General features: G+C 43.0%; 1 protein-coding gene and 1 non-coding gene across 3 annotated transcripts; one reads left to right on the plus strand and one right to left on the minus strand.

Moving 5' to 3' along the window:
* Nucleotides 1-15,275: 15,275 nt before the first annotated feature.
* On the plus strand, nt 15,276-15,382 carry LOC134757767 (U6 spliceosomal RNA). The gene has a single exon (XR_010132203.1). It is a non-coding gene; the product is annotated as a U6 spliceosomal RNA (small nuclear RNA).
* A 30,013-nt stretch (nt 15,383-45,395) lies between these two features.
* Nucleotides 45,396-98,546, minus strand: LOC129528719 (solute carrier family 35 member F5-like). Of its 2 annotated transcripts, XM_063701893.1 has the most exons (20): nt 98,468-98,546; nt 95,819-95,988; nt 93,714-93,772; nt 93,370-93,469; nt 92,108-92,629; nt 87,487-87,609; nt 84,982-85,473; nt 84,073-84,137; nt 77,377-77,567; nt 75,255-75,312; nt 74,179-75,087; nt 69,131-69,298; nt 66,068-66,155; nt 63,071-63,135; nt 60,888-60,992; nt 56,836-56,995; nt 54,555-54,645; nt 50,602-50,756; nt 49,372-49,469; nt 45,396-46,816 (listed from the first exon to the last, which is right to left on the minus strand). In XM_063701893.1, exons 12-19 carry the CDS (start codon nt 69,192-69,194, stop codon nt 49,394-49,396), a joined length of 804 nt encoding a protein of 267 aa, XP_063557963.1. In that variant the 5' UTR covers nt 69,195-69,298; nt 74,179-75,087; nt 75,255-75,312; nt 77,377-77,567; nt 84,073-84,137; nt 84,982-85,473; nt 87,487-87,609; nt 92,108-92,629; nt 93,370-93,469; nt 93,714-93,772; nt 95,819-95,988; nt 98,468-98,546; the 3' UTR covers nt 45,396-46,816; nt 49,372-49,393. The 2 variants fall into 2 exon arrangements, with proteins under 2 accessions (XP_063557963.1, XP_055226641.1); XM_055370666.2 differs by lacking the exons at nt 74,179-75,087; nt 75,255-75,312; nt 77,377-77,567; ... (6 more) ...; nt 95,819-95,988; nt 98,468-98,546 and adding an exon at nt 71,529-71,643.
* Between the last annotated feature and the right edge of the window lie 45,633 nt (nt 98,547-144,179).

Consider the following 144,179-nt stretch of genomic DNA (forward strand, 5'->3'; position numbering starts at 1 on the left):
CCGCCATCTGTACGAACATGGGAATATCTGCAACGCTATCTGCATGAACAAGTAAATATCTACAACGCCATCTGTATAAAGATGGAAATATCTACACCGCTATCTGTATAAACATGGAAATATCTACACCGCTATCTGTATAAACTTGGAAATATCTACATTGCTGCCTGCATAAACATAGAAATATCTACACCGCTTTCAGTATAAACATGGAAATATCTCCACCGTTATCTGTATAAACATGGAAATATCTACACCGCTATCTGAATAATCACGGAAATATCCACACCGCTCTCTGCGTAAACATGGAAATATCTTCACCGCTATGTGTATTAACATGGAAATAACTTCACAGCTATCTCTATAAACATGTAAGTATCTACAACGCTATCTGTGTAAACATGGAAATGTCTACCCCGCTACATGTGTTAACATGTAAATATCTACACCGCCGTCTGTATAAACATGGAAATATCTACAACGCCATCTGTATAAACTTGAAAATATCTACTCCACAATCTCTATAAACATGGAAATATCTACACCGCCATCTCTATAAAGGCGGAAATTTCTACAAAGCTATCTGTATGAACATGGAAATATCTACACTGCTATCTGTATAAAAATGGGAATATCTACACCGCTATCCCTATAAACATGGAAATATCTACACCGGTACCTGTATAAACAAGGAAATATCTAGACCACCATCTCTATAAACATGGAAATATCTACACCGCTATCTGTATAAACATGGAAATATCTACACCGCTATCTGTATAAACATGGAAATATCTACACCGCCATCTGTATGAACATGGAAATATCTTCAACGCTATCTGCAAATACATGGAAATATCTACACAGATTTCTCTATAAACATGAAAATATCTACACCACTATCTCTATAAACTTGGAAATAGGTTCACCGCCATCTGTATGAACATGGAAATATCTACCCCGCCATCTGTATGAATATGGAAATATCTACACCGCTATCTGTATAAACTTGGAAATATCTACACCGGTATCTGTATAAACATGGAAATACCTACAGTGCTATCTGTATAAACATGCAAATATCTGCACCGCTATCTGTATAATCATGGAGATATGCACACCGCTATCTGTGTAATCATGGAAATATCTTCACCGCTATCTGTATAAACATGCAAATAACTACACCGCTATCTCTATAAACATGTAAATATATACAACGCTATCTGTGTAAACATGGAATGGTCTACACCACTATCTGTGTAAACATGGAAATATCTACACCGCTTTCGGTATAAACATGGAAATATCTGCACCGCCATCTCTATAAACATGGAAATATCTGCTCCGCCATCTGTGTAAACATGGAAATATCTACACTACCATCTCTAAAACCATGGAAATATCTACACCGCTATCTGTATAAACAAGAAAATATCCAGACCGCCATCTCTATAAACATGTAAATATCTACACCGCTATGTGTATAAACATCGAAATATCTACAACGCTATCAGCATAAACATGGAAATATCTACACAGCTACCTCTTTAAACTTAGAAATAACTACACCACTATCTCTATAAACATGGAAATATCTAGACCGCCATCTCTATAAACATGGAAATATCTACACCGCCATCTGTATAAACATGAAAATATCTACACCGCCATCTGTACGAACATAGAAATGTCTACACCGCCATCTCTATAAAGGTGGAATTATCTACACCACTATCTGTATGAACATGGAAATATCTACACCGCTATCTGTATGAACATGGAAATATCTACACCTCCATCCCTATAAAGGTGGAATTATCTACACCGCTATCTGTATGAACATGGAAATATCTACACCGCTATCTGTATGAACATGGAAATATCTACACTGCTAACTGTATGAACATGGAAATATCTACACCGCTATCTGTATGAACATGGAAATATCTACACCGCTATCTGTATGAACATGGAAATATCTACACCGCTATCTGTATGAACATGGAAATATCTACAGCGCTATCTGTATGATCATGGAAATATCTACACCGCTATCTGTATGAACTTGGAAATATCTACAAAGCTATCTCTTTACACATGGAAATAACTACACCCCTATCTGTATGAACATGGAAATATCTACACCGCTATCTGTATGAACATGAAAATATCAACACAACTATCTGCATATACATGAAAATATCTACACAGTTTTCTCTATAAACATGGAAATAACACCGCTATCCCTATAAACTTGGAAATATCTACTCCGCCATCTGTATAAACGGGGAAATATCTACACCGCCATCTGTAGGAACATGGAAATATCTACACCGCCATCTGTATTAAGATGGAAACATCTACACCGCTATCTGTATAAACTTGGAAATATCCACACCGCCATCTCTATAAACATGGAAATACCTACACCGCCATCTGCATAAACATGGAAATATCTACACCGCCATCTGTATGAACATGGAAATATCTACACCGCTATCTGTATGAACATGGAATTATCTACACCGCTATCTGTATGGACATGGAAATATCTACACCGCTATCTGTATGAACATGGAAATATCTACACCATTATCTGTATGAACATGGAAATATATACACCGCCATGTGTATGAACATGTAAATATCTACACCGCCATCTGTATGAACATGAAATAACTTCACTGCCACCTGTATGAACATGGAAATATCTACACCGCCATCTGTATGAACATGGAAATATCAACACCGCTAACTGTATAAACATGGAAATATCTACACCGCTATCTGTATAAACATGGAAATATCTGCAACGCTATCTGTATAAACAAGGAAATATCTGCACCGCTCTCTGTATAATCATGGAAATATCCACACCGCTATCTGTGTAAACTTGGAAATATCTTCAGCGCTTCTGTATAAACATGGAAATAAATACACCGCGATCTCTATATACATGTAAATATCTACAACGCTGTGTAAACATGGAAAGGTCTACACAACTATATGTGTAAAGATGGAAATATCTACACTGCTTTCTGAATAAACATGGAAATATCTACACCGCTATCTGTACAAACATGGAAATACCTACACCGCTAACTCTATAAACTTGGAAATAACTACATCACTATCTCTATAAACATGGAAATATCTAGACCGCCATCTGTATAAACATGGAAATATCTACACCGCCATCTTTATGAACTTAGAAATATCTACACCGCCATCTCTATAAAGTTGGAATCATCTACACCGCTATCTGTATGAACATGGAAATATCTACACCGCTCTCTGTATGAACATGGAAATATCTACACAGCTATCTGCATATACATGGGAATATCTACACAGCTTTCTCTATGAACATCGAAATAACTACACCACTATCTCTATAAACTTGGAAATATCTACTCCACCATCTGTATCAACATGGAAATATCTACACCGCCATCTGTAGGAACATGGAAATATCTACACCGCCATCTATATTATGATGGAAATATCTAGACCGCTAACTGTATAAGGATGGAAATATCTACACCGCTGTCTGTATAAACTTGGAAATCTCTGCAACGCTATCTGTATAAACATGGAAATATCTACAACGCTATCTGTATAAACATGGAAATATCTGCAACGCTATCTGTATAAACATGGAAATATCTGCACCGCCATCTGTATAATCATGGAAATATCCACTCCGCAATCTGTGTAAACATGGAAATATCTTCAGCACTATCTGTATAAACATGGAAATAACTACACCGCGATCTCTATAAACATGCAAATATCTACAATGCTGTGTAAACATGGAAAGGTCTACACTGCTATATGTGCTAACATGGAAATATCAACACCGCTAACTGCATGAACATGGAAATATCTACACCGCTATCTGTATGAACATGGGAATATCTACACCGCTATCTGTATGAACATGGAAATATCTTCACCGCTATCAGTATGAACATGGGTATATCAACACCGCTATCTGTATGAAGATGGAAATATCTACACAGCTGTCTGTATATCAATGGAAATATCTACACTGCTATCTCTATAAACATGGAAATAACTACAATGCTATCTATATAAACATGGAAATATCTACACCGCCATCTCTATGAACACGGAAATACCTACACCGCCATCTGTATAAACATGGAAATATCTACACCGCCATCTCTATGAACATAGAAATATCTACACCGCCATTTGTATGGATATGGAAATATCTACACCACCATCTGTATGAACATGGAAATATCTACCCCGCCATCTGTATGAATATGGAAATATCTTCACCGCCATCTGTATGAACATGGATATATCTACACCGCCATCTGCATGAACATGGAAATATCTACACCGCTATCTGTAGGAACATGGAAATATCTACACAGCTATCTGCATATACATGGAAATATCGACACAGATTTCTCTATAAACATGGAAATATCTTCACCGCTATCTGTATAAACTTGGAAATATCTACACCGGTATCTGTATAAACATGGAAATATCTACAGTGCTATCTGTATAAACATGCAAATATCTGCACCGCTATCTGTTTAAACATGGAAATATCTGCACCTCTATCTGTATAATCATGGAGATATGTACACCTCTATCTGTGTAATCATGGAGATATCTTCACCGCTATCTGTATAAACATGCAAATAACTACACCGCTATCTCTATAAACATGTAAATATATACAACGCTATCTGTGTAAACACGGAAAGGTCTACACCACTATCTGTGTAAACATGGAAATATCCACTCCGCTTTCTGTATAAACATGGAAATATCTGCCCCACCATCTATATAAACTTGGAAATATCTACTCCGCCATCTGTATAACCATGGAAATATCTACACCGCCATCCCTATAAACATGGAAATATCTACACCGCTATCTGAATAAACAAGAAAATATCCAGACCGCCATCTCTATAAACAAGTAAATATCTACACCACTATGTGTATAAACATGGAAATATCTTCAACGCTATCTTTATGAACATGGAAATATCTACACCGCTATCTCTATTAACTTCGAAATAAATACACCACTATCTCTATAAACGTGGAAATATATAGACCGCCATCTTTATAAACATGGAAATATCTACACTGCCATCTGTATAAACATGGAAATAACTACACCGCCATCTGTAGGAACATGGAAATATCTACACCGCCATCTGTATTAAGATTGAAATATCTACACCGCTATCTGTATAAACATGGAAATATCTACACCGCTATTTGTATAAACATGGAAATATCTGCACCGCTATCTGCATAAACATGGAAATATCTGCACCGCTCTCTGTATGAACATGGAAATATCTGCACCGCTATCTGTATAAACATAGAAATATCTACACCGCTATCTGTATAAACTTGGAAATAACTACACCGCTATCTGTATAAACATGGAAATATTTACACTGCAATCTGTATAAACATAGAAATATCTGCACCGCTATCTGTGTAATCATGGAAATCTCTTCACCGCTATCTGTATAAACATGCAAAAAACTACACCGCTATCTCTATAAACATGTAAATATATACAACACTATCTGTGTAAATAGGGAAAGGTCTATAACACTATCTGTGTAAACATGGAAATAGGTACACCTCTTCCTGTATAAACATGGAAATATCTGCACCGTCATCTCTGTAAACATGGAAACACCTACCCCGCCATCTATATAAACATGGAAATATCTACACCGCCATCTCTATAAACATGGAAATATCTACACTGCTATCTGTATAAACAAGTAAATATCCAGACCGCCATCTCTATATGCATGTAAATATCTACACCGCTATGTGTATAAACATGGAAATATCTTCACCGCTATCTGTATAAACATGGAAGTATCTACACCGCCAACTGTATGAACTTAGAAATATCTACACCGCCATCTCTATAAAGGTGGAATTATCTGCACCGCTATCTGTATGAAAATGGAAATATCTACACCGCTATCTGTATAAACATGGAAATCTCTACACAGCTATGTGCATATACATGGAAATATCTACACAGCTTTCTCTATAAACATGGAAATAACAACACCGCTATCTCCATGATCTTGGAAATATCTACTCCGCCATCTCTGTCAACATGGAAATTTCTACACCGCCATCTGTAGGAACATGGAAATATCTACACCGCTATCTGTATAAACATGGAAATATCTACTCCGCTATCTGTATAAACATGGAAATATCTACACTGCTATCTCTATAAACATGCTAATATCTACACCACTATCTGTATAAACATGGAAATATCTACACCGCTATCTGTATGAACATGGAAATATCTACACCGCTATCGGTATGAACATGGAAACATCTACTCCGCTATCTGTATAAACATGGAAACATCTACACCGCTATCTATATAAACATGGAAACATCTACGCCGCTACCTGTATAAACGTGGAAACATCTACACCTCTATCTGTATAAACGTGGAAATATCTACACCGCTATCTGTATAAGCATGGAATTATCTACACCGCTATCTCTATAAACATGGAAATATCTACACCACCGTCTGTATAAACATGGATATAACTACACCGCTACCTGTATAAACATCGATATATCTACACCGCTACCTGTATAAACATCGAAATATCTTCACCGCTATCTGTATAAATATGGAAATATCTACACCGCTACCTGTATAAAGATGGAAATATCTACACCGCTACCTGTATAAACATGGAAATATCTACACCGCTATCTCTATAAACATGGAAATATCTACACCGCTATCTCTATTAACATGGAAATATCTACACCGCTATCTATATAAGCATGGAAATATCTACACCGCTATCTGTATAAACATGGAAATATCTACACTGCTATCTGTATAAACATGGAAATATCTACACCACTATCTCCATAAATATGGAAATATCTACACCGCTATCTGTATAAACATGGAAATATCTACACCGCTATCTCTGTAAGCATTTAAACATTTACACCGCTATCTGTGTAAACATGGAATTACCTAACCCACTATCTGTATAAACATGAAAATATCTACAACGCTCTCTCTATAAACATGTAAACATTTACACCGCTATCAGTATAAACATGGAAATATCTACACCGCTATCTGTATAAACATGGAAATATCTACTCCGCTATCTCTATAAAATGGAAATATATACACCGCTATCTGTAAACATGGAAATAACTACACCGCTACCTGTATAAACATCGAAATATCTACACCGCTGTCTGTATAAACCTGGAAATGTCTACACCGCTATCTCTATAAACATGGAAATATCTCCACCGTTGTCTGTATAAACATGGAAATATCTACACCACTATCTCTATAAACATGGAAATATCTACACTGCTGTCTCTATAAACATTAAAACATTTACACCGCTATCTATAAACATGGAAGTATCTACACCGCTATCTGTATAAACATGGAAATATCTACTCCGATATCTCTATAAAGTGGAAATATCTACACCACTATCTGTATAAACATCTAAATATCTACACCACTACCTGTGGAAACTTGGAAACTTCTACAACGCTGTCTGTATAGACATGGAAATATCTACACTGCTGTCTGTATAAACCTGGAAATATCTACACCGCTATCTCTATAAACATGCAAATATCCACACCGCTATCTCTATAAACATGGAAATATCCACACCGCTATCTGTATAGACATGGAAATATCCACACCGCTATCTGTGTAAACATGGAAATATCTACACCGCTATCGGTATAAACATGGAAACATCTACACCGCTATCTGTATAAACATGGAAATATCTACACCGCTGTCTACACCTTCTTTCTACACCTTCTATCTACACCTTCTTTCTAGGACCCACTGACTCTCTTTTAATCTGATCTTCCATTCAGACTTCCCTCCCTGGCATTGTGGAGTTTCATCTGCAAGCTACTCTCTAGACAGTATTTCTGAAAATGATGGCTTCATTCTTTCAAAGTGATGTCAGACTTCTAGAGTGAATTTATTTTGGAGGTGTTTGTCAAGACCGAATTCTGCCAGGGAGCCCCCTGGAGCTCAGACTCATGTCCTCATGGAGGCATTGGAATTGGTTTGTTTTCAATGGCGTTTTACAAAACTCTTTTTTTTTGTTTTTGTTTTTGTTTTTTTGAGACAGAGTCTTGCTCTGTCGCCCAGACTGGAGTGCAGTGGTGCGATCTCGGCTCACTGTAACCTCCAACTCCTGGGTTCAAGCGATTTTCCTGCCTCAGCTGGGACTACAGCACACGCCACCCTGCCTGGCTAATTTTTTGTGTTTTTAGTAGAGACGGGGTTTCACTTTGTTAGCAAGGATGGTCTCGATCTCCTTACCTCGTGATCCGCCCGGCTTGGCCTCCCAAAGTGCTGGGATTACAGGTGTGAGCCACTGCGCCTAGCCTGCAAAGCTCTTTCTTAATAAAAGCTGAGACTGGTCTCAGAGAATACAACAGCAAGAAGAGAAAAATTCATCCCTGGTTCAATGACCACACAGGCAGGGATCAAGGTGGTAAGAGATGGTTGTTGGAGAGAATGTCATAGAGACCCATGTTTAACTCATTCATGTCCTCAAGTTGAACAGTGCTTTGTTGTTGGGGGCCGAATGCCTCAGGTCTCCAGGATGTGCAGTTCAGATGCCCAACACTTTCCAGACGGTAGATTAAAAGTCTCTGCTTAAATATTGAGGCTGGTGGTTCTGTTACTGAGAGCTGTACACTTAAGAGCCTCCAACACATGATTGTGGGTGTCCCACAATAAAACACTTGCTGCAATATTCAACCCCAGACTTGGCTTGAAGAGGAAGATCCCTTCTGATGGTGAGGAGGAGGATGCCGAACCATCCAAGGTCAAGGTGGAGACCCTGCATAAGCTGTGCTAGTCAATACAGGCAGGACTCCTTGCACCTCAGATAATTATCTGATTGGGACTCCATAGACTGTAAGTTTAAAGAAGGCACTGCTCAAACCCAAGTGGATCATTTCTTGGGCAAAACTTAAAGACCCAATGAAGTGAAAACACCTATTATTATGCTCTGGTTATGGGAAAGAGGATATCTCCTGTTAGCATACGGCAATGGTATACCTAGCAATTCAGATGCTAGTTTGTCTGGGAGCAGTCAGGAATCATGAACAGGAAGCAGAAGAGTCACCCCATTCCCTTGAATAAATGGGCTCTGATGACCCTGGAGGATGGAGCTCTAAATGAAAAAAATGGAACAGTCAGACTGGGTGCCAGATGTCAGCAGTGAGACAGATGGTGAGGCCAGGTAAAGTCAAATGCAGCACCCAACAACCTCTCTCATTCCTAATAAAAAGATAGTAAGGGCTCCTTTGAATGTCAGCTTATAAAGATTAGCCTACATCTGGCAGGCTCTCCAGAGGGGAGATTCTGGGACTCTGAGTCTGGAAAAAACATTACTGGAAACTAGGATCAGGGAAGAAGCTGTCCCCTCTCGTCATCCTCAGCCTTCATTCATGCTGCCACTGTAGAGCAGTCATATAGACTCTGAGCATGACATCCTCAGTGTTAGACAGAGCTTGTCTGGGGTCACAGCATGGTGAGAAAAGGAGCCAGAACTGGATAGAGAGGCGCTGGAGAGGACAGAGGGAGAGATGTTGGTTAACACTCAGTAAGGAGGGCTGCCCAATCCATACTTGAGCATGCGAAGCCTGGTATCACCTCATATATAGAAATATGACCCTGGGGACAGAGTTCTGAGACACAGCAGAGCAAAAAACCATGTCGTCTTTACCTCCAAGAAGAAAAGTTTAAGTGAAGTTGGAAGAGACTTTTGCAGGTACTGTGAAGAACACACTAGGGAGAAAGAGAAATAAACATTCTCTGCACTCTCTTGGAGGCTTTATTCTTCCAGATGCTTAGATTGCAAGTAATAATAACCCAGACTACATTAACAGGAAAAAGAACAAAGTATTAGCTCATAGAACTGAAAGCACAGGAATAAGTGCCTGTTTCAGGCAAAATTAGATCCAAGGCCTCCAACAATGTTTTCTGGAAATTGTTGCTCTGATTCTGCTTTCCTCTTGATGTGATTTGGATGTGTGTCACTGCCCAAATCTCATTTTGAATTATAATCTCCAATGTTAGCAGTAGGGCCTGGTGGGAAGTGATTTAAATCATGGGGGCAAATTTCTCATGAATTGTTCGGCACAGTCCCCTTGGTGCTGTCCTCAAAATAGTGAGCAAGTTCTCGAGAGATCTGGCCATTTAAAAGTGAATGAAACCGAGACAGCCAAGTGTAAAGGGGTCCCCAGAGAAACTCCAAATGGCCTGCGCACTGGGAGGGGTGCACACTGGGGTGGAGCCTCGGGAAGTTGGTGCTGTTTGCAGCCGGAAGGAGCCTGGCCCCTCCTCTTCCTGGGCGGAACGTGGGATTCAGTCTGCGAGGTGGGAAGCACACTAGCAGGGTTCTGGCTTTGTAGAAGGTCCCTGTTGGGGTTTTTTTCCCTTTTGCCCAATAATTTCCATTTATTCTCACCCTTCAAAGTGTCTGCAAGCCTGATCTCTCATGGCCATGTGACAAGAACCCAGCTCTTAGCTGAACTAAGGGAAAAGTCCTACAACAAAACCTCCCTCCCCACTCTCTATCTCTCTTCCTCCTGCTCCAACTATGAGAGAAGCCTGCTCTCCTTTCACCTTCCCCCATGATTGTGCAGCCTGAAGAACCATGAGCCAATTAAACCTCTTTTCTTATAAATTATCCAGTCTTAGGTATTTATTTATAGCAATGTGAGAATGAACTAATAGACTTCTCTATTAAGCTTCATTTTCAGGCAGGCTCCCTCACCCCTTCTGGAGAACATCAGCTACTCTAGGCTTACAGTCTACAGTTTAACAATCCCAGGGAAAAAAACAAGACCCTTTTTCAATATTTCCAGCACAAGTCCAGGCATTGATACCAATTGGTACAGCTTGGTCCTGTGCCCATCACTGGTTGGGCCAATTAGTGTGCCTAGAAGGACATGTGGTCTGATACATTAAGCTCACATCATGACCTTGCCTCTGACACCTGTAGGAGGGATGAGAGCTCCTCTTTATAGGACTGAATTGAGAGTGGGAGGGCTTAGCTCTCCAGAAGAAAACAGGTGCACTGTTCCTCAAAGAAGGAGTGTTGGGAAGGTGAAACAAGTGTTCACTCACCCAGTGGCCTAGGAAGCCACTTCTGCCATAAAATTGCAATACGGGTAAATGCTGGCGCTCTGAACACAGGCAGGGGTGGGCTTGAGTCCTTATGACTTATTAGTATGAGCTCAGTGAATGATTTCACTCCTCTAGGCCTCAGGTTTCTCACTGTAAAGTGAGAATACTGCCTTCTTTGTGGGTATACTGGGAGAGTGAAATGAAACAATATTAAATATTCATTCAAAGCTAAAACTAATAGTACCTTTTCCCAACCTCCCCTAGCAGCTTCAGCTTAGATTAAACTGAAAGTAGATTTTGTCTGCTTTCTTCATAACTATTTCCCTATTCTTTATAGAAAGTAGGCATCCTTGTATACAGTTGCCATAGTGTCAACATTTGTTGAATAAATGAATGAATGATGACAAAATTAATACATTTCTGGAGAATTCCTACCTTTCAAATATCAGCTCCCAAGCCCTAGCAAACAGAATGAATTATCCCCTCCTCTGTGTCTGCTGGTATTTTTAATTAACTCCTCTTCCAGCTCTTATCAGCCAGAATGTGAACCAGGACTGTGTGTGACTCAACTCAAGCTCCTACTGCCTAGCACCCAGCCCAGTTTATGTTGCTGAATAAAAAAGATCAGCTAGTCCAAACGCCTCACTTTGCAGATGTTCTAATAGAGCCCCAGAGAGGTTAATTTGCCAGAAGCCCCACAGCTTACCGAGTGATCCATGACTTCTAGTCTATTCTTTTTTCTACTTCATACTCAGGACTCAGTTTTTTTCATGCTGCCATGAGCAATGCACACTGCCAGGAATAAAGCGAAGTTCTTGGTCCTCTAGAAAGGAAGGGGCATCTTCAGTATGAAAAGTCATCATCCTTAAAGAGTGGCATCAAGTATCAAATGCAAGTGTAAGGGTCATTCACTTGCTTCATACCACATATAAACACATTTTTAGTTTCAACATTTTTGTTTTTATTTTTGTTTTTGCAACCTTTGCTTCTTTCCAATAACTCAGGCAAGGCTCAGCCATTCCTACCTATCCTCCCCACACATGCATACCCAATTCCCAACTATGGTTGGAGGAGGCCAACAGGCCTTATTCAGGCTGGAGACTGAATGCTAAGCCCACAGCAGTGGGTTGTTAACCTCCTCACACTATGCCATCCCTTTTTCTGTCTGAAGGAAGCGGTCCCAGCAGGTACTAAGCTAGCATCTCCCCTTCCCTGACTGCTCCTAAACCCAGTTTCCCAAAATCCACGTACCCTGCCCAGTTAAATTCTATTCAAACAGAATCCACCAGAAACACATTCAAGATTATTTATGCTATTTTCCTTCCTGGAGAATATGAAAAGACATTTCTCTTATTCATTTACTAATTCAACAAACATTTTAGCAGATACCTGTACTATGTGCCAGGCACTGAGCGTACGAGAACAAATAAATGAATCATGAAGAATGTATGCAGGGCTAAGGCAACTATGTAATCCCTTAATAGTTTTTGTATCAGAATCCCCAAAGCAGAACTTTCTCATTCACCAACCTCTCCCCGCACTCCTCCCCCCACAAACACCAATATTTAACTCAAAGAGCATGTCGTTAATAGCTTTTTAATTAAGAGGAAAGTTTCTTTCAAGGTAAGCTGAATCTTTTGGCTGCAAAAAGGTGTTCTTCTTATAAAAATAAAAAAACAGCAAGTAGGTCTCTCATATTGATAGAAAGAAGGTTGATGGTGATGTATTCACTGCTTCCTTAATACCAGGAGGAAGGGATGAATCTAAACTCAAAGTACGTGGAATGTTTTGATGTGAGAAGAAAGCAAAACATGTAAGACTCCATCAAAAATCCCGTTTGGAGGAGCTCAGAGGAGCAAGACATTTCTCCAAGACTCAGGTGCACAGCTAATATATCTGAATGAATTAACTCGGCTATGCATATTTTTCTTCCTCTCTTATTCCTAATGAATTCATTCATTTTGAAAATTTAATGACCCTAACTTAGTAGTGTTAAGCCAGGCTTCTAGAATGTTCCCTAGTATTCCAAAGCTCCTTCCTTGCTAATTGTAAAAAAGTTTCCTTTTCAATTTATAAAAAGAGACATCTTGGCTTCTCATTTGTGCAAATATGTCATTTTCGAGTGAGGAAACTGAGACCCAGAGTACACAGCTAAGTAGCTCTAGATCCAAGACCCAAGCCTCTTAACTACAAATTGAGAATTACACTTAAAGAAGTCCATTCGATAACTGTATTCCTTGAAATTTACATAATAGTCTACCAATTATTAAGGGTCTATTATGTACTAGGTACTTTACATATTTTTTTCTTTTAAGCCTCAAGTAAAACCTCCAAGATAGGGGTCACTAATGGATGCTGTTGAAGTGTTTAAATAGTACCGTTATATAGCACTTAGGGTGTACTGAATACTTCCTACATATTATCTCCAATTTTCACAAAAACCCTGCAAAGTATCATCAACCTTGTTTTATAGATACAAGACCTGGGTCTCGGAGGGATAAAGCAACTTGCGAAGCTCACGCAGCTAGGACATGAGTAGGGCTGCATCCAGATCTCAAAGCCTGTGTGCTACCCCTGAAATGCTGCCCATGTAGGCAGCCATAGACCTATCTCAGCCCAAATAAATAGCATCAAAGACTCTTTCTCTCAGCGGGCCTATTGTACACCATAGAAACACTCCCCAGCATGAGGTAGCTAACTAGAGTGATGGTGCAACTGATAAGGTAGGTGACACTTCCAGGCAGGGCCGAGCTCTCAGCATAGTAGTGCCATGTAAGGGGACCTTGCATTATGGTTCTAGCTGGGCCTTGGCTTGTCAGAGCCTGGAATTTCGCCCTAACATTTCATTTAGGGGTGGCCGGTATCCTTAAATTTTGTTTAATTTTAGCTGTATCACAAAACAACTATCATATAATGATTATAACGATGATGATGCTGATAACTACCATTTATTGAGTCCTATGTCACATGATGTGCTTTATGTACTTTGTCTCTAGTTACTATGAAGATTGACTTACCCACCTAAAATGAAGCCCATTTCTCTTTCAGGACACATCCACCTGTTGAATTGTGGTGTTTAAGAGATTTTTTTTCAGAACTGTTGCAGACAGAGGTGAGTTCCTATCTCCTTCTGCAATTACCTGCTGAATATCCTTGAGTGAGAGGTCATTGCCATAAAAATAACTTGCCAAAAGTTAATTTTCCTTATGCATAAGTCGTTGTTGTAGTCTGTTCAAGCTGCTATAACAAAATGCCATGGGCAGAAATTAATTACTCATGGCCCTAGAGGCTGGAAGTGCAAAGTCAAGACACTGGCAGATTTGGAGTCTGGTGAGGGTCTGCTTCCTGGATCATAGATGGCTGTCTTTTTCTGTGTTTTCACATGGTAAAAGGGGTGAGGAATCTATCTGGGGTCTCTTTTATAAGGCCACTTGCTCTTTTAAATAAGGGTCCCACGTTGTTGCCAAGTGTACAAAAATAGCAGAAAAGCTAAAATCAAAATGTTGGACTAAGATTAGATGCAGGAAAAGATGTAGACAGGATGTAAAAAAAACAAGTATGTAGAGTCATGAATGGCTCAAAGTCAGACACAACAGCATCACAAATAACAGTCTAAACACTGGTCATCTCTGAGATGTCTTCCACAGATTAATCTCACCCATTGCATACAGATGCTTCCATTTTATCTTAACATTTCGAGGTGATTCATTTTATTTTGAGGACCTACGTGCCATTCATTTTCTTCCACAGCTGCACCAACATACACACACATGCTCAAACATTAGTCTCAACCAAAAATTATATACACAAACAGACTGAAGCTGGGGATGCAGTCAGTCAGCCAGAAGTTGTTTGGTAAATTATCTATTCATTTGGAAGAAAAACAAAGTTAGATCCCTATCTCAAGCTACTGAATGAACAAAATTAAAACTCCAAAATGTAAACATTAAAAAAAACTATAAACATACCAGAGATGATACTTCAAGTTAGAGCAGCCTAAAAAGGTGGACAAATCCTCTCCCCGCCAAAACAAATATAAAAGTATAAAGTTGTTTTGCTCACTTCAGCAGCATGTGAACTAAAATTGGAATGATACAGAGAAGATTAGCATGGCCCCTGCACAAGGATGACACGCAAATTCATGAAGCATTTCATTTTTAAAAAAGTATAAAATTGTTTAAACAAGCGTTTTAGGACTGGAAATCAACCAAAAGCAAATAATAAACTAAAAAGGGTCTATTCATGAAATCTACCCAAATGTCATATAAGAACAGCAAGAGTCTGAACTTACTGATTATTTCCTTCTATCATCTCACATCTATAGACATAGATAGATGAGTAGAAATTATCCTTTCTGCAGCCAGGCGAGGTGGTTCACACCTGTAATCCCTGCACTTTGGGAGGCCGAGGCAGGTGGATCACCTGAGGTCAGGAGTTCGAGACCAGCCTGGCCAACAATGATGAAACCCCACCTCTACTAAAAATACAAAAGTTAGTCGGGCATGATGGCGGGTGCCTGTAATCCCAGCTACTTGGGAGGCTGAGGCAGGAGAATCACTTGAACACAAGAGGCAGAGGTTGCAGTGAGCCAAGATAGTGCCACTGCATTGTGGGCGACAAGAGCAAAACTCTACCTCAAAAAAAAGAAAGAAAGAAAGAAAGAAAAATTATCCTTTCTGAAGAACACAGAAAAAAAAGGCTGGAGAAAAATGATCAGAGCCTCAGAGACCTCTGGGACAACATCAAGCACACAAACATACATATAATAAGAGTCCTGAAGGGGAGGAGAGCAGAAAAAAGGTTAAAAAAAATTTTTTTGAAGAAATAATGCCCTGAAAACCTCCCAACTATGCTGAAAAACATTAATCAGCAGGTTCAAGAAGCGCCACAAACCTAGGTAAGAAAAACACAAAGAGATTTGCACATCATAGTTAAATTGCTAAAAGCCAAAGACAATTTAAAAATCTTGAATGCAGTAAGAGAAAAATAACTCCCATGTACAGAAGAACAACAACATATTTAACAGCTGAGTTTCCATCAGAATCAATAAAGGCCAAAAGGCAGTAGAACAACATATTCAAAAGACTCAAAGAAAACAGTGTCAACCAATATGTCCAGCAAAATCCAGCATATAAACAGAACCAAAGACAAAAACCACATGATTATCTCAATAAATGCAGAAAAGGCCTTTGACAAAATTCAACAGCACTTCATGCTAAAAACGCTCAATAAATTAGGTATTGATGGGACGTATCTCAAAATAATAAGAGCTATCTATGACAAACCCACAGCCAATATCATACTGAATGGGTAAAAACTGGAAGCATTCCCTTTGAAAACTGGCACAAGACAGGGATGCCCTCTCTCACCACTCCTAGTCAACATAGTTCTGGCCAGGGCAATCAGGCAGGAGAAAGAAATAAAAGGTATTCAATTAGGAAAAGAGGAAGTCAAATTGTCCCTGTTTGCAGATGACATGATTGTATATCTAGAAAACCCCATCGTCTCAACCCAAAATCTCCTTAAGCTGATAAGCAACTTCAGCAAAGTCTCAGGATACAAAATCAATGTGCAAAAATCACAAGCATTCTTATACACCAGTAACAGACAAACAGAGAGCCAAATCATGAGTGAACTCCCATTCACAATTGCTTCAAAGAAAATAAAATACCTAGGAATCCAACTTACAAGGGATGTGAAAGGCCTCTTCAAGAAGAACTACAAACCACTGCTCAATGAAATAAAAGAGGATACAAACAAATGGAAGAACATTCCATGCTCATGGATAGGAAGAATCAACATTATGAAAATGGCCATACTGCCCAAGGTAATTTATAGATTCAATGCCATCCCCACCAAGCTACCAATGATTTTCTTCACAGACTTGGAAAAAACTACTTTAAATTTTATATGGAACCAAAAAAGAGACTGCATTGCCAAGTCAATCCTAAGCCAGAAGAACAAAGCTGGATGCATCCCACTACCTGACTTCAAACTACACTACAAGGCTACAGTAACCAAAACAGCATGGTACCGGTACCAAAACAGAGATATAAACCAATGGAACAGAACAGAGCCCTCAGAAATAATACCACACATCTACAACTATCTGATCTTTGACAAACCTGACAAAAACAAGAAATGGGAAAAGGATTCCCTATTCAACAAATAGTGCTGGGAAAACTGGCTAGCCTTATGTAGAAAGCTGAAACTGGATCCCTTCCTTACACCTTATACAAAAATTAATTCAAGATGGATTAAAGACTTAAATGTTAGACCTAAAACCATAAAAACCCTAGTAGAAAACCTAGGCAGTACCATTCAGGACATAGGCATAGGCAAGGACTACATGCCTAAAACACCAAAAGCAATGGCAACAAAAGCCACAATTGACAAATAGGATCTAATTAAACTAAAGAGCTTCTGCACAGCAAAAGAAACTATCACCAGAGTGAACAGGCAACCTACAGAATGGGATAAAATTTTTACAATCTACCCATCTGACAAAGTGCTAATATCCAGAATCTACAAAGAACTCAAACAAATTTACAAGAAAAAAAAACCCCATCAACAAGTCAGCAAAGGATATGAACAGACACTTCTGAAAAGAAGACATTTATGCAGCCAACAGACACATGAAAAAATGCTCATCATCACTGGCCATCAGAGAAATGCAAATCAAAACCACAATGAGACACCATCTCACACCAGTTAGAATGGCGATCATTAAAAAGTCAGGAAACAACAGGTGCTGGAGAGGATGTGGAGAAATAGGAACACTTCTGCACTGTTGGTGGGAATGTAAACTAGTTCAACCATTGTGGAAGTTGGTGTGGCGATTCCTCAGGGATCTAAAACTAGAAAAACCATTTGACCCAGCCATCCCATTACTGGGTATATACCCAAAGGACTATAAATCATGCTGCTATAAAGACACATGCACACATATGTTTATTGTGGCACTATTCATAATAGCAAAGACTTAGAACCAACCCAGATGTCCAACAATGATAGACTGGATGAAGAAAATGTGGCACATGTACACCATGGAATACTATGCAGCCATAAAAAATGATGAGTTCATGTCCTTTGTAGGGATATGGATGAAGCTGGAAACCATCATTCTCAGCAAACTATTGCAAGGACAAAAAACCAAACACCGCATGTTCTCACTCATAGGTGGGAATTGAACAATGAGAACACATGGACACAGGAAGGGGAACATCACACACTGGGGCCTGTTGTAGGGTGGGGGGGGAGGGATAGCATTGGGAGGTATACCTAATGTTAAATGACGAGTTAATGGGTGCAGCACACCAACATGGCACATGTATACATATGTAACAAACCTGCATGTTGTGCACATGTACCCTATAACTTAAAGTATAATAAAAAAAATATATATATATAAAGAAGCTAAAATAAATTCATTCAAAGATATACAAAAACAGGCCGGGCACAGCAGCTCACGCCTGTTATCCCAGCATTTGGGGAGGCCGAGGCGGATGGGTCACTTCAGCTCAGGAGTTTGAGATCAGCCTGGCCAACATGGTGAAACCCCATCTCTACAAAAAATACAAAAATTAGCTGGGCGTGGTGGCAGTCACCTATAGTCCCAGCTACTCTGCAGACTGAGGCACAAGAATCACTTCAACTCCGGAGGTGGAGGTTGCAGTGAGCCAAGATCGTGCCACTGCACTCCAGCCTGGGTGACAGAGCGAGATTCTGCTCAAAAGAAAGATGAACAAAAACAGAATCTGTAGCTAGCAGAACTGTCCCATGAGAAATACTAAAGGAAGACTTTCAGGTTGAAAGAAAATGGTACCAGAAAATGAATCCGCAGAAAGAAATGAAGAGCAATGGAAATGATAAATATGTGGGTTAGCATAAAGGGCTGTATGAACAGGTTTTTTTCTCTTTTTTTTATATGAGTTTGTTTTAAATGTTCTGTTTAAATATATATTTATAGATTATGTAAGTTCATATGATATATATATATACATTTATTAATATAAAATAGTTTAAAATGTTTGTTTAAATATTATATGACTGCAGAAGGCAATCACTCTATCACTGTTCTGTCGGATTTATGGCATATATAAGTATAATAAATATAGCATTAATGGCTCAAAGAATGGGGAAATTGAGCTATATTAGAACAAAGTTGTTATATTTTTCAAAATTCCCAGCATTAAGCTAAAGTAGATTGTGACAAGATATATATTATAATCCCTAGAGTAACCACAAAGAAAATTAAATATCAAAATAGTTAATAAAATAACCTAGGACTTAAAATGTCTCACACTTAAAAAAAAAAGGATGTGTTTAACACAAGAGAAGGCAGCAAAATAGGATGGGGGGAAGAAAGACATGGGACATACAAAAACAAATAGTAAAATGGCAGATGTAAATCCAAAGATATCAACAATTAAATTAAATGTAATGGATTAAACACTCCAATCAAAAGGCAGTCATTATCAACATGTACGAAAAAGCACGGTCCAATACAGTCGTGTGCTACACCATGACATTTCAGTCAATGACAGGCCGCATACAGGAGGGTGGTCCCATAGGATTATAAAGAAGCTGAAAAATTTCTGTTGCCTCGTGATGTCATATCTGTGGTAACGCTGCAGCACAAAGCATTACTCATGAGTCTCTGGTGAAGCTGGTGTAAACAAATCTACTACCAGTCATATAAAAGTATAGCCCACATAATTATAGTTGCAGTCTCTAATGCTTGATAAAGATAATAAATGACTACGCTACTGGTTTATGTATACACCGTACTATACCTTTTTTTGTTCCTATTTTAGAGTGTACACCTACTTATTTTTTTTAACTGTAGAGCAGCCTCAGGCAGGTCCTTCAGGAGATATTCCCAAAGAAATTATTGCTGTCATAGGAAGTGACAGCTCCGTCCATGTTACTGACCCTGAAGACCTTCCAGTGGGACAAGATGTGGAGGTGGGAAACAGTGATATTGATGATCCCGACCCTCCCTGTAGAGCCCTAGACTAATGTGTGTGTTTGTCTCTTCGTTTTTAACAAAGAAGTTTGAAAAGTAGGAAAAAAAATTACAAATTTTAAAAATAAAAATTGAATAAGGCTATAAAGAAAGAAAATACTTTTGTACAGCTGTACAATATATGCTTTAAGCTAAGTGTTATTGCAAAAAAGTCAAAAAGTTAAAATATTAAAAAGGATAAAAGCCAAGCTTGGTGGCTCATGCCTGTAATCCCTGCACTTTGGGAGGCCGAGGTGGGCAGATCACAAGGTCAGGAGATTGAGATTATCCTGGCCAACATGGTGAAACCCCATTCTACTAAAAATACAAAAATTAGCTGGGAGTGGCACCACCTGCCTGTTATTCCAGCTACTCAGGAGGCTGAGGCAGGAGAATCGCTTGAACCCAGGAGGCAGAGGCTGCAGTGAGCCAAGATCACACCACTGCACTCCAGCTTGGCAACAGAGCTAGACTCTGCCTCAAAAAAATAAAAGGGTATAAATTTAAAAAGTTGTAGTATGTAATGTTATTTTATTATCGAAGAAAGAAAACCATTTTTAATAAATTAAGTGTAGCCTAAGTGTACAGTGTGTATAAAGTCTGCAGTAGGGTACAGTAATGTCCTAGGCATTCACATTCAATTACCATTCACTCACTGACTCACCCAAAGCAACTTTAGTCCTACAAGCTCCATTCATGGGAAGTGCTCTATACAGGTGTTACATTTTTTATCTTTTATATCATATTTTTACTCCATCTCTTCTATCTTTAGAAATGTTTATATACACAAATAGTCATGATTATGTTACAATTTCCTACAGTGTTGAGTACAGTAACATGCCGTACAGGTTTGTAGCCTAGGATCACTAGGTTATACCCTATAGTCTAGGTGTGTAGCAGGCTATACCATCTAGGTTTCTGGAAAGGTACATTTCTCAAAACATCCCTGTCGTTAACTGACACATGACTACATAAGCTGTCTTCAAGAAAAGCACTTTTAATTCAGACAAAAGTAGTTACAAAGTAAAAGAATGGGGAAAATATAGCTGGCTCATGCCTGTAATCCCAGCACTTTGGGAGGACCAGGTGGGTGAATCGCTTGAAGTCAGGAGTTCGAGACCAGCCTGGCCAACATGGTGAAACCCCATCTCTACTAAAAATACAAAAATTAGCTGGGCCTGGTGGTGCACACTTGTAATCTCAGCTACTCAAGAGGCAGGAGGCTGAGGCAAGAGAATCGCTTGAACGTGGGAGGCGGAGGTTGCAGTGAGCTGAGATTGCACCAGTGCACTCCAGCCTGGGTGACAGAGAGAGACTCTGTCTCAAAAAAAAAAAAAAAAAGAATGGAGAAAATATATGTAAATCATACAAAATGTTACCATAAAGGAGTTGAAGTACTTATGTTAATATCAGAAAAAAATAGAATTTAAATCAAGAAATATTGGTAGGGATAAATAGCAACAATATTTCATAATGATAAAAGTATCAAAACATCAGAAACATAAAACAATTATAAAGACATAGGCATTGAATAACACATACATGCAGCAAACACTGACAGAATGGAAAGGAGAAATGGACAATTTAGTAATTGTAATTAGAAATTTTAAGTCCCTTCTCTAAGTAACTGATAGAATGGCTAGGCATAAAATGAATAAGGATATATAAATCTTGCACAACTGTCAACCAACTTTACCCAGCTAACATATAGAATGCTCCCACCCAACAGCAGGGTATACAGTCCTTTCACATCCACATGGAACATTTTCCAGGATAGAGCCTTTGCTGGATCACGAAACTAGTCTCAATAAACTTAAAAGGATTGAAGTCATCTGAAGTATGTCCTCCAACCCTGATGGAACTAAATTGAAAATTAACGACAGAAAGAAATTTGGTAAACCCTCAAACATTTGAAAAACATACTTCTAAATAACCATGGAGGCCAGGAGCGGTGGCTCATGCCTGTAATTCCAACAATTTGGGAGGCTGAGGAGGGTAGATTACCTGAGGTGAGGAGTTCGAGACCAGCCTGGCCAACATGGCGAAACCCCATATCTACTAAAAATACAAAAATTAGCCAGCATGGTGGCACGCACCTGTAGTCGCAGCTACTCAGGAACCTGAGGCAGGAGAATTACTTGAACTGGGAGGCAGAGGTTGCAGTGAGCTGAGACTGAGCCACTGCACTCCAGTCTGGAAGACAGCATGAGACTCCGTCTGTGAAACCCCGTATCTACTAAAAATACAAAAATTATCTGGCATGGTGGCACACGCCTGTAGTCACAGCTACTCAGGAGGCTGAGGCAGGAGAATCACTTGAACCTGGGAAGTGGATGCTGCAGTGAGCCGAGGTCGTGCCATTGCACTCCTGTCTGGCCAATAAGAGCAAAACACCACCCCCCCAAAATAAAATAATAAATAAATAAGTAATTTAATAACCATGGATCAAAGAAAAAAAATCATAAGGTTAATTAGAAAACATTTCAAACTGAATGAAAACAAAACCACTGAAATCTCTGAGGGTAGCTAATGCAAGGCCTAAAAGAAAGTTTATAGCTTTAAATGCTTAAATTAGAAGGAAGAAAGACCTATAATCCATAATCTAATCTTTCACTTCAAAAGGTAGAAAAAGAAGGGCAAATTAAACCCAAAGTAAAGTGAAGGAAACAATAGCAATCAAAATACAAATCAATAAAATAAAAACAGTAAGGAAGAAAGTCAAAAGCTGATTATTTGAAAAGAGAAATACAGTTGATAAAATTTTCTCTAGACTGACAAAGAAAAAAAGAAATAAGACATAAATTATGAAAATCAGGAATGAAAAGGGAATGTAGCTACTGACCCTACAGAAAGGATTTTAAGAGAATACTATGAACAGCTTTATGCCAGCAAATTACACAACATAGATGAAATGTATAAATTCCTAGAAAGACAAAAATTACCAAAACTGACTCAATCAGAAATTTAAAATCTGAGGAGACTGATAACAAATAAGAAATTGAATTAGTAACTTAAAATCTTCCCACAAAAAAAAAACTCTAGGCCCAGATGACTTTACTGGTCAATTGTATCCAATATTTAAGGAAGCAATCTTGCCAATCCTATACAAACTCTTCAGAAAATCTGTGTATTTGTTTATGAGGGCTGCCATCACAAAGTACTGCACTATGTGGCTTAAACTATGGAAATTTACTGTCTCACAGTTCTAGAGGCTACAAGTCCAAGACCAAGGTGTTGGTAGGTTGGTTCCTTCCAAGGACTGTGAGGGAAGGGTCAGTCCCAGGCCTCTTTCACTGGCTTGCAGAGTCATCTTCCGCCTGTCTTCACATTCTCTCCCCTCTGTCTGTGTCTGTGTCCAAATTTCCGCTTCTTACAAGGACACCAGTCATATTGGATTGGGACCCACCCTAAAGACCTCATTTTAACTTGATTACCTCTATAGAAACCTCATCTCCAAATAAGAGCACATTCTGAGGCACTGGCACTTAGCATTTTAACGTATACATTTGGGCAGGAGGGCACAGTTCAACCGATACCAATAGGTGAGGAGGAAATATTTCCTAACTCATTCGATGAGGCCAGTATCATTACCCAGATACCAACACAATACAAAGATATCAGAAGTAGGAAAAACTATCAACTAAAATCTCTCATAAAAATAGATGCAAAAACTCTTTAAAAATAATACTAGCAAACTGAATACATAAACATATATTTTTAAGTACCCACCATGACAAAGTGGGAATTACCCCAGGAAAGTAAGGTTAGATTAACATCTTAAAATATATTAATATTACATACCATATTAATAGAATAAAGAATAAAAATCGCATGATTATCTCAATAGATATAGGAAAATCATTTGACAAAATCCATGATAAAATAAAAAGAACTTTCCACAAAGTAGAAAAAAGCAAAACTTCTTCAACCTTATAAAGAGCTTTTCTCAAGAAACCTGTATCTATGTGATATTTGATGGTGAAAGACTGAGATCAGAAACAAGACAAGCATGTCCATTCTTAACACTTCTATTGAAAATTTTACTGAAAGTTATAGCCAGGGATAGACTGGAAAAAAATAATAAAAGGCATCCAGACTGGGAAAAAAGAAATAAAACTGTCCTTAATCACAGAAGATGTGTGCAGAAAATCTGATGGAATCTATTTTAAAAAACCTGCTAGAACTAATGAGTAAGTTTAGGAAGGTTGCAGGATATAAAACCAATATAAAAAATAAATTGTATTTTATATGCTAGCAATGAACAATCTAAAATGATATTAAGGAAAAAAATTGCACTCACAATACAATAAAAAATAATAAAACACTTGGGAAAATATCAACAAAAGAAGTGTAAGACTCATACACTGAGAATTTCGAAACAATGTTTTGTGAAGATCTAAATAAATGGAGAAATATGTTATGTTCCATGGCATTTTATTATATTTATAGCATAGTTTTATTATAGTTATAAAATCAGTTTTTTTCTTTTTAATGGAGTTCTTTTTCAAGTTTGATTTTTTCTTTTTTCTTTTCTTTTTTTTTGTGTGTGTGTTTGTTTGTTTGTTGAGACACGGTTTCACTCTGTCACCTAGGCTGGAGTGCAGTGGCACGACCTCAGCTCACTGCAACCTCCACCTCCTGGGTTCAAGCCATTCTCCTACCTTAGCCTCCAGAGTAGCTGGGACTAAAGGTAGGCACCACTACGCCTGGCTAATTTTTGTATTTTTTTGTAGAGACAGGGTTTCACCATGTTGGTCAGGCTGGTCTCGAACCCCTGACCTCAAGTGATCCACCCACCTTGGCCTTCCAAAATGCTGGGATTACAGGCGTGAGCTACTATGCCCAGCCCCGAATTTGATTTTATTATACCAATATTATCTTCTCCCCTCCCACAGTTCCCCAATCACTTCTCTACACACTCTGGTCTGGCACAGTTTCAAATTTGTGGAGTTGATATCTGGGGCTCCTACTGGAAGGAGGATAAAAACAGAAGGAATTTGGCACGGGGCTCCTCCATCTTCCACACATGCGGCATTTGTTCTAAGAATGTCACCTCCCTCACAGTGCATGTCAGAATGGCACGCCAGCATGGGCCTCTGGTCTAGCACACAGAAAGGGTAAAAAGTACATATGGTGACCATTGTCACTTTGCAGATTTCCTGCCTCCCACTCACATGTCTGAGACCAGTTTTGCTACTGTTGCACCACTAACCACAGAAGCCAGAAAGGGAAACTACTTTCTTTCTTTTTTTTCTTCTTTTTTTTTTTTTTTTTGAGATGGAGTCTCACTTTGTCGCCAGGCTGGAGTGCAGTGGCACGATCTCGGCTCACCGCAACCTCCAACTCCCTGGTTCAAGCTATTCTCCTGCCTCAGCCTCCCAAGTAGCTGGGATTACAGGCATGCACCACCACACCCAGCTAATTTGTGTATTTTTAGTAGAGACAGGATTTCACCATGTTGGCCAGGCTGGTCTTGATCTCCTGACTGTGTGGTCCACCCACCTTGGCCTGTCAAAGTGATGAGATTACAGGCGTTAGCCACTGCGCCCAGCCAGGGAAAATAAGTTTTCAATAGAGAATTTTCTATTAAGGAAGAGAGTGTTCTTTCAGCAAAGACAGGCTTTAGCCACACCTGTTTTTATAAGGATTTGAGGGGAGGGAAATATGCCAAGAGACAACTTCAGAAGTTTATAAAGACAAGAGCGACCTCTCCAAAACAGCTAGGAGAGTGGGTCTTTAGTGGTGAGGTCTTCATCTCTGTCTGATCTCTCTAGGCTGAAGGACAGATGTGAATTTGCTGTGAAGGGATATTCTTCTCAAGGACACTTACCGTCTGTTTCCTGGGGATCGGAAGGTAAGTCATCAGTGTCAAGAACCTTACTGGTAAAACAATAAAACAATGTATTCATTCGGATTTGTGCTCTTCAAGTGAGAGGGGTTCCAAAACAGCCTTTCTGTCTGGACCCCTCGATGGTAAACCATCCCGTGTGAGGTCTGCTCTTTACTGTGTGGACGAGGCCAGGGCTGTCATTTGACATCCGTGGCCACAGCCCGGAGTCGGCCAGCTCCGGTGCGATTGTACTTAGTACATAAGTAGTCACGAGAAAACTGGCTAAGAAAACACGGAGCTTCAACTGGAACAAAATGTTATACGTGTAACACCCATGACCGTGTGGCTGTTTTATCCCCATTGCTCCTTTCTTTTCTGCAGAAGGTTCTTTTTAAATTTTAACGTATATTTGTCCAATTGTTTGGTAATGCATTTCCATGTTTTCAGAAATAGTGAATCAAATCTGGACTGGAACAACACTCCCTCACTTACCTCCTGCACCCAGCGCCTGCCTCGCTGTGGGAATGCCCCATCCTTGGTGTCTTAAAATTTGCAGAGCGTCTTTACTTGTACATGAGACATGTGCATATACAGAGCAAAAATTCTACATGACCTCACTTACGTGTGGACTCTAAAAATGTCACACTCACAGAAGTGGAGAGTAGAATGATGGTTACCAGAGGCTGGAGGGAGGGGCGGGCAGGGAAAGGGGAGAGGTTGGTCAATGGGTACAAAGTTATCCTCAGTTAGAAGGATTAAGTTCTGGTGCTCTATTGCACCGCGTGATGACTATAGTTAATACTAATGTATTGTGTATTTGAAAAGACCTGAAGGAGAGGATTTTCAATGTTCTCACCACAAAGAAATGGTAACTATCGGAGGTGATGGATATGCTAATTAGCCTGGTTGTATCATTCCCCAGTGTATATGTGTATCAAAGCATCACACTGTATCCCATAAATACATGCAATTATTTTTTAATTAAATTTTTTTTAAAACTTAGGCCAGGCTTGGTGGCTCATGCCTGTAATCCCAGCACTTTGGGAGGCTGAGGAGGGGGGATCATTTGAGGTCAGGAGTTTGAAACCAGCCTGACCAACACAGGGAAACCCCCTCTGTACTAAAAATACAAAAATCAGCCAGGTGTGGTGGCATGTGCCTGTAATCCTAGCTACTCAGGAGGCTGAGGCAGGAGAATCACTTGAACCCAGGAGGCAGAGGTTTCAGTGAGCCGAGATCACACCACTGTACTCCAGCTTGAGCGACAGAGCGCAGGCTCTGTCTCAAAAAAAAAAAAAAAACCTAAAAACTTCAAAAATAAATGTGTATCTTATTGTCCCAAATGTTTCACACACCAAAAAACCATTCTGTTCTAAACCTTGTTTTTCTTTTCATTGAACAATAATTTTTGGAGAGCTTTCCAAAGCAGCACATACAGAAATTCATTTTTTGTAGCCCTATAGTATTTTATCTTTGCACAATTTATTTCGAAGCCTCTATTGAGGGACACGTGGACTGTTTACAACGCTTTACTATTATTAAAAAAAAAAAGAATGCTGCAGTGAATTACCTTACACATATATCTTTTGCGTTGTATCTATGGAATAAATTCCTAGAAATAGAATTGGGAGAGATATACATTTGCAATAAATATCACCAGACTGTCCTTTGTAGGCTTTGGCTTATCACTTTATAACATAAAAATTTTTATAAGATATATCCTTACCTCATACCGTATAAAAAATTAACTCAAAATGAAACAAAAGCCTACATGTAAGAGAATACACAGGGATAAATCCTGATGATCTCAGATTTGGCAATGGGTTCTTTGTTCTGAGAATCCTGACTCCCTCACAGTGTGTGTCAGAAGCTCAAGCAACAAGAGAAAAACATAGATGAAATGAATTTCAACAAAATTTTAAACTTTTGTGCATTGAAGAACTCTATCAAAAAAGTGAAATGACAACCCACAGAATGAGAGAATATGTTTGCCAACTGTATATATCTGTTCAGGGTCTGTCTAATATTGTCCTGTGATTTCCCAGATATTTTTTTTTTGAGATGGAGTCTCGCTCTGTTGCCCAGGTGGGAGTGCAGTGGCACGATCTCAGCTCACTGAAACCTCCGCCTCCCATGTTCAAGCCATTCTCCCACCTCAGCCCCCCAATTAGCTGGGATTACAGGCACACGCCACCACACCTGGCTAATTTCTGTATGTTTAGTAGAGATGGGGTTTCACCATTTTGACCAGGCTGGTCTCAAACTCCTGACCTCAAGTGATTTGATCTCAAGTGATCTGCCCGCCTTGGCCTCCCAAAGTGCTGGGATTACAGGCGTGAGCCACTGCGCCTGGCCTTAAATTCTTTATGTCTATTTGGCATCTAGTAACTGCAAGGCCAGCAGACAAGTGTTTACCTCTCCCCTTCAAGAAGGGGCATTCCCCTCCAAGGATGGGGCATTCCCACACTGAGGCAAGGCTGGGTGCAGGAGGCAAGTGAGGGAGACTTGTTCCCGTCCACGTTTGATTCACTGTTTCCAAAAACATGGAAATGCATTATCAAACAATTGTACAAATATACGTCAAGTTGCCTGGAATTCTCCTTTCGTGTGCAGACAGGCTGATCCAAGTCTGTGCCTCCACCTACCTTCTATATAACTCTCACACACCAAACCAATACTTCCCTTATCCTAAATCATCCCAAGGCCAGGTTCCAGGCAACTAGAGACCACCCCCTATAGCCCAGGCTCACCCATGTTATTCAAAGTAGCCAGTCCTAAACTGATGGCCCGGCCCTGTCTTGCGTTTCCTGCAGAAACTCCAGTAAGGGCTATGGCCCATGCCTTCTCACTCATCTTTTGCCTCTTGACCATCCTAATGCTTTCGCTGTGGCCCTGCGTGTTGTGGCATGTCCCCTCCTCTCAGGAACTGTAAGAAAACTCTTCTTTCAGTAACATTGGCCTCTCCACATCATCATTCAGTCACCTCCATAAACTAAAATCCTGCCATTACAATTGAGACAAGTATCCATAATATATAAAGAATGGTCACAACTCAACAATAAAAACACAACCCAAATCAAACATGAGCAAAGATCTTGAACAGACAGTTCTCCAAGGAGGATATACAAATGGCCAGCAAGCCCAGGAAAAAGATGCCCAACATCATTAATCATCAGGGAAATGCAAACCAAAACCACCATGATTCGAACAATATGAATGTCATGAAGGCCACTGAGCTGTACAATTAAAAATGCCTCAAATAGGCCAGGTGCAGTGGTTCACACCTGTAATCCCTGCTCTTTTGGAGGCCAAAGTGAAAGGATTCCTTGAGCCCAGGAGTTCAAGACCAGCCTGGGCAACATGGGGAGAACCCAGCTCTACAAAAAATAAAAAATTAGCTGGGTGTAGTGGTACATGCCAGTAGTCCCAGCTATTCGGAAGGCTGAGGTGGGAGGATCACTTGAGCCTGGGAGGTTGAGGCTGCAGTGAGCTGTGACTGCACCACTGCACTCCAGCCTGGGCAAGAGTGAGACTTTGTCTCACAACAACAACAACAACAACAATAGGCTAAAATTAAAACTTTTATGTGCTGCATATTTTACCACAGTAAGAAAAAAATAATTAAAGCATTGTGTTAGTCAGGGTTCTCCAGAGAAATAGAACCAGTAGAATTTGTTTGCTTGTTTATAAGCTATTGATTGGCTCATCTAGAACCAGAAATACCATTTGACCCAGCAATCCCATTACTGGGTATATTATAAATCATTTTACTATAAAGACACATGCACACGTGTGTTTACTGCAGCCCTATTTACAATAGTAAAGACTCGGAACCAACCCAAATGCCCATCAATGACAGACTGGATAAAGAAAATGTGAGACATATATATCATGGAATACTATGCAGCCATGAAAAAGAATGAGTTCATGTCTTTGGAGGGTCATGGATAAAGCTGGAAACCATCATTCTCAGCAAACTAACATAGGAACAAAAAACTAAACACCACATGTCTCACTCATGAGTGGGAGTTGAACAATAAGAACACATGGACACAGGGAGGGGAACATCACACACCAGGGCCTATTGGGGGTGGGGGGAAAGGGGAGGGAGAGCATTAGGAGAAAACCCTAATGCATGTGGGGCTTAAAACCTAGATGACAGGTTGATAGGTGCAGCAAACCACCGTGGCACATGTATACCTACGTAGCAAACCTGCATGTTCTATGCATATATCCCAGAATCTAAGTAAAATTAAATTAAATTAAATTAAAGAGATATTGATTGGATCACATCATTCTGGAGGCTAAGTCCCGCTGCGAACCACCTGTGAACTGGACCCCCAGGAAAGCCTGTGGTGTCCCAAAGTCCAAGAGGTGGAGAATCAATAGTGTAGATTCTAGTCCAGGTCTTAAGGCCTGAGAACCAGGAGTGGTGAGGGCTGGAGAAGATTGATGTCCCACCTCAGTAGTCAAGCAGAGTTAATTCAACCTTCCTCTGCCTTCTTGTTTTATTCAGGCCCTCGGTAGATTGATAATGCCCACCCATGTTGACCATCTTCTTTACTCAGTCCAACCATTCAAATGCTAATCTTTTCTGGGAACACCCTCACAAACACACCAGAAATAAGGTTTAACCAACCAGCTGGGTATCCCATCACCCAGTCAAGTTGACACATAAGAGTAACTATATCAAGCATAGACCATAAAAACGAAACCAAAACATCACAGTGATACACCACTTCGACTTACGACTAAGGCTGTATGAAAACAAGAAAACCCCTAAAAAACAGAGCATAACAAATGTTGTTGAGGATGTGGAGAAACTGAGACACTCATACATTGCTGGTGGAAAGGAAAAATGGTGCAGCCACTGTAGAACAGCTGGGCAGTTCCTCAAAACATTAAATACTGAGTTACCATTCGATCCAGGAATTCTACTCCCAGGTATATATCCAGGAGAAATAAAAACGTGTCCACACAAAAACTTGAACACGAACATTCGCAGCAGCACTATTCATAATAGCCAAAAGGTGGAAACAACCCGAACACCCAACAACTAATGAATAGATCAACAAAATGTAGTTTGTCCACACAATGGAGTATTATTTGGTCATAAAAATAGGCCAGGCGCGGTGGCTCATGCCTGTAATCCCAGCACTTTGGGAGGCTGAGGCGGGTGGATCACTTGAGGTCAGCAATTCAAGACCAGCCTGGCCAAATGGGGAAACCCCGTCTCTACTAAAAATACAAAAATTAGCTGGGCGTGGTGGCGCATGCCTGTAATCTCAGCTACTCAGGAGGCTGAGGCAGAAGAATCGCTTGAACCTGGGAGGTGGAGGTTGCAGTGAGCCGAGATCAAGCCACTGCACTCCAGCCTGGGCGACAGAGCGAGACTCTATCTCAAAAACAAACAAACAAACAAAACCCGTAAGATTCCAACCTTTTGGGCTCAGCAATTACACTCCCAGAAGTCATGCCTCAAATGCACTTTTCTGTCTTCTAGGTCTTTTCTCCTCTCTGTCCTAATCTCCTCTCCATGCCTCTAGTGATGCCAATAAATGGGTAATAATTCCCTTAAACTCCGTGGAATTAATTTCTTTTTGACTACAGGAATTCACAGTTCAAAACAAAATAACCCCAGATTCCTTAATAAATAGAAACCTTAAAGTTCCTTCTAAAAAGATTCACAGCTATAAAAGTAATAAATGAATCGCCCAAAATACTGCACTGTGGGTCGGGTTAATAATCCTACTGGACAGGAGCTGGCATGACTCAGTTTGGGCGGCCGAGCCCAGACATCAGCATATGTGCTACTGTAGTGCCCTCTTCTGGCCGAATACAAAATCAAATTTATGTGACCGCTTTTAGTCAAGTTTTCCATAGCTGCTTACAGGCACTGAGTTTCCTGCGACTTCCTGTTTATTGCCTCTGCTCTCCTCAAGTTCTCAGCTTTTTCTTGCATCAGCTAGGCTTGCCTCCTCCTCCTCAGGGAAGATCAAGATCCCCTGATATTCCTAATCTCAGCTCCCAAGATTTGCCCCTTCCACTACCCTGTTTCCTGGCTGTTTGCACCATAGCCTCCCACCTTGAGTAAGTCTAGTTCCATCTGTTCTCTCTTATCTATCTGCCTCCGTACTGGCCATTTACCATGTGCCAACATTGCATCTGGGCCTCTGCACTCACGACCTACCTGTCGTTCCCTCACTCACTGCCCCATCTCACCTATACTTGCCTGAGCACTCTCCGTTGATTCCTTGATCCGGGTTTTATAAAATGAGGTCTGTGGACAATCTACATTCTCTCCACCTGGCTGCTTGCTACCGGGCAGATTCCTGAGCTCCCTGAATCAGACCTTCTGGAATCCTGGAACCCGCATTTATAATAAATACCCTAAATAATTTTTATGTACATGCACACACATACACACAAACACACACACAACATAAAAACCACCCTGGGCTGGGCACAGTGGCTCACGCCTGTAATCCCAGCACTTTGGGAGGCCGAGGCGGGTGGATCATGAGGTCAGGGGATCGAGAACATCCTGGCTAACACGGTGAAACCCCGTCTCTACTAAAATACAAAAAATTAGCCGGGCGTGGTGGCGGGCACCTGTGGTCCCAGCTACTCGGGAGGCTGAGGCAGGAGAATGGCGTGAACCCGGGAGGCGGAGCTTGAAGTGAGCCGAGATCGCGCCACTGCATTCCAGCCTGGGTGACAGAGCGAGACTCTGTCTCAAACAACAACAACAACAACAACAACAAACAAACACCCTGATGTTTTTGTTTGTTTGTTTTACTAAGCCATATTATCTTGTCCAGAAACTTGCCATGGCTCCAAGCCATCTAAAGATTTAAATGCAAAAGACTCAGATTGGCTTTCAAGGCTTTTGGTAAATTGTTTTATATATTTTTTGTCCTTTCCTGTAAGAGGATTATATTTCCCCTTTCCCAGGGATGGCAGGCATGGCCAAGTGACTTGCTTTGGCCAATGAAACGTGAACAGCTGTAACATATGCCACAGTCAAGCGGACACTACGAAAACCATTGAACAGTTCTCCCATATTTTCTTTCCCTTGGCCAGAATTGATGATAGCCCAGATCGAAGCTGCTTCTGCAGCCTGACCCCAGAACAAAGGAGCCATGGAGCAGAGCTACAGATACCCACAAGGGAAATGTAATGTAAGAGAGAAATAACCTTGTAGTATTGCTGTGATTTGGAGAGTCCTTTGTTACTGCAGTTTAACTGCCTAAGCCGACTGATACACAGTATTTCACAATTTGCTTTTCTAACTCTGTTTCCCATTATTCCCTAACACTTATTCCAACTCCTGCCAGACTGAACTACTTGCTTTTCCCCAAAGACCAACAAATTTCTCCAACTCGATGCAGTTATTTGCTTCCTATCTCCTGCCTGCCAACAATACCTCTCAAAGTTTAATTTCAACCTTCAAGTTCATCTCAAGCGCTACTTTCTCTGTGCAGGGGTGTCTGATCTTTTGGCTTTCTGGGCCACACATAAGATACACTAACACTAATGATGACTGGTGAGCTAAAAAAAAAAAAAAAAATCTCATAATGTCTAAAGAGAGTTTATGAATTCGTGTTGGCCCACATGCAGCCTGCGGTACACAAGCTAGACAAGCTTGGTAAAAAGCCCTTCCCCATTCCTTTGATGCCAACTACTGTAAACTATGTTATTGTTTCGACATATTTTCTTATCACCTCCGCCAAGAAAAAAATCAAACTCCTTGACATTAAAGACTATCTTATTGGCCAAGTGCAGTCTCTCACACCTGTAATCCCAGCACTTTGGGAGGCCGAGACAGGTGGGATCACTTGAACTCAGGAGTTCGAGACCAGCCTGGCCAACATGGTGAAACTATGTCTACTAAAAATACAAAAATTAGCCAAGAATGGTAATGTGCTTCTGTAATCTAAGCTACTTGGGAGGCTGAAGCAGGAGAATCACTTGAAACCCAGGAAGCGGAGGTTGCAGTGAGCCGAGATCACACCACTGCACTCCAGCCTGGGAGACAGAGCAAAAAAAAAAGACTATCTTACTCACCACTGTATTCCTTGAAACTTTGCAAATAGTAGGTATCCACTCAAATATTTATCAAATTAGCACATTCAATTAGAGAACTGCTGTTTAATATGTTTATGATTTTTTTACAGGAAGATTTTAAAGAACATTTAACATACTCATTGGGGAAGCAAAATTAACATGCAAGAAGAATTAAAAATCATAGCAAATAGCAAAGATTCCTACTGAGTAAAATATGGGCCAGGCACGGTGGCTCACATCTGTAATCCTAGCACTTTGGGAAGCCAAGGCAGGCAGATTGCTTGAGGCCAGGAGTTCGAGACCAGCCTAGGCAAAATAGCAAGACCTCATCGCTACTAGAAATCAAAAAACTTAGCCAGGCTTGTTGGTGTGCACCTGTAGTCTCAGCAACTTGAGAGGCTGAGGTGGGAGAATCACTTGAGCCCTGGTAGTGGAGGTTGCAATGAGCCAAGATCATGCCACTGTACTCCAGCCTGGGTGACAGAGCAAGACCCCATCTCAAAAAAATAAATAAATAAAAATAAAGTATAACTCAAAGTTTAATGAATCTCTTTCTCTCTCTCTCTCTGTAAAAATAAGCATGTCTTGACCTTCATCTCTCTCCCTGGATATACTCAACAGATCTTAAAGTAAAACTTCACCAAAGGGAAACAATGTGTCACACGACTCATGAGTTACGACCCCTATTGTTATAGTCCATATGCTAAAAGCAAAGATTTTTCTAATTATGGAACAAATTAGCTTATGTAAATTCTTAGGCGTAGGAAAAAATATATTTCCCTGCTTTTGATTAAAAGCCAACAAAATATAATTCCAATTTTAAAACAAATCCCCTTACCAAATCCCAACAGCAAAGTGCTGCCCCTACAAACCTCACAGCAAATAGTCCTTATTCTCAGTGACTAGCAGCTGCCTCTTTTCTCACTCCTCTCCAGCTTCAATTAACCTAATGCCCTCTGAGACATTTTGGCAGTAATTGCAAAGCTTCTTCCGGTTTGGGAATCTAATTTAATTAGATTGGCGAGAATTGATTTTAGATGTTTCTCCTCAATACTAATTCAAAACTTAATACTTACTTTGCTTTTGTTTCCTGGTAATAACTGGTTTACGGCCCTGAGAAGAAAAATTGGGGCCAATAAAACAAGCTGGATTAGCCTGGTTCTTCACTGACTCCACAATCGGCCTACCATTTGTGCAAAGTCCACTCCAGGAGAAAAATGCTTTGAAGGTAGGACTCTAACATCCCAATGTGTCCGGACTCAGTGGGTTCTTGGTCTCACTGACTTCCAGAATGAAGCCGTGGCCCCTCGCGGTGAGTGTTACAGTTCTTAAAGGCGGCATGTCCGGAGTTTCTTCCTTCTGGTGGGGTTCGTGGTCTCGCCGGCTCAGGAGTGAAGCTGCGGACCTTCGCGGTGAGTGTTGCAGCTCTTAAGGCGGCGCGTCTGGAGTTGTTCATTCCTCCTGGTGGGTTCGTGCTCCCGCTGGCTTTAGGAGTGAAGCTACCGACCTTCACCGTGAGTGTTACAGCTCATAAAGGCAGTGTGGACCCAAAGAGTGAGCAGCAGCAAGATTTATTGCAAAAAGCGAAAGAACAAAGCTACCACAGCTTGGTAAGGGAACCCCGGTGGGTTGCCACTGCTGGCTCCGGCAGCCTGCTTTTATTCTCTTATCTGGCCCCACCCACATCCTGCTGATTGGTCCATTTTACAGAGAGCCAGTGGTCTGTTTTGACAGGGCACTGATTGGTGCGTTTACAATCCCTGAGCTAGACACAAAAGTTCTCCATGTCCCCACTAGATTGGCCAGATACAGAGTGTGGATTGGTGCATTCACAAACCCTGAGCTAGACACAGGGTGCTGATTGGTGTGTTTACGAACCTTGAGCTAGATACAGAGTGCCGATTGCTGTATTTACAATCCTTTAGCTAGACATAAAAGCTCTCCAAGTCCCCACCAGAGTCAGGAGCCCAGCTGGCTTCACCCAGCGGATCCCGCACAGGGGCCACAGGTGGAGCTGCCCGCCAGTCCCGCACCCTGCGCCCGCACTCCTCAGCCCTTGGGTAGTTGATGGGACTGGGCACCGTGGAGCAGGGGGCACTCTGGCCACACAGGAGCCCACGGAGCTGGGAAGGCTCAGGCATGGCGGGCTGCAGGTTCCAAGCCCTGCCCCGAGGGGAGGCAGCTAAGGCCCGGAGAGAAATCGAGCGCAGCGCCGGTGGGCCGGCACTGCTGGGGGACCAAGCACACCCTCCGCAGCCGCTGGCCCGGGTGCTAAGCCCCTCATTGTCCGGGGCCGGCAGGGCCCGCCGAGCCCACACCCACCCAGAACTCGCGCTGGCCCGCAAGCACCACGTGCAGCCCCTGTTCCCGCCCTCGCCTCTCCCTCCACACCTCCCCGCAAGCTGGGGGAGCCACCTCCGGCCTCGGCCAGCCCAGGAAGGGGCTCACACAGTGCAGCGGCAGGCTGAAGTGCTCCTCAAGTGCCGTCAAACTGGGAACCCAGGCAGACGAGGCGGGGAGAGTGAGCGAGGGTTGTGACAGCTGCCAGCACGTTGTCACCTCTCACTAATCCAAAGACTGAAGATTAATTGTTGGCCAATACTGCTTCCTTTGTGGATCCATATCAGTCTAGTATAGAGAACACTAGACTGACAGTCAGAAAATGTGAATTTTGTCAGCAGCCTAGATGTTAAGAAACATGGGGCATATAAGGGTGGTCAGGTAATTTAATGTCTAAACTATGACACTTTTGAAACTGAAAGGGGCATTATTCATGATTGTCCTAGGACAGCAGGTAGAAACTAGGACTGTCCTTGGCAAACCCACACACCTCTTCACCCTAGAGACCCTTGAAAAATGATGCTGTGGGCCGGGCGTGGTGGCTCACGCCTATAATCCCAGCACTTTGGGAAGCCAAGGAGGGCGGATCACGAGTTCAAGAGATCGAGACCATCCTGACCAACATGGTGAAACCCCGTCTCTACTAAAAATACAAAATTTAGCTGGGTGTGGTGGCATGCGCCTGTAGTCCCAGCTACTCGGGAGGCTGAGGCAGGAGAATCGCTTGAGCCCAGGAGGTAGAGGTTGCAGTGAGCCGAGATCTCGCCACTGCACTCCAGCTTGGGCGACAGAGCAAGACTCCATCTAAAAAAAAAAAATGCTGTGATTAGTGAACTGATTTTAAATGTTTATCTCTAAAGGTTAGGGTTGACAAATGACTAAGTGACTTTTCAAAATAATTAGTAGATGAAGAAAGAAGTTATAAGTAGTCAAGTAGTCAGATCAAGGCTTTAAGAACACTATCTCCTTAAGATTCTATTTTCAGTCTTTCAAGAAAAAAATTTAAGAAATTATTTTTACTCTTTCCCAAAGCTTCTATGAATACACTATCCTGAATGCTTTCATTCTTATCTTTTGTCACTGAAAAATATTTTTCATATTTTATATATGTTTGGTTTTAAAGAGGCAATAATGTTCTTCACATTTCCCTTTAGCTCAGCTTGGGAGAAGAAAAAGGGAAAGGGGAGTAAGTAGAGGAGGGAAGGGATTCGAAATACTAGTCCAGGGCAGGTACTTTCCCCTAATTCCACTTTCTGGAGTGGACTTGACATGGATAAAGGTGATCTTGGTTCCAGAATATTTCTTGTACCGTGACATCTTCGCAGGCTGTGATTCTACTGTTGAAAGTAAGTGTTGTCCATACGATATGGTCCCCAGTGCAAATGTGCCAATTCTGAGCCTGCTTGACCTGAGGTCTGCGGCTCTGCTGTAAGTCAGGGGAGTCGACACCAGAGGGATACCACCAAGCTCCAAGCTCCTGTGCCAGCTGGCTTCCAGTCAGCTCCTGCCACTGGGAGTCAATGGCAAAAAGCAAAGCAAAGCGAGAGTATTTCTTTCCCTCCTTCTTTGCCTCCAGCTGCAGCACCCTGAAGGCCCCTGTGCTCTGCTGCGGGGGTTGTGCTTCCTCTGGGTGACCCTGGCCTTGAGCTTTATGACGGCTTCCTCCCTCCACCCCACCATCCTAGGGATAGCATTGGCTTTCTGCTGTTGCTAATTTCTATTCCAATTTTGGAGGAAAAGTTCAATGGAAGGGACTTATCATGAGATGGAATGTAGATCTCTTATTCAGGACCCTCCCAAGGGCAATTTGATTATTCAAAAATTTCACCTTTTGGCTTTAGACCTTAACATGCATAAGATGCAACTCAGTGTGTTTAATGTTTGGTCTCCAAAGCTGAGTGATGTGCTCCACAAGAAGACCTACTTTATCAAATACCCGAGACACATCTTAGAGACTAAGGTGTGAAAGAATGAATGAGTGAAAATGTTTTAATAAAAGGAAACTAGAAATCAAATATTTGTATAAGGACAGATTTGAGGTTTTTCTGTACTTTTAATGAGCTAGAAAATGCATACTATAAATAGAATATACAAATGATTTTACACAAATGAAGCATTAAAAATCACAAATCTTATATTTGGTTATCCACAGTCTATAAAATAATGTTCCCAAATTATATACTTTAAAATACACAATGTTTCAAGTTGCAGACAAAACCAGGGTAGTTTTGGCCCTAAATCATAGCTAACATAAGTAGGAATTATAATTAATTTTATAATTGTGTTTAAATTTTAAATACTCTAGAATCTGAAAATATTAAATATTAAATAGATGGAGGGATCAAATTATCAAGTTTTTTAACAAAATTGAGGTAAAAATCTGCATTAAATTCAACCAAGAAAAACATTTCTAAAACATTGTTTCCATAACTCATTACAAATATTTCATCTTCCGAAAGTACTCTTTGATTACCTCTGGACTTCTGGGTCTGGTAATTAAGTTGACTTAATATTTGCACATAGCTACTGATTACTCAATACAGGCCTATCAGATAAAACTAAAATGCTGCAACTTAATCAGAATGATGCAATCTTGTCTTATATAAATATACAAATCACAGTATGCTGACACTAGATAACTTCAGCTTTATTTGCCAAAGGGGATTTAGAATATACTACAAAATTGTATGTAAAATAACCCTTTACAAGGATTTACTAGGATGACTGCAAAGAAAGGGAAATTAAATATACCTGGTCCCATACAAGAATTGTTGCCTAACCTCATATACTAATTTGAATATGAAGACTCACTTTTTATTTCTTATTTTTTTGAAACAGGGTCTCGCTCTGTCACCCAGGCTGGAGTGCAGTGGTGTGATCTCAGCTCACTGCAACCTCTGCCTCTTGGGTTCAAGCGATTCTCCTACCTCAGCCTCACAAGTAGCTGGGACTACAGGCGTGCACCACCATGCCTGGCTAATTTTTTGTATTTTTAGTAGAGAAGGGGTTTCTCCATGTTGGTCACACTGGTTTTGAACTCCTAATCTCAGGTGATCCACCCGCCTCGGACTCCCAAAGTGCTGGGATTACAGGTGTGAGCCACCGCACCTGGCCTGAATATAAAGACTCATTTTAAATTATACTAGTTGAACCTTTATACTACAATGTATCCTGACACTCATTTTTTTTAAACCATTATCAGATATTTCATGTTCTACTAGTAAAGGGAATTCGCATTTTCAATGTCCTGTCTGCATTCCTCCTAGCCTCTCTCTGCTCGGGTTTTGGAAAATAGATCTTTCAAATGCAATTGCAGTATCCAAGGAAATTCCTCCCACCCATGCCACCAGTGCTCATCCTGTGGGCACCCCACAGTCAGCAGTTTAAGACCATTCTGGATGAATGCAAATGCTTGATTCAATTTTCCCAAATCCCAATCAACTAGCTACAGCTTTTATTGTATGCAATCTTCCCAACATTGCAGTAAAGCAGTCTAGATGGCTGGGGAAAGGTAAAAGAACCCTGGTTGTGATTATTTTTTTCTAACAAAATGGAATTAAAAGATGAGAAAACCTCGTAGTATTTTAGTCTGGTACTTTTAGCATCCCCAACTTTTAAGATTATAAATTCACAATAGTGAACACCCTAGTGACAACTTTTAAATAAAATACTGGATAGCTGGGCACAGTGGCTCACACCCGTAATCCCAGCACTTTGGGAGGCCGAGGCGTGTAGATCACTTGAGGTCAAGAGTTCAAGACCAACCTGGCCAACACGGTAAAACCTCGTCTCTACTATAAATACAAAAAATTAGCTGGGCGTGGTGGTGCATGTCTGTAATCTCAGCTATTCGGGAGGCTGAGGCAGAAGAATCACTTGAACACAGGAGGCAGAGGTTAGAGTGAGCCGAGATCATGCCACTGCACTTCAGCCTGGGCAATGGAGCGAGACTCTGTCTCAAAAAAAATAAAAAATAAAATACTGCATAATTACATGCTATAGTAAATTAATCATACGCTCACAATTTTAGCTTGGATTTGTTTTGCAACTGATTTGATGCTGTCTGAAAATCAAGATCAAGCAGGTGATGAAAACTATACCTTTTGAACATGCATTAGGTAACCAGGGGGCAACATAGTAGGGACTAATAAGGCCAGCAACTCAGGAAAATTAGCCCATTCATCTGACATATTCGGCCTCCATAAAACTGCCATGGATTCCAACTGTATTCAAACATAATACAACTTCTTCAATGCTGCTTTATAAATCTGACTGAAAACTTTTAAGGAGTCAAGATGCTGAACACCCTAACAAAAGCAAAAACAAAATCACGGCCTATGTGGCGTCACTGTTATCACCACTCTTTACAAAGCACTAAGTACATACAGGTGTTTGGCATTGTCTCTGGAACTACAAAACTACGGCCTATGTGGCGTCACTGTTATCACCACTCTTTACAAAGCACTAAGTACACACAGGTGTTTGGCATTGTCTCTGGAACTACAAAATTAAACTTTTAGAATCACAGCATTTTACACCTGAGAGGAATCTTAAAAGATACTGAATTTCGCTCCTCACTTTATAGCTGAGAAGAGTGAGGGAAGGACTGACCATGGGAGTCAGCATTTTTCAAGCATCCAGGCACGCTGGGCCTGGTATTTCAATTAGAGTTTCTGATTCTCACAGTCTCAGGCAGGTTGCATTAACCTCCACTTCACAGCTAAGTAAATGCGGATCTACCAGATTGAATAATCTCCCCCAAATAAATTCACTAATGAGGAACAGAAGGAATCCAACGTCAGAGTTAGTGCTCTTCTCAGAGTAATAATCTGCAAAGTGTGGTCCTGGGACCAGCACCTGGGGCATTACCTGGACGCTTGTTAGAAAGGCAAATTACCAGGCCCACCATCCCCACCGCCAGACCTACTGAATCAGAAACTCTAGGGTGGCACCCAGCAATCAAGTTTTTGGTTTTGTTTTTTTTAATAGACAGGGTCTCACTTTGCTGCCCAGGCTGGACTGCAGTGGCCCAATAATAACTCACTGCAGCCTCGAACTCCTGGGTTCAAGTGATCCTCCTGCCTCAGACTCCCAAGCAGCTCAGACTACAGGTATGCACTACCATGCCTGTTTGTTTTTTGTTTTTGTTTTTGTAGAGACAGGGGTCTTGCTGTATTGCCCAGCCTGATCTTGAACTCCTGGGCTCACGTGATCCTCCTGCCTCAGTCTCCCAAAGCACTGGAATTACAGGCATGAGCCTGTGTTCTCCCCTCTCTTCCAATAATGTGTATTCAACAAGGCCTTCAGGTGATGCTGGTGCTGTCTGAAAGCCACTGCTCTCCAGCATGTGATCTCTGAAACTTTACTTAGGAGTATGCATATTAAAATATATACATAACTTAACACTATGCTACTACAAAGGGCAAAATAATTCACTTTATTGTACTTTATTTTAGAATAATTAAGACAAGGATAGGCTTCAATGAAATTTTGCTTTCATGTTACATGGTCTGACTGACACTGGATTTCTTCATAAGAAAAATAAATGTGAAAGCTATTCCAAGTAAGCAAATGGTGGCAAAAACAATCTAAAGAATTGGTTTTAGCCAGGCATGGTGGCTCATGCCTGTAATCCCAGCACTTTGGGAGGCCAGGGCGGGCAGATTACTTGAGCTCAGGAGTTCAAGAGCAGCCTGGCCAACATGGTGAAACCCCATCTCTACTAAAAACACAAAAATTAGGCAATATAGCAAGACCCCATCTCTACCAAAAATACAAAAAAACTAATCAGGAATGGGGGCACATGCCAGTAGTCCCAGCTACTCAGGAGACTGAGGTGGGAGGATGGCTTGAGCTTGGGAGGTTGCAGTGAGCCAAGATCCTGCCACTGCACTCCAGCCTGGGTGACACAGTGAGACCCCATCTCAAAAAAAAAAAGAATTTCATCTCATGTCAAAAATAAGACTCTTGGACAGAAATCTTCTGCCTGCCTTCCAAGGACCCACTGAAATTAATGGAAACTCTCACATGACTGACTTTATTATTAAATACTTGCTGTAATCACAACTAGGCATAGGAAAATCAAGTAGAGAAATACTGAATGCCTAGCATACAACGATCTAAGTGAAAGTTAATAAAAGTAGCTCTTCAGAAAGACATCTCATGTAAAATTAAATTTAAAACTAAAAATTTCATGAAGTGACCTGTTAAGAGTTTCAATTTAGAAGCTTTACTTTTCTAATTTTAAAATATCATGAATGAAATGGTGTCTTCATCTAGGTGCTTCTCCATCAAAATCCCTAGCTCAAAAATAAAAATCATGTTTGTGTCACCCCAGATTCAAAATGCTGTTATTGGAAATGTTACCATTTCACATGAACATTCCAGCAAATATGCATATAGAGGGTACTCATTACTTTTGGTTGGTAATTTTTCCTTAAATATATTTCAATGATTTGTTTGACATTTTCATAGTTAACGTATACTGAATACAGAAAATTTTGTAGGAAAACACTATTTTTTAAATGTAGTAACATTAAAATATTAAAATATCTCGTTTATTAAAGGCTCTTAAGATTTAAAGAAAAATTTCCTGTGCACATACAATGTACCTATGAAATACTGTATTATTAGTTATTGTACAGGCAAATGAGGCTGTTACTATAAAAAAATGTGGTGTCTAAAAATTGCAAGTCTATGTGAAAAATGAACCTCAATTTATCTAAATGGGATTTGGGGGACACGGCAGACTACTAAAATAGAACTCAAACTTCAAATTCTGTAAAGTGAACATCTCATTAATGCCACTTCACCATTTAAAAAGTCAGCACACAATGTTAGCTATGTAAGTTTATCTGCAGATGTTACAGGTAATTATTTCTGTTAACTCCTCCTAAAATATTATTTAGTAATAAAGAATATTTCAAAAGGAGAGTAGGTAGAAATGAAGCAAGATCATAACTATAATTACTTAATATGAAAATGACATTTCATTTATTTGCTAATATGTGGAAAAAAACATTTTCTAATTAATTCCTCCTTTATCCTTCTTTAAAAACATTTTATTTCTTCAACCAGCACACTGAGGATTAGTGCTATGGGTATTACCACAGTGCCCTATGAAAAAACTTGGCTTCCAGAGGAGTCATACCTTGCATACCTTGGAGTCATACCCCAAATTGGCTCTGTATGATTGATTTTACAGTGGGCACTAAAATTCTTCTGAAACAAGGCTGTGTACCTTTGAGAACATTCACATTTAACCTTGTGAGCCCACTTCTACAAGAACAATGAACTTATTTGTCAGCTGCCAGGGGGAAAACCAGCTTAATGTAAAGAATTAATTAAATCATGTTGACAGAAGCCAATATCTCAATGTTTTTAAATTAAAATTTATTTAAAGGAATAAGTATGGGTGCATTACATAAACCTAATGGTTCTTCTAAGCTTCAAAAAGCACTCATTTCAAAAGTATTCACTTTTTTTTTTTCTTGGGACGGAGTCTCGCTGTCGCCCAGGCTGGAGTGCGGTGGCCTGATCTCGGCTCACTGCCAGCTCCATCTCCTGGGTTCACGCCATTCTCTTGCCTCAGCCTCCCGAGCAGCTGGGACTACAGGCGCCCGCCACATCGCCCAGCTAATTCTTTGTATTTTTAGTAGAGACGGGGTTTCACTGTGTTAACCAGGATGGTCTCGATCTCCTGACCTCATGATCCGCCCGCCTCGGCCTCCCAAAGTGCTGGGACTACAGGCGTGAGCCACCGCGCCCGGCCCAAAAGCATTTACTGTTAAGGCTGCCTCATTTTTCAGCTTTGTTGTAGTTGAGATTCTGATGTTCACCTAACAAAGTCCCTGACAAAACAGACTTCCTTCAATCCAGGTCATAATTTGAAACGTTATACAATAATGAGATTTAAGTGATGAATGGAAAGAAAAGTAGGAGACTGAAAAGATATCAGAAATTTCTATTTGTTTTTAGATTCAGAAAAATATAATTACAGGCCAACATGGGTCTGACAGAGAGGAAGGACGTCAGCAGTTACTTGAATGTAACCCCTTCCCAGCATTTCCAAAGACCTGCAATGTGCCCATTGTGATCCAAGGGCCTTGTTACCTAGTTTCTAGGTGATCTACAGAATTGAAACAACCCAGCACAACTTTATTTCTTGAGAAGATGAACCCTTAACTATGAAGGTGCAGAAAGGAAGTCTTCAACTGCTCACTCACCATGGCTACAGTATTCAAATGCAACAATCATTCAGATAAATAAAACCTGTGAGAAAAAGCCAACAGGTGGGCAAGCAAAGCGGCAGTGATTCATACTTTCAGTTAACCAATTGAACAGTGGTGCTTCCTTCTAAAGAAGTTGTTCATTGATTTTTGTTTTTTAAGAAACAGAAAAGCAGCAGTATAATGAAAGAAGATTGGCTGAAGGTCTATGCAGCCTGTTAACTACGGCTTAGTACTTCCAGAATCCTGAGGAACAACACATCACCTGTGTGATGATAAGAGCACAGAACACATGAACAACCAAAAGATTCTAAGCTCAGCCTCTTTCCCTATAGTATTTACAAAATAATTTTAAATTTCAGTTTCACCTCCACTACTTCAACGATTTTACCCTGTAAATTGCTGAAGGTCTTTGTGAACTGTCGAACAGCAAAAACAGAAAGTAGAGGTATCTAGATTATAAACTTCAACCAAAAGTAGTCCTTGAGTAATTAAAATGTTACTTCATTATGTTCTTTTTAAAAGAAAATTCCTCAGAAGTCCACATTCTTTACATGCCTTCACCCTGTTGAGCTAAACAGGTCAAAAGTATAATAAACTCAACATTATTTTTAACTTGCATTATTGGTGGTGCCAAATGAGAAAAGAGCTGTTTTTGCCACTTTGGGCTGGATGATTTAAAAAAAAAGAGAGAGAGAGAGCTGTTTGTATTTTAAATTTAATATCATAAACAATTTTTAAAGGTAATATAATATAGAAGTTCTCAGAATGAAACAAAAGGAAGGCTAAACTTCATTTTAGACTCATGGTAACACCAAAGCAATTTTAAGAATGTGAATAGGAAGCTAAACACTGCAAAGAGAATTCTTAAAAATCAGATTAGTTAAGAAATTTTGAAGAGAACTAAACTCTTCACACAGAAAACTTGAAAAGAATATTGATTAATCAAAAGCCTGTGAATCCTGGGACATACATTTACTGATATCTATGGTGAATAGAGTCCAGGAGCAGTTGCATAATAAGTACATGTAAGGCCTAAGTTTAAGAATTGCAATTAGGAGTATTTTACATTTAATTTATAATCTTAGTAGAGGAAAAATTCTGATGTGATTTTAAAAACAGAATCCCTTCTCACCTTACTTACTTGGTACTTTAACCATTACAAATTTATTCAGGAAAACTAAAATTATTTAAAGAAGAGACATCTAGTTCTAGAGTAATCTGGCACATTCATATGTGAAAAAAATTAGAAATCACTTGATACATCTACAATACACAAATACACGTATAAACATTGTATTTTAATAATACTCTTTGTCACTTCAATTTAAATCATTCCATTATGAAAATTTCTTAATTGAAGGGAGACTATTTCTTCAAAACTCTAAATTAAACAGAGCTTTATCAATTAAGTTTACAGCAATATAGCCTTTAGAAATACATATTTCTTCATTTTATAATAATACTTCCCCTTTAAAAATTTGCCACGGTTTGTCACAGATTTAAAATACAGGGCACCTAATGCTATAAAAGAATAATACAGTAAATGTAGTGTAAGTGAACCAGATATTTTCTCAAATACTTATTCTTTTTAAAGTCCCATGAAATTTGCACAAACATGCTTGTTGCATAAATTAAACATTTTTTGTGTAGTTAATTTGCAATATTCTACAAAACCCAAAAATATAATCCACACTTATTACAGGTAGCTTATTTTAGCATTTTACCTGTCAGAAATACTGGTCTATGAACACTTAAGTGATTTCTTGAAAACATTTTCATAATATATTCCAGCATTTAACATGTGAAAATAAAGTCCCAGAACATTAGGATTTATTCCTTGATTAGTTCAAATGATTTCAACAGCTGAATTCCTTGAGATGTGTAAGGCAGGTTGGTCCTTTGGATGGACTGTAGACTGAAACTTCCTATAACTGTAGTGATATGTACACAGCTACATAGCAAAGTGCTTCATTATGAAAATGAAGAAAACAGGTATGAGAAAAATATATTTTGGAGTTTCAAAGAACTGAAACTGTTATTTTTCAGACTAGGCACTGAAACATTTTTTCTACAAAAACTTGCCAGAGATTGTCTCTTCGATGTATAGTTCCATTATCAAGCTAAAAACAGAAACCACAGAAATGTGATTAGATTATAATTTCACAGTTTTAGTTTTCTATAGTTTACATTTTAAAAAGCAAATTATCTTAAGATTGAAATACCTATTTTCACTGTATACATACTTAATAACTGGATACTCAAATTTGGAGTACTAAGAACTTATGAATGTGACTTCTATAGCAATGTCAAAAGCTGACATCAACACTAAAGACTGTGTATTAGCAGTTAGTTGTACCCCTGGTATATTCCACCATTACTCCTGCAAAGACAAAGACACCTGCCCAGTCTATTCTACTCTATTGCAATCCATCCTCTCTAGTCTTCACTCTCTTCTTTACACAGCTCTCACTTCTAAAAATACTGAAACCTTGCTGGATATGGGTAGGTTTAAGTGTGAGTATGAGAACAATGCACAGCATACCCAAGAAAAATAATGCATAAATCACAGCATTAAAAAGCTTTCAAGAATACAAAGTCCTCACTTAATGTCATAGGTTCTAGGAAACTGACTTTAGGTCCCCGAATAACATTTTTTCGTTCAGTGTTGTTATGTTATAATGTTGATGCAAAAAAAAAGGTTTGCTGTAATTTTGTGTAAAGTCACAGTTTATAAGAACCTACTGATGATGTTAAGTGAGGACTTACTGTAATTGTGTTTACGTTTTTTTAAATTTAAAGATGGCACATAAACATATATTTAGTTCCACTTGTTCTCCAAAACCTCACTAAAAAGGAAACAAAGGGTTAAAAAAATATATTTTTTAACAGAAATAAGGTCTCACTATGTTGCGCAGGCTAGTCTCAAACTCCTGAGCTCAAGTGATCCTCCCTCCTTGGCCTCCCAAAATGCTAGGATTACAGGCATGAGTTACTATGCCCAGCCTGGAATTTTTTTCTTAAAAGGAATAAACCACATGGACAAAAAGAAAAGTAGAGAGATGAGAAAATAACAGCCAACTCTTGGTTAGCAATGGAAAAACAGGACCAGATATCTCTGTAAGGAAGGGTGAAGAAACAACTAAAAACAAGAAGACTGGTATAATGTCCATAGAAAAAGCAGACAGACACTCAGATGCCCTCTCTTACTTTTCACAGTTGGCCAAGTGCCTTTTCTCTATCCCAGGAGAAGACTTTAAGGTTTACTCTCCAAAAAGGGTAGTAACAGAGAATCTCTGGATAAGGGAAATACCAGGACGAATCCTACATAGCTCAGTTATAAGTAACAATTTTTTAGTGACAACAATATAAACACTGACTACAGATCTATCCAAAATTATGCAATAACTATACAGGGATGATGAGGAGGCCGAACTGATATGGAGACAAGAGGCATATGAGGTGGGAGCAGAGGAGGAGTAAACTTGAAAATAATCTGTCCTCATTGATCTTAGTGGGAAAGTCAGCTGAAGATGCCTAAAACCGAGAACTCATGAAACACAAGTCATAAGCGTGATACTTAGGGAGACAAGAAGGAAAATACCAAAAGAATCAGCTAAGAGTTTAATTTCCTCAGAGTGGGAAGAAAATGAAAGCAGGATGAGCAGGGCAGGGAAGGGCAGGGGTAACTGCCTTGTACAAAAAGTCTTGGAGAACTAGAGCTCAAACCATGTGCAGGTATAAACTAGATTTAAAAACAGCACACTAAAGAAAAACAGAAAACCAGGACCATTAGCTTTAGGTTAGAAGCAAGTTTACCATGAGGATAACGAAACTTAATCTTCAAGCCTAATATAAGTGTTAACAACTGACAGGAGTTGTACAATGTTCTAGATAGGGAGGGAAAACTCAGTAGCAATCAAGAAACATTTCAATATAAATTGCCTAAAGATGTCTTAGAAAAACTAGAAAAATTCTAGTAGTTTATTGTGATCTTTCATTCTAAATAATCACTTTTGTACCTGCAAAATCTGTATGTTACATTTAATCCAAGCTTTCATTCAGCAAAATATTAAATGTCATGTACTCTATCATCGAAGACATATAAAAGACACTATTTCTTAAAATGTAAAAAATGGAAAAATATTCCAGAAGCATTGTTAAATGACAAAGCAATGTCAGAGAATGAGGATAAGCACTGTGCCAGTTATGTAAAACACACACATAAAGACTAGTATTTTCCAACCAGTATATTGTACCCCAGGATATTACATTTTTCTTTTACCATCAGAGAAAAAATATTTTTCTAAAGCATATTATTAAATAAAATGACCCTTAGCATGAATAAAAATGAGTTAAAACTTTCTGATCATTTGAGTCAGGCACTATTATACATACTTTATATTTACCAAGTATTTACTATTTTAACACCCTCATAAGGGAGGTTCTACTGTAATCCCATTTCACAAATAAGAAAGCCGGAGCATCAAGAGATTAAGAACCTTGCATAGGGCCACACAGCTAGTATGTGGAGAAGACGGAACTGGAGTCCAGGCTTTGGCCCCTTTAGCCTCTAAGGCTGTATTGCCTCTCAAACAACTAATTATAGAAAATCAACCCTTTGAATATGACACAGATAAGAACCTTATTCAATACTAAACCCAGCTCACATACAAACCTGGGCTACAGATCACAAACAGCTAACTAGCTCCATCCTCCTGAGAAACACTGTGCATAGAGATGAGACTCTCACACTGTTCGCTGTCTTCTGGAACTCTTAAGAAAAAAAAAAGCAATAATTAAGGAAAGCTTTAGAGCTGAAAAGGAACCTCAAACCTTATTTATTCCATTGGCTGAAGCTATGTGGACAGGATGCAAGTCAGTGGCAGAACCAACACTAGGATAAAATTTCCCAAGAACTTGTCCCAAGTTAGCGTTTTTTGTTTTTGTTTTTTAAATAAGAGATAGGGTCTCACTTTTTGTTTTTTAAATAAGAGACAGGGTATCACTTTGTCACCCAGGCTAAAGTGTAGTGGTGCTATTATAGTTCACTGCAGCTTTGAATTCCTGGGCTCAAGTGATCCTCCTACCTCAGCCTCCCAAGTAGCTTGGGACTACAGGTATATGCCATCGTGTCTGGGTAATTTTTTTTTTAATTTTCTTAGAGACAGGGTCTTGATATGTTGCCCAGGCTGGTCTTGAGCTCCAGAGTCACTGGAACCATGTTCTTTTTATAGCAAAATGTAAAAAGCTTTCATTCTTAAAAAGAAAGAAATTGGAAAGAAAAACTGAGGCAATACTATTCTATCATGAATTATGTTCAAACCAATAAAAGTTTTCTATATTTAAGTTTGTTACGGCAAAACAGTAAACATTTTGGTATTACCTGTGAATCATATTTTTTTTAAAAAAATGTAGTTACTAGGCAGGCAAATCACTTGTGGTCGGGAATTCAAGGCCAGCCTGGCCAACACGGTGAAACCTGCCTCTATTAAAAATACAAAAATTAGCTGGGCATGGTGGTGCATGCCTGTAATCCCAGCTACTCAGGAGGCTGAGGCAGGAGAATCACTTGAACCCAGGAGGCAGAGGTTGCAGTGAGCCGAGATCGTGCCATTGCACTTCAGGCTGGGCTACAGAGCAAGACTCTGTCAAGAAAGAGAAAAAAAGAAGAAAGAGAAGAAAGAAAGAGGGAAAGAAAAGGAAAGAAAAAGAGAGAGAAAGAAAGAAAGAGAAAGAATCTTATTACCCAAAAGATCTAAACAAATTATTTTCATCTGCCGTAACATATAAGTTATCATCTTTCAATAATTCCTCACAAAATCTCTAAAAGCTAGGCCAGCATGATGCAATTCTGAGTTATCCAGCAAACACTATTTTTAAAAATGTGTATTGGGACTAAACGTACCTCTGAATTCGATGTTTTCTGCATATAAAAGCAAATATTCTTCTGATTCCCACCATCACAGGATCCCAATTATTATAATGGCATAGGAGAGTTACAATAAAAAATGAAAAAAATACAGGGATAGCTCCTGCAAAAAATAACCAAGAAAACTGCACCTAAAAATAAAAGATAGAGGAAAAAACACACCCACAATTATCATTAAGGCAATTTTCCCCTTCAGTGTAAGTTTTCTATTTGTGAAAACTAGCAGGAATAGAACAATGGGAAGACAAAATTAAACACTGACAATGTATTAAGTGTATTGTTATTAAATAAGAATTCAAGACTTCAACTTACTATTCCATGTACCTAAATTACCAACAACAATAGTTCTTGCTTGGAAAATAGGCTAAAGGAAAGCCAAGAAAGCATACTTTCCATTTATAGGCATTGTACACTTAGAGTAGAGATATACAGTATGAAACTTTGCTCCTGCACACCATGTTGCTCATTTCTTCTTCACTGTTTGCTGCCTAGTCTCAAGTGGGTCTCTCTCCCTCAGTTTCTGAAGTCATCTTCAAAAAATGTATATTTTCATAAAAAGTTACAGTTGTAGTATGCTGTGTATGCTACAGTCCTTATGACAGTACCAAAAACAAATTAAGTGCAAATTTGACACTCAAAACTCGCTTATCTAGTAATAAATGAAAAAAGCTCAAAATGAAATAATGACCAAATAAAATAAAGAAAAAAAATAGAAATATTTTTACTAAGGAATGTTAGCCAGAGAAGACAAGCAACAAGACAAGCCTCATCAGTGATGTCAACAAGTCTGATCCTCCAATCCATCATTTATCAGGGTTGTCAAGAAAATAAAAAATATCTGTAAGTAGGGTGGAGGTATTAAAATCAAAAAGAAAAAAATAAGAAAAACAAATATATAAATAAAAAGAAAATAAAAAATAATGAGATGCCATCCAAAACAAAACTCATTCTTCCCTTTCACTGGTTCACTTTTACCATCTAGACTCAGCTAAAGATCAGAAACGATTGTCAAAGAAGCCTACACTGATCAACCACTGAGACTTAAGTGTAACACACAGGAGGTTTGCTTTAAAAATAATGATGAAAATAGTAACTTCTATCTATAAAATAGGGAAGGAAAACTGTGTTTGCCCTCTTTGAGAATTAGAAAAAAAAAAAAAGGGCATGGAGTCATAGGTAAGACTCCCTCTGGTGGAAAACATATACTATTCCATTTCATAGCACCATTAGTCAGAGTAAACGAGTTTTGTGAGCATAATGTCTTTTATGAGGGAACTCACAATGCATAACACAAGAATAATAACTGACAATTTTTAACATGCATGCCCTATTTCTATGGTATTCATATACAATGACTGAGTCAGCCTAAGAACACCCCGGAAAGAATAGTCATTAAACTGAAAAGCCTTCATTTAGTTATGAAATTACCAATATATTTTAACATATTCCTGGAATATTTGCCAGAATGACTAATAATCAGGAAAAACCATGCTGCATTTAAATTATCCAAGATCAGAAAAGGTATTAAGAAGTTATAAATAATGCGATTAAAAATGTAGATATAGTTGATAGAATTATTTCATGAATATTCAACTAAAAACCTTATTTCATAACTGAATCTAAGCAAACTTAATAAAGATAGATAAAGCCCTAGAAGACTTTAGAAGGCAAGTTCACTTTCCACAATGTAGCTGTTTATATGTTGTCTCATAATAAAAAACTTCTAATTTGATTTCCAACAAGCTAAGACAAAAGAAATGAAGCCATTTATTACAACAAAGAAAATTACCTATGTAAACAAAAAATTTTTTTCTAATTCCTAAATATATCTGAATATCAAATAGAATATGATCAAGGATGATTTCTGTTATATAAAATGATTATAAATAGATTTAAATAACCAATTTGTTTCAAGCACAATGTTAATAAATGCTAACATTTCAGAAGCTATATATAAATACAGTTAGCTAATTAAACCTAAAAACCCTAGAAAAGTAGATTTCTCTTATCATGTTTGTGTTACAGTTCTGGACACACACTGCTGCTTTTTCCAGATGGAATCTCCCTAACCTCAATCCTGACACCAACACACAGCCTGCTCCTTTAACTGACTGCCCAGTTCTAGATATGAAGACAATCAAGAACACCAAATCTTTTCTTGATTGTCTTCATATCCAGAACTGGGCAATCAGTTAAAGTTTGGTTATGTTTTTATAATTAATTGCATGTGCATACATTTCCCCGTTTTGTCTTTACCCTAAAATACTTTATTAAACAAATTATAACCATTATTGTTTGTAATGATAATTATGAAATGACTAATCATTTAATACAATTAGGTCCCCTGTGACTATTTTCTTAAAAATTCCTGAACATTAAGCTGCAATTTTTTTCAATCTACGAAAGCTTTTGTTTTTAAAATATCAGTACAATAAAGATGATTTACACAGTAGTCTACCAAAATCCTCTAACAAGTAGCACCTTCCCAGTTTCACAACCAGTTTGGTTCATATTCAGGATTATGACCTGAAGATGAAGAAGGGCCTAGATATTACTTAAATCTATAAAAGAATGATGTGTAATAATGTGCAATGTTAGTGTTACATAGAATATCCACATTCTTTGAAAATGCAAGTTATGTAAGATAATTAATTCTCAATTAAGGAAAGAATCTCAGTTCTTTAACCATGACAAATAAGAATTTACTGACCATAAAACAAAGTTAAATATCAGTAAAGAATTATTTTATAAATAAAGAGGATATACAGCACTAAGCATATTTTGCTTTTATCTTTTTTTTTTTTTTTGAGATGGAGTCTTGTTCTGTTGCCCAGGCTGGAGCGCAGTGGCATGATCTTGGCTCACTGCAATCTCCGCCTCCCGGGTTCAAGTGATTCTCCTGCCTCAGCCTCCCAAGTGGCTGGGATTACAGGTGCCTGCCATCACACCCAGCTAATTTTTGTGTTGTTAGTAGAGACGGGGTTTCACCATGCTGGCCAGGCTGGTCTCGAACTCCTAACCTCAAGTGATCTGCCTGCCTCGGCCTCCGAAGTGCTGGGATTACAGGCGTGAGCCACTGTGCCTGGCTAAGACCTAGAGAAAAATAGGTTTAAAATTTTGATTATTGCTTGTACACATTATAAGCCTTTGGGCCTTGAAGTATTTCCCTCTTCAAATTATATTAGACTAAAACACACATACACACACACACACACACACACACACACACACATACACTTCTGTGACTTAGTAGTTGCAGTTAAAAGTTAAATGCCTACATATACTGAACTGTGTGATAAATGGCTATGCTCCATCTTTCAGTGCTGGGCAACAGCATACCTCTGTTCTTCCTGCTACACTCAGGAGCACTGAATAAACTCTTCCCTTCTAGGCTGCTGGCAGCAACATCCCAGATTCTCTTTTCTGTGGTGTTAGCATTGCCAATATTTATCACGAGAATCCCCACATCCATACTAGGCCTTCAGAGAAACGGGATGGGATACCCACTCTGCTGAGTCCAGAGAGAGATGGCTAACTTTTACTGCAAACAGCATGATTCCTGTGCTGCTCATTCAGCACAGTGTGAAGGAGCCTGTGACAGGGTTTATCGCAGAAACTAAAATGCTTGTATGATAAAATGTGACTTACCAAAGAACATCTGGAACAGAATCAGCTCAAAAACTGGAGAACTACATATGAAGATGATGCCCTTAACTTAGAAATTTAGGGAAAAAATGGAAAAGCTAAAAATGGAAATTATCTATTTCTTCGGTACTTTCTATATTTCTATGTAGTAAAGCACCTTGGGAGAGAAAGCATCAAGTATTATTTATGTTTGTATCCTTATAATTTAATCACATCTCAACTTTCATTAGGTTTGTTTTAATAACACACCTAAAATATCTATGAATAATAAATAGCTTCCTTACCTTTTGCACACACATGTCAGCTATTATGGACAGAGGTATTGTAAGGCTTAGTGCAAGTGTGCCTATCAATGATGAGGTAAGAAAGCAGCCCCTGAAAAAAGGAAAATATACATTTCTATATTTAAAAAATTAAACAACCAAAGAAAAACACTGAACAAAGACTTTCTATCCTATAATATAGGCCTGTGAGATCAGGAGCAAAGATAAGAGGCTAGGATGGATTGAAACATAAAATATAATAAAGTTATTAAGATGATTCTCAAAGTTTTTCTTCAAATATTAAAAATACAAATATATAAGTGTAAAAAGCTCAAAATATTTTATGCTATTTTCAAGATCTGTTTGCAGATATTATTCAACTTTGGGTGTATAGCTTATATTTCATTAATTTTTTTAAAAAACTGTTGAACAGTTATTACAGTTTTGTGATGATTTGTAGATAACAAAGAAAACAGCATTATTAACACTGCAGGACAATACTTCACACATAGACCTTAAGGAAGTGATAAGCCAACATGTGATTCTGTCACCAAGCAAAAATATCTCACCTTCATGAACACTAAAATCATGTGTTACTCTTTTGATTTGGCTTGGCATAAAAAAAGAAAGACTTGAATATTCTTAAAAAATATTTTCTTGTTGTTTTCCATTTTTCTAACAATTGTCCTAACCAAAAGCTAAGTAAGCTCTTTATTTTCACCTTGAATTATCAATGTGGGTATGAAATTTTGAAATATCTATCTGCATACAATTTTGTTGAATTGAAAGAAAATATTACACCCAATGGAGACAGATGAGCCATTTATAAAGACTGATAATTTGGGCATATAAGGAGAAAATGAATTATAAGCCAAGATAAAACCATAATGTATATCGTTAGGACTACAGATCCATGGAAGTTATAGGCAAGTAAAATCTAGCTCAGTATATGTCAGAATTAATAATGCTGTCCTGCAATAAAAGGGGCTATCTCTCAATAAAGTGTCACTAGAAGTAATGAACAGAGGCTGAACAACGAGTCCTTATTGATGAGGTAAAGGAAACAAGTACTTGTGGTTCCCACTACTTAGCTGCTCTGTGAAAAGAGCATTCGGGGTCAAATACAGCATATGTTCTTGGATGTTTATCATGCAGAGTACTATAATAAAAAACCTGGGAGGTAGAATTATAAAGCCTGTTTGACTTAATCCAGCTGTTAAGGTGGATCCAATTTAGCTAAAGGCTAAAGCCTTTTGTCATCTGTTAATAGTTAAGGTTAAAAAAATCGAGTATCTAAAATGTACATAACTAAAGATGAAAAAATTAATGAGCAAATGGATTATGATTTTAAAGAATTTTAGATCAGCAAAGGAGTTTAGATAAGAACATAAATTACTACAATACAAAGTAAATCTTTAAGTATTACACAAAAGAGAGTGATATGGGGGATACCAAGAAAATAGGTATTTCTTAACTGGGCAGGGAGACACAGCACTATAGGCAGAGCATTAAGGAAGACTCCACAAAAAAGTCTATTTCTGTTGCAGTCTTTTGCGAGGGAAAACTAGTTAACAGTTTCAATGGGTATGTAATAAAATTCATTTTATTTGCTTATGTTTTATTCATTCTATTCATTTCAAATTTCTATTAAATAAAAATAGGACTAAGTATAAAGCTCTGTTATTTGAAAGGTCTCTCAAACTCCATACGTGATACTGTCTTCAAACTATTTTAAGTTTATTATCGCATATCAGTATATTGGATATACAGCATATCAAAGTATGTTAACATCTCAAATCAATCACAGTTTAAGGTTTACATATCTGGCTCACCCATATGAAAGGTCCTGAAAATAAATAAAACAAAAACACCTATGAACAAGCAAACAGATATTCCAAAGCCTCTTAAATAAGCACCATCTCCTGGATTCTCAACTAGAACTCATGCACTCATACTTGGCACACATACCTCATATGTTTGGATATCCATTAGATAATGACTACTTTCATTTGCATAATACTCCACTTTCTAAAACATTTTTACAGATTTACACCATTCATATTCATTCTTTCCTTCAACAAGTATTTATTGAGCTCCTTCTGTGGACAAGGTATTACTCTAGAATGGGCACACAGAAGTTAAAAAACAAAGTCCCTGCTCTAGTGGAGTTAAAGTATTCAGTTGTATGTGTGTTGCAGAATGGGGTGCACAGGAAGGGCCACCAGCAAACAGACAAATATAAGCGCTTAAAATATCCAAAAATTAATCAACTGATAATAATTGGAGAATAAACAGTACATACCACAACCACAGGAACTCTGAGAGTACTGTTCCAATAAGGCCATTAACGATAATGCACATTAATACTACTTTATTGGGAAACTCGAAGTCCTCAAATCCAGTATAATGAAGTAAAAAGAAACCTGGCCATAAGAGCAGCAGATTAAACAAACCTACAAAACCTGAACATGTATAAAAGAGACAAGAGTTAAAATTGATTTATTTCTATTTTCCAAGCTTATTAACTCTAAAATTAAAATTAGATTTTGCACAAAAGCACTCTGGGAGGTTTCCTTAGCTAAAACTTCTGTTGGTTTGTTTTTAAGTCAGTCCTGTGAATAGCTCAACACCATAAAAAAAAAAACTGTCTGAAGCAACTGGTGATCACTCAGTTCAACTATCCACATTGTATGGGAGCAACTACTATGGAATAAACCACTTAGGACAACTCAACAAGAAGGGTTGTTAACCTTAGCTACTGATAATATAGTGCCCTAGAACTTAAAAGAAATAACTGGTATGTATGTGTTTGTGTACTCAGCCTAAATTAATTTTGAGGAATTAGATGGTTTGCTCTCTGATTCAATTATTTATGTCCAAAACACTTGTGCTTTGTGAGCAATAATGGAAGAAGGTTCCAAAGGAGATAAAACTCTTGGTTCCTGCATTCCCAGACCTCTAACTAGTTAGTGAGAAAGTATGTACACACAAAGAGCTATTCAACGTATGAGCAAAGTACCACTGACTAGTTATTAAGGAAAGCCATCCCACATAGTGGTTAAGTGTGTACTCGGCAGTCTGACTGCCTGGGTCCAATCCCAGCTCTATATATCACTCAATAGTAGTGCAAGCCTTATACCTCTTTAAGCCTCAGTTTTCCAATCTATAAGCATAAAATAACATTTAATAATATTTAATTAGGTTTCTGGGAAGACTAGACAAAACACATACAATATAGCATAGTATCTGGCACATGGTAAGCACTTAATAAAAGTTAGCTAATATTATTACAGAAATTAAGTTTATATATGACTATATACAAGTAAAAGTAAAGAATATAAAGAAAAAAGATTACAATTCTATAATAAATTTTGTTGTACTTCCTATACAGTTTACGTCACAAATTTACTATATGATTTATGTAACTATACAGCTTTCTTAAAAGAAAATTAAATTACAGTAGGTATATAATTGATACTTACTATGTCACCTAAATAATAAACCAGTCATTAGGATGCCTAGTTAAATCTTAACAGGGCAGGAGCACCCACTCTCTGTCTGATGCTAAAGACTCACAGCCACCCCACTTCTGTGAAGGGGGGCAAATAAGTCTGCCTTTCCCAGCAAGTTCCCACCCTCCACTCCACCCCATCTTCTGCAGCTCATGACTAACTGATGGAGGCTTTACGAGGCCAGCCATCACGACTCAAGGCCCAGACATATTAGCTGCTCTCCCTCTGCTCCCCGCCTCAGTACCTGCAATGAATTGGGCCAAACCTCAGTTATACTTGTGCGCCACACGGTTCTTTCCCCTTCTCTATCTTGCTTCCTTCACTGCAAGTTTTTCCTTCAGTGAACTCCCCACAAAAAATCACCCACACAAATTCCCCATCTCATATCCTGTTTTAGGGAGCCCAACTATTATGGTTTGGCTCTGTGTCCCCACCCAAATCTCATCTTGACTTGTAATCCCCACGTGTCAGGGAGGGACCTGGTGGGAAGTGACTGGATCATGGGGGTGGTTTCCCCCATGCTGTTCCCATCATAGTGAGTTCTTACAAGATTTGATGGTTTTAAAGTGTTTGGCAGTTCCCCCTTCTCAAGTTCTCTCTCTCTTGCCAGTGTGTAAAACATGCCTTGCTTCCCCATCACCTTACGTCATGATTGTAAGTTTCCTGAGGCCTCCCCAGCCATGCAGAACTGTCAGTCAATTAAACCTCTTTTGTTCATAAATTACCCAGTCTCAGGTAGTTCTTTATAGCAGTGTGAAAACAGACTAATACACCAACTTACATCTATTGATTAAAAAAACAACAACAAAAGAACGCATATACAGCAAGGACACATGACCTAAAATGCTTAAATAACATTACAAAGTTGTTTTAATGAAACACCAAAATGTGGCATTACCAAGATCTAAATCTATTTTCTAGTCCCTGAAGTGCTGAGTCTATGAAATCCCACATAAATTAACATCCTTTGACCTAGAGACAAAAGTCCCAATGACCCCACCTATTCCCTCGACTGCCCAGAATCTGGCGCCACATGCCTTTCTGTTCTTCTTCCACAAAGCGAAGTTCCAGCACAATCATTCAGATCTACTCACTGCTCCCTGTTAAGCCTCTGCTCACACTCCCTTGCCTGAAGAGCCCCCAACATCCCAATCCTAACTTCTCCAAATCCTGTCTATTCTAAAGCCCAGGGCAGATCAATATTGCTTTACATATCACATCACATATGAACAGGACCAACACAAGCCACATGTCTATATGCACTCTCCCTAATATGAGTAAATTAAGCAATTTTTCTTGCAACTTGTCAATGTATAAATTTTTAAAAAGTACCACTGACCCAACCACCTACCTATAACACTAAAAAAAACTAGCATTTTATTCCATTCCAAATAAAATTTTCTATGACTCTCAAATAAAATATCATTAAAATTATCTTTTCTTTTTTAAGAGACAGCATCTTACTCTGTTACCCAGGCTAGAGTGCAGAGACACAATCATAGCTCACTGCAGACTCGAACTCCTGGACTCAAGTGATTCTCCTGCCTCAGCCTCTCATGCAGCTGGGATTACAAACACATGTAACCAAACCTGGCTATTATGCTATATTTCTTGAATTCTATATTTAAAAAGAATTTAAGCAATCATTCAGCCTCATGGCTTTTCAAACATTTTATTTTTGTTAGTCTTTAGGTACAAGTATTTAATCTATTTTTAGTTTTAAAATAGTTTTAAAATAGTCTTTTTAAAAAAAAATTAAATAGAAATGCAGTCTCCCTATGTTGCCCAGGCTGATCTTGAATCCCTGGCTTTAAGCAGTCCTCCTGCCTCAGCCTCTCAAAGTGCTGGGATCACAGGCGTGAGCCACAATGCCCAGCCATAAGAAAAATCTTTACTATAAATTGAATTCTAATGCAAAATGCTCAACAAAGTAGAGCTGTTCCACAGGTGAAGCAGCAAAGGAGTCCAAGAACTAGACCCCTGCATGCAACTGTATTTCCTTCCAACCATCCCAGAAGCCTACCTATTCCCTAAATCACAGTTTAGAGGCCATTCATCTAGTCCAATTTCCTCATATTTCAGATGCCTGTGAGATAAATAAAGTTACAACAGCTGGATTCCAGGTCTCCTGACTCCTTGTAAGCTGCACTTTGAACTCTTATCACGGAGCTTCTTTATCTATTTATATTCAGATATCTTTTGAAAGATTATCTTGTCAATGTGTTCTTCGTCTGCAGTCCTACAGATATCGCAAGTTCTTTCCTGAACTGATGTCAGGCAAAGGAAAATTTATAAACCATATCCAGAAACTATAATTGGGTAATTTGAGAATGAATCTATGTTATAAAAAGTGTCTGTGTCTTAAAGATAAAATGCAAATGAAAAGCATTTAAATGGCCCACAATTTTTAATGTACATAAGTACATAGACTGCGACAGCATTAACATATAATTCAGGGGCAGTCTCCCCAGTCCTTTGCTAACTATTCAAAAATGGCAAAATGTAAAATACAGCAGGTAAACTCTCACATGCTTATAAGAGCATAAATCTGTCCTATCCGTGAGATAAATATCTGACTTGCAGTCTGAAGACATCAATTTGAAAAAAGTGTTAGGAGTTTCTTTCTGTCTCACACTGAGGAGACGGGCACTCCCTCATAGGTGCACAACTATGCAGGATAAAGTAAGGAAAACATTGGGACTGGCCTTCATAATCTTTAAATGGTTTTAAAGAATCATACGGAAGAAAAAAAAAGACTTCCCTATTCCCTCCAAAAAACAAAAGCAAAACCCTGTGTTAATCATTTAGAGTAAATAGCCTCCCAAGTTACATATATTCTTACCAAAGAACATTGGAATATCCAACTTGTCTTCTCTATCTACTTTTCTCTTAATCATAACAATATAGACAGCATAGAGCATGGCTCCAGCAAGAGACCAAATGGAACCTGTAAAAATGGACGTGATTTAAAGCAATCACTCATTAGCTCATTCAATATATGCTTAAAATCCAATAATGTGTCAGATAATATTGCAAGAATATACAAAAGTGAAAAGATATATAATGATATAAATCACCTTTATATTGATATAAAGATATATAATGAAAAAGTATAGCCTACCCCATCCAAGTCTTCTAGGAGTACAGGAAGGAGTTTAATGTGTTAACAAATAAATGCAAAAGCATTCACCTCAATGATCCGACCAAAACCTATACATATTATAATAATACAACTCCAAAGTAACACTTTGTTTTTAATTTAGAAATGCATGTTTCTTATTTTACCCTACATAAACAATCTTGACACCTGGCATTTTCCAACTTAACAAATGTTTTTTTCCATCACTAAGCTGTTGCTTGTATTGTCTTCCTTACCCCCATATACCATTCTTAATATGTATTGCACTACCACTCCCATCTTAAAGGCTCTGTTAAAGTTCCATTTCTTCCACAAAGCATCCTCTTTCTAATCGGCTGTATTTCTGTCCTGTCTTCTGTTTTAGACAATACTTACTATTGTCAAGTATGGTATTAGTTTAATCCCTAGTAGCTTCATTTTATAAATCTCATATTGTTCCAAATCAAGAACTCCTTGAAAACTGCAAACACATAATTTATACTTTTTAATGTTCCGAAATAGCTAACATAATACAGATCTCACAGTACATGAATAATAAATACTGATTCTCTTTATTAACTCTCAAAAACATTTAAACTTTTCTAAACAGCTAAATAATGTTCTGCCAAGTGGTCATATTCAATACTTTAATCAATTATTCAAAAGACGAATGTTTTATTACTTTTTTTAATTATTTTCAAACTTTTTTTAAAGCTAAGGAAAAGCCTGTCAACAAAATCTTGCATACACATGCACATACCAAATACATACATTGTTTTATATACACAAAGCTGCTCTGGGTGAGAAAGAGGTGAGGAGGTTCAAAGCACAGCTCACTGGGTAGTAGCTAGGAATAATTCAGAAAGCATTGTTCTATTCAATAAACCTCAAATATCTAAAGAAGTATTCAAAGAGAAATAATTAATCTAGGTTTATTTTTTATTATGAGGTCTCACTATGCTGCCCAGGCTGGTATTGAACTCCTGGCCTCAAGCGATCCTCCCACCTTGGCCTCCCAAAGCACTGGGATAACAGGCATGAGTCACCATGCTCAGCCCAGCTAGGTTCTGATTACTTTTGTTTTTGTTAAGTCTAAGCAATGGATCAAAATCTAAGTGTTCACCATAGCAGTAACTATGAATCAAGAATCAAGAGTAAATGACAATATTCGTGGGTGAAGATATGACAGCAACAGGAAATTTGTATAGCCTCAAAGTATCCCCCACAAGATGCTTATTACTTACAGTGGGAAATATTAGTAACTTTACACTGGAGTAGGGTGGTTAATTTTAACCACCTTAAAATTAACATTACCAGCAACAGGACAAATCAATATCATGTGCCTTTTGGTAGAATGCACTGATCAGGAAACAATATCACTTCCATTATATTCTTACCAAAAATGCACAACCTCAATTTAACCAAAGAAAATGTCAGACAAATGCAAATTGAGGAACATTCTACAAACCAACTAGGTGGTACCCTACAAAAGTGTCAAGGTCATAAAAGACAAGAAGACTGAGGAACACTTCTGCATTTAAAGGAAACTAAGGAAACACGACAATTAAATGCAATAAATGATCCTGGATCAGAAAAAGAACATTAGTGGAAAAAATGGCAAAATTTGAAAAGGCTTTACAGATAACAGTATCATAATCAACGTTAATTTCTGATTTTTATAACTGTATAATATTTATGTAAGTTGTTAACATTTGAAAAATCTGGGTGAAGGCTATGAGAATTCACTAAACTATTTACGCATTTTTTTATGTTATTTCCAAAGGAAAAGTTCAAAAAAAAAACACCCTGCTAGGGCCTACCCTTCGTACGTTCATCTGTGCACATGAGCACGCACATGTAACTTTCTTGTTTACTCTAACAGAGAGAATCCAGAGTCAAGTACTTACCTATTGTACCTCTTCCAGCAGATTTTTCAGACCCTGACAGGTTTACCAGTACAACACCTCCAATGCTATGAGAATAACAGTCATTAATGATGAGCTAAAGAATTCTGAAAAGGCTAATCATAAAGATAAAAATTATTTATAAGTGATCAAGACTAATCTCAACTTTGGGTAAAACTATCAAATAATTTAGCAATTTCAATAATAATATCTAACAATATCAATATAATATAGTGTTATATTTGTATTAACTCATTTAATCCTCACAAAATGTACAATATTATACCTTATAAGGAAGTCTTATTACTGCCATTCCCATTTTACATGTGAAAGCTAATACATAAAGAGGTAAGGTAACTTGACCAAGATCACATAGCCGAGACTGAAATACAGGCAGTTTTACTCCAGAGTCCAGTGCTTCTATGTGCTATGCTATCCACTGTCTTTCAGTTAAGAATGAATTAACCTACTTGTCATCCCTTTCCAATCTTTCTTTTGGATTATACAAATATATCAAACCCATATAAATCCACCAATGGTACTACTCTTGCTTATTGGTAAAATCTAAATTAACAGTAAAACTATCCTTATGTGCTTAAACAATTTCACTAATCTCATGATTTTAGTGGATAAAAATAAGACTGAATTAAGGATGTAGAGATATCAGAGGTCATTCATAAACTCAATTGTTATTTTCTGGGCATCTAATATGGGCAAAGCACTGGGTTACAGAAGTGAACAATACAGATGTGGTTCCTGTCCTCAGGGAACTCTTTACATTGTCTATTTCTATGAATCTTATAAATTGTAACACGTTTTCAAGTAGATGAGATATTGCTAATTAAAAAAAAATTAGCCTAATTCTCTCACCCTGATGAGAAAGACCAGTGTGGCAGTGGGAGAGGAAGATGAAAGAAAATATGTATTCCCTTACGGAAAGATGTCATCAGAACTCAAGTGTAGTCCTTACATTAAATATGCAAACCCTTCAATTAAATCATCACAATTTTCTGTAATAATCACTGTTCATATTCAGATTCAGCTATTATTTATTGAGTATCCACAATATATTAGAAACCAGGGATTTTGTTTCCATTTAAATGATGATTATTATGATAATGGCTAAATATAGTGAGCACCTCCTGTTGTGTATCAGACATTGTTCCAAGCACTTTAGAACTTCTACTCATTTAATCCTCATAATAATCCTATGAGAGAAATCCTATTATTATCCCCAATATACAGATGAGAAAATTGGCACAGAAATGTAAGGAACTTGTTCAAGATCTCAAAACTAGTAATGATGGAGATGGGATTGGATTCCAAGTTGTTTGGCTTGAGGCCACACTCTTGTCTCTCAATTGATGAAATGAGATTTCTTTGCTTAGATTCCCTTCAAGATTGTTGCTATGTAAAATTCTTTTTATAGCCTCAGAAATTGAATCTCTTAGTAAAACGCCAATTCAAAACAAAATATTAAACAATGTTTAATACATAATTCTTAAGAACATATACTTACTCAAAAAATTTCTAAGTAACACTTTTTTTTAAAGGTACAGATAGTAAATATTTTAGGCTTCTGGGCCACATGGTATTGCAATTCAGCTCTGCCTCTGTAGTGCTAAAATGGCCATAGACAATTTGCAAATAGATGAGAGTGGCTGTGTTCTAATACAATCTGATTTACAAAACCAGCAGCTGACCCAACATAGTTTGCCAACCTCTGTTCGTCTACCTACTTTAATGAGAAGAAGTAATGTACTCTGTCAAAATACTTACAAGTTCAATATTTTATATCCATTTCCTTCTTTATCAAGTCTTTATTAAGATACCATGAAGAAAAGTTATAAATTAGCACATATTTTAAATAAAGTTAAATAAAACCTCATTTACTTCTCCAATACAAACATATTTCCCTAATGCAAAAATTTGCTCGGCTTAAAACATTAGTAAACCATGTAAAAGAATAAATCCCTAGTGGCCATAAAGTCTAAATGATAAATTAGTTGGATCAACCAGCTGCCCATTGGAGCAACCGTGGTTAATTTACCCTTATAACTAAAAAAGAAAAACATTTAATATTAAGAGCTACCGGTCTTCTATGATTGCCCAATACCAGACACTTCATAGCTATTACCACTAAACTTTAAAACAAGGCTGCAAGGTAAAATAGATAATATCATTTTCTCAACTAGGAAACCCTTTCAGAGTTTAAGGAAACTGCCCCAGGGCAAACAGCAGAGCTCTTATTCAATCTCAGCTTTGATAACCAAGAAACACTACTCTCCATCAAATCATCCTGCTACCTTCTCTGATTTTGTTTCATAAAATAAGTTTTATTAAACCAACACATCTTTTTTCAATACTGTCTATGGGCAAAGCCCTATGCTAGGTCTTTGATGACACAAATATAAAACAAGGCTATGGCCTTCAAGGGTTTACAAACCAGTAGGGAAGGCAAGACAAACATACACAAAGTTAAATTAAAATATTTAAGTATAGTTATCAGCAACACTCATATTATGCAGTAGTGCAAAACTGCCAAATGAATTATACAGAAAATAACTGAAACATCACCTGAGGCTTAGACAATTAGAGAAAACTGAATGTTAGCTTTCTAAGAGAAGTAGAAAAAGGAGAAATAAAAATCAAAACAAAGAGGGGAAATTGCCTTAAGAAAAAGAAATAGAAACTTGGGAGATTATGAGGATTAAGCTGCCACATTAAGTGTGAACGTCAGTCCAATACTTGATGAGTCTGCAGACACATGAATGGGAACCAAAGCAGCCTTGGGGTTTTCCCTCTGGTTACCCTACCCAGGAAGGTTTAGAAACCTAGTGCAGGATGTGACAGGGCTAAGTAGCATCATGTCCACTTAAAGCCTTCTTTTATCCACATCTTTCTTTGCTCTTACAATACAAACTACCCTGGTGCCACTATCAGAAATTGTAATATTGTATTTTTAAGCAGAGTAAACTAGCTATCACACTATATGCTTACCTTAAAATTACAGCTAATAGTTTAGAAAGGGTAAATCTATCTCCACTCTTACTTGGAAATACTGCAGCAAGGATTAAGGTAAAAAGTCCTATGAGGAGAAAAGAATTTAAAAATGGTACATGAGTTTAAATACTGTCAACATTTTTACTACCAACTTCATTGTTTAAATAAGCAAATTATATACCTACCTTTCAAATTATTTTTGTCACTCTTAACTAAGAAAATGACTGCAGTTAAGTAATGACTAGACTGAAATGTTTAAAGTTCATGCATAAAATAGCCTCCAAACTAAACCATGTTTATTTCAACAGTACAGATCAAGTACAGTCCTATTTATTTTAAACTAATAGGAAACTTAAATCTTATTCAGAGTAACAAGCTGACATCATCATAATCAAGCCTGTGTCCCTAAAGTTACTTTTATAGCTTTAAAAATACTTTTGTCTTCCAGATTTGAAAGGTGATTCAATCTTAAAAATAAAACACCTATCATAGGGCAAATTATAGTTCTGAAATAAGCAATTAAATTTTAGCCAAAGGGTCTAGAAAAAGATCTCTGGAAAGGATGTGTGAAGGGAAAGGCAACTACAATACAAAAGGCCAGCCTATAAAACTGTAATATGTTGTTATATAAAAAATATTGTAAAGTATTTGAAGGAACATAAATAGCACAGGCTAAGGCATGAAACTACAGTCATGCTTAACAACAGGGATAAATATAGAGAAAATGTGTGTCTTTAGGCAATGTCAGCCTTGTGCCACCATCATAGAGCATACTCACACAAACCTAAATGGTATAGCCTACTACACAGATAGGCTATATGCTATAAGCCTATTGCTTGTAGGCTACCAACTTGTATGGCATGCTACTGTATTGAATACTGTAGGCAACTGTAGCACAATGGTAAGTATTTGTGTATCCAAACATATTTAAACATAGAAAAGGTACAGTAAAAATACAGTATTATAATCTTATGGGACCACCATCGTATATGCAGTCTGTTGTAGACTGAAACATCATATGCAGCACCTGACTGTATACAGATTAAAAGGCAGTTATAATAGACTAATGTATATTAGAACTAATGTAAGAAGCTATAACAAGATTAAAATGTTGTACATGTACACATATATATACCAGAAATACACTGATTTATAATGCAGATTTTTAAAGACAAATTTCTTACTGGTAGTTGAAGATAAAATATTAACTATAGCAACTTGTGTGTCTGAAAGTGCTTCTTGATATGACAAATTTGCCAAAAACCACTAAAGAAAAAGAAAACCAAAGTGAACCCTAATGAAAGACATGTTTACATCTGTCATTACAATTCAGAATTCCCTTTTTTGTTCTCCTCCTAAATACCGTTCTCACAAGATGTTTTAAAAGCTGCTTTGTATTGAAAAAATCACAGGCTCCCAAAAAAGACAAACATTTATAATCAGACCAAAGACCATGCTACCCAATTGCCCTTAAAATTTAACAATAGTTGGTTAACAATTAGCATTCAGGTTTTTTTTAATGAGTAAAATCAAGTATCAAATCAATTTAAAAATTTGCTTTATCTAGGCTGCATGTAGTGGCTCATGCCTGTAATCCCAGTACTTTGGGAGGCTGAGGTGGGTGGATTGCTTGAGCCCAGAAAGACCAGCCTGGGCAACACAGTGAAACCCCATTTCTACAAAAAAAAATACAAAAATTAGCCAGGCATGGTAGTGCACACCTGTAATCCCAGCTACTCAGGAGGCTGAGGTGGGAGGATTACTTGAGCCTGGGAGGTTGAGGCTGCAGTGAGGCATAACTCCCTCACTGCACTTCAGCCTAGGTGACAGAGAGACCATTTCTCAAAAAAAAAAAATTGCTTTATCTAAGTACTGCTGACACTCTGTTAAGTTTATCTAAATCATATTTAAATTTGAGAAAATTCTCCAACATTAGAATATATACAGATGAATACAGCATAATGAGAAATCTATTAAACCAGATGATGTGCATGGATATGGATGGACCTAGCTAGCTAGCTGGATTGAAAAATAAAAGGCTATATTCACTTTGGAAATTTAGAAATGTCCTATGAAAATGATAATTTATTGATTAATTGTGATTGCTTTTCTGAATCTCAGTTTGGAGACACAACCCAAAGAGTTCTCATAACTTTGGATACAGTGAAGGAAGTTTTCCAGCTATCAGGACTTTTTTTAAAAAATTCTTTCTTCTCTTCCACTTATCTAGGTTAGGATGGAGAATAAGAAATAATACTTTTTTTGATGACGGTTGGCAGGATGTGTGTGTGTCCAAAGTTCAGTAATTTTCACTGATAATTCATCCATTTTTTTGTGGATAACACTTTTTTACTATCTGAAACAATGCTACTATGAATATCTTAATTCTAGTACACACCTGCCACCTGGTGCATAAGTACATGAGTGTCACCAAAGCATATACTAAGAGGTAGATTGCTGGGTCAAGCAAACTAAACTAATGGCTGGTTTTTGGTGTCTCTGTTACTTACACTGGTTGACTCGAAGAGTTATTCCACCAAATGACTTATCTCTATTAAGAGAAGGACATCTCTCGATCTCTCTCAGAGCTTGTGGCTGAGTAGTTTTACACTAGTATTTACATTGAAAAGAAGTAGTAGAGACACATGATTGTAGAGCACTACCAGAACGCAGCAGATGGCTGAGAGCCTAGTAGTCTCCATTCAGTCCATACTGTACTCAAGGCTGAAGCCAGAATGAAACTGTGGCAACGTGGTTCTGATTCCATCTGCAATCCTTTGATTTCCTAGATAATTTCACATGCCTATCTAGATAGGTCTCGAACTCCTGACCTCAGGTAGTCGACCCACCTCAGCCTCCCACAGTGCTGAGATTACAGGCATGAGCCACCACGACCTGCTAGGAGTTCACGCTTTAGTTGGGGAAAATATACAATAAGCAAGCCAATTTTTAAAAAGAGAACTGCAATTAGAGTTAAATGCTACAAAGACAATCTCACAGGAAGATGGGATGTAGAATGATAAGGCTCTCAGAATAGTAGGAGAAACTATTGCTTCTTACGATGTTTGTCTTTCTTTGTATCAGTGCTCAGCTGAGTCTGCAGTGCTTCAGAGGCAGCTTTCATTTTATAAAAATCTATGATTTCTCCTTCCAGTTGTTTTTCTCTTCCTCGAGCTTCCTTATCTCCTCCTGTTGAATCATTTTAAGATGCTCGAATTTGTCCTGCAGCTGTGAAACCAATGTGCAGTTGTGACACCAAAGCAGTGTGGCTGAACACCCAAAAGAATATGCTTTTTTCTGATTATCAAACAAACCCAAATCATCACAGTAGAGCACGATCTTAATAACAATCTCAAAAACTCAGGAGTAAACACTCAGATATGGAATTTTTCTTTTCTTCTTTTTTCCTTTTATAAGATGGAGTCTCACTCTGTTGCCCAGGCTGGAGTGCACTGGTGTGATCTCAGCTCACTGCAACCTCCATCTCCCAGTTCAAGTGATTCTCCTGCCTCAGCCTCTTGAGTAGCTGGGACTACAGGCGTGCACCACCACTACAGGCGTGTGCCACCACACCTGGCTAATTTTTGTATTTTTAGTAGAGATGGGGTTTTGCCATGTTGGCCAGGCTGGTCTCGAACTCCTGACCTCAGGTGATCCACCCACTTTGGCCTCCCAAAGACTTTTTTTTTTTTTAAATATAGAGACAAGTTCTCAGTACGTTGCCCAGGCTGGTCTCAAACTCCTAAGCTCAAGTGATCCTCCCACCTCAGCTTCCCAAAGTGCTGGGACTGACTGGATGCAGTGGCTCATGCTTGTAAACTCAGCACTTTGGGAGGCCAAGGTGGGAGGATCTCTTGAGCCCAGGAGTTCAAGACCAGACTGGGTGATATAACACAATAGTAAACTTCAACAGGAGAGAGAATCTGTAAACTTCAATATAGATCTTCTGAAATTATCCAGTCAGAGGACAAAGAAAAAAAGAATAAAAAAGAGAAAAGAAGGCTGGGTGTGGTGGCTCAAGCCTGTAATCCCAACACTTTGGGAGGCCGAGGCAGGCAAATTAAGAGGTCAGGAGTTCAAGACCAGCCTGTCCAACATGACAAAGCCCCATCTCTACTAAAAATACAAAAATTAGCCGGGTGTGGTGGCACACGCCTGTAGTCCCAGCTACTCGGGAGGCTGAGGCAGGAGAATCGCTTGAACCCAGGAGGCGGAGGTTGGAGTGCAATGTGAGCCGAGACCACACATTACACTCCAGCCTGGGTGACAGAGCATGACTCTGTCTCAAAAAAAGAAAAAGAAAAAAAAAAGAGACAGAGAAAAGAAAGCCAACAAGACACCATTAGGCAAACCATTGTCAGGTTATGGGAGTTTGGGAAGGAAAGTAGAGAAAGGAGAAGAAAGCTTATTTAAAGAATGGCTGAAAACTGCCTAAATCATGGGAAAGATTTACACATCTAAATCCATGAAGCTTAAAGATTCCTAAAGAGGTTCAAACCAAATAGATACTCACCAAGTCACAATGTAATCAAATAGTCAAAAGTTAAAGAAACTTTGCAGGTCAGGACAGAATCGAATAATACATTCAAAGTGCTGAAAGAAAAAAACTGCCAGCAACTAATACTATGTCTGACAAAGCTGTCCTTCAGAAAGAAAAAAGAAATAACGTGTTTCCTCGACAAACAAAGCTGAGGGCATTCAGGACCACTAGGTCTACCTTAAAAAAATGCTTAATGGAGTTTTTCAAGTAAAAATGAATGAAGTTGGGAGCGGTGGCTCATGCCTGTAATCCCATTTTGGGAGGCTGAGGTGAGTGGATCACCTGAGGTCGGGAGGTCAAGACCAGCCTGGCCAACATGGCAAAACCCCACCTCCAGTAAAAATACAAAAAATTAGCCAGGTATGAAGGCCACTGAGATCGTGCCACTGCACTCCAGCCTGGGTGACAAGAGTCAAACTACATTTCAAAAACTAAAAACAAAACAAACAAAAAAAGCAAAACTTGAGGCCTGGCCTTCTGCTCCTCTCCAACCTCCCCTTCTCTGGGCCCAAGCCACCTTGGCTGAGGAGGGGGTGAGGAGGTGTGAGCCCCCGCCAGGAACCCCCTGCCCGGACCAAGTACTCGACCCCCAGGCCTGCATTCAGTGAGGCCTCCCGTGGCGTCAGCATGTTCGTGTGGAGGAATGTGGAAGGTCACTCTGCACCCGTGTTCCCCTGGTACTCCATCCCCTTCCTCACCCCTCCCTGCAGCCACATGAGGCCCAGCAACCTGCCAGTCACTCAGTGGCCTCCAACCAAAGAAAACAACCTGCCAAGTTGGCAGCTGTTGCTCATGAGCGTCCACCAGGTGGCACAGGGAGTGTTGACCCTGGGCGGCCCCCTGGAGCCACCTGCCCTGAAAGCCCAGGGCCCGCAACCCCACACACTTTGGGGGTGGTGGAACCTGGTAAAAGCTCACCTCCCACCATGGAGGAGGAGCCCTGGGCCCCTCAGGGGAGTCCCTGCTGGACAGTGAGACAGAGAATGACCATGATGATGCTTTCCTCTCCATCATGTCTCCTGACACCCAGTTGCCTCTACCACTCAGATGATGTCAGGCCCAGTCCCTCAGTGCCCTGCGCAAGGAACAGGACTCATCTTCTGAGAAGGATGGACGCAGCCCCAACAAATGGGACAAGGACCACATCCGGTGGCCCATGAGTGGCGGTCATGATCTTCAGCAAGCGGCACCAGGCCCTGGCAGGGAGCACCAGGGTCACTCCAACCAGGATATCCGGACGGTCAGCCAGATGCTGACTCTGGCCCAAAGACTTCTACTCAGTATGGAGCTCCAGGCCACTTTGCAGCCCCTGGTGAGGGAGGTGTACATACCATGAATTGTGGGACCTTCAGAGCTTTTCACTTTTCGGAAAATAGCTCCTGTAGGGGCTACAAGATGGAGTGTGAAGAGGGCCTTGGGCCACAGGGAGGTGCCTGTGGACTAGGGGGAGTTCATGCACCCCTTCTTTCTCCAGAGGGGCTGGACTCAGTTGAGTATGGGGGTGGGGGCTCCTGCACTTCGACACAGGCAGTGGGAGGGTTTTCTCCCCATTCCCTCTGCACTCCCAACTTGAGCTATACTTTTTAAGAAAGTGATTCACCCTGCCTTTGCCCCCTTCCCCAGAACAGAACACGTTGATCATGGGCGATATTTTTCATTGTGCCAAACAGTTGCCATGACCGTCATTAAACCTGTTTAACACCAAATAATAAGGAAAATAAAATAAAAAATTCGGGCTTGGTGCAGAAACTCACCCCAAATAAATCACCTACCAAAATATTTACATAATGGTGGAAATATTCCAAAATTCAATATTTTGGGATTTATACACAAAAGATAAACAAATTAGAGGCCAAGAGGCTGCCGGAAGGGAAAAACGGGGCCTGGGAAGGCCGTTGTGAGGAATGAGCTGGGCCTAAAGAGGCCACTGGCAGGCGGGAGCTGGGCCTGCTGAAGCGGCCGAGAGGCAGGAGCTTTGGACTCGGGAGGCCGCAATGAGGCGAGAGCTAGCTGGGCATGGAGAGTCCGCTGTGAGTCCGCTGTGAGTCCGGGCCCGTGCAGGCCTTCGAGAGGCAGGAGGCCGGGCCTGCAAAGGCCCACTGGAGGTCAAGTTCTGGGCCTGAAGAGGCCACCAAAAGTCAAAAGCGGGGCCTGGGAAGGCCGCCAAGAACCATGAGCTGGTCTGGGCTGAAAGAGGCCACTGGGAGGCAGGAGGAGCTGGGCCTGGAGAGGCTGACTCGAGGAAGTTTTGCACCTGGAGAGGCCACCGAGAGGACGGAGCTGGGCCCGGGGAGGCCGACTTGCTGCTCTTCCAGGCCCAATTTCAGGCCGACTTGACGACGACTTGGGCCTGCAGAGGCCGCCGGGAGGCCAGAGCTGGGCCTGGAGAGGCCGACTTCAGGACGATTTAGGCCTGCAGAGGCCGCTGGGAGGCCCAAGCTGGGCCTAGAGGAGCCCACTGACCTTGCCATTGGAGGGCAGGAGCTGAGCCTGGAGAGGCCACCGTGAGGCCTGAGCTGGGCCTGGGGAGATTGGCTTCGGGAAGTGGTGGGCCTACCAGGGCCGCTGGGAGCTGGGCAGGAGCTGAGTCCAAAGACGTTGTTGGGAGGCCAGAGTCAGGCCTGGAGACACAGCCGGGAGGAAGAGCTGGGCCCGGAGAGGACGCCGGGAGGCTGCAAGTGGGTCTGGAGAGGCCGATTTGAGGAGGCCCGGCCTCCGCCTCCCGCATGGCGGCCTCTGCAGGCACAGCTGTTTCTCCTGGTTGCATCTCCCGCCTCCCAGCAAACAAGCTTTTTTGGCTCAGCTCCCGCCTGCGTTTGTACACCCCGAAGTTTCTGCAACCAAGCTCTTCAGACCCACATCCCGCCTCCCAGTACCTGAACAGTACCAGCTCCGGCTGGAGAACAGAGTCTGTAGGCCCCGCTGTTGCCTCCCAGGGGTGTCTCCAGACCCAGCTCTCGCCCCACCACGACCTCCCAGGCCCAAGTCGCTGCCTGCCTCCCAGCAGCCTGCGTGCAACCCTGCTCCTCCCTCACGGTGGCCTGTTGAGGCAGGGGCTCACGCTGACCTCTCTCAGCGTGGGAGGGGCCGGTGTGAGGCAAGGGGCTCAGGCTGACCTCTGTCAGCGTGGGAGGGGCCCATGTGAGGCAAGGGGCTCACGCTGACATCTCTCAGCATGGGAGGGGCCGGTGTGAGGCAAGGGGCTCATGCTGACCTCTCTCAGCGTGGGAGGAGCCAGTGTGTGGCAGGGGCTCATGCCTCTGGGCAGGGTACCAGAGGCATGGGCATCAACAGGCCACCGTGAGGGAGGAGCTGGGCTGCACACAGGCTGCTGGGAGGCAGGCAGGGACTTGGTCCCAGGAGGCCGCCGTGGGGGCAAGAGCTGGGCCTGGAGAGGCCCCTGGGAGGCAAGAGTGGGACCTGCAGAGGCCACTCTCCAACCATTGCTGGGCCCGTACAGGCCACCGGGCGGCAGGAATTAGGCCCGAAGAACTTGGCTGGAGAAAGTTCAGGACCTACAAAGGCGGTTGGGAGCTGGGCAGGAGTTGAGCCAAAAGAGCGTGCTTACTTGCTGGGAGGCAGGCCCGGGAGATGCTGACTTCAGGACAACTTGGGCCTGCAGAGGTCGCCGGGAGGCCCAAGCTTGGCGTGGAGAAGCCCACCGACCGGAGACCATTTGGGGTCTGCAGGTGCCATCGGAGGGCAGGAGCTCATCCTGGAGAGGCCACCGTGAGGCCTGACCTGGGCCTGGGGAGCGTGGCTTGAGGAAGCTGTGGGCCAACCAAGGCAGCCAGGAGATGGGTAGGCACTGAGTCCAAAGAGGTTGTTGACAGGCAGGAGTCGGGCCTGGAGACACAGCCAGGAAGAGGAGCTTGGCCCGGAGAGGACGCCTGGAGGGTGCAAGTGGTCTGGAGAGGCCGACTTGAGGAGGTTTTCAGCCCAGAGAGGCCGCCGGAAGGGAAAAACTGGGCCTGGAAAGGCTGTTGTGAGGAATGAGCCCCATGGGCCTGAAGAGGCCACTGGCAGGCGGGAGCTGGGTGTGTAGAAGCTGCTGAAAGGTTGGGAGCTTGGCTTGGGGGGTCCACAGTGAGGCAGATGCTGGGCCTGAAGAATCTGCTGTGAGGTAGATGTTGGGACTGTAGAGGCCGACAGGAGGCAGAGGCTGGGCCTGGAGGGGCCAAGATGCAGGAGCTGGGCCTGGAGAGGCTGCAAAGAAGCATGAGCTGGGCCTGGTGAGGTCGACTTGAGAAAGCTCAGGGCCTGGAGAGAAGGCTGGGAGGCAGGAGCTGGGTCTAAAGAGGCCATTGTAACGATGGAGCTGTGCCTGTGGAGGCTGTTGTGAGGCAGTAGGCTCATCTGCGGAGACTGCCATGAGGTGGGGTATGGGCCTAAATAGGCCACTGTGAGTCATGAGCTTGGTCTGTAGAGGCTGACTGGAGAGAGTTCTGGGCCTGGCGAGGCTGCCGGGAGGTAGGAGCTGGGCCAAAAGATTTAAGCACATTTACATTTGTTAGGCACTTTATTTCCATTATTACAATAGATAATAATATATTTAATATATTAATATATTTAACATATTAATATATATAATAAATATATATTTATTAGATATCCAATATATAATAAAATAATTATAGAACTCACCATAATGTAGAATCAGTGGGCGTGTTAAGCTTGTTTTCCTGAAACTGGATGGTCCCACCTGAGCGTGATGGGACAAAGTGACAGATCAATAGGTATTAGATTCTCATAAGGACAGCACAACCTAGATCCCTCACATGCACGGTTCACAACAGGGTGCGTTCTCCTATGAGAATCTAATGCTGCTGCTCATCTGAGACGGTGGAGCTCAAGCGGGAATGTGAGCAAAGGGGAGTGGCTGTAAATACAGACGAAGCTTCCCTCACTCCCTCACTCGACACCACTCACCTCCTGCTGTGTGGCTCCCTACGGCTCCATGGCTCAGGGGTTGGGGACCCCTGCTCAAGTGCATCCAAAGCGACCCTTCCCACACCAGTCTTCATAGTGGTCAAGGGCAGCAACCACTTAGCTCCCAAGGCATGTGCCTCAGCTGGCATTTTGTCACAATCAACAGTAAGTGGTAGCTTGAGTCATTGTGAGGTCACTTCCTGGAAATCACCAGCATCCCATTTCCCACCGGCAAAGAGCTCAGCACTGCCCCCTGGGAAACCAAACCTATGCCCAAATCCCATCTGTGTGGGTTTATCTCCTGGGACCCTTCCTAACATATTAGTCAGAGTCCAATCAGGAAGCATAAACCACTCAAAAGTTTAAAGTGGTAAAATTTAATACGGAGAATTATTCATTATAACAGGTGAACAGCATAATGAGAGATTGGCTAGCACAAAGTAAAGAGAACTCTAGAGAATACAGGACTAGCCCAGGCCAGGCATGGTGGCTCATGCCTGAAATTCCAGCAATTTGAGAAGCTAATGCACGAGGATTGCTTAAGGCCAGGAGCTAGAGACCGGTCTGGACAACACAGTGAGACCCTGTCTCTATCCAAAAGAAGAAAAAAGTTAGCTGGGAGTGGTGGTGCACACTTGTAGTCCCAGCTACTCGGAATGCTGAAGTTTGAGCCTGGGAGGTCAAGGCTGCAGCGAGGCATGATTATGCCACTACAGTCCAGCCTGGGACAGAGCAAGACCCTGTCTCAAAGAACAAAACAACAAAAACTGTTTACAGACAGAAAAGAGATAGAGCTAATAAGCTGAGGAAAGATGTTGAAATGTGACAAGTAAAGTAACATGAGGTCTTTTGTCTATTTAAAATAATCAAACAAAAAATGACTTACTAAATTATAATACCCTGTGCTGGCAAAGGTGCAGTGAAATGGGCACTTTCTTATACTATGAGGGGTGTTTACATTGTGTATAAGCCTTCCCGGGTAAAGCCTGTCAATTTTTTAAAATAATGGAGACAGGGTCTCACCATACTGCCATACTGCCTCCTCCAACTCTTGGCCTCAAGCAATCCTCCTCTCTTAGCCTCCCAAAGTGCTAAGATTATAGCTGGGAGGCACCCAAAACCCTGTCAATTTACATCAAGGGTAATGAGAATGTCCATTCACCATGACTCACAGTAATCTTACTTCTGGGGAGACAATTCAATCTAAACAAAAGGTCATCTGTACAAACACAGTAAAAATCTGGGAGTAACTGAAGACAGAGTTGGTAAGTGAAATAAGAAACAGTTCTAAGAAATTAAACTATGATATCAATAGGCACCTGGTATAAAATTTCAGTTGATGTTAGCTGCTACTTTTTTGTTGTTTTGAGACAGGGTCTCACTCTGTCACCCAGGCTGCAGTGCAGAGGCCTGATCATGACTCATTGCAGTCTCAGCCTCCCTGGGCTCAAGTGATCCTCCCACCTCAGCCTCCCAAGTAGCTGGGAATACAGGAACATGCCACCACACTAGGCTAATTCATGTATTTTTCTGTAGGGATGGTGACTCCCCCTTTGTTTCCAAGGCCTATCGCAAACTCTTGGCCTCAAGCCATCCTCCTGCCTCAGCCTCCCAAAGTGTTCTGATTACCAGTGTGAGCCACCACACCTGGCCAGCTGCTACTTTTAGCAATATTATTATTATTATTCCACTCAATTAAAAATTATTATTTTCAAGGCTACGCAACAGTATGTATCCTACAGCGTAATTGTAAAAACATATACAGTCGCCGTCCCTCAGTATACAGAATTAGTTCCAGCCCCCATCTCTGCATATACCAAAATCCATGCTTACTCACGTTTCGCTGTCACCTCTCTGGAATCCACGTATACGAAAATTCCAAATATTAGTTGGGCATAGTGGCAAGCACCTGTAGTCTCAGCCACGTGGGAGGTTGAGGTGGGAGGATCGCTTCAGCCTGGAAGGTTGAGGCTGCAGTCAGCTGCGATAGCACTACTACACTCCAGCCTTGGACAACAGAGTGAGACCCTGTCTCAGAGAAAAAAAACAAAATAAAACAGGTTAGAAATTGTAATGAGGTCTGTTGGACAAAATTCCATATAAGCAAAGTATAAATAAATAAAGCAAATCGTGATAAATTAGTACGACTGACTTTCTGGAGTTTCTGACAACAAAAGTAAGGAAAATGCAGAACACAAAGACAGAGAGTAAAAAGAGAAATTAGGAAAGCATTCTACATGTTTAATAGGAAGACACTGGCCGTGTTCGTGCAACAGCAGTATGTCATGACATGACATACCTTGGAGAGAAGTTAACAGATGAGGAAGTTGATAAAAATCATCAGAGAAGCAAAATACTGGTAGCAACACTCAAGTAAACCACGAAATTTCCATAACTTATGTCAGCAAAGTGGGAATATTGTACAGTGTGTGTTGAAGTTCCTATACAACATTGTTTATCTGCTGTTTGTTTGCTTGTAAGGAATGTATATACTAAAAGTTCTTCTTGCTGTCAAAAGAATATGTGTGAATAAGTCATTTTAACTTATTCTTCGTTTTTCTTTTATCTTCCTGCCATCATCCCACAGCCTTACTTTAGAAATTTTTTCTTTAGAAAATTGAACAAGTGCTCCTTGTGGTGGCACATACCTCTAGGATGGGAGGCAGGGGTGGAAGGGTCACTTGAGGCCATTAGTTTGACACCAGCCTGGCCAACAAAGTGAGACCCCATGTCTACAAAACAATTTAAAAATTAGCCAAGTATCGTCATGTATACCTACAGTCCTAGCTACTCAGGAGGCTCAGGTAGGAGTACCCTTAGCCCAGGAGTTCAAGGCTGCAGTGAGCTGTGATAGCACTACTGTACTCAAGCCTGGGTGACAGGGTGAGACCCCATCTCCTAAAATAAAAAACAAAGAAAAAAAGTAGTTCAAGTAGCAAGCTGTATGTGGCTTAGTCTGAATATTTGTAAACTAGAAATTCTCAATCTTTTGGGGTCTAACATCCCTTTACCTTTTTTAACTTTATTGAAGATCTCTAAGACTATCTCTTTCTGTAGATAATTATATTAAAACTAGAAAATAAGACCCAAATTTTTAAATATTATTCATCACATATTAAAGCCATTACATGTTGATATAAGATTTTAAAAATATTTAATATTCATTACATATTAATAATAAAACCATTACATGTTGATATAATACTTTTTTTTCTTTGAGACAAAGTCTGTTCTCTTGCCCAGGCTGGAGTGAAGTGGCTCAATCTCAGCTCATTGCAACCTCCGCCCCGCAGGTTCAAGTGATTCTCCTACCTCAGCCTCCCAAGTAGCTGGGATTACAGGCGTCCACTACCATGTGCAGCTAATTATTGTATTTTCTTTGTAGAGAAGGAGTTTCACCATGTTGGCAAGGCTAGTCTTGAACTCTTGACCTCAGATGATCCACCCGCCTGGGTCTCCCTAAGTGCTGGGATTACAGGTGTGAGCCACCGCGCCCACCCCGATTAATGTATCTTTTAAAACACTGATTAGCCAGGCAACAACACCGGGCAGGGGTCTCCTCATTCCCAGCGATGCAAACCCCACTGCACGGCTGACGGGTTTCAAGGGCTGCAGAGCCAAAAGGCTCTGACTTGAGATATTATTTTACTTGTATTTTTATTTATATTGTGAGACAGGTACTGCTCTGTCACCCAGACTGGAGTGCAGCTGTGCATTTACAGCTCGCTGCAGCCTCGACCTCCTGGGCTCAAGCCATCTTCCTGCCTCAGTTCCCCAGTAGCTGGTAGTACAGTTGAGTGTCACCATGCCTGGTTATGTTTTAAATTTTTTTGTAGAGTGAGGGTTCTTGCTATGTTGCCCAAGCTGGCCTCAAACTCCTGACCTCAAGAGATCTGCCCACTTCAGCCTCCTGAGTAGCTGAAACTACAAGTACACATCACCATGCCTAGCTACATTTATTTCATTTTGAAAAATATTTTTGTAAAGAGCAGATCTTGCTGTGTTGTCCAGGCTGGTCTTGAACACCTGCCCTTAAAAGATACTCGCACCTCTGCTTACCAAAGAGCTGGGACTACAGGCATGAGCCATTGCAATCAGCCTGAAGAGATTTCTTTAATCTAGCATCCCATACTTGGTAGGATTGGGAAAGGCAGTAGTGTTTTTTAAAATTACTTAATAATTTCAGTAACAATCAAACTCAACCTTGACCACTGCCTTCTCTCACACCCCATATCCGGTCTGTCAGGAAATCCTGTTGATTGTCTTCGATATCTACTAAAGATCCCCACCCAGCAACTCCCTGGCTTCCTCCCCTACTTCTCCCCTCTGACCATCTCTCAACACCACCACAACCCTGGTCAGGACCACCATCATCTCCCGCCTGGATGTTGCCAAAGCTTGGCCCCCATGCTTCTATCACATCTTCCCACAGTCTTTCTCAACTCAGCAGCCAGAGAATGCTTTTAAATCGGGAGACAGATCATGTCGCCTCTCTGCTCAGAACCCTCCCGCAGTTCCCATCTCAGTCAGAGTAAAAGCCAAAGCCCCAGCAATAACCTCCCAGGGCTTATGTGATCTGTACTGATCCCCACCCAGCAACTCCCTGGCTCCCTCCCCTAATTCTCTTCCTCTCTCCATCTGCTCCATGGGCCTCCTTCCAGAGCCAGAGACACACCTCAGACAGTTTATTCTATTGTTTCTGCCTACAATCCTCTTCCCTCAGCACCTTGGCCACATCCTTCCCCTCCTTCAAATCTTTACTCAATTTTCACTTAGGAGGCCACCCCTGACTATTCTATTTAACATTGCCATCTGTCCCCATGCCCACCATGCTCATTTCTTCTTTCTTTACTTTCTTCTTTCTTTTTTTCAAGATCTCACTGTCACCAAGGCTGGAGTGCAGTGGCGAAATCACAGCTCACTGCAACCTCAAATTTCCAGGCTCAAGCGATCCTCCCACCTCAGCCTCCCGAGTACCTGGGACTCCAGGTTCATGCCACCATGCCTGGCTAAATTTTTTAGTATTTTATTTTATTTTATTTTATTTTGAGACAGAGTTTCACTCTTCTTGCCCAGGCTGTAGTGCAACGGTGCGATCCCGGCTCACTGCAACCTCCACCTCCCAGATTCAAGTGATTCTCCTGCCTCAGCCTTCCAAGTAGCTGGGATTACAGGTGTGTGCCACCACGCCCAGCTAATTTTTGTATTTTTAGTAGAGCCGGGATTTCACAATGTTGGCCAGGCTGGTGTCAAACTCCTGACCTCAGGTAATCTGCCCGCTTCGGCCTCCCAAAGTGCTGGAATTACAGGCGTGAGCCACCATGCCTGGCCAATTTTTTCATTTTTTGTAGAGACAAGGTCTTACTATGTTGCCCAGACTGGTCTTGAACTCCTGGCCTCAAGTGATCCTCCTGCCTAAATTCCTAAAGTGCTGGGATTACCGGCATGAGCCATCATGCCTGGCTTCATGTTCATTTCTTCTTGCTGCTGCAACATAGTTTGCAGTTTCCTACATTTAGTGGCTTAAAGCACCACAAATCTACCATCTTACAGTTCTAGGGGCCAGAAACCCAAACTAGGTCTATTAAGGCTAAAGTCAAGGTGTCAGCAGGGCTGCATTCCTTCTGGAGACTCTAATATGTTCCCTTGGCTTTTCCAGCTTCTAGAAGCCACCCCCATTCCTTGGATCATGGCCCCTGACTCCATCTTCAAAGCCAGAGGTGAAGCATCTTCAAATCTCCCTCTCTTACCTCTGCTTTCATCACCACATCTCCTGCTCCAATTCTGAGTCTCCTACTCTCTTTTTTTTAAAAAGACCCTTGTGATTGCTGGGCATGGGGGCTCCCACCCAGAATCCCAACACTTTGGGAGGTCAAGGCAGGAGGAACACTTGAGGCCCGAAGTTTGAAACTAGCATGAAAAACAGTGAGACCACCCCCTCTAGAAAAAAATAAAAATAAATATTAGCCCGACATGGTGGTATGCGCCTGTAGTCCCAGCTCCTTGAGAGGCTGAGGTGAGACAATCGATTTAGCCCAGGAGTTTGAGATCAGCCTGGACAACATAACTCAATCTCATCTCTACAAGGACGAGGTGGGAGGATCACTTGAGCCCAGGAATTTGTGGCCAGCCTGGGCAACAAAAGAAGACCCCATCTGGCCAACACGGCCAACCTGGCCACCATGGCAAAACTCTGACTCTACAAAAATGAGCTGGGCATGGGTGACATGCATGTGTAGTCCTAGCTACTTGGGAGGTTGAGATGGGAGGATTGCCTGATCTCAGGAGGCCAAAGCTATAGTGAGCTATGATCACATCTGTGCACTCCAGCCTGGATGACACAGGAGATTCTGTCTCAAAAAAAAGAAAAGAAATATATATTTAATCTCTGTCCCTGGTTCCTGGCACAGAGCTTCTAAAGCTCTTACAAAGACCTCAGTGATAGATGTGACAGGAACATCTTTTGTTTTAATATTTGGTCTTGGTCCAAGGTTTCTAACACAAGAGCCTCTAAGAACTTTGGGATCTCCAGCATGGTAAGAATGCATTTGGGGATGTTGTTGAGATGACTGGGTGACTGCAAGCTCCTAAATTTCTTCAAGAGGAGGGCTGATTACCACGCAACCACATGGTAAGAGGCTTGGAACTTTCAGCCTCATGCACTGAACTCCAGGAGGAAGAGGGGCTGGAGACCGACTTAATCACCAACAGCCAAAGATTTTATCAATCATGCTTGCATAATAAAGCCTCCATAAACACCCTGAACGGGGTTTGCAGAGCTTTCAGGGTTGCTGGACACAGGAGATGCTGGGAGGGTCGCATGTTCAACAGAGGGCATGGGAGCTCTGTGCCCCTCCGAACTTAATTTGCCCTGGGTATCTTTCTTTTTTTTGAGACAGGATCAGGCTCTTTTGTCCAAGCTAGAGTGCAGTGGCACAATCTCAGCTTACTGTAACCTAAGCCTCCCCAGTCCCCAGCTCAAGGTATCCTCTCATCTCAGCTTCCCTAGTAGTTGGAACTCTAGGTGCACAACACCACACCGGTTATTATTATTATTTTTTAATTTTTTATAGAGACAGGTTTTCACCATGTTGCCCAGGCTGGTCTCAAACTCCTGAGTTTAAGCGATCCTCCCACCTTGGCCTCCCAAAGTGCTGAGATTACAGGCATGAGCCACTGCATCCAGCATGAACGTCTCTTTCATTGACTGTTTCTGAGATGTATCCTTCACAATCAACCAGTAATAGGAAATGAACTGGCCAGATGTGGTGGCTCACATCTGTAATCCCAGCACTTTCAGAGGCTGAGGTGGGAGGATCACTTGAGACCAGGAATTTGTGGCCAGCCTGGCCAACACAACAAGACCCCATCTATACAAAAAATAAAAGAAACTAGCCAGATGTGGTGGTGCAGGCATGTAGTCTCAGCTACTAGGGAGCCTGAGGTGGGAGAACCACTGGAGCCCAGACAATCAAGGCTGCAATGAGCTATGACTGCACCATTGCACACCAGCCTGGGCAACAAAATAAGACCCTCTCTCTCAGAAAAAAAGAAAATAAACTGTTTTTCTGAGTTCCGTAAACTGTTCTAGCAAATTATTAAACCCAAGAAGACAGTTATGGGAACCCCCGATTGGTAACAGGTTGGTCAAAAGTATGGTGACAACTTAGGACTTGCCATTGGCATCTGAAGTGAGGATGGCCTCGTGGGACTGAGCCCCTAACTTGTGGGGTCTGTGCTAACTCCAGGTAGTGTCAGAATAAAGTCATGGGATACCCAGTTAATATCCAGAGCACTGAAGAATTTGGTGTAGAAACTCCATACATACATTCAGTCAGAAGTGTGTGAGTAGAGACAAACATGGGCTTTTCTGTCACCTACCTGCTTAACTGCATAGGAGAGGCAATATGTGGTGCTCATGAACAAAGCAAACATTAAAGTCAGACCAGACCCAACATTTGACTCAGTCTTAATATCCAGGTGAGCCTGTGCAAATCATTCATTATTCCTAAGGCTTCATCACTCCATTCATAAAATGGAGATAACTGTGGCACCTACATGTGATTCTGTGAGAATTAACGAAATACTATGCTTGGGGTTATTGTGATCATTATACCTGTTCCAAACTATTTGACAAGGACAGTGATGGATGAAGACATCAAAAAATCAGAAACTGCAATGAGGTCTCTCAGGCAAAGTTCCATACAAGCAAATTACTGTGTCTACAAAGCATTCCTGCCACACTTAATTCACCATTCCCTGAACAAAATACGCCATCTTCGTTGTTCAGGTCTGTACGGTGCTGGTTTCCCTTCCCGGGCAGTTTGCGCTATCCCATCCAGGCCCATTCCCCATCCCTCCACCTCCCCCTTCCCTCCCCACTCTCATACAACTCTTCCTCATCTTTCAGGACTTGGCTTCAATGTCACCTTAACTGGAAGCTTCTCTCACTCTCCAGAAGAGCTTCCCATTGCACTTGATGCATGCACTATTATTTGATCATTTTTAAGTTACAGTCCAAATCTTTTTGTACCTGAATAACATGTTGCCCAGTCAGTCTCTCTTCCTGGATTCAGAAGTCCTTCATGGTAGATCCAGCTGGAAGTGACAAAAAGACATCTTTTGACATAAAGGGATGACACAGACAGACATAAGTTCTTAAATGTCTTAAATGTTATGTGAAAGTTAAACAGAATTCAAAGACTTGTGGGGAACACTTAGGAATTTACTGGGAATGTCATAAAGGGTTAATTTGTATTTTATTTTATTTTTTGAGACAGTCTCATTCTGTCACCTAGGCTGGAGTGCAGTGGTGCAATCAGGCTCACTGCAGCCTTGACCACCTGGGCTCAAGCAATCTCACTTAATTTTTATTTGGTTTAAGAAAGTCTTGGTTGAAGGTGGTGGCTTATGCCTGTAATCTCAGCACTTTGGGAGGCTGAGAGAGGTATATTACTTGAGGCCAGGAGCTTGAGATCAGCCTGGGCAATATATTAAGACCCTGCCTCTACCAAAAAACAGAGTGAATGTGTGGAAGACAATTTTTCCACAGACTGGGAGTGAGGGAATAATTTCAGGATGATTCAAGTGCATTACATATATTGTGCACTTTATTTCTATTATTACTACATAGTAATATATAATGAAATGATCCTACAACTCACTATAACGTAGACTCAGTGGGATCTCTGAGCTTGTTTTCCTGCAACTAGACTGTCCATCTGGGGTGATGGGAGACAGTAACAGAATATCAGGCATTAGATTCTCATAAGGAGTACACAACCTAGATCCCTCACATGCACACTTCACAACAGAGTTTGTGCTTCTATGAGAATCTAATGCTGCTGCTGATCTGACAGGACATGGAGCTCAGGTGGTCATGCAAGCGATGGGAGGGGCTAGAAATACAGATGAAGTTTCCCTTCACTCGCCTGCTGCTCACCTCCAGCTCTGTGGCCCTGTGGTTGGAGACCGCTGCTCAAGTGCATTTCAAAGGATCCATCCCACGCCATTCTTCAGAGTCATCTTTACTGCTGCAGTGGTCAACTTGTAGCACCCCTAAGCTCGCAGGACATATGCTTCAACTGGCATTTCACAATCAACAGTATGTGGCAGCTTGAGTCATTGTGAGCTCACTTCCTGGAAATCACCAGCATCCCATATCCCATTAGCAAGGAGCTCAGCACTGCTCCTTGGATAACCAAACCTATTCCCAAATCCCATCTGTGTGCGTCTATCTCCTGGTACCCTTCCTAGCATCAATTCTGTATTTGTAGGAGTCCAATCAGGAGACACAAACCACTCAAAAGTTTAAACTAGAATGAGCAAGATGGCTCACACCTGTAATCCCAGCACTCTGGGAGGCCAAAGTGGGTGGACTGCTTTGAGCTCAGGAGTTTGAGAACAGTCTGGGAAACACGGCGAAACCTCGTCTCTACAAAAAACACAAAAATCAGCTGGGTGTGGTGGCACTTACCTGTAATCCCAGCTACTCAGGAGGCTGAGGCAGGAGAATTGCTTGAGCCTGGCAGGTGGAGGCTGCAGTGAGCAGAGGTTGTGCCACTGTACTCCAGCCTGGGTGACAGTGTGAGACCTGGTATCAAAAAGAAAAAACGTACATATATATATATATATATGTAAATTTAATATAAAAAGTATTAATTTTGGCCAGGCAAAATGGCTCATGCCTGTAATCCCAGCACTTTGGGAGGCCAAGGCAGACAGATCACCTGAGGTCAGGAGTTCGAGACCAGCCTGACCAGCATAGAGAAACCCCATCTCTACTAAAAATACAAAATTAGCTGGGCATGGTGGCACATGCCTGTAATCCCAACTACTCGGGAGGCTGAGGCAGGAGAATCGCTTGAACCCGGCAGGTGGAGGTTGCGCTGAGCCGAGATAGCGCCATTGCACTCCAGCCTGGGCAGCAAGAGTGAAACTCCATCTCAAAAAAAAAAAAAAAAAGATTAATTTTTACAGAGGATCAGCACAATGAGGGACACACTAGCACAAAGTAAAGACAACTCTAGAGAATACGGAACTAGCAGAGGCCAGGCATTGTGGCTCATGCCTGTAATCCCAGCAATTTGGGAAGCCTAGGCAGGAGGATTGCTTGAGGCCAAGAGTTGGAGACCAATCAGTGCTAAATAGTGAGACTCTGTGTCTACCAAAAAAAAGAGACATTAGCCAGGTGTGGTGGTGGTGCACACCCATAGTTCCAGCTACTTGGGAGTCTGGGATGGGAGAAATCCCTTGAGCCTGGGAAGTCTACACTACAGTGAGCCAAGATTGTGCCACTGCACTCCAGCCTGGGCAACAGAGTGAGACCCTGTCTTAGAAAGAAAAAAGAAAAGAAAGTGTTAATCCCCCTATGGGAATCTCCTCTTCTCCTGCCCTCTCTGGAACCTCACTTGTCGGTTCTTCCTCCCACTTTCCTGTATCTTTAACCTATCCCCCACTTTTAGCTCCTTCCCATCATCATTTAAATTACTCAAACTTCTTCCGTTTTAAAAACCTCTCCCTAAACTCAGGGAGAGGTCTCCTGCACACCCATTGAGCCATCTGCTCTCCCTGGTGCCTTCTCTATAGCAGCCTGAGCCATGTCTCTAATCCATGAATCTCATCATGTTACTCCCCCATTTACATCACTTCTCCTTGCCTCAGGGATTAAGTCCAAACTCCTTAACAGCCCCTGCTCTGCCCTGCCTTGCAAGGCAGCCTCACTGCTTGCCCCTCTCCATTTCATCTGCTATGGAGTCCAACTGAGCCTCATCTGCCCCTTGAACACACACTCTTTCTCCTCTGGGAGTCTCTGAAGTGGGTAATATCCTCTGCTTATAATATGCTTCCCCTTAAACCTCTACTCTCTTCCTAGCTAGCTTTGACTCCTCTGTCACTTGTCCGCTTTGGCATCACCTCCTCATAGAAGACTTCTTTGACTACCGAGATTCTCAGGAGCATGGCAGGTGAAGTGCTCCTCCCATGAATGGATGGAGATTAGGGAGTGTGTGTTATTCATGCTTAATTCACCAGTGCTTAGCTGAGTACCTGGCATAAAATAGTTACTGTGGTGGCCAAAGTAATGACCCCCACCACCACCAATTGCTCATGTCCTATGTTACACAGCACAATTACATAGGAAGGGGGAATTAAGAGTGCAGATAAAATAAATGTTGCTCATCAGCTGACCTTAAAACAAGATTATCCTGGAGTATCTAGGAGAGCCCATGTAATTACAAGCATTCTTTAAAACTGGAAGAGGGAGGCAGAAGGTTAAGAACCAGAGACGGTGGGCACAATGGCTCATGCCTGTAATACCAGTACTTTGGGAGGCCAGGGCAGGAAAATCCCTTGAGTGCAGGAGTTCAAGGTCAGCCGTGGCAACATACTGAGGTCCCATCTCTACAACAAAATAAAAACAAAATTCACTGAGTGTCACGATGCTTACCTGTAGTCCCAGCTACGGGAAGGCTGACATGGTAGGATTGCTTCAGCCTGGGAGTTTGAGGCTATAATGAGCCATGATAGGAGCACTGAACTCCATCCTGAGTGACAGGGCAAGGTCCTGTTTCTGAAGAAAAAAAGGACATTGGAATCAGGGTCCTCTCCATCCTGAGGTGCCTACAAGGCATCTCTCTCTGCAAACGAGTAAACATCACCCTCCAACTCCTTACAGAGTGGAGCAACAGGAAAACTCCTTCCTCATTTCTGTGCTGCTTGGGAGGCCTGGACAGCCCAATAACCAGCTCCTTGCTGATGAAGCAATCAGGAAATGGCTCGAGTTGAGCTAAGGAGAATTTGGGTCCTTCTTTTGGTTCTCAGTAGGCAGGGTAGGGGCCAGGCATGGTGGCTCATACCTGTAATCCTTGCACTGTGGGGGGCCAAGGTGAGAGGATTGCTTGAGGCCAGGAGCTCAAGACCAGCCTGGACAACATAGCAAGACCTGGGTGGCATACACCTGTGGTCCCTACTACTTGGTAGGATGAGGTGGGAGGATTGATCACTTGATCCCAGGAGTTTCAGGCTGCAGTGAGCCATGATCACACCACTGCACTTCAGCCTGGGTGACAGAGCCAGACCATGTCACAAAAAGTTAGAAAGAAAGAAAAAAGAGAGAGAGGGAGAGAGACTATACACAGGCACCACCACATTTGGCTAATTTTTAAATATTCTGTAGAGACAAGGTCTTGCTATGTTGCCCAGGCTAGTCTAAAACTCCTGGCATCAGGCTGGGCATGGTGGCTCATGCTTGTAATCCCAGCACTTTGGGAAGCTAAGGCAGGCAAATCACCTGAAGTCTGGAGTTTCAGACCAGCCTGGCCAACATGGTGAAACTCTGACTCTATCAAAAATACAAAAATTAGCTGGGCAGTAGTGGCGTGTACCTGTAGTCTCACCTACTCGGGAGGCTGAGGCAGGAGAATCACTTGAACCTGGGAGGTGGACGTTGCAGTGGACCCCATCACTGCACTCCACCCTGGGTGACAGAGCAAGACTCTGTCAAAAACAACAAGAGCAATAACAAAAACAAAACAACAACAACAACAAAAAAACTCCTGGCATCTAGACATCTTCCTGTCTTAGCCTCCCAATGCCCTGGGATTATACTGTTTCCTATAATTGAAGACACTTGTTCTTATACTGCTTTAAGGTATAAAGGAAGAAAAAAAAACGGATAATGGCAAATGTTGGTGAAGGCCGGGCATGGTGGCAGCCTGTAATTCCAGAACTTATGGAGGCTGATGAACTTAGGTAGAACCTTGTTTACTAGAGTATTAGGCATGGGTTTGGGCAACTATTCTAACCAGAGAAACTGGCTTCAGTGAGGGCAAGTTGGCAATCCAAGGTATAGCATGCATAGGGCTGGCAAAATTCAGGGTGACTGAAGCAAAAGCTTCAGAACCAGAAAGACCACATCTGGGGGTAGAGCACAAAACTCTCAAGAGATGAATCTTTGTAAGAGTGAGGCAGAACTACATAGCATTTTTAGGAGATCTGTTGGTGCCCAGCAAGAGCTCCAAATGGGCTATATGCAGGGATGCAGGCTGTAGTCTCAGGAGAGGAGGGTCACAAAAGTCATTCAGTCCAAGACCTCAAACTGTGTTCTCTACTAAAAGGAATCAAGGTTCCCTAGAGAAATGGCTGACTCCATGTATGGTGCAGTATATTGATCCTGGAACATCTTTTTTGCCAGAAAGCAAGGAAGCCATCAAAGTCCAACAGGATCACGTCAAAAAGACATGAAAGTCAGCTTGAAGAGATAATTATTAACCTAGATGAGACAATGTAAGCATCCAAAACAATAAAGACTGCAATGGCCTGAAATACATCAAATGCAAACAATAATCTATGAGTTCATAATGGTATTCACAAAAACAAACTACTGGTCACTAGAGGGAAGGTTACTAGGTCACTAACTTACTACTCTGAAAAGTGACTTAAGATGAGAGGTAGGGTGGAGAATTAGCTATTTATTCAGTCTCTCCTGTACAAACATAAATTTTTAGGGAGATTGAAGCAGACGAAACAAATCTGGAAAAATGGAGGTAACTGCTTAATCTGCGGGTTGGGTGCATGGAGGTTCAACATATTTCTTTTGTGTATATTTGAACCCCCTACAAAAAAACCACAAGACAGAATGTGAGCCAAGCAGCTTAGGGTTTAGGCAAGGCTTCTGCCTACAAGAGACACCAGGATATGAGGGGTAGTTTTAGCCCTAATGGGCTGAGCCAACTGGAGGTATATAGGGAAGTGCTAAATTGCAGAGGTATCATGTTGCCCAGCACTTGATCAAATCCTAGATCCTAGGTCTGCTTGGTAGCATGCTTCCTAGGTAGTGGATCTGAGGCTACCTATAAAACTTCCTCTGCAGTCATAATTCGCTCAGAAACTACAAAAGTGCTTGCTCTTGAAAATGGAGTCTTTGTCCATTTCATGCTTCTATAAAAGAATACCACAGACTGCATAATTTATAAAAAGGAAAAAAGGAAGGAAAGAAAAAAGGAAGGAAGGAGGGAAGGAGGGAAAAAGGGAAAGAGGGAAGGAAAGGAAGGAAGGGAAAGAAGGAAAGGAAGGAAGGGAAAGAGAGAAAGAGGGAAGGAGGAAGGGAGGGAAGGAGGGAGGGAGGGAGGGAGAGAGAGAGGGAGGGAGGGGAAGGGAAGAAAAGGGAAGAGAAGGGAAAGGAGGAAGAAAAGGAAAGGAAAGGAATAAATTTTATTTCTTAACAGTTCTGGATGTTAGGAAGTCCAAGGTTGAGGGGCCTGCATCTGGTAAGGGTCTTCTTGCTGCATCATCCCACTACAGAAGGCAGAAGGAAAAGAGAGTGCAAGAAAGCAAGAGGGCAAAAGGGGCTGAACTCTGTTTTATAATAAGCCCACTCTGTGATTACTAATCTATTACCACAATAACAACATTAACTCATTCATGAAGGCTATTTTATTAGGCCCCACATCCCAACTGTTGCATTGAGGATTGAGTTTCCAGCACATAAACTTTGGGGGACACATTTAAACCATAGCAGAGCACTTAGGTTAATTCAACTAAGAGGAGCTGGGAAAATCAAAGGCATGAGAAAGACAGCAAAAGCTAGCAGAGAGAAATGCATAGGTTAAGGAAAAAAGTCACAGTGAATCCTGTAGTGCAGGCTACTTTATCAAAAGCACCTAAAAAAGATCTCATTAACTCCCCCAGCTCACCTCCACCCACATCTAAAGAGCCACACACAGCACCACCAAAGGCAGCACAATGAGAACAGCATTCTCCTCAACAGACAAGCTGGGAGTATCTAGACACCTGACCTCAATAGCTCCAGAACAGCCCTAAAACATTTCCTCCCTAACCACCACTCAAGTCACCAGCTTGGAAAGTATTAAGAAAACCCAAATCCTGACACACCACTATGAAACAACTTAAAACAGCAAAGAACAACCCATTTAAACAGCAATGCCAGCTGTTGGGAAAAAAAGGAACAATGAGTAGAGGAGAAACAGAACTCTCGGGGTCCACCAAGACCCAGTTTCTCAGCTTCAGCACTTTTAAATGCAGAATCCATACCCCTCTGGGGCCTGTGGAGCTCCACAAGGCATGTCGTCCTCAAAGATAAATGAGCAGGCAAGCTGGCTAGAAAACCACTAAGGGTATTATTCTTTAAAGAATCTTTATAGGGTCAAAGAGGAATGGGTCTTAACTGGCTATGTGAACTCCCCACAGATTCTGAGGATGATGTCAGTATCCCTTTCCAGATGTGTTTAACACTTTGCAGTCACTTGTATTCCTGCCACTGAGTGCCAGTGCTTTGCTAATTTGAACTGATTCCAGCTCATGCTGACCCCAGCTCCCTGGATGTTACCATTAGCCAAGACTGTCACCCATACTGTACCCTTTCAAAGAGTCCTAAAAACAGCTCTTCACCTACTCTTCCAAGACAAGTAAAAATGTCTGCCAAAGAAATGGGGAAAAAAGATTCAGAGAGTGAAAACAATTAATATACTAACAAGAGAGCAAAAAGCAAAGGGGGAGGAGAAACTAGGAAAATCATAGATGGGCTCTCACCTATTTCCAAAGCTGGGCTAATGTCCTTTTGCTTGTGTCTGAATAAGGCACCAATTTTAAGCTGCTAATGAAAAAAAAAGAAAAAGAGAAAGAAGCAGGCCCAGGCTGGGCGCAGTCACTCATGCCTGTAATCCCAGCACTTTGGGAGGCCGAGGCGGGTGGATCACCCAAGGTCAGGAGTTCTAGACCAGCCTGGTCAACATGGTGAAACACCATCTCTACTAAAAATACAAAAAATTAGCCAGGCACGGTGGCGCATGCCTGTAAATCCAGCTACTAACGAGGCTGAGGCAGGAGAATTGCTTGAACCTGGAAGGCAGAGAATGTAGTGACCTGAGATCACGTCATTGCCCTCAAGCCACGGCAATGAGAACAAAATTCGGTAAAAACAAAACAAAACAAAACAAAACCACCATAAAATAACTCAGACTTAATTAAATACAACCCTAGTGGTGAATGACTAAAGATGGATTACTCATAACAGAGATAACAGTCCAATAAGAATCCAGGAATCTTACCTTTTAATAACAAAAAAAAATCCTTTCCTTCGAAAGTAACATCCTCTCAAGGCCAGGAATTCCATTAGTAGAAAGCCTTCCTAAAAAACAAAATTCCTGGCCAGGCATGGGTTCACGTCTGTAATCTCAGCACTATGGGAGGCCGAGGCGGGAAGATCACTTGATGTCAGGAGTCGAGGCGGGAAGATCACTTGACGTCAGGAGTTCGAGACTGGCCCGGCCAACATGGTGAAACCCCATCTCCACTAAAAATACAAAAATTAGCCTGGTGTGGTGGTGGGCACCTGTAATCCCAGCGACTTGGGAGGCTAAGGCAGGAGAATTTCTTGAACCCAGGAGGCAGAGGTTGCAGTGACCAGCAAGGTTGCGCCACTGCACCCCAGCCTGGGCAATAAGAGTGAAAACTCCATCTCAAAAAAAAAAAAAATCCTTTGGGAAGGCCTTCTACATAAAAATCTTCAACATGAGACTGGAAAAAAGGGTATGGGATCATCACCGGACCTTTGGCTTTTACAGCTCGAGCTATAAGAACAAAAAGAAAAAGGGATATCATTTAAACACAGTATGTAGAAAAGAATAATTATTGAATCTGTACTGGTCTTTAACTTTTACACTTTGATCTTTAATTCTGTTATTGTGATTGAGTCCAAAGAAAAATAGTATGAGTAAAATAAAAAGAACAGCAAAAATGCTAATATTCTGTTTACCAAAGTCTGTAGTGAAATATCCCATTAAATCCAAGTGCAGTGACACACCCATAATCCCAAGCACTTTGGGAGGCTGAGGCGGGTGAATCTCCTGAAGTCAGGAGTTCAAGGCCAGCCTGGCCAACATGGTGAAACCCCAACTCTACTACAAATACAAAAATTAGGCAGGCGTGGTGGCAGAGGCCTGTAATCCCAGCTACTTAGGAGGCTGAGGCAGGGAGAATTGCTTGAACCCAGGAGGTGAGCTTGCCATGAGCTGAGATCATACCACTGCACTCCAGCGTGGGCGACAGAACAAAACTTCAACCTCCAAAAAAAAAAAAAAAACAGCTAGCAGGTGACATTTGCTATGGGGAGACTAGGGATATGATCCTGCTGCAATCCTTCCATTTTAGTAAATCTAAACTGTGTGAATCCATTCTGTTTTGTCCCCACTCCACTCCAGAGCCAAAACAAGAAAATCAATTATATTTCTAGTTCTTTAAAAACATATCTAACTAAATCATCTAATTAAAAGATAATATGCATGGTTCCATACTCTAAAAGAAAACTTACGTCCTGCATATCATGGACATTTGATGAATGCTTATTCAGTTGACTGGTGTAGACTTCAATAATAACCTGTTCAATGCATTATGCCAGATGAATCTTGCATCTCAAAAGTAGAACAAATATTGTTCGTTCAGTTTTGTCTACCCATAAATGCAATATTTACTAATAAAAAGAAAATGTTTATTGTTCTAGAGAGTATGAGAATTTTGACAACATGAATTCTCCTGTCCTAGGACATAATTAATACTTAGAGGCATACTATTTCATGTGGAAGCTACCATTAAATCAATGTTAAGTGTTAATTACCTCACATAATCTTCTAATCTGACTTAAGACTGAAGACATACCTCACAAAGCTGATTTATCAAGTAGTAAATCTTCACCTGTTGAATTCATAAGTTCATGTCTGAAAGGTGAGAATAAATACTTAATATTCACTAGACAATATTCAACAAAGTAATATCCATTAGTACATATTTAATATTTCATCATGAACTGCGGGTGTGAAGAGAAAAGACAGGCTGGGCACAGTGGCTCACACCTGTAATCCCAGCAGTTTGGGAGGCCGAGGCAGGCAGATCATGAGGTCAGGAGTTCAAGACCAGCCTGGCCAACATGGTAAAACCACGTCTGTACTAAAAGTACAATAATTAGCTGGGCATGGTGGCAGGCAACTGTAATCCCAGCTACTCGGGAGGCTGAGGCAGGAGAATTGCCTAAACCCAGGAGGTGGAGGTTGCAGAAACCATTATCACGCCACTGCATTCCAGCCTGGGCAAGAGAGCAAGATTCTGTCTCAATCAATCAATCAATAAAAATATAAGGAGGAAGCATTTACTGTGTATATGTCTGGTATTATGTGAAGCACTTTACTATCTTATCAAATCTTCGGGACAGATCTTCAGTTCTCATGACCACAAAAGAGGATACTAAAGCTCAGACAGGAGAAGAGACGTGGCCAGCCTGTGTCCCCAGGGCCTATGGTCTTACCACTAGGTTACAGTGTTTCCAGATATCACATGTTGTGAGGTTTTTGCTTTAAAATGAACCAAAATAAACCAAAGGTGAAAACGGCATAAGCTATTAAAAAGTGGGAGAAACACTAAGAGAACCTTAAGCATGTAACTAAAAATATTATGGAAATGTTATTGAATTCATTAGCAAATTTAGTGCTAGGTTTTCATTGAGGAGTAGGTTATATTACTCATCATGAAGAAAAATGTTCACTTTAAGTACATTAACATAAATACCATCAATATTGTTTATCATGTTTAAATGTTCACTTAAAGCAATTCAGTTAAAATTCTGCATATCATACAATTTTATAGTTTGCTAGTAGGTTACAAGTAAATAGTCACCCAAATAAAAACATCATGTTTTCCACTGGTTGTTGCTCTTTTTAGGTGAGCATTTGATGTATACCAACAGAGAGAGGATAATAACAAATCGCTAATTTCTTTCATCACTATATAAAGGTGGCTTCAGGATAGAATAGTATCAGGGCGATGATGAATTTGAAATCTAACATCAATTCAGTGATGCATCAAGATAAAAGTAGAGACAATAGGGGCACCTTGGTGAGTACTGAACATTTTATTTATTTATTTATTTTGAGATGGAGTTTTGCTCTTTTTGCCCAGGCTAGAGTGCAATGGTGCAACCTCGGCTCACCGCAACCTCTGCCTCCTGGGTTCAAGCGATTCTCCTGCCTTGGCCTCCCGAATAGCTGGGATTACAGACATGCGCCACCACACCCGTCTAATTTTGTATTTTTAGTAGAGACGGGGTTTCTCCATGTTGGTCAGGCTGGTCTCGAACTCCCGACGTAGATATCTGCCTGCCTTGGCCTCCCAAAGTGCTGGGATTACAGGTGTGAGCCACCGCGCCCAGATGAATTCCAAATTTAACAAAGCAGACTAAGAGAAACAATTCATTTAAAAAAATAATATTTGGCCAGGCATGGCGGCTCACACCTGTAATCCCAGCACTTTGGGAGGCTGAGGTGAGTGGATCAGGAGGTCAGCAGTTCAACACCAGCCTAGCCAAGATCATGAAACCCCGTCTCTACTAAAAATACAAAAATCAGCCAGGCGTGGTGGCTGGTGCCTGTAATCCTAGCTGCTCAGGAGGCTGAGGCAGAGAACTGCTTGAACCCAGGAGGCGGAGGTTGCAGTGAGCCGAGATCGTGCCACTGCACTCCAGCCTGGGCGACAGAGTGAGGCTCCGTCTCAAAAAAAATAAATAAATAATTCAATGAAATCCCTAAGATCCAGGGCTTTGCAATAAATATGTAAATAAATTTCCAATCTCCATACTGAAAGTTTAAAAGAAATGCTAACTAATAACTAAAGAAATACAACTTTTCCTCAGCTTTGCAGCAATCTAGAAACAAAGTGTGTAGACACTACAAAGCACCTTACAAGGAGAAACGTGTAAGGATGGCATGACTCACCGGCAGCCCTGGGATTGTCCACGGTACCCCCATGATGAACAGTAACTCCATTGTGTAAACGCCCATGAACATAAGATTACAGGACTTTTCCAGTTTAGACATACCATATTTTCTTTCAGACAATTCTTCAATTTGTTTACGTAGATCAGCGATACGATGATTCCATTTCTCTGAAAATCAAGCAAAAGTTGCTTCTCAATACTACATCCCTATGTCAGAGCAGCACTAACGTATAATGACTGCTTTCATATATTTTACATTCAAACAGTCCATATCATTTTATTGCTTTCAAGAAAAAATTTCCCCTTTTTGGTGGTTCTTAGAATTGCTTTAATGTGAGACTATTAGAGAAGCTGAAAAGCAGGAGGGCAGAAAAGTTCAATCAAATTAAACACAATAACAGGGAGGTCACAATAAGGAGGTCTCCAGGGGTCTTTTAGCAAACTTCCTAAAACATGTCTCAGCTGTGTGAAATAAGACTTTACAGCAGCCAGGTGCAGTGGTGCACGCCTCTAATCCCAGCACTTTGGCAGCAGAGGCAGGCGGATCACTTTGACCTCAGGGCAACACAGCCAAAACCCCCCACCCTAGCCCTAACCCCACCCCATCCCTACCAAAACTACAAAACAGAAGGGCATGGAAGCTGTATTGGAAGCGATGGTGTGGACTAGATCAGTCATAGGGCATAGTGTGGATATTACTACATTAGTATTGGAAGCGATGGTGTGGACTAGATCAGTGATACGTCATGCTGTGGATATTATTATATTAGCATTGGAAGCGATGGTGTGGATTAGATCAGTGATAGGGCATGGTGTGGATATTATTACATTAGTATTGGAAGCGATGGTGTGGACTAGATCAGTGATAGGGCATCGTCTGGATATTACTACATTACTATTGGAAGCGATGGTGTGGACTAGATCAGTGATAGGGCATGGTGGGGATATTATTACATTAGTACTGGAAGCGATGGAGTGGACTAGATCAGTGATAGGGCATGGTTTGGATATTACTACATTAGTAGTGGAAGCGATGGTGAGGATTAGATCAGTGATAGGGCATGCTGTGGATATTACTACATTACTATTGGAAGCAATGGTGTGGACTAGATCAGTGTTAGGGCATGGTGTGGATATTATTACATCAGTATTGGAAGCGATGGTGTGGATTAGATCAGTGATACGGCATGGTGTGGATCTTACTACATTAGTATTGGAAGCAATGCTGTGGAGTAGATCATTGACAGGGCATGGTGTGGATATTATTACATTAGTATTGGAAGCGATGGTGTGGACTAGATCAGTGATAGGGCATCGTCTGGATATTATTACATTAGTATTGGAAGAGATGGTGTGGATTAGATCAGTGATAGGGCATGGTGGGGATATTACTACATTAGTATTGGAAGTGATGGTGTGGCTTAGATCAGTGATAGGGCATGGTGTGGATATTACTACCTTAGTATTGGAAGCGATGGTGTGGATTAGATCAGTTATAGGGCATGGTGTGGATGTTATTACATTAGTATTGAAAGCGATGGTGTGCACTAGATCAGTGATAGGGCATGGTGTGGATATTACTACATTAGTATTGGAAGCGATGGTGTGGATTAGATCAGTGATAGGGCATGGTGTGGATATTATTACATTAGTATTGGAAGCGACGCTGTGGACTAGATCAGTGATAGGGCATGGTGTGGATATTATTACATTAGTATTGGAAGCGATGGTGTGGAGTAGATCAGTGATAGGGCATGGTGCGGATATTACTACATTAGTATTGGAAGTGATGGTGTGGATTAGATCAGTGATAGGGCATGGTGTGCATATTACTACATTAGTATTGGAAGCGATGGTGTGGACTAGATCAGTGATAGGGCAAGGTGTCGATATTACTACATTAGTATTGGAAGGGATGGTGTGGATTAGATCAGTTATAGGGCATGGTGTGGATATTATTACATTAGTATTGAAAGCGATGGTGTGCACTAGATCAGTGATAGGGCATGGTGTGGATATTACTACCTTAGTATTGGAAGTGATGGTGTGGATTAGATCAGTGATAGGGCATGGTGTGGATATTACTACCTTAGTATTGGAAGCGATGGTGTGGATTAGATCAGTTATAGGGCATGGTGTAGATATTATTACATTAGTATTGAAAGCGATGGTGTGCACTAGATCAGTGATAGGGCATGGTGTGGATATTACTACGTTAGTATTTGAAGCGATGGTGTGGACTAGATCAGTGATAGGGCATGGTGTGGATATTACTGCATTAGTATTGGAAGCGATGGTGCGGATTAGATCAGTGTTGGGGCATGGTGTGGATATTATTACATTAGTATTGGAAGCGATGGTGTGGATTACATCAGTGTTAGTGCATGGTGTGGATACTATATGGCTGTTAGGGCACGGTGTGGATATCATAGTAATGTAGGGCACAGTGTGATTATTATATTAGAGGCCACTGTAAGAATATATGTTAGCAGCCACTGTGTCTTGGACATTGACAATGATGTTAGGGTGTAGTCCAAACAGTGAGATTTGGGGGTTTTATTTTTCTAGATGGATTTCTTCCTCTGCTGAGTGCTCTAAAGACTCACTCCTTGGCACTCAGGGCCGTGGACAGGAGCTTTTTACTCACCAATGAAGAACACCAAGGTAACACGACCCTCGTGCTGCCCTGAGGAAGTTGAGGCTCCTCGCTGCTTCTGGCACCTCAGCGGGAAGTTGGTTGGGGCGGGATCGCGCGCCCTCTGGTGGCTCCGTGGTTCAGCACAGACGCTCTTGTCACAGTTTCTCGGCAGATGTGCGCCCCCTCCTGGCTGTCCTGAAATACCTATAAAATTCAATATTCAGTTTATTCAGTGTCATAATTTTGGAAATTCAAACCGAAGTAAAGGCCACTATATCCGTACCCTTCCCATAAATGGTGATGGAAGAATTATTTGGAAGCCATATCGAATGAAATGACTCTATACACAAATTAAAACAGAAAAACCTACTCAAAATAGTCCAGAGACTACAACTTCAAAGGCAAAACTATAAACAATCTAAAAGAAAACCTAAGAGACATTGGATCTGGTGTTGAGTTTTAATACACAGCATCAAGTGCCAATTCGTGAAAATACTGAGAACAGACTTTATAAAACTAAATTTTCTACTATGAAAAACCCTATTCAGAGAACAAAAAGACAAGACACACTGTGAGAAGATATTTACAAAATACAAACGTGGTTTTAAAAACTGTATTGAAAATACACAAAGAACTCTTCAAACGAACACTAAGAAAACTAAAAACCCAAATAAAACTGGGTAAATATCTGAACAGACATCCAGCCAAATAAAATATATAGATAGCAGGCCAGGTGTGGTGGCTCATGCCTATAACCCCAGCACTTTGGGAGGCTGAGGCGGGTGAGTCACCTGAGGTCAGGAATTTGAGATCAGCCTGGCCAACATAGTGATACCCCCTCTCTACTAAAAATACAAAAAAATTAGCCAGGCATGGTGGTGGGTGCCTGTAATCCCAGCTACTTGGGAGGCTGATGCAAGAGAATTGCTTGAACATCAGAGGTGGAGGTTGCAGTGACCGAAGATCATGCCACTGCACTCCAGCCTGAGTGACAGAATGAGACTCTATCTCAATTTAAAAAAAAGAAAAAAGAAAAAAAAAGAAAATACACAGATAGCACATAATCACACAAAAGGATGCTCAATATATCTCATTAGGAGACTGCAATTTAAAATAATGCTGAGATATCACTGCACACCTAGTACAACTGTGGGACTCTTAAAAAATCTCAACAGTAACAATTGGAGGTTGAAGAACAATAGGTACGGCCATTCATTACTGGCAGAATGCATGAATGGGTACAGCCACTTTGGGAAATAGTTTGACAGTTTTTCCCAAAGATAAACAAGTCTTACCTTACAATCCAACAAATGCACCCCTAAATTGTGTATGTTTAGACAGCTGCTTTGAAAAATTATGTTCAAAAAAAACTAGCATGTAATTATATATGAGCCACTCTACTCATAATGGCCAAAACTTGAAGTAATCAGAACGTTCTTCAATAGCTGAATGCATAATCAATTTGAAGTACAACCATGCAATGGAATACCATTCACCAACAGAAAGGAATGAACTGTCAATCCATGAAAACAAATGAATGAATCTTGCATCTATGTTGCTAAGTAAAGGGTGGCAGTATGAAGATGCTATATATTATATGACTCCATTCATATAACATTCTGGAAAAAGCACAACCAAAGAGATGATAGTCAGATCAGTGACTGTCTGGGGTGGGGATTTGAAGTATTCTGTATGCTACTTCAGTAGTGGATATCTGACACTATGCATTTGATAAAACCCACAGAATTTTAATGCACAAAGAACAAATCACAATCTACACAAATTAAATGATTTAGGATGTGGAAGTATCTAAGGACAAAATACAGAGTGCAACCAAGAATCTAACTGTATTACCAATGTATGTTGCAAGTGGTGGGCCAAAGGTGCTGAGCTGGAAATGAGTAGAATCCATAGACTAAAAACAAAACGTACTATATACACGAACAGTGGACTTCATTTTATAAAGTTATTTCCCATAGGGATAATAGTTAATTTTGAAACTACTATATCTGTAAAAAGAAAAATAACCATGATTTTCCTCTATACTATCAACACTCCACTTTTAACAGCAAATTGTGGGGGGTGGGGGGTGTTTTCCATACCAACCAATATTCCAACTCTCTGGAAAACAATTGGGTATCCTGTAATTCAACTGTGACACTGATTACCTGGAGTTAGTATACACCCTACAGGTTAAGGGCTTAGTAACACCAGACTGTCCACAACCTCAGATGCCAATCACAAGTAGTGAATCCCCAGTTTACCCAAACTTCTATATGACTTGGCCAGAAACTAGGCATTCCTACACCCCCTCTTCAGGTTTGACAATTTGCTATGATGGCTTATGGAACTAGGAAATACTTACTTATGTTTACTAGTTATTATGGTCTCAATGTGTGTACACCCCCACCCCAAATTCCTATTTTGAAATGTAATCCCCAAAGGGATGGTATTCAGAGGTAACCGAGAGGTGATCAGATCATGAGAGTGCTGTCCTCATGAATGAAACCAGTGCCCTTATAAAAGCATCTAGGAGCCCGTTTCCCCATTCTGCCATGTCACGACATGCTAGAAGGCACTATCTATGATAGATGAGCCCTCACTAGACATCAAATCTGTCAGCCTTGATCTGGAACTTTCCAAATTCCATATTTTAGGAATTTTTATGGAAGCTTCATCATGTAGACATGACGGATTATTAACTCCATTTCCAGTCCCTTCACACCCTCAAAGGATTGCATGTTAAGCTAAAAGTTACAACCTTCTTATCATGGCTTGGTCTTTCTGGTGACCATCCCCATCCTGAAACCATCCAGGAACCCACAGAGTGTCCTTATTAGAACAGAAGCCATTCCTATTATCCAGGAGATTCCAAGAGATTTAGGAACTCTGCGTCAGGAACCAGGGCCAAAGACCAAATATTAGAACACAAGATGCTCCTAGCACCCCTACTGTTCAGGAAATTATAATAGTTTTAGAAGCTCTGTACCAGGAACTGCAGACACAGACCAAACATATATTTCTTATTAAGTCCCAACCTGGAATCTTGATCAAGAATGAATTCCTTGTTCCCAATGGTACAAGGGATGAAATAAATGGCAGATAGTAGGAGCCAGGTTCCTCACTATTACAGTGAGAAGTTACAGATAAAAAATAGGGAAGCCTAGAATGATCTCTGTCATAATGAGTCAGAATATATATATACAACATAAGTATAAATTCACATTTAGCTTAACATATACATAGATGATTCCACATAGAAACCTTTATAATTAAGTGGGTACATACAAGTTAGAAGACACACATATATTTCTTTGCACTGTCAGCTGTAAGTGTCATGATGCAATGACCACATTTAGTGGCCAGATGTAAGTTTTTCATACCATTCTCTAACAAAAGAAATCAGGGCTATTAGAAGAAATAGCTGAAACTAGGACTGGGACAGAAAATATATGAGCCAGGGTACTTTTGAAGTAACAGAAATAAATTATAAAAAAAAAAACATGAAATTATGTAAAAGGAGCCAGTGGAAAGAGCTACCAATGGCCACAGGTATGAACAAAGAGCAACAAAATACTGTACAATTAGATAACCAAAAGATTAAAGTAACTATCTGTGGACCCATACTGGTATAAATAAATGATTAAACAGATATGCAAATGGGCTGAATAGAAATCTCGTATACAGAAGAATTCCAAATACCTGATATAGACAACCATCAAGGAGGTGGGGCTAACTCCCCACTCCTTTAAGTATGAGCTCTGCATGATGACTTCCTCCGAAAGCATACATACAATATAGACATGGGAAAAAAGTAACCTCACAGTGAAAAACCTGAAAACACTGCCTCAACCAAGTGATAAAAGTTAACATTAATGGTGATAACACATCTTGAGAGCATGAAGTGACAGCATGAAGTGACTACACTAGCACTTGCAAACCAAAAATAAAATTCAAAGATCTTTCCCACAACCACCTCTCCACCAGGGGACACCAAAGTTAACCTGGAAGACTGGTTCAGGCTATGATGGGAAAGAGGTGGTCAGACATGCCTCATTATGCCCTCCTCCCTTTTGGAATTCAGGAAAAGCCAATCAGCATTTAACATCAACACAACCTAAAATCTGATAAGAAACATTTACAATCTATTCTCTCTGAAGCTGCTACCTGGAAGCTTCATCTCCATGATAAAACCTTGGTCTCCATAACCCCTTATCATAGCCCAGACACTCCTTTCTACTGATAGTAAGTCTTTCAACAAACTGCCAATCAGAAAAATTTTAAATGTACCTATAACCTGGAAGCCCCATCCCACCCTAATCCATTGGGTTGTCCCACCTTTCTGGACCAAACCAATATATATCTTAAATACACTTGATTGATGTCTCCTATCTCCCTAAAATGTATAGAACCAACCTGTACCCCAACGACCTTGAGCACATGTTCTCAGGGTCTCCTGAGGGCTGTGTCAAGGGCCATGGTCACTCATATTTGGCTCAGAATACATCTCTTCAAATATTTTACAGTCTTTGACTCTTTTTGTGGACACACTACACATCTGCTCTGCTTCCCGCAAACCCCTAAACCCAGGCTGATTATGAGAAAAACCCCAAGTAAACCACAATGGAGGACATTCTACACAATACCTGACCAATCCTCCTAACACTGTTCCAGGTCCTCAGAAGTAAAGTCTGAGAGACTGTCACAGCCAAGAAGAGCCTGACATGATGACTAAATGTCCTATGGGATCCTAGATAGGATCCTGGGAGAGAAAAAGGCAGAACTAAGGGAAACCAAATAAGATGTGAGCTTATTTAATAATATAGTAATACCCAGTCATTAAGTATGACAAGAAATGATGTAAGATGTTGGTCAGGAGTAGTGGCTCATGCCTGTAATCCCAGCACTTTGGGAGGCTGAGGCGGGCGGATCACCTGAGATCAGGAGTTCAAGACCAGCCTGGCCAACGTGGTGAAACCTCATCTCTACTAAAAATACAAAAATTAGCCGGGCATGATGGCAGGCACCTGTAATACCAGCTACTCAGGAGGCTGAGGCAGGAGAATCGCTTGAACCTGGGAGGCGGAGGTTGCAGTGAGCCGAGATCACGCCACTGCACTCCAGCCTGGTTGAGACTCTGTCTGGGAAAAAAAAAAAAAAAGCTGTTAAACCTATCTGATACATGTTGATATGTTAAAAAGAGGGGAAACTAGGTTGCATCTACATGGGAAATCTGCATTTTCTTCCCAATTTCTGTATGAATCTAAAACTAATTTAAAATAAAACCTCTATTTAAAAATTGTAATTTTTTCAGATATCTGCTAAATTATTTGTACTAAAAATTAGTAATTGACAGTAACTACTCCTACTTTTAAAAATAAGAGCATTCATGATACTGCAAAGTAAATTATACAGACTAATATATACTTTCAAAGAAATGCCCCTTTTACATGTTTTATGTTAAGATAACATATACGTGTAAACATGGTCATATCATTTTTCTTATGGTGTAGTTCACTCTCTAAGAAAGCTGGTCATCTTAGAACCAGGGAAAAAAATTCACATTTTGGAGACTATTTCAATTTATGGCTGGACGTTTTCAAAGTATGACTTTGTGAAAAAAAAAAAGTTCAAATTGATTCCTTGTGACTGGATCACTTATTCTAATGAATGCTTGTCTTTATTTTGTTTCCCAGCATTCTTTTCAGCTACGATACAACAGAAGCAAATATTTGCCACTGGAAAAAATATTCAAAGACACTCTTAGGTTAATCTATAGCTGATGACAGTCAGTCTAGTCTACATAGCAAACAGCTTCAAGATATGATTACTTAGCTAAGAGGGAAATGGGACGTGCCTGCTGCCTCATTCCCACGCCTCCCTGGACCTGATAATTTAGAGGAAGCTCACATTCGCAAGATAAAAATTTTCTTTTCTTTCTCAGTATTAAATATGCTGTCACAATAGAAGAAAGCTTTACTGACTTCTTAAATGATGTGTTGAGACCGGAAACCTAAAATGATAGTTACTGAGAATACTGTTAATGCCCTAAGTTTTTAGTCACACCCTCACCTAGGTAGGAACCTAACCAAAAGGGGAGAACTGTTGAACAAATTACGGGAGGTCATTGTTTTGGTCACAACTCCCGCATTAGGCCACACTGAGCAGGCAAAACCAGAATGGAGACACTCACGCTGAATGACACACAACAAAGCTGAAACTTTAAGGAAGTAGATAGATCCCAAAAGAGCTCCCTTTTTCCCTGAAGAGATTCCAGTCTACCTGAGTCAGCATAAAGAAGTCCCCTCTGCTTTAATTCTTACCAAAACAAGTAACTTGAAGTAATCTGATATTAACAAATCAGTTGTTATTTTCTATTGCTCTATTTCCGCCTTACACAACACAGTGTTCTGCTATTGCCCAGAGGGCACTGAGACCAAATAAAACTTGAAAATGCCACACTGAAAGCAAATAAGTCCTAATAACTCAATTTACGATAACAAAGAGTGACACCAATGCCCAAAGTTTTGATCAATATCTCAAAATTGAGAGGCTGACCAAAAGGGAGGAATTCTTACATCAAACAACATTTGGGCTTTAGAAGCCTCCCAAGGAGTCCTTGTAAAGAGTCGCGGCAGGGCGCCGTGCCTCACGCCTGTAATCCCGGCACTTTGGGAGGCCGAGACGGGTGGATCATGAGGTCAGGAAATCGAGACCATCATGGCTTACAAGGTGAAACCCAGTCTCTACTAAAAAAAAAATACAAAAATATTAGCCGAACTTGGTGGCGGCAGCCTGCAGTCCCAGCTACTCGGGAGGCCGGGACAGGAGAATGGCATGAACCCGGGAGGCGGAGCTTGCTGTGATCTGAGATCGCGCCACTGCACTCCAGCCTGGGCGACAGAGCGAGACTCCGCCTCAAAAAAGAAAAGGGAAGAAGAAGAAGAAGAATCGCAACCTAATTTAGTATAGAAACAAACTGAAAATCTGACTTGGGAATGTATCATGGTAACAAATAGCGGCGGTTCAGCCAATCACATCAGCCGAGTGTCAGTCAATGGCCGGCAGCCAGCTGTTCAAAACAAGTTCCAAGAAGGCAAATCCGGGCTGTAACCAGGTCTGTAACCAATCCAGCCACCTCTATACCTCACTTCTGTTTTCTGTATGTCACTTTTTTTCTCTGGCTATAAATATAACCCGCACATGTTGTGTGGCAGATCATTCTGAACCATTTTTGGTCTGGACTGCTGCCTGATTCTAGAACCACAAAAAAAAGCCAATTAAGATCTGCAAACCCACATTTGTTGTAATTTTGTATTTTAACAGTTGTGCCCTACAAAAGACATTAAGCTGAAATTAATTAAAAATCATTTACAGTCATGATTAGGTCATAAAAAATTGTCAAACATAACAATTCTTCAAAAAAAGCTAAAAAGTATATTTTAAAAATATTGTTGATGGAAAAAAGAGTGCAAAAGTAGATACGAAAATTATGTACAAAACTAAAAACAGAGGAGAAATTAAAAGTCAAATAATTGCATCAAACTGGAAACCTAGAAAAATGGGTGATTTCCTAGTAAAAATACACATTAACAAAATGGGCACTGAAATAAGGCAACTATGAATATACCAATTAGCACAGAAAAGCTAAGAAAGGTCCTTAAAGATCTCCCAGTGGAAAAAGGCCCCAGGACCATCTGGGTCCATAGCTTAGTGTAAGCTGACTTAACTAAATGTGATTTTACACTTGTGCATTGCATACATATGATGGTGGTCCCATGAGATAAAAATGGAGCTGAAAAATTCCTTCCTAGCCATCTTGTCATAAGCTCATGGCTCAACGCATTACCTTTTCTCTGTTCTGATACCATGAGAGGAAAATAAATCTCAGGACCCCCAAATCACTAAGCCAAGGGAAAAGTCAAGCTGGGAGCTATGTCAGGCAAATCTGCCCTCATTCTATTCCTAACTAAGATAGCTACAAAGACAAAAAGCTACATACCTCACTCACAATTTGCCCACAAAGAATTTCCTTTTGGACAAAGGACAGACAGCACTCAAAGTCATCCCTCACCTGAGACAGATGCATATCTGATTGCTTCCTCTGCCCTATTATTTATGTAAAAATGCAGATTCATTGAGCCAGACTAAATTGTGTATTCAGTGGAAGGCTGATGAAGGATTCAAAAGAATGCAACCTTTTGTCTCTAACCTACTTCTGACCTGGAAGCACCCCCACTTCCTGCTTCCAGTTGTCCCGCCTTACTGGGCCAAATGACTGTACATCTTACACGTCTCATGTATCCCTAAAATGTACAAAAGCAAGCTCTACCCTGGCCACCTTGGACACACGTCGTCAGGACCTCTTGAGGCTGTGTCACGGGCGTGTCCTTAATCTTGGCAAAATAAGCTTTCTAAATTGACTGAGACCTGTCCCAGATATTCTTGGATCACAATCTACAATCACCATGGTGTTATGGTTGACTACAGCATTCAGTACGGAGACATGCTGTACAGGTTCGTAGCCTGGGAGCAATAGGCTATACTATGTAACTTAGGTGTGGAGTGGGCTACACCATCTAAGTTTTATAAGGACACTCTACAGTGTTCACACAAAGATGAAATCACCTAAGGACAGATTTCTCAGAAAGTATAACATCGTTACGAGATGCCTGAGTGTATTTTAAATGGTCAAAGCCTAGGAGAAAAAAAGAAACTTAACTCTTGTTATGGGTTAATAACAAAGCTTAAGAGAGTTAACGTATTTCATCTAATCTAAGATGCCAATGATTAAAAGACATTATTTTATGCACCATCACAAATAAGTTGCCAATTAAACCGACTTTCTGAATAACACACAAATGTGAATTTACTTCTATTAATGCCAGGAAAGTAAAATGAAAAATAAATTATGGTTTTGACATGTTAAAGCAAATACGGCGGGGGTTAGCCTGAGGCCTTCCCTAAGCAAACAGAAACCGAACTTGGAGGCATGTGAACTGACTTAAAAAAATTCACAAACCAACCACAGTCAATGCCAAAAAGCCCAGCAGCCAGTTGGCTGTATGACTAGGGACGCTGAGGGAAGCATCCCCACCACAGGCGGTCGCCTAGCTGGAGCCACTGAGGAGCCTCACTTACGGGCCACCCTAAGAGCTCGAAGCCCCAAGCCGACTTCCGTTCTGGTGCTTCCTGCGTGATTCATGAACCATTCCTTTGCCGAAATAAACTCCGCTTAAATTTATTTTACCTAAAATCCTGTTAACAGACAAAGTCCAGTATTTACACTTAAAATACGGTTGTGAAAACTCACATCTACATCTGGTCTTCAATATTTTTCAAGTACTTTAACACTCTAAGAAAAACGAGCCACTGGAACGCAAATAAAAGCAAGTCGTGGGGTGCGCGTCTCCCTGGGGCTCTCCATGTTGCCCTCAGGGTTTCTCCCTTCTCTGTCCCGGATCCACCCCAAACAAACCCAAATTGGTCAAAAATTTAAAAACGAAACAACTCAGGTATGCTGTAATAATGAATAACAAAGCCACTTAATGATGGGCCACTTTGTAAAATAAAATAAATACAACTTGAGAAAGTGGAGCGCGAGGCAGCGCGGCCGCCTCAGCACTGAGCCGGGACGGAAAGCTTTTCCTCACCTTTCCTCGGGCAGCCTCGGGGACCACGAAGCCACAGCTTCCCCAGTCGTTCCTGAGGAGCTGAGGAGAAGGAGGCTGGGTCGTCCCTGGCCACGGTCCCCAGGTGTTCCTATAGAGCCAGCGGCGTCTCCCGAGTGGGTCCTGAGGAGGAGGAGGCTGGGTCCTCTCAGGTGTCCCTGTAGGGATGACGGCGCCTCCTGCGTAGGTCCTGAGGAGGCGGCTCGGCTCCGCCCCCTGGAGCCGCCGGGCTTCTGTGCCGGAACCCGGGCGCCTCTCGAGGTTCTGTGAGGCGGCATCGCGCCCCCTGACGGCCGTCGCAGGCGGTGCAGGATGCTCAGGTGCTCGCGGTTGAGCTGTGGCCTCGCCCCTCCGGTGGATCTCCGAAGTTCACTGTTCTGACAATTACACGCCATGACTTTTGAAAAACCAGCTGAGGCCGGGCGCGGTGGCTCACGCCTGTAATCCCAGCACTTTGGGAGGCCGAGGCGGGCGGATCGCGAGGTCAGGAGATCGAGACCATCCTGGCTAACACGGTGAAACCCCGTCTCTACAAAAAAAAAAAAAAAAACAAACAAAAATTAGCCGGGGGTGGTGGCGGGCGCCTATAGTTCCAGCTACTCGGGAGGCTGAGGCAGGAGAATCGCTTGAACCCGGGAGGGGGAGGTTTCAGGGAGCCTCCTCTAAACAGAAAAGACTGACCCCCAGTCAGTGTTTTATTTTCCCTGATGACCGCAGGCCATGAACTTATGGAACAATAAGGTAATTAGGCTCTTGGACCCAGGGAAATAGCTCCATGCCACCTGCCCTCATTTGCTGAGCATTTTGGTTTCTCGGATCTGCTACTCAGTTTCCAGTCTCTTCCTCCCTGCCAATGCTGCCAGCGTGCCTCTTCTGCAAGCAGCAACTGCCTTCCACCTTCCATTCTCTACTCTTTAGCCATCATCTGGCTGGACTTTTCAGAATGGACTGCAAAGGAGAATAAACTGGCTGAGTCTGAGGGTGCGCTCACGTGCAAAGTTGCAAGCTTTAATGTACCCATCTTGGCAGATTTCGGCTCCTTAGAGTTCTTTCTCATTTGGGGATCTCATGTGCCCTCTGATGAGGTGGGCTCACTGACTGTCTGCGCTGGTGGCATCTGGCAGCACCTTGTCACATGCACCTAGGTAAGAACCTGGCTACACCTGATGCTTAGCCAAAAGGGGAACCCACAGTTCTGTGTATCAGGTGATGTTTAATCTCTGGAGGTTAATGAACGTAAGGGAGCAATACTGTCTGGGACTCTCCGCATATTGCGTCTGAGTCACTGAAGGAAAAGAATGTGGGGTCTGTTTGCTGGGACTGGACACCTCCATAATCACATGCTCCATGAAATGCAGGCAGGAGATCTCGCTTTCTACCTCTGGGATGGGAGTGTGCAGTTTCAGAATGAGACTAGCCCACACAACTGACTCTTTATTTGGGAAAGAGAAATGAAATCAGATGCAGCAATTTAATATCCACTAAGATGATATGTTAATCACAAACACTCTTCTGGTTTTTAGAAATGTGAATGTTATTTACACTAGGTTAAAAAACCTGAATATCCAACAGCATGACACCGACTAAAGAAATACTGGCGCACTCTGGAACCTTGCACACCACTTATTGGCATGGGAACAATGGGAGCACGCCTATGCAAAGATGTGCATGGAAATTAGAAGAATGCAACACTGTAGAACAGATGTGACTAGGTGCATGATCAAGAGCACACTAGACCAAGCCTGCCTCTGCACACACAAGACTGCGCCTGAGTCTGCACCACGTGACGGGACCATTGTGGAGCAAGCCGGGGAGATTTTGATGTAGGCAGCAGAGGCGTCACTTAGGGACCAGACTTCCGTGGGAAACCACCATCTCCTTCCAACCCAGCTGCACTTCGTGGGAAACGCGAGCAGATGAAGGTCATGTAGGAGATGAAAGAACTCGCTCCCCAAGCCCATAGGCCTTTGTCCTCCACCCATGGACCGAAGCATCCTGTTAGATGAGGGCCGCCCGCAGCCAGGGCCGGCAGAGAACCTGCCACGGAGCAGGTGTCTGTAAAGAACTGCTGACTGTCACTGTCCCTACTTGGGGCCATTGGGGGATCTGATGCATCTCACTACCCTTTGTAAAGGAATTATTGAAAATGTCAGCCCTCTAACAAGGCATAGGTTGATTAGTTACAGGATTTAACATTTCTATTTTAAAAGGCAGCATTGAAGAATGTCTTTACAAAGGCTGTACAAAACCTGCCACATTCTTTGTCACACAGATTGACTCATGTGCAATGCAGCCATTTGAAGAAACACTGGCATTTACCAGATGTAAACTTATTAGCAGACGACAACTAGAAACAATGTGCTGGATGTGCCCGTTTATTTATATGAATATAACCATCTCTCTAGATGCATCAAAAGATACACAACATGAGACACAATTTATTTCTACAAGCTTATGATCAGGTGGTCAGGACAGGGAAAGAAGAGGAAAAAACTTTAAATCATGGACCTTTATTCTTAGACACCTTTATCCTACATACACAAGGGACATGCATGGTTGAAATAACGGAAACAAGGTGGATAAAAGTGAAAGTAACTTAAACTGCTTTAGCCAGGAATGCCCAATTCAGGTGCTGCAGAGAAGAGCATGAGAACCGGGTGTCTTCAGGACACGTGTGCATCTGGGAGCAGACTGGGCGTTCATCAGCAGGGAGGAGCAAGGCCTGGGTCGGGGGACACTGGGGCTGCTGTCCCAGAGGCTGGCAGTGTAGCCCTGAACCCCCAAGACTTCACTGAGTCTCCCCTCAACCACCTAAACCAGAATTAACTGATGTAGCAGGACTCCTCAAACACTGTGCAGGGTCTCCATGTCCTCGATGGCCCCTGATGAGCCACAGTACCCTCAGGTCCTGGTGAAGGAGCTGGTGCTGCCTCCTGCCTTTCCCCACAGGGGGTCCTGCAGCTCATCCCACACAGCCTCAGATTCCCTCTACAGAACCTGCCCACAGATGTCTTCCGAGACCGGCAGTACTGGGAGGCATGTGGCCCAGACCCAGGAGGAACCAGCTGAGAGGCTCCGTGGAGGTATCGCTGATGGTGTAACCAGAATGAAAATGCCCACTTCTGTTCTGCTCCCTGAGAACAACTGTCAAGCCAGCATGAGTTTCCAGTTGGAACTTTTCCTTTTCTCCCCATGTTTGTCGCTGTTTTAATGGGCATTGCCTGGCTATTAAATCCCTGATGAACTCACTTTGAAAATTATCTATTGCACTGGGCACCCTTTCAGGAATCACTGAGTGTTAATTTTCTCAGTCTGAGTGATAATTTATGAGTCAAACAAGGACAGATCTGAAGCCAGAGGCTGCTCCTGTTGGGAAATCCCTGAGGATGGTGTTCCGGGGAAGCCTCCAGCCTTGGGAGTCCCGTGAAACTGAGCCAGCCCAGGTCATGAAGGGAGCTGGTGCCAGACACTGACTGGGGACCTGCTGGCCTCTGGGCAGATCGCTCTGTCCCTGCACTTGGCCTGCCAGGTATCCCTGTGCAGTCATACCAAGTCCTGTGCTCAGAAGGGCCTCAGAGCAGTTTAAGGTTCTGCTGCCGCCCCTGGAAGCTCATGATTTTGAACAACAACAACAAAAAACCCACGTTTTCCACTCGGCCCCACACATTATGTGGCCTGCGCAGCTGTCAGGCTGTGGCCACAGTGCTGGCATCTCTCACACAATGAAGGCTGCTGGAGTCCTGGCTGACTTGTTTTGACTCTTTTGTGAGGCCCACACCTAAGCTAAACACTCACGTGCCCCCAAGCTGACTCCCCACACTCTAAAGCATGAATCTGCCCCTTCAGCTGGGAGAGGGTCCTCGTGTCATCTGGGTTTTTGGAGAGAAGGTCAAGGGAGCCTGGGTTCTAGTTCTTCAGTAATCAAGAGTAAGGGTCTTACCTGTTCACAGGTCCCTGTGGCTGCTTTACAGAAAGCAGGAAGTGGCCACTTCAGCCACACGGCTGCATTTCCAGCTCAGTCCAGGCAGAGATGCACCCTTCCTAGCACCTCTGCAGATCCTGAGGGGAGTCCTTAACTGAGCCAGGGCGAGTCCTGGGGGCACTCTGCCCTTGTGGACACTGCCCCTGGGCAGGCCCTGAATCTCCTCTGCTCCCACACTCTAGAGTTCAACAGGTCTCAGGGGCTCTGCCTGAGGACTGCCCTTCAACCAGGTATTCGTAATTACCCCAAGACCCAGGCTTGTTGAGTCACTCAGTTACTTGAATGCCTTTTTCACAAAGGGATGACTGTGCTGCTCATTCTTCCTTTTTGTTTGCGAGGCCACAGGGAAATCTGGATCCTCTGGTGAAAAAGCAAATCCAGTTTCTTCTTCTTCTTCTTCTTCTTCTGCTGCTGCTGCTGCTGCTGCCGGTTCTTGTAAATGTCCTCACTTGGTTTCTGGGCAGCAACTTCCTTGACTTGCCTGGGGAGCAGATCTGAGCTGCATTTACCAGGCCATGCCCAGGAGAAGTGATCAGTGTGGGACCGTGAAGCTGGATTTCCCCAGGAGCTCCCTCCAAGCTTCTGGGATGATGATAAGACTCGGGATGAACCAAGGATCTCGAACCATGGGACAATGTGAAGTCTAGACCCAGTGGAGGAAGAGAAAGGCTACGGGAAGGGCAGGCTTCACGTTACTGAGCATCCGCTACCTGCCACACACTTTCACGTGGCCTTATTCTGTGTGTTTCTCACAGCACCCTTGAGAAATAGAGACTACGATCACATCTTTTACATAAAAGAAAACCACCATCCAGAGAGGCGAAGTCCCTTGCTCACAGACTGTCATGTGGGAAGCTCTCTGGATGCAATGATGTCCTCCAGTTGCAGTACCAGGCAAGCTGTCCCAGAGTTCATGGAGCGGAAAGGCTCGAGAAGCAACTGAGGATGCTCGAATCACAGGTTTATAAAATCCATTCGCAAAACACAGCAAGAAGCTGAGGGAAGGAGATGGGAGGGCCGTATGACCTGATTCCTGTGCTGTCAACATTCATCGGTTCTCTTCTTTCTCTGCTAGTCAACCTCACCCACTCAGGTGTGGCCACGAGGACCAGAGCCGAGGTCTGGGCAAGAGTGCTCACAGCTGAAGGGCTTATGACACACACCGGCTCAACGGGACAGACATGGGACAAGTGTGCCTGATCATGGTGGAGTTGCCAAGAAGTAGCTGTTGCACTGGCATGGGTTCTACGTGTTTCTTGGGCAGAGGACGCATGGGACCAGAATGGGCACCAGGAATGGTTTTGTTTAGGTGTCTCTTGTATAAAGGCACATTGTGAATTGAACATTTAGTGCCCAGGAGCCTCATGCATATTAAGTATCTCTTGGCCCTTGTGTCTCTTCCTTCCCACATGTAACATACCTGTCCTCTGTAACTATCTATTCTGAACGTATCTAAAAACCATGTCTTGCCTGTGTTATACAAACCACATGCATACTCACATTCTCTGATGTAGCTGAATGTTTCCTAAGGCCAGGGCACATTTCAGGGTCACATAGAGTGGAGAGAGGGACCAAAATAGCCTTGCTCTGTTTGACTCCCAGCCGAGACGTCTGCTGGGCAGCACTGCCTCTGTAGGCTCTAATGGGGGAAGGGAGCTCAGGGGAGCCTCTGGGGCTGGGCAGGCTACCAGAGGGTGTGGACATTTGGGTGGACCCTGATGGATGACTTGGGTTTCCTTGGGAGGAAGTGTCAGGAAGGCATCTGGGGCTGAGAGCACTGTGTGAGCAACAGAAGGAAGGAAACTGTGGCTGGCTGGGAAGGGATGGTATGGGGGACAGGGTGAGACTTCTGGCCCTGGGTGCTCAGATGAAGACCTGGGGTTGCCTAGTGGCTGGAAACACACGCCAGCTGTGGCAACTTGACCTCTGGGATGTGAGTGTGAAGGCAGCTGCTGAGAACGGCTGTGGATTTGGAGATGTGGCTACAGGGAATGGGCAATGGATTCATCTGGGAATTCTGCAGGCAGTGGCCCATAGAGGAAACAGCCTGGAAATGAGACTGCAGATACGTGCTAAAGAGGCTGGAGGAACAGTGACCCCAGTACAAGTTTATGGATCTTATCCACAATCTAAAGAAATGGAGGCCAAATGGCTTTTGAAATTCTAAGATACATGCAGAGGAAGAGTAATGCTTCATGGGAGAGCCAGACTCTTACTGGCAGTGACGCTACACGGTAGAGCTCTGTTCCTCCTGCCCATGTCTGTGGTTGGGGCTGGGGTAGTGCACAAACATGACGCTGATGAGGCCCAAGCATTGTTGGAAAAGAATTCAGCAGCTGCCACAAGAATCTTGAATCCGTGGGTGAAGACCTTGACTTTCTCTGGGACCAATGTGGTCAAGAACAAAGTAAAATCATGACAACAAACACCGTTCAGTTTTCCAAATATAAGCTATTTTAAATACTCTACATTTACCCTCAAAGACTGACATAACTTAGAATAACTTTTATAACAGCAAGGATGAGAACTAAAGCTTAAATTGTAAATACAATTTTATTTATAAAAACAAAGTTAGCTTCAAATATTTTATGAACTAGTAGAATTTTAACCTTTTGTCACATTTCCCAGCAAAGTAAATAATTCTTTTTTTCACTTCTAGTCTGTCAGAAGAAAAGTCTTAGCTGAAATGGCCAGAAACTCTGAGGCACACTCTGGAGGCTGCTTCCGGGGCACCTCGGCATGGCCGCTTTTCCATCCCGGCCCTCATTGATGCGGTCCAGCAGGGTTGAAATTGCTTGAAATGCTTGTTCCCAGTGCAATAAAGAAATAGCACTTGAATGTAAATTTAATTTCTTCGGCAAGGTCATTTTTATTTTTTTTTTAAATTTCTGCAGAAAGTGTACACTCGCCAGCAGTTTTGCCACAACAGTATACTGAGCAAAGGAGACAGGGTCATTTATAACCTGATGCATCCACCCTACCGCTGTGTCCAGTTTCCAGTGGCTGGAACGGGACCTCACATTCTGTATTTGTCCCGATTGGCTAGCAACTTAGAACTTTTTTAAAGAGGAAAAGGCAGAGGAGAACAAAGGAAGGAGGAAGTAACTTGTGAAATGCTGAAGAAAGTAAAAACACCTTCGAATAAAGAAGAGGAACAGGCAATGACCTAAAGCTTGCTTGGACTAGTATAAGCATGCCAGGGCAAATATTTAGGCTAAATTGTGGGAGCTAAGAACATAAAGTACATTGATTTCTTTATTAGGGCTAGCAGATATTTAAGAATGTTAGCACAGGTCTTTGAATAAATTTTGCTTCTAAGAGAAGTTACTATTTATTTCTAATGAGATGGGAAGGAAAGTCTTTGAAGAGGAAACTCTACTTTTTACAGAAGTAGGAACTTAGACTTACAGTTTGCACATTGACAAACTTGTTTTCCTTCCATACACGAGGGGTTTATGATCCTCTGTTGCAACTGATTTGTCTTATGTAACTTCAAGAGTTACTCGTCAACCTACTTACTATTCTGGACTTTTCGGGAAATGGCAATTTGCCTTCCCATTTAGTGGGAGGGATACTGAGACTGCACTTTTTCTTACCCCAAGAAGTGCACAGTGTCATTGCAATGTCAACATCAGGGAGATCTCAGCCAGTGTGAAATAATTAGATCATCCACTCAAAATTCTTAGTTACATCTTTTTAATATTTTCTTCACACTTCTTAAAAGCAGCTTAACAAGAATTGCATTAGTCAGGGTTTTCCAGAGAAACAGAAAAGAGAGGAGGAGATGTCCAGAATTGTCTCGTGTGATTACAGAGGCTAGAATCCAAGGAAGAGTGGCCTGAGCCCAGGGGCAGAATTCCCTCTTCCCCTGGGAGGTCAGTATTTCTTCCTTTAAGGCCTTCAACTGATTGGATGAGACCCACCCACATTATGGAGCATAATCTGCTTTACTAAAAGTATACTGGCTTAAATGCTAATTTCATCTGAAAAATACCACAGAATAATGTTGACCAAGTACTGGGAGAGGCCTTTTCCTTCATCTTTTGGTAAATTGCAATCCCTGGGTATATTCACGTTTGAAACTCAAATGTGGGCATTGGCTACTGCAGGCCTTTCCCGGCTCAATGGAGTGCAGACAGGGGAGGCACAGGAGTGACTCCACTGTGTGAAGAGAAGACTGATGAGGGCCCATGTGGCACCTCAGGTAGGGTCTGCACTGTCTGGACTATGGTCAGGCCCCTGCCTAAGCCAGCCCTGCTCTCCAATGTCCCCAAGGAATCCCTGAAACTAGCATCTCATGGAGGAGATAGACGATGCAGGAGGTCCCCTGTGCCCAGAACAAATGGTACAACAAGGCCCCTCTGTTCCCCAAACTGGTCTCAGCAAACTTTCCCCACAGCTTGGATCTGGGCAGGTCACAGGGCCCAAACCTCACGACCAGCTGTGCTGGACCAGGGGGCTAGAAGGGCAGGTGGAGCTCTCTGACGACATTGTGGAGAGGAGGGGTGCCAGGCAAGGGGTGTCCAGGCAGGGGGTGCCCAGGATACTGTACTGAGAGCCTCTCCAGGGACAGGTGCCCTTAGGGGCAGAGAAAAAGGCAACCAGGGAGACCAGAGGAGTCTGATGCAGATAAGGAGGGGCTCTGTCCAGTGATGTTTCTCCACAATGAGCTCTCCCGAGGACAAGCAGCCTGCTTTATAGGCGAACCCCATTGCACAGTGAGAAGACGAAGACTTCAGAACTCAGTTCCCTAGAACCTCTTCTCTCCCTGCATAGTCCGGCCCTATTGGTCCCTTCTGGTCTTGAAGGTCTTTAATGGAAACAAACCACAAGGCCAAGGCCAGACCTGCCTGCCCTTCATGCCCATCTCCAAGCAGCAGTTGAGTGTGGACTCTGCCTCCCCTGTCCCCCGAACAGTGAGTCCCCACCAGCTCCTCCAGGGACACAGTGCCAGCTCTGCAGCCCTCCCATCCCTCTGTCCATTCTTCTGCAGGCGGGATGGGCACTGTGGCTGGAGGAAGGCTCCTGATCCACTGCTTTGGGGGAATCTCTGATTTAGCACTCCACAGGGAACCCAACAGAGATCCAAAGCTGAGTACTGATTCAGAGAAAGAACATTTCTGCTAAGCTTAGGGCCTCAGGGAGGACAGATAATTATCTAAAGTTGACAGAACAATCAATTTTCTGGGTCTGAAGTTTACAAACAAAATCCCTCTCCTTTGAAGGCAGATTAGCCATGGAAACACCTTCTACATTGCCTGCCTAAATGGTTTGTCTCTGCAATCAATCTCTCTATTCTTTAAAACAGAATTAGGATAATTTGCATAATTGTTTCTTGTCTCAGAGAAATCTTACGGGGAGACTGTCTCCAGATAACCAGCAGCCTGGGCTCCAGGCCGACGCCAAACCCACAGGCAGCCTTGCGGTAAGGCTCCAGGCTCTAGAGCCAAAGGCTCTAGGTCAGAGGCTCCACCTGGGACCCCTGCGCCCTCCCTGCCAGGGCGGCAGAGGGAGCCACATCCCTGAAAGCCTCTGGCTTAGGGACTTCAGAATTCCCACCTCTGATAAGGTAATGAAATGAGCCAAAGTTGGTAAAAATCTGTGAACAAACTGGCCTACAGTGGCTAAAACCAGAGGGACAAAAATAATGTGATAAACCCCCAAAACCAGCCATCCTGGGAAGTTTCAAGGGGCTGCTGCGCTCCTGACTCCTCCCCCACCTCCTGGAGCTGCCCAGGTGAGCAGACAGAGTTTTGAGAGCTGGTACTGAGACTCTGTGCCTGGAGACAGACACTGGGCAGGAACCCTCAACTTTCCTGTCCGTTTTGCGCAGTGAGTCAGAAACAGATGCTGGGGAGCAGCCAGCAAGCAGAGGGCTGCCTGTCTCAGAGGCAGGAGCATCCACCTCAGAGGATGCCAGGTGGGGAGATCGTGGACTGTGCCACCCCCAGGGAGGGCACAGGCACAGCAGGCCTCTCAGCAGGAGCTCGGGGGTGGAGTAGAGACCAAGGATTCCATAAGACTCCCCACTGCTCCCCATTCCCTAAGGCGCAGCAAAACGTCTCTGCTTCCATGAGGACAGTCCAGACGTCCCCAGCTTCCCCTAGAGCAGACAGAAGGCCTGAGGCCCTGGGAAACCCACGTGCCCACTGGAAGTGGGGAGTAAAAAGACAGAGGGGACCCGTCTGGAAACAAAACCAGTCAAGAACCAGACTCACCACTGCTTCAGAAAATATGGGGAAAAGTGAGCGTGAATTTCATAAAGCACAGTCAGCAAGCCACGAGGAGGGCCAGCGTCTGATGGACAGGGAGACTGCAGACCCCAGGAAGCAGCAGGAGAACAAGGATTCCCTCTATGATTTCCCACGGCTGATGCTCCCGACCTGGTTTCCCTTCACTGGTGCACCTCCTGTGTTCCACACTGGATACTATCCTGCCAATCCACGCCCCCCGCTGGCCTTCAGTGAGGTGGAACTCACCACAGTCTGGCCTCTTTCTCCACTTCTCTTGCTACTGTCCATTTGCAAAGATCTCAGATGGCTGCACCATGTGTTCTGACCAGAGAAAGACTGCAACCACCTTTGCAAAGCTTATGACAGCGAGGGAGGTCACGCATGACTGACTCCACCTTACCTCTAGCCTCACAGGCAGGCTGTCCTGCTCATGCTTGGGCACAGGCTAAACTAATCCAGGGAGAAATTAAGTTATAGAACAATACTAGTCCCTCTCTAAAACTAAAGCCCTCCTTCCTTGGGGACCAAAAACGAATGAAAGGCCACGTGATTAGGATTTCGGGAGGAGCCTGAAATCTGCTAAAATGTAGACATAGTTTCTGAAATTCCTTACTGTTCAGAAGTCATATGGCTAGAAGTCACACAATTTGTACCTTCTCCAATTGCTTCTGTAGATAACAACACTATTGTAGAGCCTGAGATTGGTTTTTTCAGCTGTTTTCCAGATTGCATTCTGCCAACCGACTGACCCTACCCAGACCCATGGCTCATGACTCAACTGGTCCTATGCACTCCCACCTCCCCATCCAGAGGCAGACTCCGTGAGAGGATCGTTTTGTACACCCTATGACTGCATCCCTAACCAATCAACTGCACCCACTCCCTGGTCCTCTGCCCACCAAACAATCCTTGAAAAACCCAAACCTCCCAGTCTTCTGGGAGACTGATTTGAGTAGCAGCTCCTTCTCCCACGTGGCTAGCTGCATCAATTAAACTGTTTCTTTAGTGCAGTACCACAGTCTCGGTGAATTGGTTTTGTCTGTACAGTGGGTGGGAAGAACCCATCGGGCAACTGCAAGACAGTTCAGCGTGCTTGCTCATCGTACTGGAAATAAAACCTATTTGTAGGGTCAAAGGGGCAAAGTTGTCCCATGTTATTCCCTTTTGGGGAGTTATCTGTTGGGTGTTTCTAGCCTGCTGCAAGCTAGGATAAAGCAGAGGTCCTCGTGCCTCTCCTCCAGGACCCCATACAAACACCTTGTCCTCCATGAAGAACCTGGGACCTGCAGCCCTCCTCTCCTGTGACCTTCCCAGTCACTTCATCCTCATCTCGGGGTGCTGCCAGCTGAATGTGCTGTGTTCACTGACTGCACCAATACCCCCATGCACACACACTCCTGCAGATGAGAGCTGCCAAGGCAGAGAGTGAACTTTTCTGATTTGATGTTCCCTGTAGATTTGTGCCTTGACACGCCACACAAATACAGTGTGCAGACACCAGTAAAAACAGAGAAAAGGTGGGGACATAAAGGCCCAGATGTAAGAGTGGGCGAGGGTGCCCTCTGGTTCATTTCACTCTGCAGTCGACTCCCAAGGTGAACCTAGTGAATTCTGCCTCAGAAGCCCTGGTTTCCTTGTCTCTGACACTGAATCCACAGTAGCCATGATCCACATTTAGTGGATCACCAGTATTTTGAGGAATGTTAGTATCACTCTACAAAAAATATTTTAAAAATTGTTTTCTATAATCAGGAAATTTCAGGAAACCCTGAGTAAAAGTGATTGATTATTGCAAAACTTCTCTGAAGCTTTCACAAACAAATGTGCGCTCATCTCCAAGGCGAAAGTAAAGTAGGGAACCTGCCCCAAATTTATGAGTCAGTTCAGCACTTTTCTGTGATCAAATCGGTGTTCTGTCAAGTGCAATGTGGAAAAGGTAATACCGAGGGTCATTTAACTGACATGTCCAGCGCAGTGCGGAAAAGGGAACATTCCAGGGTCATTTACTCGGCAGCCTCCAAAGGCTGGCACAGTGTATCTTACTTCTCTTCTGCGTTTCTAGCACTTTCGTTAGGCCTGAGACCTGGAAAAGGCCTAGGAGATCTTATTAACAGTGACGTAGGAATAAGAGTAATTAATTATGTTACAGTAATAGTTGGGTTTTGCATGTTCTAAGCTGGGCTCAGGCAAAGGCCAATAGAAAGGGGCAAATATGGAGTATTTCCTGGTCTTAAGACACGGGCAGCATGGAGCAGCCAGCTGAGAGTCAAAGGTGGCCAGGGAGTATTTGCCCCCAGATGCCTGCACTGGGAATGGAGAGGTCAGTGTCCAGTCCATCGCATGCCCAAGCATGAGGAAATGGGGCATAAAGCTGGTCATCCCCACCACAACCAGGGGAGACTTAATGGTCCTGAGGCTAAGTTTTGAGAAGGTCAGCAAATGGCAGACGTGGTAGGATTTCCCCCACAGGCTTCACCTGGATGCACTCCTATATCCCTGAGGGCATTCCATAGTAAACTGTTGTAAAGGAGCAGACACGGAGATGCAGAGCCTAGTGTGGTGGGATGGGTGATGGGGCGAGGTGTCCCCAACCTGAAAAAGGAAGGCCAGACTGATTCCCCAGGTCTGTCGTGCTTGGGAGATGCGGCCCCTCAGCCCCTTGCTTGAGCTCCTTTTGATGAGGTCAGCTGCCTCTCAAGAACAGGCTTTGGCAGCCTGAAAAACAGCCCAGCACAGCCCTCAGACCACCCTCAGCCTTTCCCCAGACACTGGGCTGCAGTAGCTGAGATAAATGCAGAAGACCGTTCATTAAACCTACAAAGCGAACTGTCTGACCCGGCTGCAAGAAGGCGATTTCACAGGGTGCTGTTTTGGGGAGGTAAGGGACTTACCTGAGCTGTCAGTGGGAAAAAAATGCATCTCACTGAAGTTGAAATGGCACAATCAGAGACTGTTGGAGAAGAGGAGACGTGAACAGTATGCAGCTTCCCGCCCATGCCATGGACGACATAAGGACTGTCGGAGAAGAGGAGGAAACGTGAACAGTATGCAGCTTCCCGCACACACTGCACCCACGACTGTTGGAGAAGAGGAGGAGACGTGAGCAGTATGCAGCTTCCCGCGCTGCCACGCACACTGCACGCATTGATTGGGTCGCTCGGTACTCAGGCAGCCTCCAAGGCAGGCTTTGCCATTCCTGTTTTCACAGTTGAAGAAGTGAGGTTCAGAGCTGTGAAGTAAAGGGGCTAGGGTTCAAGCTGGGCTGCCAAATGCTGAGATGCAGCCCCTGAGGACTTCATAAAAGTCACCCACTGTGGGAAGAGCTGCCACGGGGCATCATCTGTAACATCTGGAAGGAACGCCAGTAATCCCACCGTCCCACAGTCATTTCCCCGAGATCTTAGGTCTCAAATGCCTTTGAAAATTCATTTTACATGGCTTTCTCCTCTGTTATATTTCGATCCCCAGGGCATGGTGTATGTGCTAGTTGCCATTTCTAGCCTCAGCCTACTTTATGTAGGCACTGAGCAAATGCTGAATGAATCATTACACATGTTCACTGAGCTTTTTGTGAGAACTCTGACTGGTTGAAGTATTTACTACTCACTCTGGGAACTTGAAACAAAAAGTGACTAAATGACAGAGGCTGGGCCTGAGAGCACAGGTTGCATCGTGCTGGGGGAGGCCCCCTGTGCAGGGCACCATCCCTCACCCACTCACTCACTCATTCTTCCATTCAGTGGACTCTGTCAACCGGGGGTTCCCACATGCCAGGCCCCGTGCAAGGTGCTGGGTACACAGCAGTGAATGCTGACAATGGTCATGATAATAGTGCTTACCATGTGCAATGCTCTAAGACTAACACACTTCACATCTAGGCACTCTCAAACACACAGCTGTGCTCATTCAATCCCCTTCACAGCCCCAAAGGCAGGCACCATGTTACCCATCTGACTGATGGCAGCAACTTGCTCAAGGTCACACACTAATGAATGCCTAATGAGCTGGGGTTTCCTTCCTCGCAGGGCTCACACTCCTACAGGGAAAAGAAACAAAAAGTATGAGAAATAAAAACTGGAAATGAAGAAAATAAAACCGGGTGGGAGGACAGGCAATTGCAGAAAGGGAGGTGGGGGGTGACAGGCAAACCAGGAACTGAGTCATGGAAATGACCCTGTAGTCCTGCGGGACAGTGCACCTGAGCCCAGGCTGGAGGGCAAGGAGCTGGGTGTATCAAAGCAGTGAGTGGTCAGGCCCACAGACATGAGAAGCAGGGATGGGAGAACTTGAGACAGGAGACCAGCAAGGGAAAGACAGGCCCACACAGGCAAGGCCCACACAGGAAGGCCCACATGTGGCTGGTGTCTCTGCCATGAACTACCTTCTGCCAGGCTTCCTTGACCACCCCACAAGGCTCCCTGAGGCCAGGGCCACATCCAGAAACTTCACAGAGAGCTACACCCTTCACACTGCTGTTTTAACTTAACAAGCTATAGTTTGAAAGGGAACTCAGCAAAGCACTCGTGTAATTTCATTAACTTTCTCTCATCTTCTCAGCTGCGCATCTGCAGTTAATAATGTGCATTTGAGGAAAGAAAAATAAAAGGCATCAAAGGCCAAGTTAGAGACAGGGCAGGGACGGGAGCTCTAGGCCAGTGGGTTGTGTTTTTCTGACGTGTGCTCCAGCTGCTGTCAGCTGACTCTAGCCAGTCCCCAGGCCCCGACTCAGGTGCCACCTGGTTGAGGACCTCCGGGGAGTCCTGCTGTGAATGAAAACCCACTGTGATAGGGGCATGCATCCCCTTTGCCACCCCCTCCTCACACACCTGCTTTGGGTTGGGGGTGTGACAGTCTCCTGCTGAGCCACAGCACTGCCCCATTTTGGGTGGGACAAGCTCCTTTCCATCTTGGAAGAATAGTCCACTCACCAACGTGTTTGGCAGCTACATATAAACAGAACTTTCAATGAAAGGTTGGAATGCTCATCCTGTCCCACTCCATGTGTGATAGCGTCTGGAACCCTTTCCAGCAGGTCTATTCAACATCAATACAGCAATCTGGGCACAATTCTCGGCCCTGCCCTCACCGGGGGCTGTGGGCACAACTGGGATGCTCAGAGGTGGGCAGGCAGGTGTCATCTCACAGGTGCAGATGTCGAGGCTCTGAGGACACTGTGACCACCCAGCCCACACACGATGGCTGAGGGAAGATGCTGGCCATTTGTGGCCCACCCAGTTTTCCACCGCTCTCTATTTTCCCTACATCTCCCCTTCCTCTGCTCCTCTGCAGAGCATGGAGCCCCTTCCACATGTACAAGAGGTGCTGAGTGGGACCGTGGCTGAGAGAAGGCTGCCAGGCTGTGCCCTGTGGTGCGGTGGGCCTGGAGTGCGGGGAGGACTGCAGCGTCTGCGGGTAGGGCACCTGCCGTGAGCAGGTCCTCTCCCATCTGACCCTCCTGCCCCCGCATCTAGTTCTTCTCTTGCTGCCAGGTTCTACTCATTGGTAAGGTCTGCCCCTTGCTGGAAGCCCTTCCTCCACTCCTGTCGTCCTCAGAAGGGTGACCCTAGAACTCCTGAGGGTGGCATTCAAGAACTTCCCAGCACCACAGATGCTCAAACTGTTTCTTCTCAGGGTCAAAACCACAATGCTGAAATATCATCTCACCCCAGTTGTGATGGCGTTCATCAAAAAGACAAAAAATAACCAAGGGAACTCTTGACACTGTTGGTGGGAATGTAAACCAGTACAGCTACTGTGGAAAGCAGTGTGGAGGTTCCTCACAGAACTACAAACAGAACTGAGGTAGGAGGTGGGACTCAACTCCAGAGGTGGGGCTCGAACACCGGACCAGATTGAGGACTAGCTAAAACAGGGCTGGGGCGGAAGCAGCTTTCAATCAGACACACCCACCAGTGCCATGGAAGTTTATCGTTGCCATGGAGACACCGGGAGTTACCGCTCCTTTCCATGGCAATGACTCAATGACCCAAAAGTTGCTATGACTTCCTTAGAAATTTCTGCATAAACCGTCTTTAATCCGTGTGAAATTAAAAGTGGATTAAACATGACTGCAAAACTGCCCCGAGCTGCTCTTCTCTTCTTACAGGGCAGAGAGGGTAGCCCTGCTCTGCAGGAACAGTCTCAGAGCTGTAACATTGCTTCTTTATTACTAAAGCTGTTTTTGGCTGGGCACAGTGGCTCACGCCTGTAATCCCAGCACTTTGGGAGGCTGAGGTGGGCGGATCACGAGGTCGGAAATTCAAAACCAGCCTGGCCAAAATGTTGAAACCCCGTCTCTACTAAAAATACAAAAATTAGGTGGGCTTGGTGGTGCGTGCCTGTAATCCCAGCTACTTGGGAGGCTGAGGCAGGAGAATCACTTCAACCCAGGAGGCAGAGGTTGCAGTGAGCCGAGATCGCTCCACTGCACTCCAGCCTGGGTGACAGAGCAAGACTCCATCTCTAAATAAATAAAGCTGTTTTCTTCTTCCTTTGGCTTGCCCTTGAATTCTTTCCTGGGTAAAGGCAAGAACCCTTGCAGACTAAACACCTTGGGGCTCACCTGCCCCACATCAGAACTACCATAAGATCCAGCAATCCCACTCCTGGACATGTATCCAAAGGAAACGAATCGGTATATCAAACCAATATCTGCAACCCCATGTTTATTGACAATAGTCAAGAACATGGAATCAACCTAGGTGTCCAACAGCAGATGACTGGATAAAAAACGTGGTATATACACACAGTGGAATACTAGTCATCTGTAAAAAAAAAATGAAGTCCTGTCATTCATGGCAAAACGGATGGAAGTGGAGGACATTATGGTAAGTGAAATAAGCCAGGAACAGAAAGCTAAATACTGAATGTTCTCACTCACATGTGGAAACTTTAAAAAATGTTGCTCTCATAGAAGTAAAAAGTAGAATAGAGGATATTAGAGGCTGGGAAGGGGAGGGAGAGGGGACGGATAGGGAGAGATTTTTTAAAGGATATGGAATTACAGCTGGACGGGAAAAATAAGTCCTATGGTTCTTTGGCACTGTAGGGTGACTATAGTTGACTATAATTCATAGTTTCAAATAGCTAGGAGGAGAAATTATCGTGTTTGAGACGAAGGATGTGTTCGCCACCCTGATCTAATCCTCGATTCATTCTATGTACTGCAGCATCCCTGTGAACCCCACGAATATGTGCCATATTGTGTCAATTAAAAAAATAATAAAAAGTAATTGAGAACCCTAATAAGTATTGTTTATCTATTAACATTTACCATGTTAAAGATGAAAATGGAGAACAATTTAAAATCTTAAGTGTATTAGTCTCTACAGGGACAGGACTAATAGGATAGATGTGTATATGAAAGGGAGTTTATTAAGTAGTACTGACTCACACGATCACAAGGTGAAGTCCCACAGTAGGCTGCAAGCTGAGGAACAAGGAAGCCAGTCTGAGTCCCAAAACCTCAAAAGTAGGGAAGCCGACAGTGCAGCCTTCAGTCTGTGGCCAAAGGCCCCAGAGCCCCTGGCAAGCCACTGGCGTAAATCCAAGAGTCCAAAAGCTGAAGAACTTGGAGTCCGGTATTCAAGGGCAGGAGGCATCCAGCATGGGAGAAAGATGAAGGCCGGAAGACTCAGCCAGTCTAGTCCTTCCGCATTTCTCTGCCTGCTTTTATCCCAGCCACACTGGCAACTGATGAGATGGTGCCCACCCAGATTGAGGGTGGGTCTGCCTCTCCCAGGTCCACTGACTCAAATGTGAATCTCCCTTGGCAACACACTCACGGACACACCCAGGAACAATACTCTGCATCCTTCAATCCAATCAAGTTGACAATATTAACCATCACATTAAGTAACCAATTAGTGAAAACTCATAATGAATCCATTATGCTAATGAACATCAAGGATTATGTTATGTTCATAACATAACATGTTATGAAAATAACTATATTTTCTTTAGAAACTGGTGACAGGAGTAGCATTGTTCAGATGTGTGAATGCTCCTGCTGCCTGGCTCCTGGGAAACAAGTTTCCCATGTGGAATTCTGTACTCAGTCTGCAGTGACATCACATGTCAGTTGCCTCTGCACACTTGTGAGAGAATGGGAGTGGAAAAGGCACTCAACACTTCCGCCATGCGAGGAAACCTGTTTGAACTGAGAGTCCCCTAAGAGGAGAGCCAGCATCACTTAAAAATCTTTAAGTACTCTCAATAGAAATCTTTAGTTCACAAGATGTTTTACAAATACCTTATCCTAGTCTCCATATCACTTGTGGAAGGGAAAGTTTAGATTTTATTATTATTATTTAAAAATTTATTATAGATATATTTATTATTAAATTTTAGTCAATTTTATTAATCTTTTGATCATGTGATTTTTCTATGTATTTCGCAAAGTCCACGAAATGTATTCAAAATATATTTTCTTATATTTTCATCTAAAGAGTCTTGCTATATTTATAAAGTTTCTCAGTCCACCTGAAAATAACCTTTGTGTATGTCTTGAGGTATAGATCTAAAGGTATCTTTTTTCCAAATGAAGAGCCAATTGCCCAAACGATTGGGCACTTTATTTATTTTCTAATAGACTAAGTTTTGACACAGAAGAGGGTCTTCTTTGGTGCTCTGTACTCTTTTCCATTGGTCTATTTTTCTCTTCTACCAAGATATCATGTGGCTGTAATTGCAATGGATTTATGTGGTGTGCTTGTATCTGGTGTAATGTATCCTCGACTTACTTTTTCTCGTTTAAAATTATCTTGGTTATTATTGTCCCGAATTGTTTTTGGAGTCAGCCAGTCAAGTTTGAAAAAACATGTAAACAGATGCATGTGAACGTGTACCCATGGGTGTGTGCTTGGTGGGAACTGCGTCAAATTCATCACCTCACTTGGGGAGACTTGATCGCTTTACCATGCAGGTCTCACCACACCTCCCTATTTATAGACATCTTTAAAAATATTCTTCACTGATATCTTTATTTTTTCATAAAGTTATTACCCTAGTCTTAGTTGATGTATTCCTAGGTAACTGATAACTTTTTGTTGATGTCAAATGAAATTGTTTGCTTTTTATAATTATGAATTGGGTACTGCTGATAGTTTTGTTTACTAGTCTTGTGTCCAGTTGAACTCTCTTATTTGTTATGACCTTTTAAAATGTAGATTTTTCTAGGGTCAATAAAGAATGATGGTTTCCTTTTATTCCTGACCCATTTTTCCACATTTAGTTCATTTTCTTGCATTATTGCACAAGCCGGTAACTCTACCAGAGGTTGCATAGAAAGGGTAGAAGGGCATATCTTTGCATTGCTCCTACCTCCCAAAGGGAGTTTCTGAAGCTTCACTGTCACATGTGATGGCTGCTTTTTCTAGTCTATGATTTAGATGCTGCTCTTGCATCAACTTAGCTGTGGATTTTTTTTTTTAAATGAAGTCTCACTCTGTTGCCCAGCCTGGAGTGCAGTCGTGCAATCTTAGCTACTGCAGGCCTAAGTGCTCTCTATAAACCCCAAGTGCAGCAGGTGGGAGGAGACTCCGGCTATGCACAGAGTTTGCTGGTGGGAGGACAGAGCCAGGAACTCTGTGTGTGTCAGTAAAATGTTGGGGTGACAGTCACCTGGGGGGAAAGCCATCACAGAGGCACTGACATGAGCTGTGTGCATTGGGCAGTCTCTCCACCTCCATGGGCCTCAGTGTCCTCTCAGGTGTGAGGGTCAGTGGTCCCCGTGGCCTACTGCCACGTTCATTGAAATGCTACATGTCCAGAATATGCTATTTATTGAGGGGATAAAGGGAAAGAAATATACTTTGCGTATATTTCATACGGAAGACAATAGTGATAATGCTTCAGTTAGTGTGTTGGAGATGCCAGGTTGATTGTAAATGAAATTGTGCTGGGATCTCAGCTCTGCACCATAATTGCACTAAGCTTTTTGAATAGAAATCACTTTATCAAAGTTGTGATTTAGTGAGGAGAGATTGCTAATGTTTTTTGCAATGGAGTCTGTTGCTTTATCACATAGATTTTGTTACAAATGCATGCCGGGTGACCTATCAAGTCATAAGGCTGCAGTAACTCACCTGGCTGGTGTAGAGGAGTGTAATTCTAACACGGCCATCCCTGTGGTAAGGGGAAAGGAAAACACTGAAAGGTTGCTTCTCTGTGAACAGAGTGGCTGTTTCCAGGTTGCTGACCCCAAGGACGTGGGTTCCAGCGGACACAGTGAGCCAGGCTGTGGGGTTACACAGCATGTACCATGATGATGGGGGTTTCTTCCTCTTAGGACTCAATGGGCCCAGGGCCCTCTGGAAGCACACTCTGGAAGCTGTCCTTCTGCTCTGTTGAGGGGTAAAGAGTTGGTGAATCACCCCCAACCCCTCTAGTCCTTACTCAATTTCCATCTAACACTGCAGATGGGGCCTCATTATACAGATGCAGAAACAGAGACCCTGAGAGAGGTCTGGCCAGGCTGAGGCCCACAGCGAGTTCGTGATAAGGTAGGACCACAGCCTGGGTCTCAGGCTCACGGTGCTCTCTGTGACCCCACTAGGTCAATCCTCCATAACCTACTTTAAGGGAAACAGGGTGGGGACACACTCCCCGCAGCTCAGTCTGACCCTGTGGATCTGTGGCCTGAGGGTAGGAAACATGCACCAGAAGAGGTGACTCGGAGCCTGTGGTCCACTCTCAGCCTGTGTCCCCCACCCCACAGGCAGGGCCACTGCTTCCAGATTAAAGGAAAGGTGAGTTACTTAGCACTCATTAACTCACGAAGTCAAAGATAATCAAGACCAGATTGAACTTCCATCCAATCGACTTAAACACTCTCATGTTTAAAAATCCATATAGGAAAAATAATGCAAGAACATAATTTTTTAAAAAGAATGTGGAAAAGTGGTGTAAAACTGCTAATTGCTCTTAATGTGAGCTGCAACTTTGGCCTCACTGTGGCTACTCCGTGACGGATGCTGAATGGTGGTGGGGCTCCTTGGAGCTTGCTGAGGGTTCCCGCCTGTATCCACTTTCCCTCCAGTCACATCATTTTAAGAAGGGAAACTGCCCCCCCTTCCCTGCCTCCCTGCTTCCTTTGTGGTCCTTGGGAAAAAGAAATTCCATGAAGAAACTAGTCTGTGCTGCTGGGGTAAGGACAGTGTTTTCCCTGGAGGAGGCCACGCTGGAGGGACCACAGAAGCACTGCGGGCAGCTCACACCCTGCTCCAGTGTCCAGGTAATGGCCACAGGGTGAGCTTGGTTTTTCAAAATCTACTGAGCGCTTTTCTGTAAGTACATGATATTTCAATGAAGCATTATGAAATTATATTATCAGAAGCCAAATTTGGTTTGTTTCCATTGGGTTTTCAAGGTCTATTTTATTCCTATCCTTTCCTTTTTCTTTACATTTTCTCCTCTTCTTTAACTAAAAAAACCTCTATAAGTTTGAAAGACTCTCAGTTCCCAAGACACGTACAATCTCAGTGGCAGCAACTGTCAAAAGACAGCACTATAACAAGTTTAATTTAAAGAACTTCATTGGCTTTTGTTCATGATTCTAGAATCAAGCAGCCCTCAGAACCAGAACAGATTCAAAGAACCCTGGCCAGCAGCATGGTCAGGCAGCCTCCAGGGCAGAAACTGGAAGTGCTACGTGGAGCCTGATAGGCTTGTTAGAACCTGCTGGCCGCTGCCAATGCCTCAAGCTCAGCCATCCTGCGCATGAGGACCCTGCCAGGTTTATCAGTTTCCCTTAGCATGAATGACTCCATATTGGTTTGGTCTGTTGGGCCCCAGTACAGGAGCTGAGTCCAACTCAGCAGCCTGATAAAAAGCCTATTTAACACAACACAGAAGAAATGGGGGGATGGAGTATTTATCTCAAAGGACATCTTATGCAACTCATCTGAGAAGTCCTGGACTTGCTTTATTGCATCTTAGTTAAAAAGACATCTGTAGAAAAAGACAGAGGACCAAAAAGGAAGATAAGATTGGTGATGTGGGCATGTTAAAGACCACAAGGGCATTTGAGGTCATGTAGCCCCAACAGGTCCCTCCCCAGTCTCCCTGCTCAGCTCACAAGAGCCCCATCCTCCTCTCAGCACCTCTGCTTCCCTCACTCCTTTTTGCTTCAACCCGAGGTCCAGGACTGTCCCACACTTGCATTGAGCTTCAAGCTGGCCTCAGGGAGGAGGGTGTTTGGGGTGTTCACACTGACCTCCCCCAGCCACGAACAGCTTCTTAAGCCACTCCCAGCATTAGGCACCCACTGTGTCCTGGGAGCTGGTCAAGCCAAACCTCAGTGGTCCCTTTGTCCCTCTCTTCAAATGTTCAGCCTTCCTGGGACAGTGGCCACAGGCAGACCCTGGTGCACTGCAGAGCCTAGTCTGCACTTCCTGTTGCTCTGGGCAGTTTGATTTCTGCATCTCTCACTTTCCTAGACTGCAAAAGGGGTCTGAGCTTTGCCTGACAACTTTCAGTTATTTCTTTTCTGAGTTTTATTTTTGGAGGCCTCTGTCCCTGGACAGTGCTGATATGAGACTGAGAAGCAGAAGGAAGAGAGCCTGTGAAGCAAGTCACCCACCTTGCACACACTCCTGCCCTAGCTCACTCCTGGCCCTGCTCCTTCTCCAGCTTGCTGCTGACTCCACTCCATCAGGTTCCCCTCAGCTTCCCTGCATGGCCTTTGCCAGAACAGCTGCAGCTCAGCAACTTCTTGGGCATCAGTGCCCTCACTTATAATGCTGCTGACTCCTTATCCCAGTGTAGCCTCAGGGGAGCTGTGCTGTTCCTGGTTGCAGTCTTGCAGCAGTGTGCCATTCTCTCGAGTGACAGGCAGCTCTTGCTCTGTACTCAGCAACTGGAACTAAGTTCAGACCTAACTTCAGGCCCAAGTGCTGCTCCTTCTGAGTTCTGTGAATGTGTAACATGAAATGTCCCTCGCCTTCGGGTTCTTCATTCTTTGAGTATGTATGAGATAAATGTGTGAAATATTTCCTGAGTCATGGATACAATATGAACTTAATAAATGAATTTGTTTAGTCATTGAAATATGTGGGCCACTTGCTTTACTCCAGGGACAGTGTCAGCTGCCAGAGATGCAGCAGGAGTAGGGGAGGCACCGTTCCTGGTGTGGCTTCATTGTGGGAGAGGGGGCGGTGGCGACCACTAAGTGTGCAGGCAGGCAGAGCACAGTCCTCAAATCCAGGGGGTGAACCAGGGAGTTGTGGCCCTGAGAAATAAGGCCAAGGCAGACCTTGTTCAGAAGAAGCCCATTCGGAGGGTGTGTCATTCAAGATATGCCCCAAAGGCCGGGAAGGAAGTAACCCCCATAATGCAGGGAAAGAACATTGCAGGTGAGACCCCGGTGGGAGAGCTGTGGGTTGAGGAGGAGAAGGCGGGCAGGGCAGCCGCCGCAGAGAGGCACAGAGATGGGGAGATGCCAGGCTAGGCAGGTCCTTGTAGACCAGGAGAGTCCTAAGCGTAAGGGAAGCAGAGAGTAGGGCAAGCTGGAAGCAGGCGCTTGGCAGGCTGGGCAGAGCTCCGGGACAGAAGGGAAGGCTGGCCTTGGGTCCTTCTACCAGGGTGCACACAAGACATGAGGAGGCTTGTATCTGACCGGTGGTAAGATGAGTGAAGGCCCTGAATAGTTTCAGGACATATTTTACTTATAAATAACAGGACTTTATGATAGAGCTCAGGAGAGGGAAGAAGCAAGAGTGGCTTCCAGACTGCAAACTTGAGCAATTAGATTGTTATGGATATAATTTATCTTAAATGGGGAAGATTCGGGGGAGGGTGGAGTGTCGGGGGGAGGGTGCATTTTGACCTTATGGGGTGAAGTGGTCTGCCACGGCAAGGGGGGTGCATTGTGGTGGTGGAGGGTGCAGTGTGTTGCGAGGTGCATTGTGGCAGATGGGTGTGCTGTGGGGAGAGAGAGTGCATTTTGGTGGGAGGAGAGTGCAGTGTGTTGAGGAAAGGTGCATTGTGATATGTGTGGGGTACTTGGTGGGGATGTGGGGTGCATTGCTGAAGAAGGCACATTATGGGGAAAGGATGCAGTGTTGTGAGGGAAAAACAGGTTTTGGGGGTAGGGCGTGGTGTGGTGTGGTGGCGATGTGTTTGGATCTGGGCTAGCCGAGTGTGGAGCCCAGCTGGAGGGAAGGGCTGGGGATACGAATGTAGGGGCCACAGCTGGGAGGGTCTTCAAAGCCTGGGGAGGCAGGAAGCAGGCAGCCATCCAGGGGGAAGGTGTGAGAAGGGAAAGCATGGCCAGGACTGCCTTGTGGGAACTCCGGCCTGCTGAGGTCTGCAGGGGAAGATGCGTCAACCACAGAGACTGAGAAGCAGCAGAGCAGCAGGAAGGCCAGTGGGGTCAGGGCGTGGGGCCCGCGAGCCTAGGATGGAAGCTTTTGGGAGGAGCTTTGGCTGTGGCTGAAACCCCTAGATCCAGGGGCGAAATGTGAGGAATTCCTTCGTTGGCACAGAGGAGGTGGTCACCTCCCCAGAGCAGCCTGGGCAGATGACTGAACCCAGTGGTGGGGGAAGGCAGCCCCAGGACTGCTTTGGAAAGCCTTTCTGTGAAGGGGAGAGGAAAACAGGACAATTGGAAAGAGATGCAGAATCCAGTGAAACTTTTGTTTTAGAGGGTGTGGCTGCAGCAAGTCTGCACAGGGGGCACAAAGCGAGAGGTCAGGTCGGCCTTAGATGGGGTGAGACCCCCACATCCCAACACCAGGCAAGCTTGTTGGGAGGCTGGGAAAGATGCAGGTGTGTCTGGATTTTGTGATGGGAGCTGGGGCTCCTCTGACAGTATGTGCATCTCCACAGGAATGCAGCCTGTCCACTGCACACACATCCAACACCACCTCCGCGGTCACCACTAGCTGGGTGCAGGACTGACTTAGGCCTCACTGATTCTGAAACTTCCATTGCAAAATTACCACGGAGACAGTCAAAGAAATCCAACCCAACCAACTTCATCTTACTTCTAACTTCCAAGCTGTCCTTGTTCATTCCTGGGTGTAGGCTGAACTACCTTTGGGAAGAACTTAGTTTATAGTTTATAGGACCCGAAGGGTAGAGGAGGTGAGGAAGTCAGGCTGCCCCAGAGCCTCCGCAGGAACCAGCCCTGCGTGCCTGGATTTTACACCCTTCAGATGCTGGCCTCCAGGGCCGTAGGATAATACGTGTGTGCTGTTTCAGCCATTCAGTGTGTGGTCATTGTTACAGCAGCCAGAGGGAGCTGATATGGTGAGATGCGGTGGTACGGAGGGAGGAGCACTGCCATGTCAGATACATCTAGTTTCAATAATGGAGTGAAAGGAGCCTGGGAACACAGGGCCTGGTGAGCCGCTTTTCAGTGTTTCCATGTGTGTGAAATTGCCTAGACACAGATTAAAGCTTGCTCTCGTCTTCTTGCTCACAGGAACTGCGGAGCGCACATGGGAAACCACGTTGATGTGATACATGCTGTCACATCCACTCTGTGACTTCTTCCCCACCCGATTCACAGCAGCGGGACCTCAGGCGGTGCTCCAGCCACTGCTGCACCAGGGACACTCACTCTCCCAGGCTCTGGCTGTGCCGCTGCTCCTGGAACTCACCCGGCCACAGGTGAAGGCTCACCTCCAGGGAACCTTCCAGAGCTTGTGCTGGCCCTGGGCTCCTTCCCACAGCAGAGGAAGCTGGACTGGACCCATGTGGCTTATTCCATGAGATCGACAAGTGTGGCCTGTGGTGGGGAGGAGATCGGGAAGGTGGAGGACAGCAGAAAATGCCAGAAGGGAGAGGCTGGAAGAGGAGGCATGGGGAGGAGGGCACCACTGTCCCCTCCAGGTCCTCTTCCTGAGAACAAGGTGGGCAGAAGGAGGGATGGGTAAGGGGAGAAGAGAAGGGAGAATGAGACATAGAAGGAGGAGCATGCCAGAAAGTGTTGGGAAAGACAGGAAGGGCTGGCAGTCACGCAAACCCTGCAGCCTCAGGCCAGGTGCCCAGGAGGATGCCACACACTACAGGCCCATGCGTCCTCTGAGGGGAGAGCTCACAGCAGCTTTGCTTCTAGAACTGGACTCCTCCTCTCAGCTGACACCAAGGGCTCTGCAGGCTTACCTGTGGCCAGCTGTGCCCTGCCTTTGGCCCTGCCTGAACCCAGATCCCCTCCTGAGCCCTGCTGACATCCCAGCGGGGACAGGAAGAGGTCTCCTCCTCAGAGTAGGGTGTTTGTGAAGGTGAAGGTAAACCTTATTTGAGAGTTATTAACCTTGGCTGAGCAACTTTTAAAGGCTTTGCTACAGTGACCTAGGCAAAGAGCAGGAGGAAATCCAGGATCCAAAGAGCCTTCTTGGGGAAACAGCCATCCAGTGGGAAGCCAGTGCCAGCCTGTCCTTTTCCCCTTCAGTTGCCTCTGGCCTCCGCAGGTCTGATGCAGAAACAGGAGGGAGCTGGCCCTGTGCTGGGGGGGTCTCTCTGGAAGTTTTTTTCCTTTCATTTTCCTAGAGGGGGTTTCTTACTGTTGAAAATCTAGAGGGCGAATAAGAAGTTTCCCACAGGCCTCTGAGGAAGGAGAGAGTGGAGATCATGGCTATGTAGCCTCAGGAAGGCCTGGTGGGGTATTTGGCTCTTCCCTGGGGCCACCAGAGACAGCAAGTGTTGGTCCTTGCAGCCAGGGCACCAGCACAAGATGGAGCAGGGCTGGGAACAGAGGTCAACAACCCTTGGGATGTGGGGCCTGCGGCAGGCTGAGGGGGATGCTGAGAGACCAGCCTTCCCGGCAGTGCAGGCCCCTTGGCCAGGAACAGCTCGTGTGTCCTGATGGACATGGCAGGCGGGGCCTGCCTGCCCTCCTGCACCTCTGCCCTCCCCCATCCCCTGTAACTGCCCAGCCCTGAGAGGAGACAGAGCTCCCTCTCCGAGGTCAAAGCCTCGTGTGCACCCACCCCTGAAGGACAGGATGTCTTGAGGAGCAGAAACCCTCTCCAGGCCTAGCACAGTGAACACTGTGCTAGGTGTTCACGCCAGCCCCTCACCCACCAAGGTCTTCCTCACTAGGTGACAAGGGAGGGACGCAGGGTGTAGAAAACTCAAGACGTCAGCCTTTCCAGTTCCAGCCCGGCCCGGAAAGCGTCAAAGGCATTGAACATTCCACGCCGAGCTGTTCAGGGGGCACCACAGGGCGCTTAGATGAGAGGGGTCCTTGAGCTTCTGACTCCCCCATGCCACCCTCCCTGCCCTGCACGGTCCCACTCCCCACGCAGGCCACACGCTTCTGTCCTGTCTCAGCGGGAGCGGTAGCCTGTGTTCACCTTGTCCAGTGTGTCTTCATTCTTGACCCCCATGACCATTCCCGATGGCCTCACACTCCTTCCCTGCCCCTCACCAGCAGGAATGTGTGGGAACATCCATTCCCAGGACCCTGTCCCACCCAACAGCCCACTCCTGCGGCTGCCACGCTCATCCCAGGCCTGGAGAGGGTTTCTGCTCCTCAAGACATCCTGTCCTTCAGGGGTGGGCGCACACGAGGCTTTGACCTCGGAGAGGGAGCTCTGTCTCCTCTCAGGGCTGGGCAGTTACAGGGGATGGGGGAGGGCAGAGGTGCAGGAGGGCAGGCAGGCTGCTGGAGAAGCCCAGAGGGCAGCACCTTGGCAGCCCTTCAGAAACCTGTTTGCTAAGCCCCAGGCTCCTGCCCCAGACATTTTAATGCAGATCTCTAGGGAACAGAGGAGAAAGGGTCAGAAGCTCTCATCTCAGTGCACACAACCTGGTGTTGCTTATCCTCAGAGGGCCCTGGAAGGGAGAAAGGGAGAATGGGCTGCTGAGTTGTCTGGGTGAAGGAGACTGGAGGGCAGGGGTTCCCCTAGAGAGGGACAGGTCGGGGCTCGGGGGAGGAGAAGCAGGTCGGCTGGAGCAAGAATTGGTGTCATCCATCTTCTCCCACAGGCTTGCTTGGGGACATGTGCTCCCCGAGCAGCACAGTCTGCAGTCACGCCCAGGAGGATCAGTTGGTGCCCGGCGGATGGCACGTTGTCAGCAAACACTCGGAAGATGGCTGGGTGAGAAGTGAATGGATGAAGCCGTGCCCCTGCTGCCCATCGAGGGTCCTGGGGTGCCCCGCCTGCCTGCTTTGCACTGTGCTAGGTGTTCACGCCAGCCCCTCACCCACCAAGTCACTCCTGTCTCTTGCCGGTGTCTCAGAGGATGTGGGGTGAGATCCACCATCCACATGTGCCATGCACTGGCTCTGCTGGAATAAAGACTATCCGGCGGAGTTGAGGAGGGCAGGTGAGAGGCCCAGGTTCCGGCTCTGCCTGCCAGCTGTGTGTCATGGGCAGGTCGGATCATTCTTCTAAAGCTCAATTTCCACTTCTGTAGAATGTAGAGCAGCCCTTCCTGGGGCTCTTGTGAGGTCTGAGTTTTTCATCACTCATGGAGCATCACCTAGAATTCTCTGGCACACAGTAGGAGCTTAATAACTGTTACTACCCTCATTCACAGATCTCAAAAGAAGGCTTGATTGCTTTTGCTCTTTTTTCCTGTTCCCAAATGTGCTACCTGCTTCTGTGCAGAGACCTTTGGGGATGGGAAAGGGGGTGAAGGGGGAGTACATGGTCTACTGCTCCACCAAGCTCTCAGACACACCTGTTCCCATGCTGGACTGCTGAGCCAGGGATGGCTGCCTGGCCAGGGAGGTGCCCATCAGCACATCAGGACGGACTGGAATGGAGCTGGGACAGCCCTATGGACACAACCTTCTACAGATGACCGCTGAGGCTCGGAGGAGTGAGGCGGCCTCAGTCACTTCAGCAAGGCCATCCCTCCCCACTCCAGCCCTGGATTCCATTGTTCCCTCTGTTTTCTGGATAAGAAAATAGACTCAGGGTCCCACACAAGTGAAGTCAAGCTCTTCCCACCTCCAAAGCCAGCCTGACCTCCTGTTGCCTGGGAGCCAAAGGCAGCCTGTGTGCTCGTCCCCCAGGGATCACTCATCCTTGCCTGTAAAAAATAAAATAGCGGCACAGAAGCACTCCTATAAACTCACTGCCAGTGGGAAAAAAAGCTTCAGAATGCAGTAAAGCTATCTGGCTTTCATGCCAGATGAATCTGAGAATCAGGAAAACTGGGGTCAAAAACCACTTAATGGGAGACCAAGTTCCATGGAGCTCTTAGGAGACAGGGAGGAGGCCAGCCCAGGATTCCAGGCATCATCTGATTGCTGCCAAGCACGACTCCCAGACCCCAGATACCAGGCCACCCACAAGCCCCACAGAGTCCTGACGTCCTCCTGCGGACACCCTCTGAAGGAGGCACCCCTCTTCCCCCAGGGTCCTGACGTCCTCCTGCGGACACCCTCTGAAGGAGGCACCCGTCTTCCCCCAGGGGCGGAGTTGCTTGGACAGCACACATGCTGAGGCTGCATAGTGGTGCTGGAGACTGGATGGAACTACAAAACATCGAGTTGCCTTTGAGAAACTCTAGGATCTGCAGCCCCAGCACCCCCACCTAGATAGTATTTTTCACCCTGAGCTTTTGTCTGTTTTGCATCCTCGCCACTTTCCTGCCTGTCTTCTCCTTCTTGTTGGGGATCATGTTAGACCTGTCCACCCATCCGCCTCACTGCACATGCCAGGCTCGGTTACTTGCCAACACCATGCAAACTGCAGGGACACATTGAAGATGCACAACATTTGCTCACTGTCTTCAGGGAGATTGAAGTCTGGAGATGAAGCTAGACAAATGCCTCTGCTGCTTAAATCAGTCATGTCCAACTACAACTGAGGACAAAATCAGAGGGCTGCTCATCTAATAACACAGGAATTCAGAGGAGTGGGAACTCACCGAGTGGTCAGGCCCATCCTCCTGTACTCAGGCTTGATGTGTGAGTAAGATTGTAATGTGTGGAACAGAGGGGAAGGGTGTGCTCGACAAGAGGAAAAGCAGTGCAGAGGCTCAGAGGTTGGAGAGAGGAAACCAGAAAGAGGAGTGAGGGCCAGAATTGGGGCTGGGGAGAAATGCAGCTTGACTCTTATAGTAAGCGTGTGCTTAGCTGTGTTCTGTGCAGGATAGTGTCCGAACAGAGCAGGGAGGCATGAATGTCCTTAGATCAAGGGCAGAGGGAAAGGGCCTTGCAGGGAGCCTGGTGTCTGCAGGCAAGCAGGACAGGGATTGGGAGTGGCTGACGTCTGGAACCACTGAGCTGCATAGGATGGACTAAGTTCAGCACCTGGACACAGGCCACTTCAGATCTGTAAACACTCAATTGTAATCCAGGCCTTTACCATTGTCCTCCATATTTCCACCCAGCTTTCTTTTCCAATTATTTGAGAGCCAGGCCACCTGGGTTCTGGTGCTGCTGGATTCAGGCCCTGCCCTCAGGCTCATGGCAAGCAGGAGGAGAAAGAGAAAAGTAGACAAAGAAGATGGAGAGAAACCACTAAGCCAACACCCACATACACTCCAAACTCATGTGTCTTTTAACGTGGCACTGGGTGTTCCTGCAGTGGAATTCCACATGTGTTGTGGCCACAGCATCTTGTCTCTGAAAAAACTTCACAACCACCATTGTGATTTACCCCACACGGCCCTGCTCAGGGGTAACTGTCCATCTTCCCTAAAGGAGGAGGGGCTTCCTGATGCTCACACATGGAGCATGTGTGGCTGAAGCCACAGCAATGCCTGTGAATATGGGCCCACACAGCAGCCCTGCTCGAGTTAGCCCCTGGCCTATCAGAATGCTGTGACCTGCAAGCCCTGCCATCCTACCACCCACCCCTCTGCTGGGCCTTGCTGGACTGCCGTGGGAGTGTGACTGTCCAGCCCTCACTACCGTGAAGCCCACGAGTTAGACCATGGGGCCAGCCAAGTTGTGCTGGGATCCTTCCTGGTGCATGCCAATATTTGGGGCCACTTGAGTCCCAAGGAGAATTGTGGAGTACTAGGGCAGGAAGCGTACAGACCTGCACCCTCCTTCCCAGACTCCATCACCCATCACTTCACCTGAGCCTGCATGAGCAACCCCGCCAGGCATGAGAAGCACACAGCATGTTCTGCCCATGGGGAGGCCCCCCAAGGGAAACAGGCCAGGCTGGGGGGCCTCGGGGCTTTACAAACATTTCAAAGGCAGAAAAGGAGGACTTTTCCTCAGCCAAGAGCACCCCAAGGCAGGATTTGAGCCGAAACGAGGATTCAAGACACATGACTCCTTGCTAGAGGGATGCCATTTTTAGGGTGAAAGCTCCCTCCAATGAAAAAACTATGCCCAGGAGGTCAGCTCAGGTCAACATCTCCAGTGCCAAACTCAAACGGATAGTTGATGTCTGGTGATAAAGAGTGAAAACTTAAAGGAAAGGAGAGGCTGGATCAGTGCCTTCAACATTTACATTCGCATGCCAGGAACTGTTTGCCAAGTGCAGAGTTCATCATTCAGAGATACAAAAAATTGACAAGAGCCACGGAAAAGAGGGGTATTCTATAATATTACATAATACACGGTGGACTTGTAAATTGCCGTATCACATAGGCCAGTGCTTCATGCATAGACTTGCTGCAATGCTCTCTTTCCATTTACTCCAGGGTTTATCTCTACACTAAGTCTCTCCTGGAAGTTTACATGCACAGAAATCCTCCCAGCATCCCAAAGCTGTTGTCTGCAGCTTCTGCCATTGGAGGAGTAATTGCAGATGGTGCCTTGGGTATCTAACGCCGTGTGACACATTTCCACAGACTTCCCAGCTGTAAACTCCTTGCGATCATCATCTCGCAGTTTCTGGGAGGCAGAAATCCGGGCTCACCTGCGTTCTTTTCCTCAGGAGGTCTCATGAGCCTTCAGGTTGGACGTTTCACCTCAAAATTTGACTGAGAAAGAGATCCACTTCCAAGCTCATGTGGTCCTTGGAGGGTTGGCATTTCGTGGGCTGTTGAATTGGCCACAGGTCCTGCCCACACTTAGGGGAGAAGTTGACATGAGAACGTGGATGCCAGAGGGTGGCATCACCAGGGGTTGGCGGGCAGGCTGCAGTAGGTGGTCTCTAGATGACCCCAGTGACCCCTGCTTGCTGGTATTCACAGCCCAGTGCAATTTCCTTTTCTTGAGTAACTTGCTGTGGTGTTAGGATCTCTCAGGGTTGACGGGATGCCGCTTCTGTGACAGATGTGATTGAATCACATGAGATTATAATATCCTTGTTGATAACAGACACTCGCCCTTGCCAGCTTGTATGATGCTAGCTGTCTCATCATGAGCAGCTGCCTGTGTGGCCAGGACCTGAGGGTGCCCTGCAGCCACAGCCAGCAGGAAGCCAACGGGCTCAGCACAATAACCCACAGAGAACTGAGTCCTGCCAACACCATGTAAGGGAGGAACAACCCCGCCCCAGCCAAGATCTCAGGTGTGGATTAGCCAGGGTTCTCCAGAGAAAGAGGATCACTAGGATATATATGTGGAGATAAGAAAGGAATTTATTATGGAAATTGTGATTACAGAGGCCGAGGAATCAGCCTCATGGCCGGTCCTCCACAAGCTGGAGCCCCAGGAAACCCCATGGTGTAGTTTGACCAGCATCCAGCGGCCTGAGAGCCAGGAGCCCCTGTGTTGGAGGGTGGGAGTAGATGCCTGTCTCAACTCAGAGAGCAGATCCACCCTTCCCAGCCTTCTGTTCTGTTTTGTGGGTGATGCCAGCCCACATCGGCGAGGGCAATTCTTTTTACTCAGTGTGATTCTTAATTTTGGGTGTCACCTTGACTGGATTAGGATATACCTAGAGCACCGGGAAAGCATTATTCCTGGATGTGTGCAAGGCTGTTTCCAGAGGGGACCGGTGTGTGAGTCAGTAGACTGAGTGGGGAAGACACCCTGGCTGTGGGCAGGTACTGTCCAATCAGCTGGAGAGAATCCTAAAGAAGAAGGCAGAGGAAAGGTTATTATCCTACTCTCTCTCCTGGGGCTAGGACACCATTCTCCTGCCCTTGAACATTGGAACTCCAAGCTCTCTGGCCTGTGGATTCCAGGACTCCCACTAGAACCATGCCCAAAGTCCCCACCACCCTGTCAGGTTCTCAGACATTAAGCCTGGAACTGAGAGTTACATATGGGCTTCCCTGGTGTTGAGGCCTGAAGACCTGGACTGAGACATGCTATGGGCTTCTCTAGGTCTCCAGATTGCACACAGATTATGGTGGGACATTGCAGCCTTCATAATCACGTGATCCATTTCCCCTAATAAATCTCTTTTCGCATATCTCTGTCTGTATCTAGATATTGATATCCTATTGGTTCTTGTCTTTCTGGAGAACCCTGGCGAATACAGTGTCTATTGATGCAATTGCTAATCTCTTCCAGAAACACTCTCACAGACTTACCCAGAAAAAATGCTTTACTAGCTATCTGGATGTCCCTTAATCCAGTCAAGTAGACACAGAAAGTTTTCCATTGCAAGGTGAGATGCCAGCCCTGGCTTACATCTTGTTTGCAGGCTTGTTCCAGGGCCATAATCAGAGGACTCACCCCAGCTGTGCCCAGATTCCTGACCCACAGAAACTGAGATAAATGTGTGATGTTTTAAGATGCTAAATTTTGTGGTGATGTTCACAGCGGTAGAGGGATAATGCAGACTGCCTTCTCTAAGAACCTGCCCCTCAACTCTCTGTGAGTCTTCTTTCTTCAACATTTCTCCAAACTTTCCTTCTGTACAGGGTTGACTGAGAAGTCTTTCAAGGGATAACAGCGCCTTGGAAGGGGTAAAACTGCATAAATTCTACTTCACTAATACACCAACAGTCCACTGTATGCTTCACACAGAAAGAATGTGATGCCCTGGGCAGGAGGGCATTTGGTATTTAAGTGCAATGACCCCTAGCAATAGCCAGAGTTGTTACCAGTTGTCTCAACCTAAATAATTTCTAGTGCATATCCAAGCTTTTACAGAACTTTCGCATAACAAACAAGTATGGTTTCTGTCTGTAAATGTAAATTTTGCCCAGAATGTACTGCTGGAATCCTCATTGCCTTTACTTTTAGAAGCAAAGGACACACAAGGTCTTTCCTGTCTCACTCGCCCTCATTTAGATAAAATGACAGATATGACTTCTGGATCAGACCCTGGTATGACTTGCGACTTGTTCCTCACCTTTGAAGATTCTGACTCTTCTGCAGATTAGAGAGTTTCCCATCACTCTTTCTGGTGTGTCACTGTAAAATCCAAAGGAAGAAAGGACACCTCCCATGGGTCATCTCTAGTTTAGGGACAGGGTGTTTCTGAAGTATGTGTTAATAAACATATTTATAATAACACATATTGGCTGACTGTCTCAGGTATAAAATCCTGAGACCCAGGGTGTCCACATGCCCAAATATGGCTCCTGCAGTGTCCCCGCTCTAACTGGGCTCTCTAGGACCACACATCACTCTGAGAGCACCTGTGCCAGCCCTGCCTTCCCTGACCTTGTCCCCCAAAGCTCTACACCTGGGGAGCAGGATCTTTCATGTTATCCCTGAAGGGATATGAAACATCACTCCCACTCCCTCGTGTGGCTGTGGTGGTGGAAATGAATGATGCTTCGGAACTGTGCTCTGTCGTGTGCGTCACACTGCTCCCTTCAAAATGCACTTTTACAGGCATCGTTTTACTCAAACATCAGAACAATCTCATGGGAGACAGGCAAGAAATTATTTATTCCCATTGTAAAGATGATGAACGTGAGACTCAAAACAGATCGTGTGACTTGCCTTAGTCACACAACAATTTGGGGCAGTTTTTCTTATGTCCGTTGAGTTCAGCACTTTCAGTTATCCCCTCACAGTTTTCCAGGGTCTAACGGGGATGATTCCTGCAGAGAGAGGTCAGTGTGGACCCACAGTGTGTGCTGTATGTCGCCCTCATCTGGCCTCTGCCATTGGATTCTGCATCCTGGAGTCCTGAGGCTGTGCCCAGCCTGCTGCAGAGACCAAGTCCCCAGATCCATGGTGCCACTGGTCTCAGCTTTCTGTAGACAGTTCTTGGCTATGTCTGAGGTCTAGGGTAGTTGTTAAATATGCAAACATTTGCTTCTGAAAGTTGCACAGATGAGATAATAAATGTATTGTCACTCTTCATGAGCATCAGTGAACATTGCTTACCTCACTTGGATCTGTGAGATTTCACAATCTGTTACTTTGTGGCAAAACTGGTATAAATTTAATCCTTGCATTTCTCTTCCTGCCTCAAACACAGGCCAGTAGACCTTCTTCCCGAAGTCATCCATGCCTGGAAATGAGCTTGCTCACATCCTGCAGAGCAAAAGTCACCTTGTGTCCAGCATCAGAATGCACCAGCCTTGCCTTCAGAGCCACTGACGTTTACTTCCTGAGCCCTGCCTGGCTAAGGGCTTGTTTCTGTGGAGCCAGTCTCTTCTCCCTGACTCAGGGAACACTTCTCACCATGGCTTGTTTCAAACTGCACAGTTCTAGGTGTCCAAGAGCTGAGGGACCTTTGAGGCTCAGCTTCTGGGCTCTACAATATAGATAAAAATACCCAGTTCATGAGATTGTCTTGAAGGTAATATAGGTATGCAGTGTGACAAGGTGTCACAAAAAGGTGAGAGTTGTACGGATTTATTTTGTCTCCAATGTACCCAAGTCATCCTCCAGACTGAAAGCTTGTCATTGACCCACCAACAAACCCTGCCATGTGCCACAACCTCATGATTCTTTCCTCTCACTAGAGGAGTGCGTGGAGTGACTTTTTTTTCCAGCTGGTGATCCTTTTTGTATTAGTCATTCATTAATTCCGCAGAGTTTAATGAGTGGCTGCTTGTGCCCGCCTCTTACTATTCCAACTCCCTCTCTCATTAATTCACATGAATGAATT

The sequence above is a fragment of the Gorilla gorilla genome, chromosome 20, assembly GCF_029281585.2.
Source record: "Gorilla gorilla gorilla isolate KB3781 chromosome 20, NHGRI_mGorGor1-v2.1_pri, whole genome shotgun sequence".
Classification (NCBI taxonomy): Eukaryota; Metazoa; Chordata; class Mammalia; order Primates; family Hominidae; genus Gorilla; species Gorilla gorilla.

What these genes read in the sequence shown, in the direction of transcription:
- LOC129528719 (XM_063701893.1), bottom strand. Translation starts at nt 69,194, where the DNA reads ATGAAAGCTGCCTCTGAAGCACTGCAGACTCAGCTGAGCACTGATACA. An exon ending in GGATATTCCAATGTTCTTTG is followed by an intron (nt 56,996 to 60,887) that starts GTAAGAATATAT and finishes ATACATGTTCAG; the next exon opens with GTTTTGTAGGTTTGTTTAAT. An exon ending in CTGACATGTGTGTGCAAAAG is followed by an intron (nt 50,757 to 54,554) that starts GTAAGGAAGCTA and finishes TTTTATTTTTAG; the next exon opens with GTGCAGTTTTCTTGGTTATT.